This window comes from Pyrgilauda ruficollis, unplaced genomic scaffold, assembly GCF_017590135.1.
Source record: "Pyrgilauda ruficollis isolate IOZ18807 unplaced genomic scaffold, ASM1759013v1 scaffold1, whole genome shotgun sequence".
Classification (NCBI taxonomy): domain Eukaryota; kingdom Metazoa; phylum Chordata; class Aves; order Passeriformes; family Passeridae; genus Pyrgilauda; species Pyrgilauda ruficollis.
Genome location: NW_024508100.1, coordinates 22,036,099 through 22,180,277, shown reverse-complemented (window position 1 = coordinate 22,180,277; position 144,179 = coordinate 22,036,099). Strand labels below are relative to the sequence as shown.

The following is a 144,179-nucleotide window of genomic DNA, read 5'->3' as shown; positions in this document are numbered from 1 at the left end:
CAGGGAATGCTCTTCTGAGTTCATATGCACTGAATCTCTTGTCCAGTTGTGGAGCATCATCAAGCAGTATGCACTTTGGGGCAAGAGAAGGTGAGGGGGTGGAGAAGGCTCCCCAAGCAGTCAGAGATAGTGTGGGATTACCTTTCCTGCAGTGGCAGCAAGGATCTGAACTCGGGAAGCTCTGCACTATTATGTTTCAAAAAGGGATTTCCTCCTGGCACTAGCTCTTCAGCGCTCTCCAACTTACTCCCAAAGCTCTCTCACCTGTATCAGCTCACTGCGGGCTGGGAGCAGAGGATTTGGGCTGCTTGTGCCCTGTCCATGTGCTCCACTTTGCAAGGGGTACTGCCAGAAAGCTGATACCCCAGTTTGTGACATAAATGTCACTACATTAAACAGCACTGGCAGAAATATACCTGTGTTGAAAGGTCCATGGAAACAAACTCTTTGTGCACAAGTTGCTGGTAGACATGGGTGCATTGTCAGGAACTAAATGCTCAATTTACATGTTGTATTTCCCACAAACAACGTTAATTCATTCATGGCCTGCTTGCACTATTTGATTGACTGCAGCTGGATAAAAAGGAAGATGTTTGCTAACTCCTTTTTAAACAAGTACGCAACAGTATCTCAGTTTCAACAGCAAGCATATCTTTAGAGGGCATCTTTTTGTTACGCAAATTATAGATTTTCCCAATCTATAAAAGAGCACTTTCAGTTTTCTTCTGATTCTCTTTTACTTTTATGATAATCTGAACATTTATAAGACCAGACATCTTTTAGATGTTCAAAATAGAATAGTATTTTTGGACCGTGACATCAGTTTTTATGCCATTTCACTCTATTTTGAGCTACAATTAAAAGTTCTTTTTTAAACAAACTGTATCTAATTTCAGAGCTAAATCAAACCAGGCAACAGAAATGTTTTTACTTTTAACTAGAATGTCATTAGAGTCAAGACATGCAAATGCAACGTGGAATTGTAAGACATCTCTGCCAAAAAAGAAAGAAAAAATCAACTGCAAAGTCTCTGTCTACGTTAGAAGAGGGCTTTTATTTCTAAAGAAATCCTGGCAAACCCTCATGAAGAATCACTGCTTGCACCAAAATAAAGTGATTTCCCACTAGAGCTTGTTCCAGTTTTCTGAAGAGAAGCAGCAATACCAAAAACAATTTTGTTGTCCCAGCAGCATTTGCAAGCCTGACTGTGTTTATGAGAGCTGTGTATTATTGACTCCTCCTTGACATCATTATTTCATCAAAAATTTTGGACCCAGCTAAAGCTGTGATTAGGAGCATGAACCAAGAGAGCTAGCGCAGAAGTGACATTCTGTTTTACACATGGAAACAGTATGCAGAAAATATGCAACAAGTATATTTTCCTTATAGAATATTAAGTTTGTAAATAGACCAATGTTCCAACTACATGCTGGGCCTAAATTCCATTGCAGTATGGAATACCTTTAAAGAGACACACACTGCACATATATATATATATATATATACACACGCACATACATATATATATACCTTTGCCATTTCTTCAAACATATCTTTGTTCTCTGAAAATAAAGCCCATGGCAAAATATGAAGTTTTTAAAAGCAACTTTTAAAATAAATTTTGTAGACATACTAATGGTGTATGACCAGTGACTCTTGCTGCAACCAGCACTGCAGTTTTCACACCCAGTTGGTGCAGAAAGGTTTAACTGCATTTAACTGAAGTCTTCGAGAAATTGTGCAGTTTTTTTAGCCACTGATGGTTCAGGACAGAATTGCAGCCCCTGGAGATGCATTGTCTTCAGAATGATGATCAGCGTGCAAGAGGACTAAGTGTAAAATTCCTCTCCCAGATAACAGTAAAGAGCTGGAGCATTACCTGTGACCCAGGGGAGGGCTGTAGAATCTGGAACTTTGATGCTGATTAAAGTCTGGCTTTGAGCTAAATGAGAGACATATGAGTGTGCTTGGTTAACTGTAGAAAGAGTCAAGTATTCAAAGTCTGAAACTATAGTCTTAGATCTCTACCTTTATACTCTCCATGGTTCATGGGGAGACTCACAAGGTCATTCAGCTCCCTCTTGCCTTGCCCGGGGTCTCCACAGCTCCTGCTGCAGGAAGATGTCTTTTCCCACCTCTGTCATGACCTGAGCTCAGACTTTGATGTCACTGATGATTATGAGCTAAGAATTCCTCCTTTACCCACTGCCTCATGTTATTGTAATTTTCTTTTGTTTGTTTGTTTCCAGCCTATCCTTTCTCATTCCCACCCTCCCATCCACCTCTCCAGCCCCTTCTCCTGTCACGCTGCCTCACTGACAATAATGACTTCTGAAAGCTAAAATAGTGAGTAGGTATTTCAACTTTTGATAATTAGGAACATCTCTGCAGGTGTTCAGGATGGGATGCTGCACTGAGCTGAATGTGAGATTCTGCTCCTCATCCAGACTCTGAGCATCCAAGGAGGAGAAAGCAAATCCCACTTTTTCTAATATGCCAAGGAAATAGCATCTCAGCTAAACCTAGGAAATCTCTCCCAGACACACACAAATTACCTTCTTTGTTTGACCTGTTTCCTATCTATTAAGCAGACTTACTGGGACTTCCCCCAGTTTCTTTTTGGTCTCTTTCATCTTTTTTTTTTTTTTTTTTTTTTTTCCTTTGCCTTCTATACTCCATTATAAATAAAAATTTCCTAATTATTTCTGATCTAACCCTTTAAGACTTTCACATGATGATGACACAGTAAGGAAATGAAAGAAGAAAGATGTATTTGTGAATTGATCTGGTCACCCTCAGGCTTTGAAGTGGGAAAAATTTAGGTCTAGGCAATCCATTTCTGCTGTAAATGTTTCAGTCATATATCTGGAGCCCCCATTAGTGGAGGGGCAATCTGTCATAGGCTCTCCCTATATGAGATGCTTTGTGCCCTTGTTCTGTGAAGAAAGAAAGAGTTGTCAACACAGGAGGTGACTATTAAATTGGGAAACTGAAAACATCACTAATAACATTCATTAAGGGGAAGAGAATTTTTTTTTATTATTAACCTAGAAGAGAAACAGAGAGATTTGGTTTTATTGATATCTGCAAGATAAAAAGAAACAAAAACCCAGTCTCCAGATAAGCATATTTTTGTGCAACATGAAGTGTGTAATTCCATGGAAACAAATACACAGATATAAACTAAAAATGCTTGAGGGCATCTTTAACTTATCAGCATAGGAAAAAGAGAAAGTAAATATAAATGTCACAGAAGATATAACCAAACTTAAGAGAGCATGCATTGTGTTTAAATCTTATGGGTAATGTGCTAAAGATTAAGTTGCCTGCTAATAGCACACATTTTAAAGTGGTAACACACAAATTGGATGAAAAGAACCAAAACCAATTTATTAACATAATAAAATTACAATCATATGAATACAGACCTGTATCTGGTGCAATTTCTGCTCATGTGTTTAGGAGGCAGTTAGTCAGAAAAATATTACATTAGTCCCACTTTTTTTAATTGCGAGCAAAGCCCAAGGCTGCAGTTTTGTGTGAGAAGGGTTTAACCTCTGTAAAATCCCACTGGGCACATTAGACAGACAAAGTTTACTAAAACTGATGTCAGATTATAGAAATCACTTTTCTAGCAGCTGCTGTTCTTGCCGATGCACTGCAGCAGCTTTTGTTTCATTGTTACTATCATATGACAGAGCTGAGGGAGCTTCCCCGTGGGAATCCTGCTGCAACCCCAAATATTGGCATAACCAGCTGAGTTCCTGCCAGGTTTGGTGACCCTGCAAAGCGCTGCTGCCAGCTCACTGGCGCTTGGAAAGCAGTGCTGTCCTGTAGATGGCTTGCTGATCGTTTGTCCTGGCCTTTGGTACTCCTGGTGAAAGGTTGGAATGAAGGAAGCTAATAATTGCATCTTTTTGTCCAGATGTGATAGTGGAGCCCAGTGTGTGGGCAGGCACATTGCTTTTATGTCCCTTGCTCAAATTGATTTAAATTTTACAGTGTCTCTTTAGCAAGACAAGCCAGTGGCTGCAACCTGTGGTAGAGGCATACATGGGGCAATACTTTGTACATGGGAACCATGTAGGGTCTTCCCTCATTTTTCTAGTAACTCCTGCACCAAAAAGGCCATGTTTTGTAAAACTTTTCATAATTCCTAGAAAGAAAAAACTGAGGAGGGACTCTTTCCAAAAGCCCTTCTTGGAGCTTCAGCTCTGGTAGATGCATGTGATGCTGTTCAAGGCTGACCTCTGGCTCTCTGGGTCTTGTCAGCAAAGTTACAAGCCCCAAGTCCAGCATAACACAGGACCTGAGAAAAGCTTGGTTAGCTTCTGAATTCCTATATTTTCCTTCCAGTTAAGAGGTCATACATCTGGGGCAGCTTGATTCTGCAGCATCTAACTGCTCCAGAAATATTCCTAAAGAAACTTAAAGTTACCTTTCTCCTCCACTTGTCTGGAAAAGGCACTGAACTTCTGATTCAAACATGTCCAGCATCATAATGTGCTGGGGAAGATCCTGCTGGCATTCACAGCTTCCTCAGGCACTACCTGTTTTATTTGGATTCAGACTGCAATTTAACTTTTCCTCTGCATATGTTGTATGTTTCCAGCAAACCTAGTTTGGTAGGAAAACTTCATAATATGGTTTTGGAGAATGCAAAAATATTATCTCTAAAATATTAAGAGTTTCAATCAAAGAGAAGGGAAAGTGAAAAGGTGGGGGGAAAGTGAGATTACCGAAAAGTTGAAAATGTTTCCTGCAATTACAGCAGTTTTCAATGTACTTAAGTTGCAGTATGAACTATGTCTTCAAGCAGTTCTTGAACCTTCACAATACAGATTTTCAGATATATTTGTTTGTGACTGAGGTTTACTGCATAATGCAAATAATGTAGCAATACAGCAGGCGTGAAGCATGACATGAAAAATACGATTAATGTCAAGCTCACAGATCTAGTCTCCCTCTGATACATCCTCAAAGCGCCTTTCGCCTCTGAGTTACACATTTGAAATCAGGAAGACATAGCCTAATTTTCATTATCTTTGGATGCTCACAAGTGTTTAATAAGAATGAAACTTATGCATGCATTTTCTCATAAAGATCAAATCTTGCTTGAGAAACCTGATAGCTTTTCTTTGTTGGCTCTTAATTCTTTTGATAAATTAGCAACTGAAAAAAACATGGTAGGGGTAATTTAAATTAAAACCAGCAACAACATTTGATACAGTGCTTTGAAAAGCCTTGCTCTTAAAATTAATTTATAATAGCTTGGCCATAAAAATTGCTGTGCAATTTGAAAAATCAGAGCCTTAAGCATAGCCGAACTGGACATCTATAAAGTTTTCACAACCAGAAAGCCTTTCGTCCTCCATGGGAAAAACTTTCCAAAACACAGTAAATCTTTGTTCATAGAGCTGTGGTCCAGACATGAGAACTCAAGTCTTAGAAAATGTTATCAGCCCTGCAACTGTTCAAGACATACAGCCCAGTAAGTTTTCCTATATGATGAAATTCGGCCAGATCAATATTGCCTGACCCCTTGGGAGTTCTAGGCTTGCCAGGATTCTATTGTTTGGAGTGTCTTCAGCTCCCTGACAGACATGCAGCTTTTTTCCATTAATTTTCCTTGCTGCTTCAAAATCCACTATGCCAGATTCCTTTTCTTGATCCTGTTTTAATTGCATAGAATTATTTTTGATACCATTTATGATTAGTATAAATAAATAAGTTTTATGCATAGGGTGCCAAGTATTTAGACATGCTCCCCTCTATTCCAGTCTGCATGATGGAAGAGGAGCCCTAATTTTCAAAGGAAGAGCCTTTGCAGGAACCCCCTTTGAAGTAAGCTAAAGGTACTTTAGAAATGCAGGTATTATTAATCAATATTGTGTCACTGGACTGTTGAGCATTTTCTGCATTACTAGAGCTGGTGGCAATAAGGCTCAGATGTTCTTCCAATAGCAAGTATACCTTCAGTCACATATGTATTTGTAGTTAAATACACTTTATTGTGAACATATATCAAATTAGATATGTATTTTCAGGTGTCACTGTTTTGGACAGTGATACATTGCAGCACAGTAGTCACAACTTCAGCAAATAAAAGGGATATTCCTCATCTTTGAAAAGTTTTCAGAATTATTCAGTCCCTTCTGTAATGTAAATAAGTAAGGCAAGAGGTTATATGGATTGTGAGCAGTCCATTCTGGTACAGGCTGTGACAGGACAGAATTCCCAATGCCAGGTAAAGGCAAGGTGGCTTCTAACAGTGTTACAATGATTGACATTAACTGCTTCCAGTTAAAGGGGCTTTACCTAGAGAAGGCTAATTGCCTTGTCTTGGGAGGTGAGAAAACAAACTGTGCTCTTAAACAGGCATCCTCTTAGAAAAAAAAAAAAGAGGAAAGGAAGCTGTCAGGAGGACAATAATTTTGCCCTTGTATTGTATGGCCCAGAGACCAAAAGGGTCAACTCTTCCTGAGTCTGGGGACTGACTTTTTGACCTCCAGAAGCAGCTCAGTTTTTTAAGCTTGTCTGAGAGCCCATCGTTAAGATTTAGGACAAGTTTGGTGGGCCTGGACATGAAGCTGCATTCACCCCCTCTGCCCACCTGGAAACCTCACTGTGAGCCAGCTCAGGCTGCTTAGATTAGGGATGCTGCTCAGGAACATCTCAGGGAATAGACATATCTCAGGAAATGAGACTTTGCCGTGACCAATGGATTTTCAAATGTGGACAGACATTTATTAGTACCCGTTTGAAGTTTGTTCAGCAGTGAGATCTCATGTGAATAAAAGCCAACCATGAGAAAAGTTACCAATATGCTTTATGCCTGTTTTATGAAGCCAAAGACTTGTTATAATCGAGAGTCCACAAATGTGCACCCTTGGGTGCTTCCTATTTTGATTATAATTGATAAAAGGCTTGGCGGAGAGCTTTGCAGATGGACTTTTCTGTGGCTCTAGCATTTATCAGAAGGATCTCATTGCACAGATGCCCGTGGGCTTGTCAGCTAGCAGTCATACACTAGCTGCATCTGCACCCAGGGCTGGCAGGACAGAGCCAAACTCAGCTACAGAGGTCACTCAGCTGTCTGCTAGACTTTCAAATAGTCTCATTTGCTCTGGTGCAGTCCTGGCTGTGCTTCTGAGGCTGAGCCACCTCTGTGGCTACAAGTAAGCAGCTCATGGGCTGAGCCGGCATGTATGACAGCAGCCTGGGTGGAGGAGAAACTTGTTTTGATGAGCAAGACAAAATCCAAAGACCCTTCTTCCCACCTTGCTTTCCACAACACCTTTGGTGCTGTTAATTTGTAGGTCTTTCCATGAACACCTTAATAATGCTCCACTGATTCTGGTTGATGGTCTTCAGCTCCATAACATGCAGCCTTTTTGATATGATGTGTGATTGAATGGCTTGCAAACATAGACAAGGAATGCATTGCTGCTTTGTAACAGGTGACAAACACTCTGACATGACAATTTTTTCTAGACAACATGGGGACAACTTACCTATGGGAAATGCTCAATAATACCCTCACTAGACTTCAGCTATGAGACCCACAAATTTACCCACTGCTGATCAGCAACACCTAAAGCCAAGTCTGTGCTGAAAAACTTTCCATCTGATACTTTAGCTGCCATTTTCAAGCACTGAATGAGCACTTGACTGCACTGACTGTGCCTGAGCATATTTACTGCCTGAGATGCACTTGAGAATACTACCTGAAAAACACTCATCCCTCCCATCCCAGCCAACACTTCAACCATTGTGGGAGTCTCCCTGTACCACAGAATGTATCCTCACTCTAAGCTAACTTCTTGCCTCATGTGTTTCCATGAAAATTTTCCATGTTTATGAATCCACATTTTCTCATGAGAAACTGTTTCATCAAAGCATTCCCTGTCAGCTGCAATTTTCTTTCACTTCAAAGGCAAGCACTGTGCCAAAGACCTGCATGCTGGGAAATTTCTAAGTCAGATGTCTTGTCTCAAATGTTAAAAGGAGTCATTCTGGGGGGGGATGGTGGTTGTACACAGCACATAATGCCCAGTGTTAAGTATGGGTAAACCACATTAAACTAGAAAACCATTAACGGTATGTAAGATTTAGCACTGCCTAAACTGTGACCCAGAGCCATCTTTTTTTTTTTCTTACCATAAACTGTGGTGTCATCAAAGTGTTGACTATCTAGAGTAGTGTTTAAACCCATATACTTACTAAACTCCCTGTATTTGCTTGCAAATAAAACGGAGTGTGTGCGTGTGTGTGTGGTGAAGGTGGGGTTGACATGCTGGATTGTTAGTGTGTTTATCTCTGTCTGGAAACCTGGACCTGTCTTGCTCTGGACATGTGCTGACTCCCATGTCATGTTGGAAATAGAGGTCTGGCTCCTGGAGAGGCAAAGACAGCCATGTGCAATTTTCTTCATTCTCTTGTAGGAAAATACACCTGCATCCTGATTTAGGAATGGCATTCCCCAGTTTAGTGTTCCCACTGACACACCCCAAACCATGCACTGCTCCCTTGCTCCCTTCTCCCTGCCTCCTGTGGTGGGCAAATTGGAGGCACAAAAGGTAAAGATCTTGGGTTGAGAAAAGAAAAATTTACTGGAAACAGCAATGAGATAAGAAAATAAAGAATTACAGCAACAATACTAATAAAAGCATGTACAAGAAATGAATGGTTCATGCGCTGAGTTCTCACCAACAACTGACTGCTCCTTCCACCAGGCTACCCCGTCCCCTGTCCCCAGAAAATGAGTGAGGTGGTATAGAATAACCTCCAGATCCTACCTATGCCCCCTCCTGCCTGCTGCAAAAATTAGCACTGTCCTGGCCAGAACTGGGACAACCTGCCAAGAGGAGCAGGAAGAGAAGGTGAAAACACGCCACCATCAAAAAACAGTTTGTGAAAGTGAGGTACCCTCTCCAAATCACTTTGAAATTGTTCAGCTATGTCTGCTCAAAGTCACTGCTTTGCTGGTAGGCAGCTGGAGAATGTGCCAGGGGAGACAGGGCTTTGTGTCACGTACATTGGGGACATAACTCATACATGGCTTATCTTCATAGAAAGTACTGCCAAGAGAGTTCTTAATAATACTCTGACAGAAGTCAAGTGGGCTTTCCTCTTCCAGAGCAAGTTCATTATACATGCTGAGATAAGGATTAGTCTCCCTCACCATCACAGTTCACATTTTATGACAGAAAAATACCTCTGGCTTCTCCAAGTAGTTGTCCAAGGCTTCCTTTAGTTTCAGGCACTCAACCATTTCGTGTTCACAAGATTATTTTTTCAGCTCTTACAGCAAAAGCCTTACTTATTTATAAAAATGAAAGACCAGCTAGATTTTGAGATGTATATATATATTCTGCAGGTCAGTGTACCAGCCTAGTCTAAACTCTCAGAAATACCTCTAAACCTTTTCTCTTGAAACAAGGCTGCCTCTGGTAAAGCCTTTTGGGCCAGTGTGTCTTGAAATTTGTGCTACTTAAAATCTGATTACATCACAGCTCCTTCTGTAGACTGTCACTCCAAGCATGGATCTAGATGATGTTGAACAGCATCTACAAAGATTAAACATTTTAAATCAGCAGGTCTGGATAACCTGCACCTGTGATTTTTAAGACAGCTAACCAAGGAGCAAAGATGGTGATTTTCCTCATACCGGAAAACTTCCAGCAGTGTCCAGAAGACTGGAAGAAAGTCAATGGCATGTCAGTATTTTAAAAACCTGCAGCAGGAAGCTTGGATATTACAAGCATATCAGAACTATTTGGAAGCAAAACAAAATGTTGAATTGTGAGTTTAGGACTTGATTTTAAGGATAGAAAGAAGGCTGTTTCAAATCAAAATTGGTTTATGGAAAACAAACCTTGTCAAACTAAAATATATTTTTGTAATGAGACTGACCATTGCTGGAGACAAGTTATTAAAGTAAAGGGAGACAACATGGTACTACTACTTTTGCAGAAACTCTACATCATCAGAAATTTTATGTTTAGATTGAGACTGTAAAATTTAAATAAATATTCAAATTTCTTAGCCAAAACCTATAGAAAGGGTTCCAAAAAGGCTGAACACTTCTGACAAAACCTTCTCTCCTCTGCTATAATTTTGAAACACAGGAAAAGGTAATACCCATATTGCTCACCCATGCAAATGGATAAATGACGTAAAAAACTAATGATAGCAGGATAGTGATGGCTTTGATTGCTGCTGAGCAGCTCAAGTTATGCAAATATGCAAATACTGTTCAAACAAATGAGTAAAGGGCAGTGGTAGGTAAGTTCACCAATAAACCTTTCTTTGGGATATTCCTTTTCATATATTCTCTCTTAAATAGTCCATGGCATTATGCTCAAAAATAAATACAAGTTAGTCATCTGCTGCACACCAGCAGTATGCACCAGATGTTTGAAAGCTGTGAATACATTTAAAATGCCATTTTACAGTGTCTGATTATTAAACAGGATGAAAATTTGGGGCTCTATGCAGGAAGCTCCAATGACTATCTTATCTGTGAAGGATTCATTTAATTTGTGGCAGAATGGCTGCATATTCCCCACTGCCAGAGAAAGCAGAGGAAATTAGCATGAGCACAGTCTCACTGAAGAGGATGGGAGAAAGCCTGTGTGCATGCATTCATAGAGATGTTGGGTTTACATTGATCCAAACTCATCAGACCTGTAAATTGAGAAAAGTAGATGAGTTATAGTTCATCCTGTGTAGACTTTTCCATGTAGAATGAAAATGGTCTTATTGCATTTGTATTTAATTCACAGGTGTGTGTAGCAATCACCCCCTCAGTCCCAGCTGAGAGTTTTCACTAGCCGATACCTTTGCTTCCTGCTGTGGATGACTCCATGAAATACAACCACAGTCAAATGGACACAATGGATCAAAGGTGACTAAAAAGGCTCTGCTCCTTGCCTGAGAGTTACCACCATGAAGGTGGGAGATTATTTTACTTTTCATGGGTCTGAAAAGCACAGGTTTAGGGTTGGTTACATCTCCAGTTTTCTAACCGCTGGCTGACAGCACCTAACACCAGCCAAAGCGTGTATGTCTGGTATCTACAAAGGTACTTGGGCACCTTATATCAGCTTCCCATGAGTATCCCTGGAGATTGGAGATGGAGACAAACCACTGTTTGCTGAGGATCTTTCCTTACATAAAAAAGTGGCTGCTAACAGAGCTACATGTGTGTATTAATAAACTCTAGGAAGAGAGGCACAGTTTCATTTGGAAGAGAGAGTGCTTTTCCCCAGGATCACTGAAATGAATAAAATTATCTATTCTATTCAGACTCCTCTGGTGGTCCCAGTAGTTCTGCACTGAGGTATAACCCAGGGCAGCTCAAGATGGATCTTCACTAGTGTTTCTGTTTTCTTCTGTGGATCAGGAGTCCTTTTCTGCATGTCCCAGTTTAGCATGCTTTGGGAAGCACTGTTGGAAAACACAGGCTAGGTTCTTCTGGGATTAACCTAAACCAGACACTGCAGATCGGGAGCTCACTTCCATCCACAAAAGGAATGGTACTACTACAGCTAGTCTGAAGTGAAACCTTCCAAAGCTTGCATATCACAAACATCAGGTCCTCTGCCCGAACTGATTTGCTTTGCATCTCACTCTTGCTGTGCTGCATGGCTGCTGCTGCAGATATAGTCCCTGGCCAAACACCAGCTTAGGGTGTTCATCATGTCTGAATGTCTCTGTGTTAAACGAAATGGCATTTTCTGTCTTCCAGCTGGAACTGAAAGAGAACTGTGCCCACACCACCAAAAAAAATAAAACACCTCCCCCTGAAAAAAAACCCCAAAAAACCAAAACCAATCTATTTGGGACTAAAACATCCTCTTCAAATAAATCTTGAAATGAAATGAGGGAGATAGAGAGTAGAGATAGAGAAGACAGCAACGTAACACCACAAAGTGTTCCTTAGAGAAAAGTTTTGAGCCCCAGCACATTGAGTGTATTCTGCAATGGGATTGCTTATTCCTGTCCCAAACCTTCAGTGTTTCTCTCTAAAGGGAATAATTTTCTAATGTGCCTGAAGAGCTGGATAAGCATGTGAAAGCATAACTTCCAAGTCTTTTTCATCAGGAAAATGGAGTTTAAGATAGATTTTTTTTTCAAAAGTGGCTGCTTAAAAAAAAATGCCAACATTTTTTGGAAGGCTGTAAATTGGATAAAACTCATGAGATTTTAATTTTTCAGAAGTTTCCAGGCTATGAACACTTTAGTGCTTAAAATCAGAGGGAAATTTTTCTTTTTAGCCTCTGCATAAATCTTACTGGGAACAGGAACCATGCTAAAAGAAAACACAGAAGGTCTTTTCTAAAGTGCTACAGTTTACTACAACTGCCACAAAATAAATTTATGGATTTTTTTTTTAAGAGCAAAAGAGGAATGTGTGAATTTAGATCCAGGGGTGAAACATAAATGGAGAAGAATTTTTATTTCACTTGTAAAAAAGGAATGATTTTTAATGTACCTATTTTTTAAAAATATATATCTGTTGAAAAACAGAGAAAAGCTATGATGTACTTTGAATGTGATAGAGGTAGCTAAAATGTAGATGCATAAATAAAAGTAAAAATATTATAATGTTTAGAAAGAACAAACTGGTGGAAACCTATAAAAATATTCACATGACATTTGCATTCAACTACATGTTATTAGTTAATAGGTATGCAATAAAAATTCGGGTAAGAAGATGGCACTAAAAATCCAAAGCTATCATTTGCTGACACTGCTGTCTACCTTTTTAGCAGCCAGGATTTTGTGCATGGACTGTTCCCTTGGCAGTCAGAGAAATACTTTCTGTTGTATTTTCTTTCTCGCCTGCTTGCTGCTTCCTGTCTGCATGTGATGACGAGATGTCATTTCAGCGCACAGCGTGGAGACATCTGACAACAGCCACTGCACCAGCCCCGTCTAAGCTGCTCTCGCTGCCAGAACCAGGACACCTTGAAGATGAAAACATCCAACCTGCAGTCTGACATGGAAAATGTTAGTGTAGATGCTGCAGGTGTGGGAAAGCACTGCACTCTGGAAAGGAGAGGGTGCCTGGCTGCCAGCTGATGTTGTCCATGGGGCTGTGCCAATGCCATCAGCCACAGAAGTGCTGAGATCTCCCCAGCTGTAAAGCGGAGTGAAAAATTCAGAGTGAGTTCTGGTGCCATACATGCTGCCTCGGAGGGCTGGGGTGATCCACTGCAGAAAGCACTTCTCTGTCAGACCACAGAGGTGATGACTTCCACTAGGTTCCTTGTCCAGTGTCAGTAGACACTGGAAGGAAAATCAATCAGGTTGACAACTTGAGGGAAGTGAGTTCTTTGGCCTACTTGTAGCAATGAGATTTCCTGGCTGTGGACAGGGAGGAGGGAACAGCTGTGGGCTGAACGAATTGGGAGGGCAACTGAACACTGGTATGGACTTATCTTTACCTGTGGGGCATTTTTTATGGTACTTTTCTATGGCAACTGAGGAGACCATTTTCAGAAGTACTTATCCAGTAAATGTAAAAAGAAAGACAAAGCCAGCTTCAGTAAGGACTTAAAAGTGCTCCATCATTTTTGAAAGTCTTTCTCTACATGCTTTTGTCAGAGACTCTGGAGTGGAGCCATGAGTGCTGCTCATGCAGGATACTACATGAAGGAAAGATATGGCAATGGACTATTTCAAAATACCAAATTCCCCTGAATGAAGACATCAAAGCAGACTTAGTGTCACCCAGGTCAAGCTTCTGGTGGAGTGGAGATTCCCTGCATTTCATACACCACAGCACAGGCTCTGACACAGTCACCCCATTCGCTAAGACACAATTTTTCAATGTGAACAAGGTAAGCAGCACAAAGTAATTATTACATAGTTTTAGTTCACACACTCATCATTTGTTGTTTAAAATAAAAGTTTCAGTGAAAGAGGGTCAGAATGCAACAAAATCCAGAATTACACATGCCATGAAGGGCCACAGTATAATTAGTGTTAGGTTGTATTTGATTCAATAGTTTTATTGCAAGATCGTTTCAATAACATGCTCAGACATTTTTACTGAATTAAAGCTTCAAAGTCTCACTTCAGTATTGGTTTTATTTTTTAAGTCAATAATAGATGAATAAAGCATATGCTGCCATGTTAATCAATTCATTATTTCATGCAAATACCGGCAAATAGATTTAAATATGATTAATTGAATTATGTTAATACTAGCACAGATGCATACGCTTCCATTAACTTGAAACAAGGTACAATCTAGTATTTATGAAATAGCCTCTGGATACTGGGAAATTTTTTAAGAACACAAAGACAGTAAAATTCTGGGAACTGAGTGACAACTACACAGTGCACAAGTGCAGCAGATCCAATAACAAAACAACCAGCTTTTCAACTTATTTTTGGCTAAAACCAGTGTGTTTCTCAACTGTAATGCAAGATAAGAAGATGGCAGTTATTAATTTCAATGACTCATTAAATAATAGAGAACAAGTGAATATAGCTTTAGCTCATCTCATAACCACCATAATCAATGTGCCCACAACTTGAAGGAACACTCTGTTGGCACTGACTGTCAAAATAAGCTACAGCTGAGAACTGGCTAGGCTTCTGATTAAAATAATCTGTCAAACAGAAGCAAATTAACCCTGTAGTAAAACTGATGCCATCACTTTGATGGGTAAAATTTGTTTACTATATGAAATTCTGTGGTCAGTGCTGTGATAATATTCTGCAGAGCAATGCAAGGAGAGGTGTTACAGTCTGTCACTTCCCTGATGCTTTGAGGAATTGCAGGGGATGAGATTTTGTTTGCTTTTGCACACATACATACACTTGCACAAATAATGCAAGAAATCCTCACTGAATATATTTCAAAGTTGCTTTTTATGGGTGCCATAACATTGTTTTCATTCATTTCATTGAAAAATACAGATATGCCAGAGCACAGCAAATTCTATTTGCAAAAGCTTATGGCCTGCTGAAGCAATATGTTAGTATGATTTGTCACAACAATAGCCTAATTTGCCTGTTTTAGGAAGGAAAACATAATCCTCTGGCAACATGCAAAATATTTTATTCTCCCCATGAAAATTAAGGCTGTATATTGAAGAAGAAATGTATCCCTATTACCAGAGCTCGAAAAACAGATGTGTCAGATTTTTCCTCAGTTTCCCCTTCAACAAATTTTTTCCTTAATCTTGCTGTATCTGTAAAATTGTGGTAGTGCTACTTTCTACTACTCTTTGTCTTGTGTTTAGACTGTAGCTCTGTAAGACAAGAGCTGTTTCTTTTTATGTGCAGTACTGCCAACTTAAGATGTTTTTCACATGTCTCATGATATTTGATGCTTTCCACAGCTCTTGTCATTATGTTAGAATCTCAGCATTCATTAAAAAAGAAAAGTTCCAATCCTAATGGCTGTAGATAAAAGCTCAGATATGGGCTGTGCATATACAGTAATCCTCAAAGAGTAGAAAATAAGAGGATAACAAACAGGAGCCCTAATTTTATAGCTCCTGGTAGATCAGTGATTGCTTGTCATTTTTTAGCTGATTATTTGCAATCCCTCACTTTGGGGGTTGCTTCCTCAGCACATACAGCACAAAAAACGAGGCCATTCTCACCTTCTGGGGTTGATGGAACTGGAGAGGTACCCCTGGCGAGGCCTCAGTCCTGCCTATGGACATGTGAGTGACCCCTGACTTCTGGGGCAGAGGCTGCTGGAGTCAGTTTGGTCCTCATGTCTCTGTAGCACTTGGGAATAGGTAATGTTTGTCCTGTGTAATCTAGCACACCATCGGTCAGAAACATGTCACTGCTTTGCTGGTACTGGGAACTCAAAGATAGCATCCTCTCAACATCACTTCTTTTTCTTTATAGCAACTGTTTTTCTCTCAGTATGTGGATGTTTATAATCTTATGTTGTTGAATTTTTTTTTTTTTTTTTTTGTGGTAAGATTTGGCACCATACTCACTGTTTGCAGGCACCTGCTTCTGCTGCTGGTCCATTCCTGACAAGTGAGTGTGTTCAGCTGATAGGAGACCTGTTTGTTCACCATCTGAAGCGAGTTTTGCCAAGACTCCCTTGCAATGTTGTTCTTGCAAGGGCAGCATCTCTTTTTTGGCTGCTGATCTGACTTTGAGATGGTGCCGTTCCAGCTGTACAAAAAATCCCACTTCTCTTTCTATGCTTAAAGTTTCAAGGGACACTTCTCCAATATTGCTGTGTTTTGAAGAAATATACCCTAAAATGTGGTGGAAATCCAGGGAAAAAGGAAAATGAGGCAAGGAAATAAACGACATGCTCAGAGACAAGTATCTTTCATTACCTGCTGCATCTGTAACAAATGAGAAAAAAAAACAAAAAACAAACAAACAAAAAAAAAAAACCTGTTTTGTTTTCTCTTAGGTTTATTCACAGTATAGTAGCTTCCCCTGTGCCCAAATCACGTATGTGTAAGTGCCATTTGGACCCTTGTTCAGCTGTAGTCAGTATTTTTCAGTATGGATTTCTCTTGTGGTGAGTTGCTTTTCCCATTAGCACTTAATGACATTGCTTTTGATAGGACATGTGTGTTCTTTTTCCTCTGCTGCTTTATGGAGACAGGTACTACAAATTCCAAACAGTTGCAGTTGCAATTCCTGTGATCCTGTGTTTTTGGACTCCAGTGTAACAGTTGACTGTGGCCTGTGATTTCTGCTGCAGGAGAGTAACTTGATCTTTCCCTGCAAGTTTTATGGTAGATTTGCACTCACACCGCCACCCATGCTTCTGTGACCCCAGTGCAGCACTTCCTCTCCATGCAGTACTCAACCTGACATACTGTGGAATCACATCTTTAACTTCAGTGTCCTTAAATTAAATTACACCTAATATGCTGGTTTAGAAAAGCATAACAACCTTTGAGAGAATGCACATCTTAAATGAAAACTACAGTTGATCTGGTTTGATTTCAAGCCGAATAAACTCCTTTTTGCCTTTCCCATATTGTTTGTTCCTTTTGCCCCAATACAAAATTTACATTATTGTCTTAGTGGGTGATGGAAAAATGTGTTGGATACAGTGCACCAATAAATTAGGGCATGGTATCTGATGACTTGTAGGTCATCTGTTCTTTTGCAGAAGAAGCAGAAAGAGTGGAAGGAGCTTGCACACGTCCCACGGTCATACTATTCACCAAGCAGACAGTGCAGATTACCTGCAGAATGGCAGTAACTGTTTTAGGTTATTGAGCTGCAGGCACCAGGGTGAGCTGATCTCATGTATCTTTATATCTCCAGTACAGATGTGTTTGTTCCCTCTGGCCATCAGTCTAGGAACCCCAAAGAGTTGACTGGGAATACCAGGAATTTTTAGGAGTAATTGATCAGGAACATTGCCTAAACATTAAAAACATCTGCCTAAATATTAAAAAAGCTCATATACCCAAAGTAATTATTTTCTTCCAACAACCAGCTCAGCCATAGGTGTTTTCATTGTAGCTATTTACATTTGATCACATAAAATCCACACCAGAGGACTCATTTCTGATCTGGAAGGTACTCTAGACCCCATCTTTCCTTATGGATGGAAAGGCCCCAAGATGGGCCTGTCCATCCATAAGGTCCTTTCAAAATGGCCTTCCCATCAAATTCATTATCATTAACTCATGCTTGGAATTGCTGCAGGTGGAAGGCATTATCATTTCTGTTTTGTCATTACTGTCCATATAATGGCTGGATAAATAAAAGATATTATAAAAAACAGCAGCTATTCCTTTGAGATTTGTCCTTTGAACTATGGCTGCTTAGGTTATCATTTACTGAGATTTTTTTCTAAAGAAACTCAAGCTTATCTTTTTCATCAATGTTTTGCTATCCTCACCATGTGTGCCGTTAACTACAAGTTACTATTTGGTTTTTGCATTGGTACATCAGCTAGATCTGACTTTCCCTTGACTTACACTAGGATTGGACTGGATTCCTGAGGCTTGCTCTAAATAACATTCATAGAAGCGATGCTGGACATTTTCCAAAGTTTAATAACGGTTTCCTTAATTTTTTAAAAACTGAAACCTCCTATGTCTTAAGAACATGGTAGCAAAACAGCAGGAGCAAGGGAGGATGATAACAGGAAATCTTCTCAAACATATTTGAGCAACCAAGTATCTTGCAGCCCCAGGGGCACTGCCATGGGATTTTAACAGGCACAGCATGCAAGCACTACATGTATGTGGTTTTAAACAATGTGAACACTCCCAAAGTGAGGCACTTGGTTGACCTCTATGAACAGACAGCAGGACTCAGAGATATCCATACAAACAGCATCCTCACTGCTAGTGCCTTACAGTCAAGACCCTCCTCCTATTTCTTAGTCTAAGGACAGAATTCATCTCCGAAGTCCCCCACAGGCTTCCACAATGGCAGCTTGAGTGCCAGCACAACTTCTAAAATAACCAGCAGACCCTGATACTACATCCTCATGTTCTTCATGGTCTTGTGTTGAAACCCATCTGGGTGCATGTGGTTTGATAGAGCATTCTGAGTAAAGGGATTCTGGTTCTTCCTGTGAGTTTGCAATTCCCCTTGAGAAAGGTAGGTGAAACCTAGTTGATCTCTACAGTTTCCCATAACAGGTATTTTTCAGTCATAAATACAAACTCCTCTTGGAGTTACATTAGGACCCAAAGCCACAAACATGGGTGAGGGACAAAACTACTCAAAGCTAGATGGACAGGAGTTTTTCACTGGGGAAGGATGCTTGCAAGTGCAGGAGATGGATGTTCTTCTGGTGGAGCTACATGTCTAGCACAGTAGGAGCCAGAATAACCAAACACTTGTAAAGAAGCCCCCCAAACATTTTATGTGCAATCAAAAAAAGCATCAGGAGACACCACTGCACTGGCTGGAAGAAGAACTGGAGAAGCCATCACAGAAACTTTCTGTTGTGTGATTCCTCCATGTACAGCTCCAGGAAATGGGAAATGTGTCTGATCTTTGTGAGAGATGAAGCCATAATACGAAAATATTCTATATTCCATGGTGAGCTTCTTCTGAGGCTGGGTTCAACTCTCAAGACTCGGATTACTGGCAGATTATGTGTGTGAAAGGAACTAACTCACTGATTGCCCACTGTGTGCTTACACCTCATGTCATTCGTGATTAAATGGCTGGGCATGGAAAGACAAAACTTTCAGGGTAAAGAGACTGAGAAAAAAGGTCCTGGATATTAGGCAATCACAGGATGAAATCAATCAATCAATCAATCGATGTAATGCAGTCAGGAAAATAAAGACATAATTGTGAGGTACATCAGCTCGGTGTTTCCTGTAGTTGGGAGGAGTGTGCATGCCATTGTAAAGGGACTGTTAGAATCCCATCTACTCTGTACAAGCTCATACTCAAAAATATGAATTCCAGGTGGAAGAAGGGCAAAAAAGGGTCATTAAAAAGAAAGATGAAGTGGAGCTCTCATTTCACAGGAACAGAAAAAAAGAGCGTGGGTGGTTTAGACTAGAATACAGAGTTACAATCACTCTGTATATATTTGTTAAATGGCTCATCACCAGGTAGTCATTAAAGAATTAAAAGTTATTTAAGTAAGATGACAACACTGGCACAAGGACAAATGAGAGGAAAGTGACAATGAATAATTTGGAATGGGGATTAAAAGTAAGTTCTCAATGCCTCAAATGCCCTATCTGATTGGAGTAAGGAAGCAATTGGCTAAGGTTTTTAAAATTAACTTGTTGTGACTACTGTTGTTGACAGGAAGAAAATTGGCCAAGGTTTTTAAAATGAGCTTGTTGTGACTACTGTTGTTGACAGAAGTCAGCTTCCCAGTGCATCCTGCATATGCTTTTTAAAATAATACAGGCAAAAAGAAAATCTCAACATTTTGTTGACAAGTAGGTCTTTATCAATGATGGAATAACTAACCCAACAGAGCAGGCTTGCTTATTTCGAGCATCAAGACAGGGACACCTTTCTTTACCTAAACCCCAAATTCTGGAGGGTTTTTTGGCTAAAAGACCATTGAAGAAAAACTTGAAGCCAGAAAATTCTTTTCTGGCTTCTCATGGCTCATATTTGTCATTTTTATAATTTGCAGAAACCAATACAAAGAAATTAGTTGATGGCAGAAACACCCAGGGTACATGAAGGATTGTGCTGTGTTCAACAATCTTACCCTCTGGATGACATCTTGGCTTCGGTGAAGTTAAGGTATCATCCTTGATTTCAAAGATTTTTTCCAGTGTTCTGACTTTTATTGTTGTTAGTCAACAGATCTCAGAGAAAGAGGCAGAACCTGGAAGGATGGTCAAGGTGTATTTATGCTCTAAAAAATGTAAAACATTCCAAAGCAAAAATGATGGCATTAGAATGGAGCTCAAGGATTGTATTTTTAGCATCTAAAAAAAATTCTCCATCTATCTGTGACACTGTAAATGTAATTTCCCTGTGACAGACTAAAACACTCACTGAGAAATGCTTTTTCTCATAGGTGTTCTTTTACTTCGTAGTTCTTCAATCTTCATTTATGCCACTTCTCCTTCAAATGTTCTGGGTTTTGTTTATGTCTTTTACCTTCCCCTCTCCTCCATTTGTTTCACGCAGCTGGATTGAGATGCCCCTAGAAAGATAAAATATAAAGAAAATCACCTAGAAATTCAGATGAGTTTGAATAGTTTAATGTCCTTTCTAGTTTTATATTCTTTAGGGTTGAGCCTCCTTTTTAAAAGACATTTTTGATTCACTTACCTGAGACTATGCAAATCTCTGCTGAACTCAGAGCAGCAAGGGTTATTTCCCTGAATAAAATTAGCAGACACTTAATAAGACACATCTACATTTGTACAGCACATTTTATCTCACTGGATCCCAAAGCACTGCTAAAATGTAGTAGGATGTTGAAACTGAAAAACATTTTTGAGGTGTTAATTCTCCCTTTGTCACTAATGTATCCCACTGACAATTGTGCAGTAATTCTTACTTTGTAACAGTGGAAATCAGAGATGAGCCAATCCATAACTCCTTCCAATCATTTACCAGAATTAATTCATCCTGGACCATTTATTACCTGATCATGAAAGCTTCATGCATGTTTTCTCCCAATGCCTTTTTCAATATATACTCACAAAAACTTAGGATTAAAAAAATACCTGAAACAAGCTTTTTTTTCAAAGCTATATTCATTTTGCATAGAGCTGGCAGGACATAACTGCCCACTCTGGACTTAATTTGCCACTCTCCTAAAGTGTGTCCTTCTAAAGTCTTTATTTCCTACTCTCTCTTAAGATTTTGAATGTGTCTGCCTAGTAGTTTTATCTTTCCTCTTTATCTTTTAACAATAGATGAGACCCTTATTATCTAGCCTCTTGTTCAGTGGCTATGCTTTTAGTAGTCTTCATGTGTTTAAAATTATTAACAAGTACTACTTTTCTGCTTTTTGAGTTCAGCCTCTCTTGGACCGCTCCATTTGTTCTCCAATTCCATGAGCACAGGCTCATCTGAAACTGCCCTTATCCTATCCTGATAGTTGATAGCCCTGTGGTGTGTTTTTTCATAGTTGTATGAAATGAGCTGTAGAGAGACTCATGTCCAACACACAACAGCACACACACACCCTCTACATCTGCTAGTTTCATGTCTGATCCCATCTTATGGGTACTTTATGCATATATATGCATGATTATGACACAGAAAACTTCATAAATAAAGGCAACAAATGTCAAAAGCTGTTGAGCACTTCTCAATGGAGATAAATACTTCCACCAAACTGAGAATAAAACACTGCATCTTGAATAGCTATCACCATTTCTTGGCAAGGTCTTGCTTTTGTTTTCTAACACCTCACTTCAGACCTAGTGAGAACACACAAATTGTTTAAGAATTTGTCTTTTCTTAAGTGTGACAACATTAGTTTCTGGCCTGAAAATAAATGATAATTTGTCATGATATCTAGAAAATTGGCCAGATTTTAAATATGTTTTTCAGATATTGCAAAGAAAAGGCTAAAATCTGTTGTGTCAGATATTCAGGTAAAAAGACTGAAGCTGGGTTATGGATGTACCTGTCTGGTTTCACTAGCATGGTTCTCACAGCTGTCCCTGCTTTTGGCTGTATTTGTGTATTAGGCTCAAAAATCCTGGCAGACAACAAAGCCTTCTGATAAAGATGTAGGTCTTGAGCCCCAGCCAAATGTCAGCAGGGGCCTTTTTATGGATGCCAGTAGGAATTGGCTCATGCATGAAAACCTAAAATATATTACGCAGTAAACATGGAGCTTGGCTATTAGAAGCCCTGACAGAAAAATTACCAAATGGACTTTATTCAGTGCATCAAATAATAGTTCTGGATGTGTGGCCTTTGTTGTTAGTATGTTCACAAGAGACACCTAATTAGATTAGGAGGGCTTTGAATAGGCAGTGGTAACCAGGCGGGAGAGCCCAGTGCAGACCAGTCGGCAGTGAGGAAAGACAATGTCCTCTGCAGTTACCAAGACTACCAGGAGCTTTAGCAGCTGGAACACAAGACATGAAACTGTTCAGTGCAAAGTTTAGCACTGAGGTGAGTGCCTTGGGCAAAGGAGGCTGTATGCAGGCATTTGGAGATGCCCCCCTTTGGTACACTCTGTGAGGCCGTCCAGTGGCACTGGGACCTCATGAGCAGGCAGTGGGCATGGAGCAGAAGAAGCCCTTGCACCTGGTGCCACTGGATGGAAAATAAGAAGAAAGGAGAGCATGTCAGAAAAGTTTAAAGCACTATTCATCATAAACAGCCTTCATGTTCAGTCATGAAATTAGGCAGCAGCTCTGAGATGAGAAACTAAAAATGCTGATGCTCTTCATACACCATGAGAAAAATAAATACACTGCTATTTGACTGCACCTAACATCAGCTCACACACGTCCAATTAATTACATGGCAGCTAATTAACAGGACAGTTTTGATCTGCCATAGCAAAGCTTTGATATATAGTATCTCGCTAAGTCTTTTATTTCAGTAAAAATTAAAACAAAGTACATTATATTGGTCCATTTGCAGATCTCCATATTACCCTAATGACATCAGTGTGACATCTGAATCTGGACAGAATAAATCTGAGATGACAAAAGGTAAATAAAGGTTAATGTAAGCAAGGACCAAAAAAGTGGCCATTAAACACTACCAGATAATCTGGGTCCTTGGTAATGTGCAACTGGTCTCTCACAGACTCGTGTTTGCTGGTTTGGTTATTTCCCTCTCAGAAATCAGAGTAGGACTGAACAAATGAACATCTAGGCCAAGAAGACATTTGGAGCTGTTCCTCCCTAAGCATATAACTTGGGATCCTGTATTTTGAAGGAAACACAGCTAGTGTAGCCACAGCCCTTTGCTAGGCCAAGTTCCCACAACCCTGCAGTGGCTAGACAAGTATGGGAAGGACTCCTGCTAATTGCACTCCCAGGACAAGAGTTTACTGCAGCTGTTAAAGTACCCATTCAGCAGTGAAGACCTGGTCTCCTACTCTGACCCCCACTGGCACCCGAAAGAGAGAAGGAAATGCACATCACCATGGGATCTGTGAGCCATCAAGATTCAGAGACAGTTCCAGGGTAGGCCCCAAAAAAAAAAAAAAAAAAAAAAAGGTATAAGAATACTTCTGCCCTTTCAAGTGTTTCATGTTGCACCCGCCAGAAGCAGAAAACGGAAGCTCACCCTACATTTTAATCAGTCTTTCTCTCACTTAATTTTAATCTGACCCTGAGTAATACCCCCTAAGAAGATTCATTTAGAAGCAGATTACAGCATCTAATTTGCTAATGATGAGACATCATCCTCAGAATCACAATCTTCCGTCGGGACTTAGTAAATGCATCAGGAAATAAGATAAAAGTGTCCTGAGCCCTCAGCATTGTCTTACAGCTGGAGTGTTTGTCCTCAATTCTTCCCAGCCCTGGCTCCAGCCCTGCCTCAGAGCTGTACCTGGCTGTACTGCACTGGACTACAGTAAACAAGCAGGAAAAGCCAGGGTAAGGGTATGTTTGGGTTGGAGACCTGCAGGGAGGAACGAGGCAGCTCCTGTAGCTCAGGGCTCCAAGACCAAGGGGCTCAGGTCTGCAGGCAAGTATGGATTGCAGCTGGTGCCTGCAGCTGGGAAATGTGTTATGAAGAGACATCATACAGATGAGAGATCTCACAGTTTACAGCTAGGGAAGGGACAGCTGTTTTTTTGTCAGGATTTTTGATGGGCAGGATTTTCTGTGAAAAGCAAAGAATCATGGGACACCCTTGAGGAGTGAAACACAGGGGAGCCTGGACCACTTGCAATGGAAGAAGGAAGGGACGAAAGGGACTCTGGAGTATTTTGCTCAGGAAATGTGCTTATATAATACAGAAGCTCTCAGAAAAAAAGAAGAAAGTATCCTCGATATTCTCTGGTTATGAAATTGTTTGTTATTACAACCTGATTCTACTTAAATTCACTGGAAGATTTTAAAGTTTTTCATTTTCTAAGGGGTAATTTTGTGTCATGAAATTAATTCTAACAGCTGAAGAAATAGAAGACATGAATGGAAAGAAATGCATTAGAGCCAAAAGTGCCATAGTATCTTCAACTTTTATCCCAAGCAGAAACAGAAAATCTGTCAGAAAGGTCTCCAGACTAAGCAAGCTGAGTCGGCATCTCAGAAGTCACATGAAGAGAAGCAGAGAGCTCAGAAGTATTGCAAAAACATTTGATCAGCAAAGAAATCTGTGTTCAATAAAAGGAGTATTGCCAAAAGTCAAGCTGAGTCAGACTTGTGGAGGATATTAAAAAACACAGCAAAAGATTTCCCAGATGCATGAAAGAAAGAGGAACATGTATGGAAGAAAACTGTTTACAGTAAAAATCAAGGACTAGCTTCCCAAAATTGGCTTGAACACAATCTGTGCACCCATCCCACATGCGAAAACAGAAGGCCATCGAGAAGTGAGAGTGGCCTTCTCATCCAACTTTCATTAGATTCGTGAATGGCTAAATAGAAAAACTCCATATCCTGGGCACCACTGTAGTCCATAGCTCCTAAGGTCAGGGAGACAATTTTAGAAGGCAACATAGACTGCAAACTGAGAAACAGGGGAGGAGCTGCTCCTCGCACCTCCTCTCCAGGCTTTTGCTGGTCCGTCACCCGGCAGGAAGAGATGCTGTCAGCCCTACAGAAACAGGATCCTTTTCTGCCTCACTTTCCCTAGCGTCTCTCCTCCAGCTTCTTCCCCTCTAAAACACCTCTCACTCCAGCAGTTCCCCCTCCAGAATGGACTTCTAGATGTACTTGTGTCATGCCTACTGCAGTGTGTGGGGGGTAGAAGGGCAGAAGAGATTTTGCAGCCTGCTCAGAGGGGTGGAGGACAGACAGACAAACTCAGCAGTACTGCCCCTGTATGATGCCCTTGCCAGCAGCCACTCCCAGTGTATCTCTAAGTGGTCAAGGACAGAGTTTTCTGTAGGATTAGTGGGAAAACATATTTTTTGTCAAGAATGGGGGGAAATTCCAGCTGTGAAGAGGGCAGCTCTCTAGGACGTGGTATATTCTTTCTGTACCAAGATGACAAAACTGTCTTCTGCAACCTCTTCTGCTTGGCAGGGAATTCAGGGTGGGATGTGGAAGGAATGGTTGTTCAGGGTTGTCCAAGGAAGGAAGAAAGGAAAGGGGAGATCTGAGGCTACACAGGGAGGATAGAGAGATGCCTCCTTGGCAATTCTGATCCTTTTCTTTTGCACTTATGAAGCAGTCAGGAATCTCCTGTTTCTTCTCATGCTGCAGTGCAGTGGATGGAGTCTCCGAGCACAGCTGGGACACCCCACTGTATCTGCTGTGCATCTCACCCATGCTGTGTTGCTGGCCTGGGGGCTGGGAATGGTGACAACATCTCACCATATGCAACAGCCTGCCCCATTACTGGACAGCCAACTGGAATTTGTTGATTTAAAATATGCCTCCATGCCATTTTACCCCACACAGCAACATGGCATGGTGCAGAATAGGCATTCTCTTAGGTGCAATGTTTGTTTGGAATGTGACAAAGAGAGCCCAGTTACAGTAAAGAGCTGATGTCTGGCAGTCAGCAGCATGTAAACTGCCTTTGGCTCCTTATCCTTGTGGTGTCAGCTGTCACAGAATGCCATGATGCTGTATATTCATATTTTCACCTTGGACCAACAATGCGTAAGTGTTATGATGCATTTGTAACAGAGTTTGTCCTTTAGGTTTCTTCTCACGCCTCACTTCCTTCTCGTGCTTTTGGTTCCTTTGAGGAACCAAAGTGACACAAAATAAATGGAACAGAGTATTCACATTGAATTGTACTAGGCAAAGATGGCCAGTGGAGATGCTAAAAGAAGTAAGAAGAGCTGATCCTTGGCAGAGGCAGGTTCTCCAACAGCCTCTACCAGCAACTGAGTTGATGTGAAAGAGGAAAGGGATTTTAAGATGGAACTTTGTACGTTTCTGAATGCAATTTCATGACTGCAAGAAAACTAATCAAATGGTTTAGACATTTCTTTCTATTGTGTGTCCTGCATTAGGGTGTACACCAACACCAAATAGAACCAGTATGATCAGCTGATTGTGCTAGTACTTCCTGCTGGGAATTTGCACTTTCTTTGATAAGCCATGATGGCCACTTTTTAGCCAGGGGGTCAGTGGATATTGTCTATTTCCTAAACTGTGCTTTCACATGAGCTACAATTTGATTTTTAACCATTTGGTTCAAGTAAATAGCAGTCCTATGAAAAAAATGTTGCATAGACCTCTATGGAAATTATCATGTGGCCTGGAACTGTACTGGATGTAGATAAGAAAACCTGGCTGACTGAAAATAAGTAGGACAGTTTCTAATGTGAGAGAAGGTGTGGTCTGTGGAATTTAACACATTAACAGGTACGGTGCAGCTGTTCATTAGTGTCATGAAAAATGTCACACAAAATTATGGGGTTTTGCTTTAATTTTATAGTTGGAACTACAAATATTATAAAGTACAGTTTTGCTAAGTAACAGAGATTGTGCATGTGCAGTAATCCATTACTTGAACTGAAGGAGAAAGAGAAAAGAAAAATAAAAATTTATCCTTCAGTTGCAAATAAAAATGACATTTCATATAATAAACTTCAGGACTACATTACTGGGGGAAAGAAAAGGAGGTATCTAAATATATCACATTTATATTTCACCAAAATAATAACTGTGGCTTGATATGGTATCTTTCATACTCAGGAAATTCCTCATGGGTTCACATGATGACACATGGATGTCTGATCAGTTGATCTGTAGCAAATTTAGCTATTACACGTTCATCTTTGCTCACAGACATATTTCAGTTTTGCAGTCTAAGGAAGAATTACAAAGTTGGGGAACATATCAGATTTAGAAATCCGTCTGCTCATTTTTTACCTAAAGCCATGAGCTCTCCACTATTAGTTTTTGTGACTTCTTATAGAGGAAGAAATTCTTGTCTATTGCCAGTAATTGAGATGGACTTTGACTATCAAGAACTGAGTGGAATTTACGTGTAATAGGTGGCAACTGATAGACTTTCGTCTTAAGGGAAGGATATGCAAAAGGAAGTGCTGATGATTTTCCAGGAAAATACAAGCACAATTTTGCATACTTATATTCAAATCACTCTCTGAGTTCACACAGCAACATTTAAGGTACAAAGAACACCTAGTCTGTAACCCAGCAGAGATATCAAAGTATGCAGTGTGCATTTCTGAAATAATCATAGGGTAACAAGGATTAGCTCTGATCACCTGACTTGGTGTCTTGTGGAACCTACCAGAGCAAACTATCAGATGTTTTAAAGTAATTTTTAGTTTGAACTAGAGAATCCCTTTCAGAAAACAAGTAGTCTTGACTAAAAATTAAATTTAAAATCTTATGCTTGGTTTCACCAATCCTCTGACAAGGTCTTCTGGTGATTAATCACTTTCGCCTTTTAAAATTTCCACATCTCAAGATTTACCAAGCAGACCACCAATTTCCTTCCACTGGATTTTATTACCTATTTATCTACTAGTTTATATGCCAAAAGCCACATTCAGCTTTTGCCAGTGCCAGTTTTCCCAGTGGTCATGTATAAATTGCCAGAAGTTGCCTATAACCCTAGTTCACAAGAAAGGCCCAAAAAGAGTTTCTACAGAGCCTCTCCTACCTTGTCTTTTAGATTTAATTGATCCATAACTGACAGCGAGGAATTGAACTTTATTTGCACCACTGGGTCAGTGAATCTCTATCTTCAAACCCCCACCCTGTTTCGGGTGGGAAACGCGCATCCACCTCTCCACACTGACCATGAGCAGAGGGTGACTGGAGCAGGCTTTGCTCAGCCTCCTCCACCAAAAGGGCTGTAGTTTGATCCAGAGGGATGTGCAGCCCCATGGTGAGGCTGCAGCCTCTGGTGAGGAAGCTGGCTCAGCTCCTAACATCAAGGGTTCCCACAACTGCTCAGGGATGTGTGTGCCAAGCCTTGCAGCTGCAGCTATCATTTCATATATATTGTGATGCTGAGGCAAGCACTGGGAGGTGGTTTAGCTCCTAGGTCCTCTTGGCAGTAGCCCTGGAGGTCCTCAGCAATCACTGAAGCACATGGCCGAGTGAAAAATTGCTAAGGCAGGTATCAAACACTATGCACAGTGGCTTTAAAGAACTCGTTTGCTCTTTAAGCTTCTAAAGAGGAGTCTGATAAAAGCCATCAGGAAACACATCTCCAGCACTGTTCTTTTTTAAAAGCAGGAAGCAGCATGAACATTTCCAAGACCGATCTGTGATGTCTCTCTCTGTCTGCATGGTTACAGGTGGTGTAAATGGCCCTGGCACCTTGCAAAGCCTCCAGCCCTCCTGCCTCTGAGGTGTGCAGATGGCTGACAAAACCCTTCACCTTAATGTAAAAACAGAAGAGGACTTGCTATGGATCTAAAAAGGTCCCAACCACACTGGTAAGAGTAAAGCCTGAGTCACGTCATGGAATTTATTTTTTCTCCTGTGGTTTGGATTTGGCTTTGAGTGACAGTAGAAGATGGATTTTTTTTTTCTTTCAAATACCACACTATGACAAAAGTAAAGAAATTAGGAAATGGGAAAATTAAGAGTTCCTGTGCAGCCTTCATTTGACTTTGTTTACACACATACTTTATTGCTTTGTCTCTTCAACACTTTCTTTTAATCCCTTGGGGCCCATTTCATTCCCTAAAGATACCGTAAAGACATATCGTGAAGGAGACTGGTTTACAGGCAAATAGTTGAGGCACTTGAATGTGGCTCCAGAGGACTGGGACTGAGTCCACAAGGGATTTAAGATTTGTTTCTTAGTCTAAGACTAAGCTTGTCTGCCATCCTTGGACCGTATGCTTGGGGCATCTCGGGGCTCACTCAGGGCTTGCAGAATATCTCCAGCCCTCATGCTGGTGGCAGCAAGGACAACACAGGAACATCCATCCTAGGCAGGATTTCCTGTTTTGCCAGGAGTGGGCACTTCAGGTTCCCACTCTGCTGATTCATTGCTGCTGCTGTGAGATTGCGCCTCAAAATCTCCAGCTTCCCTGAGGCTCATCCTGCCTATGAAGTATAGGACACTTTTTGGACCTAAGGCTAGGCTTTTAGGACTAATCAGTTTAATATTGGAGACAGAGATTCCAATCAGAGGTAAAACAGAGCACTGTTCTACACTTAAGAACATTCTCTCTGTACCATTTCAGTGTGTGTCACCACAAAGTCCTCCAGTGTGTCCAGGCTGTGGAGATGGGCAGTAAGCATTTCCACAGCAGTTCATCTGCTGTCCTCCCCTTTCCCTACCTACCTGCTCTCATCCGAATCATTTATCCCCCTCCTTACTCTAATATCACACTATTTTTTCTTGTCACTCCTAATTTGCTTACGCTGCAAGTGTAAATGTAATGACTTGGACTTTATCATCCCCTTTCACCAGAAACCCTCCCTAGGATAATGTGGCATAAAACACCTTTTGAAACCACCATTAAGTTGTAATAGCATGTGGCATATAACTGTGAATCATATCAACTGGACAAGCCTTATATTAATCTATGAACACCGGAGTATTCTGAGCAAGACCCATGTGGATGCAACCCACGTGGAATATCAAGGCGTTTTGCCCACACTGCCTGTTCCCTTTCTCACTTTAAGACTTTGACATCATATCTACCACAGTAAACTGGGAACTGAGGTAATTTTTTCTTCAGGGAAAGGCACTGTATAGTTGTATTCATTAGTATTCATTAATAGTTTGCCATGAGGAAATTAATAATTTCATATTCACTTCAGAGCCTGAAAGGTACACAGTAATTAAAAGGTGGAAAGTTTTGCATAAGTATCGACCTTCCAAAACTGAATGCATTGTGGGTTTTACAGAAAAAATTATCCAATATCCTACAGACTGTGTCAAGATGCGTACTTGCAAGAAGACATGTTGAGACTGCCTGAGGCCCCTTCTTTCAGTAATTTTCTGTTCTGTATTTGATTACACAACTGTACCATTCCTGTAATTTAGAGGTAGCATTGAATGGATGCTAAAACACTTACTTCCAAGAAAGGAACATTTAAAGAGATTCAGGTGCCTAAATATAAGAAGAGCTGTCTAATGTCATTTTAGATGCTCCAAGAAGCCCGTCTGGCTTGCAGCTGCTGCTCCAGCAGGGCACAAATCCTGCCATAAATCCTGTGTCAAAGCTGCCAACACTTTAGATGACTCCAGCAACTGCCGCCATCTCCAAAAGCATTATGTTTAGGTACCTGCATTTCCCCATTTAAATTACATTTGAACACTGAAAACAGAGAGTCATCAGATAAACTCAGATCTAACTTCAGCCAGGATTTCCTAGCCACGGTGCGTGATTGCTCTCATTTCTCGGCTTCAGTCCTTCCTGCTTAGTTTAGAGTTTATTGTCTCTCGAGGTGTGCAGGCAATTTTGGTGAAATGGCTGACAAACCAGATGTGTCTGCAGGAGCCCATTCTGGGGAAATGCTTGTCTGCATTCAGAAATCAGCAGACGTGGCATTTCCACTCAGCCCACTAATCCTCACGTAGCTGGACTTAAAGTTACAAGCATACAAGCACTGCCTCTTCTTACCCTGTTTGCTGGTTTATGCTGGTTTGGGGGTGGGGTTTTTGCCTGAAATTCATCCCTGAAGGAAGCATGACTTGCAGTAACAGGGAAGGGTAAATGCTTCTGCAGTCTTAGGGCAGGAACAAGCAGAGGAAACAACAGGACTGTGGTAAGGTTACACAGATACCCACAGTATTATTCCCATCAGGCAGATTCAGTTTGTTATGCTTTAATAGGGTGCAAAGAAACATACATGGATCCTGCAAGGATATTGCAAGTTCAAAAAACAGATGTTGTTAGAAGATCTAAGGTCTCCTAATGAATGTCCTTAAACTTCTATTGTGTGCTGCAATCTTTATTTTACCAGTATTTTCTGGTTGGAGAAATAACCTTTGGCATGCCTTCTTCAGCTTCTTTGTAGATAGAAACTCAGCTAAACAACTTCCCCGCCTAATTTCAGTGGAGTTGAGTACCTGGACATCTTTATGCATTTGACCTCCAAACCCTGTTTATGTTAGAAAATATTTAATTTTGTTTTGTAAGAGCAGTACATCTTCCTTGTTGTAAGTCAGCTTGTTCCCAAAAAAAGTCTTTCTATCAGTCCAGGTCATACTATTGTGCCAATTAAAATAAGTTGCACTAGCAAAAGAACTGTTTCGATGTGGACTTATATGTACTGTAGAGTTTTCAGCACCATTCCTATGTTAGGGCAGGATTTTTTTCACATTACTGACAGCAGCTTGCAAGTGCAGTTTAGACCAAACAAGGTGACCTTTGCCCAGCCCAGTAAAATATTAATACTGTAAGTATCAACAGGCATAGGAGAAATACATTCAGAGCTGGTAAACATCAAAACGGTGGTGGGACAAGCTGAGCTATTTCAGATTCTCACCTGGGGATTTATTTAAGCTACTCTGAGCATTGCTGCCTTGTGAAAACCAGTTTTACTTAATGTGTCACTCCATTGATACAGGATCAACAGAGACTGAGTGGAGAAATACCCCACATGTTCAACCACTTTGCAAAATATGGGTTAGGTTTATCTTAGAACAAGAAAATGTTCTGACATTTCCCTGATTTAAAATGTATTCTTCAGAAATATTCCTAAATACCATGAAAAACAAGCATGCTTTCTCCCTCCCAAGTCCACTTGTCTTGTGCGTTTAGACCACAGGATTCTCAGGTAGGGTTGATGTTATAGGTTAGAAATTTTTCTGTTGTATTTTCTTTTCTTTTCTTTTTTTTTTTTTTTTTTTTTTTTTGTGCAGAGTGACCTTTCAGTTTAACTGTTGCTGTGTTGCTATTGCAGCCCAGCGTAAAGCAAACTGCAGACAAGAATATCAGTGTAAACATGGCAGAGAATTCTACCACGTAGGAGCTATGATCTCCCCTTCCCTGTCTCAAAAGCTCAATGCATACCCCAGCACACACAGGCACCAAGGCTCAAAAAGAAGACGGCACTCAGTTCCAGATTACATGCATCAAAAACTTTTATTTGTGGTCGCTGTAGTAATTATACACTTAACAGGGTAAGTTATAGTCTGGAAAGTTATGCTGGGAATGAAAAAGCAGCAGCCCAAGGTCACAGAATATAGTGTTCCAAGAGACAGGTGTGAAGCTTTAATTTCTTTTTATTCCTTTGCTCTGTGATATGTTTTTGCACTGGCTGTAAAATCTGCCTGTTAAGACTATCAAACCACATTACAGCCTTTGCCTCTTATTGTACTGTTGCTCCTGGAGCTGAGAAATTAGGGGAAGGACTTGGGAGCTCAAACATCCTCTTTCCTACTCTGAAGCAAGAGGACAAGAGGAGAAGTAGCTCTGCTCCTCTGGCTGCCTTCAAAGCACCTCCTGGGACCTCTAAGAAACCTCATTCTGCTGTATGAAGCTTAGGTTATTCTGAGAAATGATACAAAAGATAATTTTTTTATGTCTGTGCATCAGATAGTGTTATTTGTATATCCCTTATCTGGCGTGGGTCTTTCACAGAACAGAAAAGGCAGCTGAAAAGAGACTTTAAAGAATGGAAAATACAGAGCCTCATAACATAACAGAGGGGTTCAAAAGGAGGTGAGAAGCTAACAAGCTTAAAATCTGTTTGTTTTAATCTCCCTGCTGCTTTCATGACACAGATCTTTAAATAAGAGTAGAATTGAGGACATTTTTTTCCAAGATAAGAGCCACGATTTGGTGACTCGCTGTAAACAGGGCAGAAACCATTACACCAAGTTCAGGTGGAATCATCTTTCTTCTTGTGTGATCTTGAACCTTAGGTGTCCTAATCCAAACATTTACAGTATTTCACCAGAATTTCCTCATTGCACCCATATCTCCTTTCTTTCAGGTCCTAAATTTCAAAGATCAGAGTTGGGTTTCATAAGAAAAGCTTTAAACCTGAAGCCTCCAGAACATGCCCAACAACATGACAAAATAGAGACATTTTAGTAGTGTGTGACCTCTCTTCTGAGAAGGGAGACAGTAAAAAAGGTGTATTTCAGGGGCCAAATCTGTCCATATAGTCTTCTTTTTACTTCAGTCATGCCTCACTGAAGGAGGACTTGAAGTTTGCTTTTTTATAACTGCTCTCAGAGTGTATTTCTTGTATCATAATTCCACTTTACCTACACTGTAAGCTCTTGGGAACAAGAATCCTGTTAGATCATATGCTAGTACTGCATCCAGCTGAGGGCTAGCACAGTATTGCTATGGAAAAAAATGTTGTGAAGTTAGAGGAAAAGATCACTCAAACAGATATGGCAGGGGAGAAGTTCAGAAGAGCCTCTTTTTGTACTAAGGACAAAGGGAAGCAAAGCTTACAGAATCTATGTTTGACCTTTATGAATAAGAAAAAAAATCTGAGCTTGCTTGCATGAAGAATCAATGCTGATCAAGAGTAAACCGTCTGTTAGAAAGCGAGGATTTGACCTCGATCTGACATGCCATGCAGAAATTTGCAACACTTACAGTCATTTGACTCTTATAACACACCATGCTGCATTCACACAATCAGCCCAGATAAGAGCAGTCTCCCCCATCTTGTTTCTTCCTTTTAGTTCATTCCTTTCATCTTGTTTTTTGCAAACCTCTCTAACACTCGTGCATATTCCACACTAAAGAAGCTTTGAGCTTTAGTGAAATGGGAAAGAAAGCTGCAAGAAACTGGGGCTGGCTGGAAGATGCTCTTTCAATTACACTCTTTCAGTCTTTCTAGGACTGAATGGAATATTCCTATGGCAGTGTACTCTTTAATCTGCATTAATTTCTTCAGTTACGTGGTAACGGCTGATGCATTGTAGTAATCACTGACAAATAGACGTGGTTGGAGTAGGAAAATTGGATCTGTGGCAGGAGGAGAATAGAAATCTCAAATCCCAGGAATATAAAAGCTTAATTTCTGTCTATGCATTGACAGGATGAACCTGAGCTCAGATCAAAGGTATTTCTCTGAATAAGCCACTTTTGCAAGTGCACAGAGCTTGAGACAGAATAGAAGCAACCAGCTAAGAAAGGCTTCCAGAATTAAAAATTCCAGAATACCAAAGGTATTTTAAATGAAAAATAAAACTTCTCTCCCCAACAGGTCTTACATCATCTGCTCAAGTACAGAACTGAGCAGAGGTACAGAACGTGAGGTACTGCTCTCTGAAAATCTCGTGTCCTTTTCTTCTGATGGTTACCATACAAAGAGGAGGAAAATTGAGAGCTAACTGAAATGGACTGTATGAAAATGTGAAACAAACAACATCTCCATTGTACTTGTCATTGCAAATGTTTCTCTTCATTTGGCTGTTGCGACTGATTTTGAAAAAATATAATTGCATCATTGACATATTATTTTTCATAGAAGTAAAGCACAGAATTTCCTTAAACCCTCAGGAATCAGGCCTCCCAGGTCCCACCAGATTAACATAACATCATAAAGCATGCTCAAAGTAACACATTTTGGATTCTTTCTATTTGCCTTTTAGATCCAATCTCCTAGGTAAAATCTCTTCAAGTTTTACATTTTAAAAAAGCTGGAAATGTTATAGAATCTTTATTCCAAGAATGTTAAGTTTTAAGAAATGCATCAAAAATCATGAAACTTGAAATTAAAACATGAGACTTGGCAGCAGCGGTGAGCAGTAATTCACTCTTCCAAGCACTTCCTCACCCTTTCAAATAGAAATTGCTAATCATGAGAAAAAATTCATAAACGCACATTTGTAAAGCACAGATCAAGCCAGCAACATATAATTACGTTTAAACCAAATATAACCTTAATTTCACTCATCTATTTCCAGTTCCCCAGCACTGATTTGAAAACACATGCAGAGAACCAGCCCAGCTTAGCAGTACAGCTCCCTCGTCTTGACCAATTCTGTGTGAGTTCAGCAGCAGCAGATCGCCGAGATGTTTGCATGCAAAGTGATCCAAGGCTACTGACTTCCTTCTCTGTAGCTCTCTCCCATGTACTATGCAAAATTCAGCAGGCAGATATTATAATCAGCACATTAGTCATGGAGCAGACACCTCCAATTTCCTTGTGGCTTCTCAAAGTCGTATTCTGCTGCTGCTCTGAATGTTCTCAAGTATTTCATTTGGCATCTTAGTGTGGGTATGAGGAACCGGGACAAAATGAACATGGTACAATACAATGGATAACTTCTGTTGATCCTCAAGCGCACAGGGGTTTATTTTGACCCTGCGCCATCTGCATAAGAGGAGGAATTGCAGGAGCCCTGCAAAGGTTGAAATTATTGTTTACAGAAAAACATCCTCTCATGGCCAGTGCAATTCAGCCAGTCCAATGGAAATCAGTCTTGCATTGGAAAGTCTGCCAAGTATCTCCTAGACTTGCTGGCAGTGGGAAAACTCAGAGACACCCACAATTTCTACTGAAGGGTTTTGTTCTGACAGAGCTTAGGAGTGGTAGTAGCTAAAACTGCAGTGCTTTTATTACTGCATGATGCCAGCAGAGCATTCATTGGTGACTTCCACACCACATGCTGCTTCAATAATTTCCTGGAGTAGCCAGGAGAACAACATGCTGGGAGAAGGAGGGTAGGGCACCACAAGGTCTGGGGTGAGCCATCTGGGAATGCGATAACCTCTGTTTCTGCCTTTTGGCATCAGCTGCTGATCCTTCTCAGTGACATGGCAGAAAACTTCGCCCCATCAGGTGCTTCTAGTACCCATCCAGGGGATATCAGTAATCAGACTTGCAGCCAGAGTTTTTAGGTGTCAGAAGTGAAATGTCATTCAGTGGTTGCCCCTACTTCTTGCATGATTTCAATTGCTCTTTCTTTTATAGGCCAGTTCCCCAGATGTTACTGCAATGCTATTTCCCATGGTTTGGAGATGTTTTTCCTCATCTCTAGCTATGACCAATCCTGCCAAGGAGAAAAGAAGAACAGAACCCTCCCATCCTCTCTGCTTAAAGAAATATCCTGGGAAATGGTGCCATATGCCAGAATTGGAAGGATTTCCCTGGAGGATTCTGGGAGTGTGACTAAGCCCCTCAGGGTGTCTAGAAACACCTCAGTTTTCTTTTGAATGTTGCAAAAGCTGCTGTACTTTGAGATCTGTGCTTGGGGTGTTGGGTAGTCTGGGGTTGGGGAGGCTGCCCCTGCTTTGACAGGGATGCTGTGCCTCTGCCTTGGGTGGGAGGGCCAGCAGCCCCCCAGCAGATCAGCTGACACCTGAGCAGCCACAACATGATCTTACTTTTCTCATTAACAGGAGAGTAACGTGTTCTGTTTAAATATTTCATTTGAAACTAATTGAATTATTTCAACATTCTTCTATGCAAAAGCAGAGATCTTAGGAAATATTTGTATAATATCAAGAAATGTCCCCATCATGATTATTTATACAACAAAGAGATTTTTTCCGCTCATTATTCTCCAGTCTAGAGTCCAATCCAAAACACTTCATTAAATTTTAAAGGATACAGGTGGGGAACTTTTAAGACAAGCTGAAATACTTATCTTAAGTTTAGCCATACAGATCTGAAACTTTGAGTTTGACAAATCTGTCTGGAAATCTCTCATATTCGGACTTATTTTTTAATCTAGAATTCTGATACTTCCTGCTCTGTTCTGAGCAAAATACCAAAAAAACCACTTCTCTTCCCAAGAAGTGTAGAAATTAGAAAATTGCAGTGTGGGGACAGTGAAAGGTGAACTTCTTCTAGGTACATTCTCATCAGAGGTTCCGATTTATTCCTGCATTAAGTTTTTTGCTGTGATTTGCAAATTTGCAGAAACTTGTCCTCGAGAAAACTTGGCCTCAAAAATTATCAGATGCCATGTTAAAATGTTGCACTGTGTAAGCAAGTAAAATCCCAATGACCTAGGGATGTGTGAGCTGCTTTCCAGTGTGGATTTCACTGAGCTGTAATTACTCCAAAACATTTTAGGTCCTGATAAAGACTTATGTATTTTCTTTTGACTTCTGCTCTGTTTTGATAGCATAGATGGCAAAATGTTTTACTGTAGATAAATGTAACTGTGGGTTTATGACTACTAATAATCATGAGTCAATAGGTCTCATGATACCTACAGCAGCTCGCTAGATAAACCAAAATACAGATGCTAATGTCTGCAGAAAGATATAATAGTAGAAAGGCTTAGCAATGCTGACTGACCTTCAGCTCTGCATTGCTTATCTCATTGCAGGTCAGTGTAAAGCTAAATCCAAGTCCAGCTACCAATATCTGCAATTTGTTCTGTGTTCTGTGCCCCCAAAAAGTCCTCTCTAAAATGTCCCATGCTACTTTCTAATCAGACCAAATATTGTCTGCTACTTTAGTCCCAGAGAGAAGCAGAAAACGAGTGCAAAATTATGTTTTTAAAGTGTGTTCCTTTTTGATTGTCACTCTTCAGAGGAAAAGTGTTCACTCTGGAAATCTGCAAAATGGACTGCTAAAGAACTACAAATGTACTTTGTTTTATGGATTACCGTGAAGAGTATTATAATTTAGCTCAGGGAGTTTGAAGGAAGCTGGGAGGAGGAGGTATGGGCCATTAAGTAAATCTAAGAAGCTTATACTACCTTTCATTTATTTAGGCATGGATGGGATTAGCTTCAGGCTGATTAAAGGAGACTATAGAGAAGGAGGCAACAGGAGTTAGGATGTGGTAGAGGAGGAGGTGCTGCAGATCCAGTCATGCTGCAGGAGAGGTGAGCAACATGTTGCTGTGGCAAAAGGCTTGTGCATGATAATCCTGCAATATTGTGTGGAAACCTGGGGCTGAGGCTGATATTCCTTGGTATTCCCTAAACAGTGTGGGGGTAGGGCCAGCAAGGCAGCCTGTGAAGGCAGCAGAAGGCTGGAGAATTGGTGGCCTGTAGCTGCACCACCTTAAAATAACTCATGGGCAACACACCCCTACAAAAACAGATGTGAAGGAGTTACTCAAATCGCTTCTCTGTAACTGATTCCCAAGGCTGCCATCCTCCCACAGTGTAAGAATTTGCATATGGCCCATGTTTTTCCACAGTAACCATCTCTCTAGTTATGATGCAAATCAGATACCCTGAAGCAAAAGAGTACACTGCTGTTGTGGAGTTACAACTATTGTTACAGCTCAGGAAAAAAGCCTTCTCCACATTCAGTGGAGTAACCCCATTGCAGTATGAGGGCAAGGTTTGATTGAAGTTTATAATTCAGCCTGTTCAGGAGAAGCAGCTTGATAGCTTTTTGATCTACAGAGCCTGAGCAGGAATAATCTCCATTCTGCTGGACCAAACTGTGAATCACCCAGGAAATTTGGCTGGAGTGCATTGCCAATCAAATCACATAAAATTATTAAGGAGAGAGAAAAGCAAGAAACATTGATTCTGAGCTGACCAGAAAGAAAACCAGCTGGCTTTAAATGGAGATCTTTAATGAAATTTTACAAATATTTCCTGGAAAGTCCTTATAGTGGGTTCATTCTTGAAAATACTGTCATGTTGTTTATTTAAAGTGCTCTATCTCAGCACTATTCAAAATGCTTAGACTGAAGTACTGGAAGTAAAGTGCCATGGTTTCCTATTTCCAGAGTTGTAAATTTATTTCCTTCTTAAGGAAATATAGTTGAAACATGTCAGACTTGAGAAATGTGACTGGCAGCTGAGCTGTTGCACGTTTTCTAGGAGCTCAGTTACTGGCTGCCAAAGAGAAGTCACCTGTGAGCCAGAGAAAGTGAGCAGAGGGCAACTGTCAGCAGTTCCAGAAAGGAGGTCTTTGGAAGGCCCCAGAGACAATCTTTTCTCTTGCAATTTCTTTGGGTTCCGCTTTCTACAGGCTTGCCTTTTTTAGGGCAGTTCAAGGGAGATAAGATTGGCTTAGATGCTTTTCTTCTGTCTAGAAATCCAGAGGCATATTCATTGCGAAAGCCACACCTTGATGCATTCCTGAGGAGCTTCAAAACCATCTCCTCCTGGCCACCACTTTTGGGTGAGGATCAGTGGGTTTCTGTTGTTGATCCTGCTAAATCTTCAAGGGGAAATTCAGATCCCTTAACAAGCCAAGCATACCCAGTACAGCTTGTTCCTTTACGTGCTCATCTTGGAAGTATTTACCAATATCCTGCAGTTCATAGATCCAAGTAAGACCCACGGCTATAGCAGAAGCTCCTGGGCACAGAAACTCATGGGTGTGTGAGCACCCACACCCATCAGAGCACTGCCATTCCTGCCCGCTCTGCAGCACGCTTCCTTCTCCAGGAAAGAGAGCCCCGGCGGCACTGCCAGGGCAGGGTGGGTTTCGGGGAGCAGCCTGTTTCCCAAACACTAGATGGAGCTGGGTAATTGAGGTTCATTTCCAGCCTCCCGGCAGGCAGAGGTGTCTGGGGAGCTGAGGGAGGCGGCGGTGTTGGCAGTCGTTCCCCCTGCCACCTTCTAGAAGCTGGTTCCAGGGCTCAGTAATAGGGCTTGGTTTTTATTTTTTTGACGTGCCACAATAGCCTTATAGAGCAAGGCCAGCCTCATCCTGACACTACATGAAATAGGTCAGTATTTGGATAGACAAATTTATTGTGCGGTTTGCATTTAGGCTTGACAGTTAAAATAAATAGTTCTTTTCTTCCCTTGGGAGCTGATGAGCCAGACTCACTTCCAAATAACTGAAGACTTCTGTACTTTTTGACAAACACAGTTCTCCAATTAAGAACAGTAAATAGGATTATACAGTCTGAAAAGGCTCTTTATTGCCAGAAAGTTTGTATGGGGGAAGTGGGGGTCTCTCTTTAGCATTCATTGTAATTCTTTTAAAATACTAATGATTTTGTCACATCCAGAGTTCAGGGCTTTCAAAGGGAAAAGCTGCTTAAAGGCAGCCAGCCTTCTGATGGAAGAGATCTGCATCCATATGATTAATTCTGTATAATATATGCAGGATTAATATATATTTTTTTAATCAAAGTGTCTAAGATGCAATCTTTGCTTTAAGCCACATGAAGAAATAAGGCATATTTATTTTTCTTTCAGGAGAGATTTTTATTATGTGAGGTTGATATATGGACACATATTTGTCTTTAATTCAGTGTGGAATAAATGATACAGGTCAGAAAAGGCCAAATAATTTAACAGGTCAGGAACTCAGTGTTACAGCTCTCTGGGCAGTTTCTTTAAATATAATGCAAGCCCAGTGCAGAGGAGCTAGAAAATAGCCTGTTAGTAAGGGAAGTTTGATCCAAAACTCCATCAGTAAGTACCTGGGTCATACTGTACAACATGTCACATGGCTGCAGATGTTCATATTATGTATACAATCGTCTAATCTCTCTTGACTCTAGAACATCTGTGACATAGATTAATTATGCATTGTGTAAAGACAAAGCATGGTGATTTAATTAGTGTTCTGATTACTGATTTCCAGTTCCATTGGCTCCCTCTCTTGTCCTTGTAATATGAAACAGGATTTACCAGTTTATTTTCCTTTTTTCCCCCCTTCCTCTACAATCCAGCTCTCTCACCAGGGCAGTTTTCCCTGTACTCCTCTAATTTTTTTCATTTCCCTATGTCCCTACCATTTCTGGTGTTTCTTTGAGATTAAGTGTCTAGAAATGTAAATATTAATCTAGGTGGAGGGAATGTCATCTGTTTCCAGTTTGGTATCCTTGGGTTTTTTGCATTCCAGATGCAGAATGATGAAATGAACTGCAATATGCAGAGAATACAGTTATGATGATATTGTAAGACAGAAAAACGATGCCCTGGACTTGCTACAGTGTAATTTATACTGATGTAGGTTATATTCATGTCCTTTTTATTCATATCAAATATATCCTTTTTTCTCAGTGTTTTTGTTTTTTTTTTTCTTAGACACTCCTTAAAAGCTCAAGTAGTGTCTGCAATTTTGCCACTTAGCCAAAATTTTGCAAGATTTCTTTTGACCCTCAGTTCTCTTTTTCTCCAGGGACAGGTACACCTCCTAGAGCCTGTTACTAGCTGATTTTGCAACCTCCCACACTTCTAATTTACAGCCAAATTGGAACTGCTTTCTTCTGCTTGTGATGTGCCTGAGGTCTGCTGGGCACTGAGATGGCATGGTAATTCCTATCTTTTCCATACAGCTTGATGCTGAGCTTGCTCATCTTCCCTCCTGCTCCCAGTTTCTCCTCTCAAGTTGTTCTGGGGGACATCACTCTCATCAAATGATGAGAAATAAAAAGTGAAAAAAAAGGGCTTAAAATAAAAAAATTGAATCACGTCGCTGTTTGATTTTTGGTGCTTATGTACTGCTCTTTGCATTCTCTGCACTTTTGCACAAACAGGGAGGGATCTGATGAAAGATGCTCAGGTCTAAGCACTTTCATAGCTCATTTCATATGTGGGAATGTGCAGATTTAGAGCACCAGAGAAAGAATTTGCACATGCTTTAAAGGAGATTATCTTTTCATTTTTACTGTAATTCCCCAACTTGCTTGCACTTGAAACATGCCCTCTTTCTTACATAAAGAGGAAGCCAACCAGCCAGGGTAGGAGAGTGGAGCTCAGTGTGGAGTAAGGCACACTGCAGCTGCAGTTGTTGGAAATAGTCTTTTCACATCCTGGCTTGATGCCCCTGCTTTCTTGGTGCCCAAGGCAGTTTCACACATTTCCTAGCAATCCATCTGTGAACCATAGAAATGCAGCAACAATGCTCAATGCACAAGCATCAGCGAAGACAGAGGAAGAGCCTTTGCTCTCAATGGCTGAGCCCAGTAAAACGCTGAGAAATTCATTCAGTTCAGTTGACACATGCTGCAGAGCAAAAGGATGTTCAGGAAAAAAATCTTTACAACACACTATAAAACACACATCTGCAAGTGACTGTAATTGCCAAGGTACCTACTTCCCAACACAGATGTATAGAATATTAATATTTTGGTCGTGACTGTCTGCAGGACAGGTTTTTGTTAATAGGTAACTGGTGGGATTATAAAATTACAAAATTGCATTCTGACACCATGAAATGCCGCTGATACTCTCTTGGAAGGTGAATTTTCAATAAAAATGTCCTCAGAGACTTTCAAGTAGAATATTTCAATTTTACCTGAAGTGTGTGTGGTAAAATATTATCACTCTCAGGAACATAAGATCTTCCTTTTTAAGTAAATAAAAAATATAGCTGGTTTGCTTAGCATGCAATATTATACATATCCTTTTCATCTCTAATTAATTCCTTTAATGCCTTTCATTTTTGAGAAATGTTGCCTGTAGACCAGGATGCTTAGTTAAGCTGGGTGGTTCTCTTGGAAGCAGGAGTTAGATTTACCAGTACAGGAATGTTTTGAAAGTACATGTGTAGGCCATCTATACATGAAGGCCAGCCATTGCTTTTTTTCTGTATAAGTCTGGCCTTTTCAAGCTCTGTCTCAAAAGCCACTCAAGGTACACCTCTCTTTTCAGTGGCACTGACTATTCATGCTGTACGTGGTGTATTCTAGTGGATATCTGTTGAGGCTAAGATCCTGAGCAGGAGCCTCAATGCTTACATTGAGTGGTTTTGCCATGTGCAACATGACACAATATCTAAAATCCTTTGGCTTCTGCTCACAAAGGGAAAGCCTTGCCAGGAGGTGAATGCTGCATGAACCACCAGAGCTGTTACCGTGCACAATTTCATGGTAGATCATGCCCTGTGGTGTAACCCTGCAAAGAGGTGTAGCTCAGAAAGGAGAGGATACACAGCTGCTGGTAAGCAGCCTCCCCAGCCCTGGAACCTCTTTGTCAGAAATAAGCCTGCTGCAATACATTTCTAGGCTGAGTGGAAGTGAACACAAAGTGCCTCGTGTACACTCACCACTCACCCTTGCTGCTTTTTCAAATGTCAGCAATGAGGTATATTATCAGAAGACTCTCAGGACAAGCACTCAAAATTCACAAATGTTTCATTTGTTTTAATTAACACGAAAGCTGATCTGTAAAGATCATCTTCTGACAAGCCAGAAGCTGTGTGCTGAAAGAGTGCAGCAGCTCAGCCACTTTGTACCAAGTCTCTTATTGCAATGTCCAGCGTGAAAACGTGACCAAGGCTTCCTGGTCATAAGTTAGAGCTGGCATTATTATTATTATTGGTGCATAGAATGCATTTTAATATTGCTCCACATCAAAGGGCCTTGGCTAGATATTTGCTACTTGACCATGAAGATTCAGGAATGAGCAGAACATGCAAGATTATTAACTCCAGTGAACCCTGAAATGAGACGATATTACGTAGTTTACAATCTCTTTCTGAGATGGTAGCATGGCTTTCCCTTATAACACTTTCCCTTTCCTTTTGAATTTCTTTTTTCTTTTTACCCCCCAAGGTTTTTCTCATTTTAGTAATATCATTGTCCCAGTAATTAACACTGTACTTGACAAAGATATTTCCTTATCGATGTGGAATTATTGATTTTAAATGTCTGCATTCACATTTTTGTACTTGCCACAATAGGATGCTTTGAAGCAGAAATGATAAAGTCATTCACATTAACACCTGGACTTCCTGAAATGTCTGTTTGCCTCCCAGTTCAAAACCACTGCTTTCTGGGGAGGGGAAAAAGAACTTTTTTTTTTTTTTTCTCATTTTTGTTTTTAATGGACTAGAAAACCCAATGGATTTATTGTAATTACAGTGCATTTAGCTTCACAAAATTAATGCTAATGCTACAAAGGATAAAGTTAATTTAAATTAGAGCTGTATGACTGAGCTTTTTATGCATTTCAGACCAGAAGTGTATGCAGGTACAGAATCCCATCAAAACCGCTAAAATACTTTAAATTCTAAGTTAACTTGACTGTGAGGAGAAATATTGGACTCTATAATGTATTGTACATATTCCCTGAGCCGGGCTGTGTGTACCTGAGTGTGTTGCTGGCTATCTTTACCAGAAGATTTGACAATGAAGTCAGAGAGGGATGCCAAACTAGCAGCTAACACTGTCATTAACTTGTGCATTTGCTGTGATTTCTTCATTGACAAACATGTTTGTTGGAACACATATCAGGCAGTGTCATCCTAGGAGGGAAGCAAGAACAAGGAAATTAAGACAGTTTGCTTGACATGCAAATTATCATCTCAACTCCAACCAGCTTGTGAAAAAGATACACTTTACAAGAGTGACACACACAAGAGAATACACATCAGCCTCATTTTATTTTCAGGAAACTGCTGTTCCATTTTTTCACAGTATTTAAGGTAAACCCCCTCCTTTCCTAAGTATATTATTCTGGATTCCCTTTAGAGAGAGAAGCTTTTCACTCTGGCTGCAAGTTTCCATCTTATTCACCTTTCTTCTCTCAGGCTGTAACTGAATCTGTAAGGCATGCTTCTTATGGTTCCCTAATCCGGTGTCATGGAAACTTTGGAGTCAGCCAAAAGGAAAGCGATTCAGAGGCTGGCAATCATTACATAGTGCACAGGATATTCTCTGAAAACAAAGGCTTCAAAATTTTTGACTTCCATGAAGATAGAGAAGCAAGTCTCTATTGAGCAACACCTGGCACATGCACAAGCACATATACTGACATCTTTCCTTAGAGCACTGCAATACTGGAGACCTGGACCAAAGCTACCAGCACTGGTAAAAGGGTTCTCATGAACTGAAGTGTTAACACTTAAGCAACTTAAAAACTATCCAGGCCTAACAAGAATGGTCTGAAAAAATACTTGTTTGGGGCTAAACTCATTACTAAAAATAAAATTAAATTAAAAACAAAAACAAATTGAAGACGCCTAGATGTTGAATATTTCAAGGTAAATCTATACTGGAGCTGTAATAAAAATGCTGCACACGTGTGTAAAATCTATTGTTTCACAAAGAAAATTATTTGATTAGCATTAATGCAATAGATGAGACTACAGCAGAAGAAAAGAGTCACAAATCAATGGCTATGCTTCTCAACAAATTGAATCTTCCATAGCAGCACTTTTTGTATACGTACATATATTAGATATAGAGACTTAAAGAAGTGAAACTGAACACAGAAAATGAAAATTTCTATAGCTTTGTGCTATGATCTTATTATTGCATTGGTACACTGAACTGCTCAAAGAAGGCAGCAAACTTGTCCCTTCAAGAGTAAGAATAAATAACACCCATTGCAAGTGTGACATTATTACAAAATAAATATATTTTGTCATGAAAATAGTACACTGAAAGTTAGGATATCAAAGCTAGACTGATCTGTACTGAATGAAATATCTATTAAAGGCCTTTTCTACCTAACAAGAAGTATTCCCAGTTCTCTGTTCTGGAGACAGCTGAGCCCAGCAGCACAACTCAGAAATGCATCTTAATGCAGCATTTCGTCTGCTGGACCTACAGCAACTTAGTAAAAAAATCTTTTAGCAATATCACAGTTAGGTAACAGTGTGTGAGGAACCCAGATTTACTCTGGAAATGATTTATATTCACCTATTTCCAACACACCAGACCCCTGAAGTGGCACCATGGCCTAATAACTGAGGAACAAAAGGGCAAAAGCAAATTTTTGTTTTTCTCACTTTGCCTTAAACAAAAATTTTGCATTTAATAACTAGAAAGACATTGCAAAGTGATGAGAATCAAATCTGAATAATTTGGTAATGCTAATACAGTCTACTGGAGAGCCTGTACTCTACTCCTGTGGTTCTGGTTTTTAAAAAGCCTCATTTTGTTTGTGAGTAAAATGAAAAGGCCAGTTATTCAAACTAGTATTGCACATTTCAGTCTCATGAAAAGAGGGCTAGCCCAGCAGATGAGCAAAAGCTTCCCTGATAATCAGAGCCAGCCCTCCTGAACAAGGGCACTGCTCCCAGCTGGGAGTAGGGGGCACTGAGGATTTGGGGAGCATCCCTAGAGCCAAGAGCTCACTCTTTACAACATTCAAATTGCCATCACTACCTGTGGCTGCATTTTTTGAGTTGATCCTTCCCTCAGTGAACTTAGCGTTAGTTTTTACCACATGACAGGAGAAGTTTCCAGCTTTATATGATTTTTTTTTTGCAGTAGATACCACTTTAAAAATCCAGCTCACATTTGGATCCTTCCATTTACAGCGTTTACTCCTCTTGGTGATGATTTGACCCAAGTCCACTACAAGCAAGAAACACTGGCACTGATGGGGCTTTTCTCACTTGTAATTCTTTGAAAGAAATGAGGCATGCTGTTTGCGCTGCCCTGGTGTTGGCATCTGATTTGCTTTTTGGGTTTTAAGCACTGAGATAGAATTTCCACAGCCAGTATTTATGACCTGGTGTGATTGATATAAGTAACCATCAATCATCTGGTGGTACCCACATATCAAGAACTGAAGGACCTAAAGGGAATTAACTCCTTAACACTTAATTGTGGACATAACATTTTTGCCTGCAACTTGTTTACCTGCAAATGCTGTGCAGAAGGTATAAGCTAGGACTTGAAGGTCTGGCTTTCAGGTTTTTGTCTTTTTGTTGTTGTTGTTTCTTTTCCTTCTCTCAGCTTGTAATTCTGCCTTTTTCTGTTCATGTTCAATAGTGTTTTCTTAACAGCAAAACTGACTTTTCAATCTTTGCTCAAGTTAGTAATTTCTGTGCAGTGTCCCATTATTTGAGTAAGTATTCCTCACAGGTTGGAGACCTTGCTGGTTTGGACTCCTTTCAACAGAAGAGAAGGTACCAGACAGCAGTAATCTATTTTCCAGCACATGGCAAACACCAAACACTGTGAGGAAGAATGTGTTTACTTTGGAATATGAGAATATGAAAAACACTAAATGAAATGAATAGGCACGAGGCATCCATGAGACAACAGCAGGTGAATGTTGTTTTCTTCTCCCCTCTTTCAAAACAAAAGGATGATGTCCAGGAGAAACAAAATCATGATGCCAAATGGTGTCTCAGGGAGCTGTACTTGCCTGATGCTGTGGTCAGCACGAAGGATGACCTGTCATAGCAATGGCCTATGTTTTCCCACTGATGTTTTATTATAAGCAGTCATATAAAAGAAGAAAAATACCTGTAGCAAAATTTTTTTATAAAATAAGGGTTTCTCTCTCTTACTTACACTATTAAACATACTATTTTTTTTCTAAGAAAGACACAGTAGCATGCTTTGTATTTTTGACATGTATAAAATGTAAATATTTTAACCAAATTGACACAGCTGCATGGCAGAGATATGCTTGGTATGGTTACCTTGCTTGTCAGTGGATTCACAGCTTCTTTTTAACTTGTTTTCTGCTGTGGCACCATGCACATCCTCTCTCATTTCCCTGGCAAGCAAAACAGAGCTCTTAGGGCTCTTAGGGATGGTCCCAGTTCCATGGTACCTGGGCTGACCTTCCTGTCCACGTGTGCTGGCTGAAAGTTGTTCTGATAGCATTGCTGTGGAGAGTTTCTGCCAGAACAATGTCACCCTCTCACTGCATTTGAAAGTAATTGGAGCTGCCAAGAGAAGCCTCTGCAACATGCAAGCTAAAGCATACTTTATTTAATATATTTTCTTTAATTACTCTTCATGGTCAAAACTGAGTTACAGATGCTGAAATGTCTGTGTTCATTCCTGTAGTCCATCCACGAAAAAAACTAACCATACACTGTGCAAATAAACTTTGTGTGTGCAACAAATTCCAGCTTAAATAAATTAATAGCTTGCAAACTGATTCCCTGCTACTCTTGAAGACATTCTGGCACATAAGGATTTGCTAGGCACAGCATCTTGGCTGGTGGGCAGCTAAGCCACAGGCCCCTTCCAACACCCACCAACCCTGCCAAGCTACCAGCAGCTCAACTCCTGGTGCCTGGAGTGTGAAAGCTGCAAATGGCAAACTGCAATCATAACCATGAACCCTCAGCACCTGCAAGAGCAAAGGGCTCGGGGGCCACACCCGTGCCCCACACCCAAGGTCAAAATGAAGGGGCTGTCCTAATTTTCCCCTCTGCCCATGGAAAATATTCACAAAATGGCTCATCTTCTATTTGATTAGCTGATCTGCTCCACATGTGCATGCGTGGGGAAACAGGGAGGAAAGGAATAGCAGCCAGATCATTGAGCAGGTGGAATTGTTGAAAGCAAATTTGTCCCTGCAAGGCTCTGCACTTCAGACCATAGCTATGTACTGCAGGCCACTGGCCACCCCAGCACTCATCTGTCTTTTAGACAATTAGAAACACTCCCTATCACCTTTTTGATTAAGTTCTCAGTCCTCAGTACAACACTAAAAGTAGTAGCATTCTATTATTTTAAGAAGATTTTTCATCAATGAATAAAGAATCTCTGATACATTCATATTTGCAGTAACTCATCCCAAAGGTTAACTAGCTGCCCACTTTCCTTGGACTTCATGCTGTCAGTGATAATTCTGTATTGTATAGGATAATGGCTTCAGATTGACTGTGTTAGAGGCAGAAGTGTTGCTGGGGTCACGGGTGCAGAATAAATATGTTTGTATTTTGTGTATGCTTGGAGAAATAGCTGAAAAATAAGTGTTGAATAACAAACCACCTACTCAAGTCAGGCTCTCTAGATGTATCCAACTAACTTTAAAAAGTGCAGTGTGGAAAAAAAAAAAAAGGTACACACCAAATACACTTTCCAAGTGAGTCTCTCTGGTATATCTGGCTTTTTTGCATACACTAAATCATTTGGGGTTTGTTAGGCAGTATTATTTTTACTAAAATGATACTTTGCATTCCACAGCTTCCCATTTCCTGTAAAGGAAAACAGTCTTAAAATACATGGCTAAGCCACAGGAAGACAGGAACAAGCTAATGCATAGATTGGCTCCACCTGTATAAGCTAGAATTAAAAAAAAAAAAAAAAAACCACAAAAAAACTCCACAGAAAAAAAAAAAAAACAGCAAACAAATTTAAAGTTACAAAGGTGAAATTAAATCAGGCAGCCTACCTTCTTAAATGTTGCAATTGTATTGAATTCCAAGTATTGAGAAGCACAGGGCAATACTCTGTATACGCTTTTGAGCTCATACCTTACTAGAGGCAGCCTTTTATTCCCTCCACAGGCTTCTTGACTCTGAAATAACTTCTCCCAGAAATGTGGTGTCTCTCACAAGGGTGCAAGACTGAGGGGAGCTGCTAATTGCAGGTTACCAGGCAGCTGCTCTAGGAAAGCAACCTGCAGGGATATAGAACTGACCTGGTCTGGGCAGCTTTGAGTAAACTCTACAAGTGACCTTGCTTCACCCCAGTTTTCACAACAAGGTTTTACCTCTTTCCCTTCTGACACACATTTGTTAGCTCCTCCATGCTTCACAGACTTTGTGTGGGCACAAGCAGATAAGAAGGCAGAGAAAAAATTTTGCCAGAGTCTGCAGTCACAGGACAAGGGACAATAGTTTTAAACTAAAAGAGGGTAAATTTTGATTGGATATAAGGAACAAAATTTGACAATGAGGGTGGTGAGACACTGGAGTAAATTGCCCAGAGAAATTGTGGATGTCCTATCCCTGTTAGTGTTCAAGGCCAGGCTGAATGGGGCTTTGAGCAACCTGGTCTTGCGAAAGTGTTCCTGTCCACAGCAGGGAGTTGGACTAGATGATTTAAGGTCTCTTCCAAACCAAACTATTCCATGATTCTGTGTAGGATGAAGGACAAAGGCCACCCTGACAATGAAACCAGTGCAGATGGCTCTCAATATTTTGGCTGTGCTTGGAGGCTCCTACTTCCCAGTGGGGTAGATAGTGCAAAAATGTTAACAATCTGAAAATCTGCCTGAAATTAAAAATACTGTCACTGCAATGCAACCTCTAATTCCCTGAAAAAAATTATGGGCAAAGCCACACCAACACATGGAGGAACTAGGCTAGTGAAGTGGCAAAGCCTTGAAGCTCCCTCGTCACTGGGAGCCAAACTGTGGCTCCCAACACACTTGGCAGAATCTGGAGGATGTGCATCAGGCGATGGAGGCACCTCTGAGCCTTCCCGGCTGTGCCAGGAGCAGCGCTGTGCTCGGTGAGTCACACTCGTCACCAGCTGCTGCAGACATCCAGTTACACGTGAGCAGCAGCTGAAAGATTGCTTCTGACTTCTGCTTGGGTTTATTAGTGTTCAAATGAAAGTCCTTCCAAGGCTGGAACTGGAGTGTGTCAGACGTCTCCTCCCCATCTGTGATAACTGAGCTCGTCAATGCCGTGATCCACGCTGGTAACCAGGAGAATGGTATTTCAGTGTTAGATTGTAGGCAAGGAGAAGTCCTAGTAGAGAAACTGAGAAGCTAGAAGAAAAAAAAGCAACTTGAGAACAGGCAAATCCCAAAGCACTGGAGTCTGGTTTTGTCTCATACCTTTGACTTTCATGTGTCTTTTGCCTTCATTGATTAAGGAATCAGCCTCTTGATTTTTCTGACATTTAGTTATTATTTTCCTTGTTTGAGGCTTCTTACACATGGTTTCCAGTTCTGAACCTGTCAAGCAAAACATCTCAGAAATCTTTTTTAATGTCAGTTGCAATTTCTTCTTTGTTGACCATTCTCTTCCGGGTTTCCTTACTCATGGCCTTTGCCCATGCCCCAGGATGACAAGAATCTGCAATGTTCTCATTTCCCTTTCTCAGATACTCATTTATGAGGGATCTATCTAGTTAGTAACATTTTTTTCTCATAACAGCAAGATAAAAATGTAGCATTATGTTTTCAGAAAGCTGTGACTCCAACAGAAAGGCTTCCATATGAATTGAACATCCAGACTAGTAGATTGTGTGAGGTCTCCGAGCCTTTTATTGTGAGGACAGTTACCTCTAACTGCTGGGACTGCAGCTTGCATGAGGGGTGAGGAGAACCACTGCAATCCCTAGAAACATGTGAAACCCAGACAGCAAGTAGCACTGCAACTCTGTTAAATCCAGTGTCCTCCAAAGTCAATGAGGAATATGAAAAATCAGATGGCTTTGGATCAGGCCCCTGGTACCTTCCTCCTGGTGTGCAAGAAACAAAGAGGACCAAGCGGTTACATGAAACCCATTTTTCTTGCTGGGGATCTACACACAAAAAACAGAGCTGCACATGCATGTGTGTGTGTGTGTGTGTGTGTGTGTGAAAGTACCATTCTGCCATGGGAAATTAGCTTAAACTCTTCGGTTTTTCTAACAGAATTAAAACCAGAAGGTTTTTCAAACTTCAAATATTTATACGAACAGGAGTACTGTACTATATCAATCAAACATTTGTGGACTGAAGACACATTGAAACCTATGTACCTGCTCTCCGAGAGAGCTCTGTGAGCTGCTTGGAGCCAGTTTATGTTATGTTAAAAAAAGAAAAAAAAAATCCCTATCCCAAATGACAATACCAGAGCTTGTTAGTTCTCTGTTTACACTGTGTGAACTTAAGTTACCAGCACGACAGGAGAGGATGTATATTTTAGATAACACAATCTGGTTTCTATCTTTTGTATTTTTAGGTTTTAATCCTATCGGTCTCTTAGTCAAGCAACTGAGTATCAGATTTAACTATTGTTGTATGGAGGGAAAAATCCCAGCTTATCTTTAAAAAACAATAGTTTTGAGTATATATATATATATATATTTTAAAGTTAAACCTAATAATTCCCCTTGGAAACTGAGTCAAATTGCTCAGACTCCTCTTTTAGTTCATGAACTTAGCAGTGATAAAACAAAAGGAAATGGATTTGCAGAATTTCTGATTCTGGTGCACGCCTTTCATGAACAGAAATAGACTCTGAGAACTGCCTTCTGCAGGCATTATTTCTGAACGATTTCCATAACATTTCAAGTAAAACATCCATTTTTCCTCTGCCTGCCTTGTAAACACCAATCTGAGAGTCAAGCCAGATACTCTGCTCTTTCCGTGCAGTCGCAGAGCCAGCCCCACAGCCAGAGCAGTTCCAGGAGCTAGTGGACCTCCTGGGAACCTCAGTGCCTCATGAACAGGCCACCTTTGTTTTCTGCTCAGTTACTGAAAACTCAGTTACTACCACCTCACCTCACTCTCCTGCTCCCTGAAATAACATTTCAAGCTAATAAGTCTACTTCTGCTTTAGTGAGAAAAACTGGGGCTTGGAAGATTTATTAGCATCAAACAAGGTAGCCGGACAATGGTGCTGGAATTGAGGGGGAATACTTTGCAAAGATCTGACTGCTGTCCCAGAAGAATGGACGGGTCTCCACGATGGCCTTACCCAGCTGTGCCTGAGGCTCAGGACATGGCTGTGTCCAAGTGGTTTGTCCACACCCTCCCTCACTGTTACGTCCGTATCTGTTGTGATAACCGTATCTGCCTGCACAGGATGAGCAAGGATGCCTTAGTCAAAGAAGGTTGGTGTCCAGCTGTATGTGTAGGTCAGGGTATCATGCAAGTTGATTTCTACTAAAGCAAGCAAAGCCAGGACACAACAGGAGCCAAAGCCCTGGTGAAAATAAAGTTTTTCCTGAGTAAGGTTTGTAGCTCAGGAGTTTAATACAAACCAAATCAAGAAAAATATGTTTGACTCAGCACCAGGCTAGCTATTTTAAAAGCTTTGAACAAAACCTCTGATGTGAGAGACCTTGAAGAAATTTTGAATTCCTACCGTGGCTTTGCAGGGTGGTTTCCTAGGAAATTTATAGCAATGGTAGCAAAAGCAGCAAAAGCAATTCAGATAAGCAAATAAGTAGATATAGACCTGCCTTTTTCAGAGGGAGTGAACCGTAGAGACAGAGAAAGAACAGAAGAATTCTGTGTTACCTAAATTATAGTACTTATTAATAGATAAGGTATCATTAACACATTATTAATTCCTGAGGGACAATAGTGTGCAACTACTGTTATATATCATAACTATAGTGTGTAACAACCATAGCACCTTCTACTGATGGGCTTCAACTTGCCACGAGGACAGACTAGGTAACCAGCTGCTGTGTATTCTCTCCCTCTGCAAGCACATTCTCCCAGGTTTTCTCCACTTCCCACAGGAAGGCTGCTGCCCTCCCTCCTGCCACTGCAGCCACCCACTCTCCTCCCCAGCCACACCACCCTGCCACCGTAAGGTTTGGGTTTCTCTGATCCTGCTGCTCACCCCTCACCTCACAGCTCTGTTAAAAAAGTCCCAAATATCACCTTGCAGCCACTTGATAACCTTTTCAAAATGGTGTCTTAAACATACCTTAGTATAAAGAAGAGCAAAGAAATACTCAGGGTTCCACCCCCAAACAATTTTGGACAAAGTAACTGCAAACCCTGGCAATGTCCACTTAATGGGTTTCTTTTTGGACTCGTTGCCACCAAAGTATTTCTTCCAGTTACTCCTGCATGAGCATGGAATCAAATTTAGGTAATGCCTTAGAGACTGCAGGAGTATTTCTGAAGGTTCACTTCACCCCTGCCTTCATGCTCTTCCTCGTGCAGCCACCCCTGGTGCCCTGTGGCACCTTCGGCCCCGGTGCCAGCGGTTCCCGATGGTCCGACGAGCAGAGCAGGAAGCCCTGAGGGGGCTGAGTTCATACTGATTCTGGGGCTTCTGGGCAGGTCAGATAACCTCACCACTAGCTTGAACTGACTTTTCTTTGGTGGTGGTGGTGGTGGTGCTCAGCAGTCCCCATTGCTCAGCTGTTTTCAGGTCTGTTACTTGATTTGCAGGGTGAATTATGAACTTTATTCAGCATGACAAGCATGACCAATAAAAGGATGGGGTCAAGGGTCTTTTAAAGAGACAGCTGATTACAGCCCTGAAGACTTTTGAAGACTCTGAGGTATCAAATGTCATCCTAAGAACACATTGACCTACTCATTTCAAGAGATGCTGTCAAAGAAAATTAACTACCTGATGCTTTTCCTTGTTCAGTGCTGTAAATATTTCATATTCATGTTTCATATTTTCCTGTGACCACATATAGTTATACCTCCTTACCACTAATGAACCACTCTTGTTGCATCCACAGCTACAGGGCCTCAAAATTTTTTCAGAGTGATATTTTGGTTGATCTTCAAAATCCTCTAGATACAGGATCTGTCTGTGGCATCCTTAATTTAGTACATCAAATGTGAGGTAAAGGCACTGACTGGAAGCTGGAAACACAAATATCTGGGTGCCCCATATCCCTTTTCAAAGATGTTTAAACACCTCTTGGTTTCTGCAGAGGTTCAGGGACCACATCACCTTTGCAAATCTCTTTGCAGGCTCTTTGCAAAGCCTGAATGTGGCAGCGTGCCTGCTCTGGGATGGTGTACAGGCCCTAGGGACAGCCATCTTCTGGGGAGGCTCAGCTCAAGCCCTACAACAGGGGGGCAAAGGGGCTCCTCTTCAGTGTATTTTACATTCTAATGCTGGCTTTTGTGTGCACTGGGTGCCGTGGCCTCTCCCCAGCTGCAGCAGGGCCTGAGGGCCAGCGCATCCCTGACACCGTGCTCAGGGCAGAGACCAGAGACAAGCTGGACGTCTTTGAGTGCAGATGTGCCCAAAACATGGGAAAGAGAAAGTCAGAAGAAATGCCTGAGGCACAGGTAGATTGAAATTCAGATACAGAGGGGGTCTAGAAGAGGAGGAAAGCAAGTCAGATGCATCATTAAATTAATTGCAGCGCACAGCAGTCCCTCTTCCCATACCCCACTTACAAACAATGTGATTTTCTAATGAGAGATCATGGGATGGACCAGAGGTGAGCCAACAAGTGACTTACATAATAAGTTTACATTAAAGGATGAGATGCCAAAACACCCTGTAAGAAGGATACTAGAGAACAGTTTTAATAACATATTCCAAACTTCCTGAGATTGTTTATACCTTACTTCAGACTGATGAAATACTTTTTCTTACGTGCGGACTGATGTGAAATACCTTTCAACTACTGCTAAAAGACCTGGGTGTAGAACACATGCTTTCTCAGCTAGGAAGATTTCTTAAGCACTTCAAGAAAACAGCAAGTCACTTAATTACAAGATTCAGGGTATATTCCAAAATATTTCCTTCTATAAATTAACATCTCAAACAGGAGATTAACTGTTAATTTTAGAGTCATTTTATGGCATATTTGTTCTTCTGCAACTTTTTCTTTCTCAGACATTAGAAGTGCTCTGGTGATCAATGAAGACCTGTGAAACATCACATGAAAACAATTAGTCTGACCAGAAAGAGGGACAGATTAAATTCTATGCCCAGATGTATGCTCATGCAAACCCCACTGACAGTGGCACAAAGTTCAGGAGTTGCAACCAGTAATCAGACCCAAAGTCATTAAAATTGAAACTAGTTACTAATGAATGACTTGTTTGGTAAGCCATATGAAAAGGATGGTGTTTTCAGTACAGATCCTAGAAGACAGATGTCCACATTTCAGAAATTACTTCCAAACTGGTGCTACTTGGCGCTCTCAGAAGAGAGAAAAAATGATTTGAAAGAACACTCTTCATCTAAAAACGTATTTGTGTCTGAACTATATTTACCTACAATGGCGTGTGAAATTTTGAAGGAAAGAATCAGTTCTGCAGTTGTGTTGTTGACTGGGGCAATTTTTAGACCTCAGCAGTACTTGAATGCATCTCACCTGAACCAATAAAAGCCAAAAGAGAATGCAGCTAGTCTTAGTTAGTTTTAAACAGTGTAGTTTTAATTCTTCTACAGAGTGTTGCAGCCCTTTACCCCAGCATTTCTCCACTTGTTTCCAGCTCTTCTGATTAGCTGAATTTCCCCAAAGTTGCCAGGTGAGGATGCTAGTACAAAGGATTTAAAATGTTGCCTGCAGGCTCAGGCTTCTTGAGCACTTTTCATGGGCCTTTGCACAGCTCAGAGACTGGAGAAGTTTCACACCCACAGGGGAACTCCACCAAGCCTCAAGCTTGGCACATATTCAGGGTGAAGGAAAACCCAGTTCTGCCCTGCTTTCCTGTGTACAAGGAGATTCATAACTGCATCCCTTTCCCAGGAGACTGTCTTATCCTTGCTAACTGTTACACAGCACTGAAAGGCTTTAGCCACCTCTCCCCTTGCTGTGGCCTCCTTTTGCACCTTACATTGAACACTAATTGCTCCAGAGGGAGCATTCCAGTGCAGTGATTGGGGCACCCAGGTGGGAGCTGGGACACAGAGGACCATCAGCACTAATAAATATTTAATCTTTGTATGCAAAGTGTAACAGCTTCATTGAGAGAGACGCTGCACCTGCCAGCTCTGCTCAGCCCAGAGCCTCTCAGCAAGGGCTGCAGGAAGACGAGGCTGGAAGCAGATGGCAGAGTTGAACTTGGATCACCCAAACCATAAGCATGTGCTTTAGTCAATCTGTACATTCAGCCCAATTAGTGAATAGTGCCAGATCTGCCAAAGCCACATTTTTCTCACGCTAAACGATTGATCAAAACAAAAGAAAACATCTCACCCAGGCTCACCAGTCAGTCTTGCTGCTGATCACGGCCCCACAGGCAGTGCCAGTGTTTCACAACAGTCACTTTCTTCAGCTGTCAGTGTGCATCCTTTAGACATCAGCAGGAAATAAAGCACAAAACTGGAGACAGGAAATTGTTTAATGATAGAAATTGGCAAAGACAGGTGTAATCCTCAAGCTACATTTAGCTCATTTTAGGAAATACGCAGGTATCATTTTGACAGCACACTTTTAACAAAAAAAGGTAGAGATTTACATGGTAAGATGTGCTCTTCTTAGAGGACCTAACCCTCATTCTGTTGGTAAATTGACTGCCAGTCATAGCTGGAATGTGAGTTTTTGTGAAATCAGTCTAGAAAAGGACATTTTAAATTCAGCTTTCAGTGCTTTTTAATGATGTTGTTGAATGACAGCTATGGTGTAATATAGATTGAAGGAAGTCTGTGAGTACCTGCCCTTGATTTCACAGCCTCTGTATAAACACCACCTTTGCCTCTGATACTGGCCTTTCCTCATCATTTGCTGCAAACTTTGAGCCAGGTTTAACTTTGGTTCATTTAATCTCTAGCACCTTCCCTAGCTGTGGACTTGTCTGTGCTCTTTTCCTGCCTCTTCTCATTAACCCAAGACACTCAGCTTTTGTTTTCAGTTCCCCATTTCTCATTAATTTATTTCCAAGAAGCAAAAAGTGAAAATAATTATACATCGAAAACCCCAGGAAGTACCAAATTAAAACCAGGGAGCTGATTTGTGTCCTCAGAAGACTCCAAGGTCACAGTCCTCTACTGTTCCTCATTGTGACCAAGAAGCCTCGTTGACAGCTTCAACACACATAGAGCAGCTGGAGGAAAAAAAAGGACAAACATCACCCCTCTCCAGCTGTGCCTTCACATACACAGACAAATCCTGCTAGGAAATGACAAGGAGCAGCTAAGGGAAATGGACTTCAGAGATACAAAACACTCATCACTGCCTCGCTTGGGATGAAAGAGGAAGTGTCAGATCCAAAGCAGAGTGTGCACGTACACCTGTGACTGTGTACACACAGCCATCTCAACCTGCAGGAGATGAAAAGCAGACTAACAACTCTGTTTGATAAGGGAATATAGCTAGCTATGTTATTACATGCTAATGACTGCACACAGGACAGAGTATAAACCTGACTTTTTGGAAATGGGAGAGATAAATAGAAATTAATCATGGCTTTCTTACAGTTCTGCTTCATGGGTGTGAATATCTGAGATTGAAGGCAGCGCCTGAATATCCCGTTCAGTATAGCTCCTGAACTTTCTTTCAGTTTTATTCAGACTGCTGCTAGTTATTAAAGCTCAACAGGCAAATTCTAGAACTATTGAGCAACAGATTCTGGAATTCTCATTTTTTAAAAGTCACTTGCAAATTTAAAAAGACAAGAGAAAGGATTTTTTTCCCTGACAAACCATTTAACTGAGTATACAACTCCACTTAATCAGCTGAATGCTGGTGGTTTTCCCACAGAGAGAATTTCTGGAGAAACCCCGTAATCTGTGAGCTCCTGTGGACTTCTGGCAGGAGAGTGGGACTGGTGATGGGCTGTACCAGATTCCTTTGCCATGTCTTTGTGATGGATGGTGAGGTCCCACCTACTGGAATCACAGATTTTTCACTTTCATTTGTGCATTGCTAACTCTCATCGTTGAAGTTAAGCAACATCATGTGAAACAAGCACAAAGCTGAAAGTCCATCAAGTGCAACTGAAAGAACCCAGCATGTTTTGTCTTGATTTTAAAACCTGCCTTGGAGGATCAGCTTATGACTCCTGTTATTTGGTACAGCAGTGCTTCAGGTTTTTTCTTGAGCACCATAATCATTTTGTCTCCTAGGCATCAATCAGGGTTAATAAGGTCAGCCAGAAAAGAGCAGATTGCCCACTACGTAATCAAGACAGACTTTGAGTCAGAATCTTTCTATGCCAGTAGGAATATTTCCAGACTTGTACTAGAAGATCAATAGGGATAAAAGAGCATATGAGGACTTTTTAATAACCCTTTGATAATATTTTGGAAGCAGAGATGAAAATGTGCCTCAATTTACAAAGGATTGAAGAGTCATGGATTGAGGAACTGGAGAGGATATTGGGACACTGGTGCATATTGTCCATTTATCATTTTGATAATACAGTCTCTCTGCTTTTCTCTGCTTCTCCATTTGGCACATCTTGCAACGAAATACGTATTTTTTAAGATACAATCCCACTGAGTTCCTGCACAGTTACTCACATGTATGGCCCTTCAAGACCTGTAGGTTTTAAACCCAAGGCCAATTTGTGACTCAAAGTATTGCAGTGAGCGTGGAGCAAAGTACCTCAGTGAGCACTGAGCAAAGTATTTGTGTCCTCCAGAGCAAGGCTCAGGCAAATGACTCACAGCACCTGCAGGGAGGGAAGAAGGAGTCAAACTGATTTTCCAAAGTACTGACCACAGACATATCATGGGGGTGATGTGGCCTTAAGGGAGAGGAAAGACAGGAAAGGACAACAGCGTTGTTAGTTTGTGACTTCCATAATGGTATGTTTGCAGAATTAGAAGGGAGGGAGGGAAACAGGAAACACAAGTATTTATCAGTTGCCACTTTCTGCTTGTTGCATGCAAAGGAATATTTCTGCCAATTTCTTTGCTAAAAGAGCCGAGCTTGCTGAAACCTAAAGTGGGGGAATTATATTGGGATAGGACATAAGCAAGCACATCCACTGCCCAGGCAGCTCCTCCAGCTCTGACAGAACCTGTTCATTACCTAACATCCTTTGCTTTCATTACTCCATCCAAAACAATAACTGCATTTTCATGCAAAATGTTCTCTGCTGAGAAACGGTGGCCCTTTTGTGCAGATATATAGCTGTACATTCACACAATTAGCGGAATTTATTATACAGAATTACTGACAAGTAAGATCACATGCAAAGGTTGATAAGCTAAAACTGCATTTCAACAAGCCGTTTTTGATGTTGTCATGACAATGTAATGAAAAGTTTGAAAGATGTACAGTTTCTGTAATAAATGAATATTCACTTTTGTTCTGAAGTATTAGTACTTTGTCTAGACTTTGAGTGTTTCTAATCACAGAGCTACTAAAGCCAGAAGAATTGAGATGGTTAGCAAAAATGGTATGTCTTTGAGATGTGCCTGCTGTACTAAAAAGATTTTGTCTCAGCCTTGGCTGTGGGTCATGTGAGACAGATAATAATTGATTTTTTATTTATTTTATTTATTGCTATTTTTTGAATTGTTTCTATTTTTTAACTATTTTTTACTATCTTTTTTTTTCCAGATTCATTAAAAAATTAGGAACTTGCAAACATTCCCAATGTTTGTCTATTCAAAGAGCGAAAAGGAACAGTTAAGTATATAGAAATATAAACAATCCAATCTCATGACATGGTGTCAGGTTCAACAATATAATTACATAAAAATAATAATCGGACAGTATTTTAGCTGCTGCATGGCTACTGGATGTAAAACTCTAGGTAAAATGAAGAATGGGTGGTTTGGGGAGTTGACAGGAGGATCAGTTGTCAGCTGTTCAAATCCAGCCCAGGCTGCCGACAGCAGTAGGGGAGTAATGGAACTATCACTGCCCTTGCCTTCTGGCAGCTGTTTGGCTGGAGTAAGGTGAGACAGTGGACTACTCCCTCTGTTTTAGGTTACCCATGCCTCTGTTCTCTAGACAGTGCCAAAAAAGCTCCCAGACTACTCCCTAGAAGAGAGGTGTCAATGCACAAAACTCAACAAGGATGTCTCGAGTGATGGTGAACACATCTAGAAGTAAGAAACTTCAAGCCAGAATCACAACATTCTCTGAGACCTAAAGGAGCCTCCTTCAATGCAGTAGCTTTTTTAAAGGTTTTGTGAAGGCATCCTGGCAATAACCTCTAGGCTAAATCCTTAATTGTCCCTCTTGGTGATCCAGGAGTGTCACACTTTTGATTTACTGGTCTTGACCAGAGTCTTGCCCAATGCTCCTGCAGGAGTGAGAACAGAGGTGCTTTGTCCTGGGCAAGGTGACAGGACAGGGTTTAATCCCTGCTAGCACTCTAGGATGTACCATAATATGGTGTTTATCCTGTCTAGTGCTTACATGGTATGGCTCCCTCTCCTACCATCTACAACTGCACAGGAGTCCTTCTACCTCCCTCACCAGCAGCAGATCCTGTTATTGAAGAGGTCTCCGGGAGCAGAGCTACTGTTCCTCCCACACCATGAGTCAGACAGGTCTCAGCAGTAGGGACAGCAGTATGTGTGTGGCTGAGGGACCTCATCAGGAGCCTGGGGACCGCATGATAGAAGGCTGCTGGAATCAGATATATAGTATTGGAGAGAGGAGAAGACAGGGAGGCAGGTTTGCCATGAGCTCCATCGCCACTGCTCAGTAGACGTGTAAGAAAATTCTTTTTTTCTACTGACTCAGAACTCTCATGAGCCTCCTGCTCTCTCCCTGCTGAGGGGAAAGATAACCTGAGAAGTATTGTGACAAAATTCAGTGCTAGCACAGCAGAGCTCCCTGGCTGAGATGGTCTCAGGATAAATATGTTGGCAGGTTGGCAACATCTTTTATGAGCTCCGTAAAAACCCAGGCAGCACCGGCGGCATCTCTGACTGGTGTGAAGTTGTAAGGCTGTGGTGGGGCTCAGAGCTGTCTTTCCCATTACTCCTGAGCCATAAAGGTGAGGTGCCCTGGGCAGGGAGCAGCCAGCAGGCAGACATGTGCGCACGTACCAGCGCCACTGCTTTCTGCTCGCACCTTCGAGCCCTTGTGTCGGGGACCCTCTTGGAAAAGGAGGCTCCCACTGGCTCCCAGAGCCAACTGCCACAGGGCAGAGCAGGGGAACAAAATGCATCTTTCATGCCTGGGTATTCCTTATCCACACTCTGAGAAGCAATCCAGCAGAAACAGCTCTCGTGGCCCTATCCTCTCCCAGCATTTATTTGGAATCTCAGGAGAGAGGAGGTAAAAGTGCATTTCAACCGGGTCAAAAAAATCCAATAGCTTGCATTTTAGTCCACAGCCTAAATGGAATTTTCAGGAAAAAAATCTGAATACCAAAACATTCAAGCCAAAAAATAAAGTTTTTAATTTTTGGCAGCTCAGGACAGGTTTGGGCTGCTCAGTTTTTGACAGTAAAGCAACATATATTCGCACCATTTTTTTTATCTTCTTTTACAGTATGCTGACATTTTCAAATGCATTTTCCCTTGAAATGCAGTTTCTCCTGAACATTTTCAACAACGCTTTTTCACGGTATTTAATTCTCAGGATTTCTCACTGCCAGGAGAACAGCCGAGGATCCAGGGAGGAGCCGTGGAAATGCATTAGCAATGCCAGCGCTCAAGAGCAGCTTGAAGTGGCACTGGACCCCTTCAGTTCTGGCACTTGGCAGCAGCTGGTATTGTCCAAGATTGAAGTGGGGCAGAGATGCAACAGAGCTCCCAGCCCTTCTCTAGGGGGAAGCTGAAAAAGGTAGGCACAGGAGAAAAGGGCCAAGTCAAATGCATCTTTGATCAAATGGTGCAGTCTTTGCAAGACAGCAGAAAAAACAGACTATGTCATGGCCCAGAATTGTCTCACTACTTGTGCCAAGCCTTGCAGTCAAGAGAGAGCATCTCCTGACCAGCCCACAGCTGTCCCCTGTACTTGCAACAAAGGCACTGTCAAAGCCTCCGTGTTCCCACATTGCACTGTAGTTGGAAATGCTGTGGAGGATCCTCTGTACATTCCTGCTTTTGCATTCGTAAAAACCAAGTGCAAGCAGCTCTGACCCAGCCCAGGAGGGGCTGGCAGTGGCTCCCCTCCTGCTCTTCACAGAGCAATCTCTCTGAGCCAACCAACAGGGAGACACAGCTCAAAGAAACATGGGAAGATCTTGTAAGAGAGTGGGAAAACACATTTAATTAAATTCACCTGCATGTTTTTACTGAATAGAAGTGTAATGCTACTTTTTTTTCCTACAGGCATCTTTTCTCCTTCAAGCCAGCCCACCTCCACTAACTTGCAGCCAAAGGAGTTCCTGCTTCATACACAGAGCATCAGTGTTGCACACATGTAACCAGGACTGGTGCAGGTAGACACCAGGAATTACACTAAAAACAACTAAAATATGCTGATGAAATCCCACTTCCCCGCTCATCCAGCCCATCAGACTAGAAATGATAGGGTTTCTGAGCTCCTCTGAGCAAACAGTGTGAAAATATAAGTCTTGGTTTGGTGCATGCCCAGAGTGTTGAACTAAGAACACTTGTCTCATATGTAAGCAGCTGCAAAACCTGATATTTACACAAGGATTCACAGAGATGAGAAAAGCCTGTGTATTTTTTTTCTAGATGGCAGGCTCTGATTCAAATGGGAATTAATTTGGGAAAACCCTCTGGTTTGTATCATACATCATGCCAGGTTAAATGACTGGAGCAGACTCTATTTTTTGTAAAATTGAAGATTAGCTTTCGAGCATTGACATCATTCCCACATCAATATAGTAGCATTTTTGCCTACCAAAGCACCCATCATTTTGCATGTCAAATTGATTGTGAAAAAAAGTAGAACTCTACCTTTAAAAGCACTCAATCAACAAGATCACAAATGCACTGGGTATAAATACAATTACACCTATATATGCTTTTTTGCAGAGCTGTCTCTGGGAGCCCACACATGCTTGGTTTACCTTAGACAAGGTGGATGCAATTTCAAAGCTTAGAGCTGCCTTTAAATGGCTTTTCTTAGACTTGGGAATCAGCTGGCACATGCTTCTGCTGGCAACACAAGGGCTGTTGTCTCAGCCACCCAGAGGAAATATGCAACAGACAGCTTTTATGAGGCCAATTAGTAGAGCTGGAAAACACAACCCAGGTTTAGCTACCCAAGCCCTACCCCAAGTGCTCGAGTACCTGATGTGAGTTTCCTCTCACTTTTTTCGGATTTATCAGGTGGTCTAATAAATTACATCCTCCTTCTCACAAAGCTTGCATCACTGCTATGGGGAAATGCTGAAGCAGGCAATGCTCCTGCTGGCAGAGGCCAGCAGAGCTAATGGCAGGGTGGATACAGCAAGGTCAGATACATCAGATTGCTGCAGGGAATAGCTTGCAAACTCGAGCTAACCTCCAACCCCCATGCTTTCTGGGGCTTACATTTTGGGGGTCCTTGTACATACATTAGGCTGGTCCCAACTATTTTTTTGAGTCTCATGAAGGCACATGAGCCTGGGCTTCAGCTCAGCAGTGCTCTTAGCTCCCCATCTAGCACCAGCACAGCAATAAAGCAACCAAAAATGAATGCAGAGAAAAAGACATCATCTCAGGTCATATTAGGATATCTAAGGTATTACTTCTTGCCTCATTTTAGATCATATTTTATTTTAAATCCCTCCCTCTCTCTCCACAAGAGGTAAGTGTTTTGAGGCAAAAGGCAGAGTGCCCTTCAGCATTATCAGGGATAGCAAGGCAGTTGACAGTCTCATCCTTTAAAGAACTACAGTTATCAATCACAACAGGTTCAAAGTTCTTCCAAACAAAACAACTGGAACTTATGGACACTGTGTGTTCCTCCTATTGCTTTAAGAGCTCCAGCTGCTCTCCCTCTGCAGTGGCAGTACATCTGTGCTGCTGTGCAAGCAAAAACAGAGAAAGGATGAGGAAAAGAACAATTTCACATATTTTTGTCTGTTGCTTCCATCTTGTGGCCAACTTGGAAAAGAAAAAATTGAGGTTTTATTTCAGTAAAGTTATTATTAACAAATTAAAGGAAACACTGGAATTTTTAGAGGTGGTTCTAATCCTTACCTCCAGTTGTTTGGATGAGAATGAATTGGGGTTGGAAGCTAGGTTTTCTCTTTGAAAAGCATTGAACACCAATGCCATCAGAGGAAGGGGCTGGTGCCTCCTCTGCCACACACTCTGTTTTGGTCTCATGTGAGCTACTGTGCCAAGGGGCGCAGGACAGAAGTCAGGAGGAAGCCCATGAGTGCTGAGCCCCACCCTCACGTGGCTGTAGGCAGCAGTGCTGGGACTCCAGCAGAGTATGGACTCTGCTTCAGCTGCTGGCTTCATGAGCTAGCCCAGATCCATGAGGTGACTTTGTCTCTTTGTTTTTGAGCCTACAAAGTCTTTTCTTTGTTTCCCTTTCATTTTTCCTGGGGATTATGCCAGCACACAGCTCCCATACCACACAGCCTCTAACAATGGGGATAAGCTGATGGGACACAGCAATCTTGCTGAGACAGTTGCAAAGGCATCATGCCTCAGGTTTCCAGAGCCATGGAGGGCATCTCAAGGGGGCTGGGTAACTTCTTCCTGGCTCATGAACCTGATACTTTTTCCACTCCTAGCAACACAGCATAGCCAATTTTTTTTTAACCTGCATAACCTAAAGTAATTTTCTTCCTATCCTCCTGGCCAGAAGCCTGCCCTTCTTGGCTCCTGGCATGGTGCTGCTCTCTCACAGCTCCTGTTTCCTGGGCAGACTGCCTCTGCCTTGTGCCATTGCATGCCCTCAGCACATTTCCAGCCAAATACTTGCTGAGGCCTTGAGACATGGAGCAAGATGATGTATGGAACTCATGTCAGACCCCCAGTATGGTGGAGCAAGGAGCTAGAATTTTGCCCAAAATGGGTCTACTTCAGCAAGGTGAGAAACTCACTATCCATGCCCCCCAGCACGGACAGATATGCTCACAGGCACACACAGCCATGCCCTGTGCTTGGGAGGATGCTCTGTAGCCAGGCTCTTGCATAGAGAGAGATTTTGGTGCCCCCACCCTTTACCCCCCCAGCAGAAATGACGAATCCATTGGTCCTTATGTCTCACACAGCTGCTGAGCTGCCAGAGGAGCAGGTGCACAGCCCAGCAGGATGCAAGGGCACGAGCACTTCCAGGGCTCCTTCCTGTCCCCCTGTGGTGACAGGAAGTGGTGTGTGTCTGTGCAGGGTTACAGGATAAAGACTCCTTTCAGCAAGGACACACAAAGGAGAGACAACCTACTGTAACTCTTAGCTTAGGCGAGGGCCCAGGATGCTGCACCCCATTGGAATGAGGAGGGGGAGATGTTAGATGGAGAGTTCATCTCCCAGCAAGTTCCCAGCAAGAACAGTGACCAGCCCAAGGACAGAAGGTTGCTAACCTACGCATTCACAGGGCATTCCCACAGCCAGCCTTGCCTGGCTCCCACTGGAAAACCAAGACAGGCTTCTGTGCAGGAAGTGCAGCTGCCAAGTTTAACTCTGATTTCAGGTTGAAATCTTGCAAATCTTCTCAAATCATATTCAGTAACACATGCTGTGTAAAATTGATTACTGTGGGAGCACAGAACCATACCAAAAATTTGGTGTGATTCACAGTGGTGGCAAGTTCAGCACAAGTTCAAAAAACCCTGTAGCCAGGGGCCTCTCCTGAGTGTGTGCAGAGCAGCAGGCATCAACCCCCCAGCACACATGGTGCCAAGGCCAAGGGTTTCATCTCATGCAGGGAGCCCAGTGCCCACCCACCCAGTGCTGGAGCACCACACCTGCTGTGTTTTGGGAGATAATATGACTCCCCACAGATGTCACTGGATATCTGGTCATTTGCTGCCAGCACTCCCTCGCTATGCCAGTGGAAGGGCTCAGAGACATGGTTGTCATTACTGATTGATGGCTTCGCAGAGAGCTCAAAAACCTCTTGAGGGAAAAAATCCCTGAGCAAGACTGATTCTTTATAACCATCTTTCAATAAGTGAGTATAGACCCCTCACATATCCTTAAATTATATATCATTTATTGAAATATAGAGATCTTAATTTACAAGATTTTTTTCAAAGACAAAATATCAACAGGGGCATTTTTGAAATACATTTTGTGCCTACCATCACTCAGGCCAGTTTGCCCTTCTTCAAACATTTCACAACAGCCATCATTTTGGAAACACTTCCTTTTTTATTATTCTAAAATATAACTTTTGGACATTCAAAGTGCAACAGTTAACGTGCCTGTGGAATATATCACAGTAAAAAAAAATATAAACAAAGGCAGTGATATAGCTGTCATAAATGTTTTTGCAGTATTCTAGAAGTCTATATAAAAATACTTATATACATATTGATGTATAACATCATCATATCTCACGTCCTTCATCATATAATAGGACCATTTTGTACAAGTTGCAGACCACGCTGTAAGGAATTGGTTGGCCATTCCAAATCAAAAGCTGCATTTCGTAGGATAACACTGATTGTCGTTATACAAATACTGTAGAAAAAGATTTGGGAATATCTCTTCCAGTGGCTTCTCAAAAAGTAAGCCATAAAAAAAAAAAAAGTCTGTAATACTGATAATATTGTGAAACTAAACAATTCATCCTTTCACACTTCTCCCTCTCTAATAAATCCTCTCTCTTCCTCTCCTTCTCATTCCAGTTTCCAGGTCAGCTTGTCTGATTCCAAGCCTGCAGTGAGCTGGGTTTGGCTAGACCCTTGCCATGGACGCAGTTGATCTGTACAATAGTGATGACAAGATGGAGAATTAACATTACCATGTACCAGAAAGTGAGCGAGCTCTGGTTCACCGGTTGAGTCTAGCCTGAGATGCACTGTGAGATACAGAATGAGGCTGGTGAGGGGAAGGCAAAGCTGCATGAAAATGTCCTTAGATTCCAGTAATTGATATAATAAAACACGCTGGGGCTGATTTTCAAACCCTGAAGAACACTAGGCCATGTGCAAAAATGCAGGTGAAATTGCTTGCCTAATTTGAACGTGTAGTTGTAAAGACTACACATGCAAATTAAGGCACGTGTCATCTCAAGTGGCCATTCGGATATCTGGGATATCCATAGACAATTTGCATTTCCTCAATTCATAGTTCATAACTGGAGGGAGATTTCACACCATCTCATCTGTCCTGGCTACATCAAGAGTCTGTGTTTCACAGCTGTCCTGTACAGAGCTCAGTGACGTGTTTGACAAAAGCATGGTCCCAGGAAGACACTCGTTCTTGATCTGTCGAATGCAAGAAGTAGAGAAGTAGAGAATGCACCATCATTCACCGTTCCTTCTGATTGTCAGCTTCCATTGGGGTTGAAAATGTGGGGGCTCACTTAAGGTCCTGTTTTCACATTTGCTGTGATCTTGTGTGTGGCCTCAGCCAGGTGACAGCTTGAAACCCAGACCCAGAATTATTTGCCTGTGCCACATCCCACACTGTAACACTGCCAATATTGCATTTGCTTTTATTTGATCTGTATCTGTCCACAAGTGAAGTCAAGGGGACTTAGGAAGCTTTTTGTAGGGTCTTTTGAAGGTAAACTGTAGTTTATCATGGCAGCATGTTCTGTCAGTCACTCTTTCACACTTCCTAGGAAAATACTGCAACACAGGAATGAGTTTGCACAGCATTTGCATTGGTTGTATCGTAACAGAGGCTGGGCATATCCTATGAGGTGCTCATTGCACTGAATTAAGGCGAAGTTTGAAAGCTGAGTACCAAAAAGGATGGAGCCCTTGGCGGTGATGTAATTTTTTTCACATGTAAGTCTTCCAAAGCATTGTATCTCAATTACATATTGTACAGTGATAGCAGTAATCAAAATACTTTGTTCATATAAGTGATGTCAAAAATCAACAATTGCAGGCTGAGAGCAGATTCATTTTCATGCACCTTCTTCCAAAAAACACTCCTAGAAGCATTTACCTTTTGTAGTTACAGTCTGCAAAGACAGTAGAGATTTCTGCTCCTGTTTAAACTTGAAAACTAAGACAGGAATATTTTCTGCATATTTATTTCTGCTTATTTGAACTCGCATTTCAGGCTAGGAGAAATGTCTTTGTTTCTTGAACAGTTTAAATATCAAATCAATTCTTTGCAGCTAACCTCAGGATAAGATTTCTTTTGAGTACCCATGAAGCACTAATAATGGGGTATTGCTGGTGGTTTATCATAATCTTCCATTCTCCAGCATCTTGGAAATCTGGTATAATTTTTTTTAATTGAAATTTTTAGGACCTCACTTAATCAGAGGAAAACTAATTGCTTCTAGATATCTGATTTAAAAAGCTACTCAGCTCATGAAAGAAAAAAATCTTAAATTTTTTCTCCATGTTAAAGTAGTTTTAGCTAACCAGAACAATTACCATTCCGTGTAGATCAAAACAAAAAGAAAAAAAATGTTCATAAAAATTTTTGGGCTGGAAATTTCTCCCCTGCACTTAAAAAAGTGTTTTGATACTGTGCTTTTACTGAAGGACAATGGATTGTAAAATATACATTTAGTGTTACTGAAAACAGTAGTAGTATTATCTTGAAAACAGCTACCTTCTATAGTTAATAAAGACTTACTAGGTTTCTAACACCTATTATAGACTGAATTTTAATTATCATTATTATTATTATCATTATTATTCCCCTTTACTTGCATTAATGGTAGAAAGTAACATGTTTTATAGTACCGGTCAGTCCCTTGTGGTTTTAGACCTTTTTGGTCCCAAAGTGGTTTTTGCATGTTCTTCAATTCACATGATAGTTCAACAGCAGCTGACATTGAGATTGAGGGAGGAAGTACACAGAACTCATGAATGACCTCTTCTAAAATCCATGGCATGTGTTCAATGTGCACCTCAAAAGATCCTTGAGTAGACAGTTATTTACATAATTACAATGGTGAAGTATTGCTGCAGTGGAAAACTGATCCATCAAAGTCACATGAATGCCCTTGAAACACAAAACTGGTCTGTTTGTGGCCTTTCCCTTCATCCTCCTACCAGCTGGAATGGCAAACAACACTGAGATGCTACTGAAGTACTGCAGGAAGCAACACTAAAAAAATCCATCTTCAACATGTCTCTTTCATTTATACTCGGGCTGAGTCCTCTGCCCATTTCTGGAAGTTCCTTTCTACAAATCCACCTCCTCTTCACATCCTTGACGTTGCAATAAAGTGGTTTTCTCTGTGGAGCAGAAGTCTGTAGACAGCTCGGGAAGCCTCCCTGTGTGCGGAGCTGGCAGGTGTCCCGGGGGTTACAGGAAGCTGTCCTCCACCAGGTCTGAGGAGTCAATCCCAATGTCGTCCATCATGTCAATGTCCTCAATGGTCTCGTCCTCTCTCTTGATGAAGGTAGAGCTACTGGAACCAGTTTCAATGGCACTTTCTTCAGAAGTCTGTGAACTGGAAGAGACAGATGTCTCAGAGATAAGGTACGTGGTGACTGTGGCTGGGTAAATACTCCAGCCTCTGGCAGAACTGAACGCTACCTCCCCAGATGCTTTCTGACCCACCATGCAATCTTAGGTGACTATGACCACCAGTTTCTTAGGACATGACATATCTTGTATATCAAAAGTAGCAATCCACCCTGGAATTCAAAGGAGCACCCTCTTCTTATGTTCCTCCAAGCACTCTCAGCCAAATACTTGTTGGAGAAATAGTTTTATGACACTATTGTGACAACAGGTCACTTAGGTAAATCTAGGGAGGTCAGGTGAAAATAAGATAGCAATAACAGACAGTAAGATAACAGAGAGAGATAATATGTCTTAATTTTGATAGTTCTTTTAGGGACTTCTTTCTTCCCTCACTTGAATAAAGCACAAAAATATACCCAAAAAAAAAAAAAAAAGCATTTCTAGTTGCTGAATCTATACACTGTGAAGTAAGGGCTGAATTAAACCTGCACCATTCACAACTAGGGTCAGGCAGTGCTGTGTTGTAGTGGCATTGGTCATGCAAATTGACAAGAAAGAAGTAAAAAGTTCTGGACACCCTGCTTTCATAGAAAACTAGAAGATATATAGATATAGAACACAGAAAATATTATCAACAACTTCTCTCAGATTTTAGAATTTGTCTCATACAAACAAATCAATCCTTTGAGATCTCATATAAAGCTCCAAGGAGGCAAGATATGTTGCAAAATGTGCCCACAGATCCACAAGACAACCACTGTGACTTGACCAAGCTATTAAAGGAGTCCCAAAAACACACGGAAGCACCCTAGCAGCAGTTGCCTTACCCTGGCAACCACAAAACAGGCAAAATTAACTTTTTCCCATTGAAAACACTGTGGACTGTTATACTACCATATTTATATGTGACTCCTGCAATAAGTAGTTTCAACATAGCTAAGGAAACCATTTGCAGAGTATGATCCTGGAAAGTGTAAATGGACATTGCCAAACATGACCCCAAATGGTGACCACGGGCTAAGGGACCTGTAAACTGTACCTACCTGTGTCTGTTTCTTTTGCCAAGCTCGTCTTCAGAAACAGGGTCAATGTCAGGCAGGGGAATGATGTATCCACTGTCAGCACTCAGCCTCTGCTCATCAAATCCACTCTCCCTGTCCTTTAGCTTGTCTTCATTCTTGTAAGTTACACCAATGTAAGCATTGTCACAGTCCCCTCTCATGCGTGTGACAGCTGGGTGATCACTTTTCAGGAAGTCCAGATGAATCTTCTCATAGCTCTGAAAAAATTCATTTTAACCCCCTCATTAGATGCTGCTCACTAAGGCTGCCTTTCTTCAGATGGGCAGCTGTGATTCATTAGCCTAGCAAATATTCTGCCCTATGAGCCAGCAATACTGGATAGAGAAGTCCAGAATCTTCAATTTCTTTGAAGGGAGAAGTGACATGGAAGTTTTAGATGATGCAGGAGCCAAGCTCTGTGGCAGCACAAAGCAGACAAGTAGATGTGAAAGAAGGGTAGGGAAAAGGGAGTTAAGGTAGGTGGGAAAAATGAAACACTGAATGATGGGGAAGGCACAAATAGTCAAGAGCTATCAGAAGTGTGAGGGGAAAACTTGCTGGTGTCAGGATCCAAAGAAGGAGACAGGGAGATTATACACATGGGCCAAGAAGTCCCTTTTATATAATTATTTCACAGCCTACAAAATCCCATGAAAATATATAGAATTAGTTCTCCAGTAGAAAAATTGAACTGTTAGGATTTAATTAGACATAAAGGGTTCTGCTTCCCAGTTAATACTGCAGAACTGCTTCTCTCAGCAAGTTTGACTGAAGAAACCAAACATGCAATGTCCCCGTGCTAATCACATAATTCACATAGCTTAGAATGTGCCAGTTCAGTGCTCATGGCTCTCATGGCTGGAACAATGCTTATAATTCCCTCTGAAGCAGTACACAGAAAACACAGAGAAAATTACAAAGAGCAAACCTTTTTGTACTCCCCAGGCAACAAGCTCTCCACAATTTCACTCAAATGGTAGAAAGAAGGTCTTTTCTCTGGTTCACTGTTCCAGCACTTCACCATAATCTCATACCTGCAAATAAGAAGGAAATCAGTTTAACCTGCTGGTAGAGGAACATAACTGATCAAACAGAAACTAAAGCCAAAATTCTCTGGAGACTGGGCAGGTGTGGAGAAGCCAAATGCACACATACACTTCATTGGTGGCATGATCGGGCTTGGCCATTCGGTATCCACTCTTGATCTTATTGTAGAAAGTAGAATCGACCATCATGCCAGGATATGGTGTGCCACCTGCAGATAAAAGAGAAGCAAAAGTACTACTCTGTACTTAACTATCCATGCAGAGTTCCCAAATACTGTCTTCTTGTTGATGTCATGAAGTGTTAACACTATAATTTAACATGACATCAGAATGGTTCTTTCCTAGCCAGTGTTTCACATCAGAGCTATTGTCTTGATGACATTAAGCCCTAATGTGAAACGATGGCTAGGGAAGTTTGAAGTAGGTACTAGTTAGAAAAAAATACCTTTGCAGTGTTTATAGAATGTACTGGGGACAGAGATTGGATGATACCTGGATCAGGTCATCAGCCTGCATTTGGCATGGGTTATCAAAAAGTTTGGACTTGGCCCAAGCTAACACAGTTAACTGATATTTGGGGCTGCAGCACAGAGACATCATTGCACTCATGCTCAGTTATTGCTGATGTGTAAAAGAGTAATTCAAGCTGAAGTCGACATGGTAGCAAGATGTTATAATTGACCTTCTGAACAAACACTGCTGAGGATGTTTTGCTTTCCAAAAAGGAACAATTTTCTCAGATGGAGGAGACATACTATAATATTACTTCAGAAACCTCTGCCCTCTCAAAAGTAGGATTTTCACCTAAAATTGAGCTTCAGAACGTTCTATACAGGTAGAGCAGTGAAGTGTAGTGCTTCAGTTCCTGAGCTGTCCAATGCCTCCCAGGGATATCAGGGAATGGCTATTTACAGGAGCCTATGATGCCCAGAGATTACAGGAATCAATACCATAAATAGTGGTGCAACTGTTGTTTTCTGAGAAGCAGTTATGTGACAACTTATTCTAGCAAATACCATTAGGCCTGGGGCTGCCAAGCTGTGGGGCAGCAGTAGATACCACACAGGCATGAGTAATTCTGCTGGCAGTAAAAGTGGGCAATGCAGGCTCGCTGAAGCGGGCCATCCACCCGTCCAGGAGGCTAATTAATGAGGCTGAGGAGAGAGCCAGGCTGCTCCCAGCTGGGAGCTGTACATTGTCTGTAACTGCTACATATTGTCATAACCGCTTTACGCTGCCATAAACCAACTGTGGCAGCAGTGTTGACCTGGAAATGAGAAATCAGTGTCCCAGAAGACTGACATTTGTTTTCATTCTGTAATGGGACTAAGACAGGCTCTTTGGAAACGTGTATGAAGAGACTGTTCCAAAGCAGCTGCTGAGCTGGGCTGCAGCCCCAGGCACCCCATTGCAAGGGAGAAACATGTTCCTTCTCATATTAGACAGAAAATCAATCCTGTTGTGGCACACCAATACTTTTCTACAAAAGATTTTCACATGGTTCTTTTCGTTTTACAGGGAAAAAAGGTATATTGCAAAAACAAACAAAAAAACCCCAAAAGTCAAAACCCCTAAACAAAGGAACAAAAAAATCTGTACCAAAACTAAAGAGGACTTTGGGAGAGTATGGACATTTCACTTCACACCTAACACTAGAATCTTAAATCACATACAGAAGAACAACTAACAGTGGATTTTGTGCATATATTTTTATATGCAGAATTTGAAATACTTCATGTAGAACAGTTTGAATTGAAAAAACTTAATCACTACACATAGGAAAATATTCACAGTACATACCAAGAGAAAATATTTCCCACAGCAGAATGCCATAAGACCAGACATCACTTAATGTTGTGTACAGGTTGTCAAAAATACTTTCAGGTGCCATCCATTTTACTGGGAGGAAAGTCTGTAATAAAAAGAAAGAAAGCCCAAACACACAGATTAGTCATTAAATAAATTATTACTATTGCAATTGTTGTTTGATAGCCAGGAATAACATCTCTCTGTAAGAAAAGTTATGTTAACCTTGCTAGTGCTTATTTTTAATTCAATTTAATACAGAGGTACCAGGATTATAAGCAATGCTACTTGCTGCTCCCCACAAAAACTAGTTAAACCATAGCTATATTCATTTCATTACTGGCAAATGTCCAGGTAGTAAATGATTGAAGGTATGATGCAAAATCTGGCACTGCTGAACTAGGTCTGATATGTCATTGTTTGACAGTTCCTTAATAATTTCTCCAGTCACAAAACCTGCCAGTTAAAAATGTCAGACTGTGAAGTACTGAATGTGTACTTTTTTCACTTTAAAACAGTTAGAAAAGTTACAGGAATTAATGATCTGAAGATAAATTGTTCTGAGGCGCATTCATCCCAACGGTCAATTACTGTAACCAACACTGAATGGCAAGAACATGAAACAACATTTAAAACTGATAATTTTCATTTCAGTTAAAGCAGAGCTACAGAGATTAAGTACATACACTGCCCTTGGAGACATAGTTGGAATCATGCATGATGTCTCTAGCCAGCCCAAAGTCACAGATCTTCACAATTTTTCCTTGAGCCAGGAGGACATTACGAGCGGCCAAGTCACGGTGCACACACTGTATGGAAAAAAATGAAGTTGTTCAAGGACATGCTTTTTCCATGAGAGCCACTGCCCTTACAAAAGGGTTGGCTTTCTAAGTGCAGTCCTAACAAGACCTTTTACTGAACAAGCACCTGCTAGCAGGGGCAGGGAGGCACCAGGTCTCCGGACCAGCAAGGATCTCATATGGATGCATTTAGGGGGGAGGAGGGAAAAGTCAGGTCACCCTTTCCCATTCTACCCCTTATGTACTAATGATATGCCTGTGCTTCTGATCATGCTGGTTTGTGACTGCATGGACTCTTCACCCAGACCTTGCTTTGATCCTCCACCATCTCCAGCACCCTGACTCCAGCAATATCACAGGATGAAGCATGGGAAGACAAGTGACTGCTGCTTTGATTTTTTCCCATCATGGTGATCTCTATTCCCAGGTAAGTGAGAAAGCTGTCTATATCTACAAAAGTAATACTATATTGTGTCATATGCTCAAAATCTAAATTTAAAACCATAGCTGCAGAAGGCATTTTTACACCTTATTCCATTTTGCTTACTTTTTATTTACTTACATTTTTAGAAGCCAAGAATTCCATTCCCCGTGCAACCTGGTAGGTGAAGCTCAGCAAATCCAGCAGGCTGAGGCCCTCTGAACTGTCATCTGAAAGAAGGTTTTTGACTTCAGATTCTATTGAAAAAAGAAGAAAAATATGGTTTTGCTGTGGAGTGTGAAAGTAGCACCCATCTTCCCCTATCTATCATGATTCCGAGCAGATAATTTTAGCAGAGTACCATGACCAAAACAGTCTTTTCATAGTAACTATTACCACTTTTAAAGTCTGCATCAGTCACTGACACATACTGCATTTTTAAAAGCAGCCAGTATTAAATAGTAGGTTAGGGTTTTCTCCTGTCTGTAATTTTTTCCCCTAGGAAGAGTAGGAAAAAGTAAAGTGAGAAAGAAGCGTTACTGGACATTACTGGACTGTCACACAGGTTGTTTACTCATTGTGTGGTACAAAAGTATTTATTTAGAGGTGATGCCTTCATTAGGGTTTTGTGCATGCATGTGCATTCTTATCTGTTTACTTTTGCTGAACACTGTTGTTTCCCAGGAAGTATTCACTGGGACTAATCCAATACCAGCAAAAAGGGTCAGGAATTCATGGCAACAGTTCTTATTTATTTTGTGAAAAATGCCGGAAAAAAAACAGTCAGTGATTCATTTTCCTTGACTGTCCTAGAGCATGAGTACATAAGTCTGCCATGTACATCTGGGACTGGATATGGTTCCATTTCTGAGGCCTGGAGGCAGAAGTGGCAGTGTCTGTTTTTAAACAAAAGCATATTTGGTTTCTGAGAACAGGGACAGGGCATAGGATGCATTTATTATCTTCATTACATAATCCAGGAAAGTATTTGGGAGTGTTCTGCATTTGGTAAGTGTCAGTTAATGTGAAATGTAAGTGGAAACAGTACAATATAAACTACTATTATTTTTGGTCATTGCTATTGCTCAAAATCCTTCAAACTACAAGACTGATAAAATCACTGCCTCTAAAGAGTGCCTACAGCCCACTGCAGAGCACAACTACTCAGTGCTTCAGCACAGAAACAAATACACAACGGGACCCCTTCTGCTCCAGCAACATGCTCTCCTACCCCCAGAGCAGAATGGAAGAACACAAGCACAAGCTTTTATCTTACAGCTTATGCTCACACTCTTGCTGAACAGAGCTAAACAGTTTGTGTGCATTTAGAGGACAAAAACCAGATACGTGTTTACACAAGAGTCATTTGTATTAATGATATATGCAGAAGGGCCAGTTCTACATTACCTGACATGGATTTCTTCTTGTATGAAGCAGGCCGATCATACACAGATCTCTGAATATCAGAGTATTTAGAGCCCTCCTTCCTTTCCAGCATTGGCACATACTGAGTGGTATCAGCTTGTTTCATGTCCATGTATTCTCCAGTGTTTTCAAACGACAGTATCACATAACTGGAATTGCAAAAAAATATAAGTGTATCAGGCAGTGACCTCCCTGTCAGAGCATGTGCAAATCTAACTGTTCACTTAAGGTGTACCATTGTATTGAGGTGAAATTCAACAGCTGGCTTCTCGTTAGAAATATATATATATAAAGATCATTACCATATATCAAATGTATAACATAACCATCACTTATTAATACATGTTATTGTGTATTACTGTACTCAAGTGCTTCAAACTTAGGCTTTTGCCAACAGTCAGGTATGTAACCATGCCTTATTTCCCAAAATCCCACTGAACTCAAATAACACTACCTAGGGCTTTTAGCTCAAGGTATTCCAAATAATAGGTGTAATTTATTCACCCAGACAGTTTGCATCAAACCCAGTCTTGCTGAATCCAGTCTATGCCCAGATGAATAGTACTGGCTTTATTCAGCTACCAAGGTAGTTGATCTATTTCTCTGAGTGATTTTTTGAATGAATCTCTGTTCACCTTTTAAATCCTGGCTCATTTTATGGCATTATATTATTGCTGAATATATGATGACAACCTTCCTCAACCATCATCTGGAAAAAGTTCTGGGATGAACATTAACAATTAGGACACTATTGAGACTGGCTAAGCCATTGGTAGATAAAGGAGAGAACTTGAGCTTGGAGAACAAGCTCTGCCAGGTTGTTTGAAGGGAAGGAGTTTTAGACACTGGAAATTCCCCAAGCATGGAAACACAAAGACAGGCAGATGCACTTGGGTATCTATGGAGAAACCACAGGGGTCCTCAGACTGCAGGCATGTCTACATGCAGGAAACACAAATCTAGGACACATGTCAGGGAGATTGAGTAAAAAAAACTGCTGAAACCTTCCCAAGCCTATGAAACGTGACAAATAAAAGTCTAACAAGAAAAATGAGGGAAGAGTTTAAATCAATGAATGAGAGTAATGCAAAAAGGGTTTATAATGGCTTAAGTCCCTAAGTCGCAGGTCACGGATTTCTTTAATTCATTTTTTTCCCACCTTCTTGTGCTTTCATCAGCGGGGTTCATCCCAAAGATATCCAAATCCTTTTTAGGCTTTTCAGGGTGTCGGTTCAGGAAATTGTCCCTATTCTTATGCAGGTAGTTCACCAAATCACCATAAAAACAGTATTCAGTAATGATGTAAATAGGACCTGTTAAAATAGGGCAAAAATATGCATTGGTGAGTGGGTTTTTTGAAAGATAGAAACAAATACAAAAAGACTCCAAAAGTAGTAGAAAACAGTTCTGAGTTAATGCATTTCTATCTACTAAGTTATGTCTGCAATTATTACCAAATATCAAGAAGTTTTCTGAAAACCTATATTTGCTTATATTTATTGGTAAGTAGCCTACTTGAAACCTGTGTCAATGCCTGGAAATAGAACACAAACTTTTCCAAACAACATTAGAATGATAATATAAAAGCCTTCAGATACACTGTATGGCAAAAAAAAAAAAAAAAAAAAAAAAAAGTGCTCCAAATTAAATTTATACAATTTTATAAAATAGGGCAATCAGAATAACTAGCCAATATTGCCCAATTTGAGGAGCAGTTGGTTAGGCAACCTCCACCCTGGGTTCTACCCCATTGGAGCTCTCCCCCTAATCTCCTACCCTATCTTTATTGTGTCTATGATTACTTGGTGCAAAAGAAAAGGTCTTCAGTAAACTAACAGGCAAGACTAGATAAAATTTAAGGAATGCATCAATAAATATTTGTTCATTGTGGGAAAGAAAGCTGGAAAAGTACTAGAAGTTACACCTAGGCATTTAACAGTCTACAAAGCTACAAATACATGAAGATTACATAAACAGCTAAAAATCTTTAGGCACCAATGTGCTTGTTAAATACTGAATGATGATCCCATAGCAAACCTTTGTTTTCTCAGCCAAACTCACCTGATTTTGTACAAGCTCCAAGCAGATTCACAATATTCAGGTGGGGGCCAAGATGTGTCATTATCTTCAGTTCAGACATGAGTGCCTGTTTTTCACTAGATCTAGCTGTAGCTGTAGAAAAAAACACATTAGCCACCTGGTGGGAGCAGTCACCTTTTTCATATTAACAAAAAATTTCTCCTTGCTTGCCTCATTGGAGCATTGCTTCCACCATGTCCCTTACTTGACACATGTCTTTCTTAAGACTCGGAGAGGAGCCACAAATGATTAATAAGGAACTCACTTGATGCAGCTCTGTAGCTGACTGAGCCTGTTTGTCCCTCTCCAGAGGTGTAGTGGATTGCCACATGGCACAGAAGCACTCTACAAGCTGCTCATTCAACACAAGCAAGCTCCCCATGGTTCCTACAGAATCACTGCATCAGATTCTCAGTTCTCATGAAGCAGGAAATCTTCAGCGAGTTTATACAAGACCTGCCTATTTCCCCTTGTTGTATAGCCCTCATTTGTTCACAGGCATTCATGGTTACTTTATCTTTCTCAGTATTTGTTGAGTTATTGTAGCTGTTCAGCTAAACCTAAACTATAGATGCTTTCAAAAACCTGGGTACCTTCAGGCTTGAAATGCCATCAAGCAATCTAACATATAATTTTAAAATCCAGTCATTTCACCATTCATTTTCAATTTTAGATAGGAATAATTAATTTATAACAAGCAACGTTTGAATAACCCTGTGGGAACCTGCCCTACCTGGCTTGGGAAGTGGAACCATGACAACTTACGTTTCAGCATTTTCACAGCTACTTTCATCACGGGTTGAGAGCGACTCAATCCATACGCAGTCCCTTCAACTACTTTTCCAAATGCACCCGAACCAAGGATCCGACCTGAACACAAGGGAGAGCATTGTTTATTTCAGAAAGTTAAGAGCAATTCAGCTTCTTTCCTATCTCCATTCCTCTACAAGTTGACTCTTGTGTGGAAAGGGCACATTCCCTTAGCCAGGCCACCAGTATTATTGTTATTGTTGTTGTTTTTAGGCAGAAAAAGCAGATATGAAGTGCTATCATTAAGTACAATTCTTAAAAAGGTGCAAGTAAACATCAAGAGCACACCTGCACCTGGAAGCTCAGCTCAAATTCATCCCTTCCTGTGCTCTACCATCCTCACTTTATCTTCTCACATCATGGATTGTCCTAGGCTTAAGCTGACCTCTTTGCCTCAGTCAACACCTGACTAAAATACAGGCATATCCCTGACTTACAAATCTTAATTGGGTCCCTCAACTGTAGTTTTGGTCTTTTATATAATGCTGGATACATCCAGCAGTAAAATGGACTAAAGCACATCAACAGCACATTCAGAAACAGACAGGCAGCACCATTTCAGATCTGCAAGAAGCTGAGATACATCTTGATCACATATGAGGGGAAATTTCTCTGAAGTCTAATGTACAAGTGTGTTTCATCTGCTGGAATAAATTGCATTGCAAATTTCCAAGTGCTGTAATGAAACAGCTGATGTTTATAGACCCTTTACTCTTCCCACAAATCAGTTTTGACAAAAATTTGGGATTAATATATCCTGTCTTCTAATATGGATACAGTCTCCAGAAGAATTTTGTACAGATTGAGATTTTAGAGAAATATGAACTGCACAAACATACTCCAAAATGCTGTATTTCATAGCTTCTGCATTGAAAACCAAGTTCATCAAGAGAATACTTAGTGAATGAACCTGTATATGAGGTCCAGATGCCCAAATATAATCACATGCCTGACAAGCTGTCGCTTTGGTTTTATTTTACTTTTTAACTTGAAACACAGAAAGAATAAGTAGTAACTTTTACTATGGAGATACACAGCATTTTGTCTTTGACGTTCGTTTGTAGTTTGAACTTGTCACCTTTTACACCTCTGAAGGTGTTATCTGGCATGCAATGCCATATGTTTCTGTTATCCTCTAGCTACTGCCCCCACTTTTATTGTACACATGCTTTTGAAAGAAAATTTCCAACCATACAATGTCTACATCATTAACAAGCACAAGAAATGGTTAAAGAATGCTTAGCTGAGTTAACATTGGCGAACCTCTCCAAGATTATGACAGCATAGTTTGTCATGCACACAGAAGCCATGTGATTTCTTTTCAAGATTCCCGTGCTCCAAAGGTTATCCTTCCCAATCAGGATGTGAGAAAGCTTCACACTAAATTTTAGACTAATTCAAACAACCTGAGTTTGAAATTTGGCCCCTGAAACTTTTCAGGCTGAAGGTCTGGGAGCCATATGGCAGGATGCAGCCCTTCAGAATGTGATGGCATTTGCTGATGCTCCTTGATCTTCTTGTCTTCACAAGCCAATTCCTCCCCAAAACCATATTGTCAGCTGAGCACGAGGCACACATCTCCCTCTCCATCACCTCTGCTGGGCTGGGGTGCATGTGGAGACAGTGAGAGCGCTTCCGGAATGGCAGGGAGCCACCACTGCTATTTCCCCTTTTCAACTCTCTCTGCAGATGTAGCCCAAGCTCCATGTCTTTTGCATTTGAAATTTGGAGCCAGGTGAGAGCTAGCTGCACAAGAACTGGAAGCATCTGTAATGCCATCATATTCTTGATGAGTGCTTCACTGAAGCTCAAAATTACAGTGCGAGTTTACTTTTGAGTAAAAAGGCACTGCTGTGATCTGCTCACTGAAGGAGCAGTGCTGCTTCACTACCACAGAGGGACTGTGCAGACAAAGCAGCAGCTCAAGATTCCTCAAACTAGAGGAGGAACAGCAGCTAATTCAGCCTCTGTACCCATCCACAGAGCTTATCTGCTGTGCCTGCCAGAGAGGTGCTGCTTTTCTGCTCAGAGGATACAAGGGTAGGGTGTGTGAATTTGTTCCAGATGCCACCATCTCAGCTGGATGTTTCTTTTTCTAAAATTGGTCTGGGATAATCAACCCACCCCAAATGAAACCATAAGTCTCTTGGACTATATTAAAAGCCAAACAAGTGTCAAGCTTTATAATCTACACCCAATTTCTAGACTCACGAAATTAGATACCACATCTCTGACTGTTGTGTGACCTGAATCTTAACTAGTCTTTTTCAAATAGGCACGGGTCAGATTCTGTCTCAGATCAGCATTTCATTTTATTAAGGTCACCAGGACTAGCAAGTGGCTTGCTGGGAAGTGATGAGAGCAATTCTGCTGTCCCTGTACAGCCACCCTGGTATCCTGAGCAGCAACACTCGGACCCCATGCCTCAAAAGTCGCTGCTCTCAGCTCTGTCAGCCAGATGAGGAGGTCCAGGTCCTGCTGGGACCTCGTTAATTCTCAGCAGAGCCAGGAGTGGTGTTCAAACAGCTCATGGCATTACTGCATTGTTCCTTCTGATACGCATCACCTGGACTTGCTCTGGTTCAGGAGCCCTTTAAAGAGCAGTGCACTGCATATACTGTGGATCAGTGACTGCAAAGGGAAATTTGCAGTGTAACCCAAATTTATCAATTGAAGCTCCATCCAGCCAATGTTCAGAGTTGGCATTTAACACAGCACTGCACTCCAGGCACTACTGGCTAGAAGAAACAAATAAATGCCAGCTGGCTTACACAGCATGGGAAATACTCATCTGGCAGAGCCAAAATGGGTTTGTAACCTGCTTTGGAGCCTCCCTGAACTAAAGGTGTAATTGCTTTGCTGTCATCTCCCACTTAGATAAGAGAAAATCCACACAAAACAGAATTGTCAGCCCCAGAAAAAAAAAAGAGGGTCCCCCCTCACCAGCAAGCATTTAATACGGCAAAAGTGCTGGCAGGTGAGTGCGTCAAGAAGAGCAGCTGTGCAACCCAGATTGACAGAAGGATATGGAGCACTGGGATTTAAAGTTACTGACTATTCTGAATACACTTGTAAACAAGAAGGCATTGAAGCAGGCTGGTGCTCATGAGTCAGAGGGAGACAAAGTCACAGTGGTGGTCTTTAACAACTCAGATCTGACAAATCCTATTTAGGCATATAATTAAAGTCTGGGTTGTAATAAAATAATTCCATAAAACATTCACCCTCCTCTAGTCTTCAATTAGCAACATGAATTTAATTAAAGGATATTGTTCCTGAACTGGAAATTTTTCTCTTGCTTCTCTCAAGAATTAACTCTTTCTCTGTGCTAGTGAAGAACTACACCAGGGGAGTATGTTCCTTGAAATACATCAAACAAAAGACACATTTCATCTTCTTCTCCTGTGTTTTGCAATACAATTTCGTTCACAGATATCTCCATGAGATAGAAGCCTTGTATGTTTAAAACACTATCTTGATAGAGCATTAGAATTTTCTGTAGTCATTACACTTTCAATTGATATAAATGAGAGGTTGGGCCAGCCTTGAGGAAATAATTATGACTGAATTCTGTATGAATTCCAATGAGGAACAGCAAGGCAAGAAAGCAGAAGGGGAAGGAAGAAGAAAGAAGGACAGTAGCCACAAAAATATGCTGTTACTCAGCACGGATATGTGCATGGCATGGATTAATAATTTAAAAAATATTTTTAATAAAACTGATAACTAGTTGCAGATTTTCTTGGTCTCTGCACATAAGTATATAAATGTCTTGCAAACAAAAAGTAATTATGTTCTTCTTGTGGATGCCTTAGCAGAAATACGGGTTGAAAAGGGTGTTCAACACTGAGAGACTCTCCTAAGCCACGTAGGGACACTGCAGACAGGAGGAGAACAGGAACGCATGCACAGGAGACACTAACACCAGGACCTCAGGGCTGATGCCATTGTAGAAGAGGAACAGGAAGGAGAACTGATGAGAACAAACAGACAGAGACTCTGGACTTTGTGGCCATAACTTCCACTGCAAATCCTGCAGAAACCTCCGAATGGTCACTGAATGTCTTTCTCCCCAAAGAAGGGTGGGGCTAGTCCCTTACAGAAAACTTACCAAGCACTAACCCATCTCGAGGAAACTCCCATCTGGAGTCATAAGGCAGCTGCATTGGGTCCACATAAATGTACTCGTGGCCATCAGGGCTGATAGACTCAATGACTCTCCATCTAATCTCATACCTGGGCTTCTGCAGAGCACATTGAATGCAAAACCAAGCATTAGTCCTGGACCAGACTTTAGAGCAGATCAAAATCCAGCAGGGCTCAGCACCCAAACCAAAATACTTTTCTACATACCTGTTTCCATATGATGACCAGGACAATCAGTGAAATTATCACAATCACTAACAGCACTAAGACAGCAGCAGCCACAGTTAGCTCTGATCTCAAGGCTGTAGAGTAAAAAGATAGACCATATTTTCTTCATGAGCCATGAGGAACATCACACACATAAGGCACCCACCTCCCCTGTCATTGCAGTTCCCATATCCTGCAGAAGTGGCAGGAGCAGTTCCTGAGACTGGTGACTATAAAGCCTTTCCAAGTCCAGGGCTGCTCTGTCATCGTATTTCAAAACCAAATGCAGATTGACTAGAAGAATGTCCCATAGCCAGTACTAATAAAATTATAAAATTAATTATGGAACCACATAATAAGAAAAAACAGATGCACCATAAAGACCTGCAAAAGGCCTCCTCCTCAGAAATACTGGGGTGAAAAAAAAAATCCACCCTAATTTATTATCTACAACAATTCATATTTTTATCCATTAGGACTGAACTGGGGTGAGTTAGAGCAGGGTCAAACTGGCTGTTGTGACTGCACAGGACAAAGCAAACTCACTGGGAGCCACAAGCTTCAGCTCTCGAGTAACAGCACCGAGGTCATTCCTTGCCACACATCGCACAGCCAGGGTTTCCTCTACCTTCTGGAAGGTCACCTGGCTTTCCACCATATTTTTCTGATCCAGGTGGGCTTCCATATGTATATCAGAGATGTTGTTAGTCAAAAGTGTCCATGAGGTGTCATTGTTGCACCTGCAGAGAAGAATAATGGGGGAAATGGGTGTTGGGTGTACGTATGGATAAATAAGAGTGAACAGAACAAGAATTACCTTTCCCTGCAAATTTCTTCTGACAACAACACAGTTAAGGACCAGAAGGGTCTTTAGATTGCATCTCTGAAAAATCTGCACCTTTCTTCCTTCAAAATAAAAATACTCCCTGAATGGAGAGACAGCTGCTTCTCAAAATCCTTACTCAAACCTGGACTGTGAAACCCTTGGAGTTGGCTTACTGAACAGAAAGCTTTTATGAGAGAAAGCTGAATTGATGCACTGTTTTGTGTCCTATAGGATGTAAAAAGAAGGGCACTGACAACCTCTCTTGAAATATAAACAACATGCCTCTAAAAAGAAGTAAGAATTATCTGAAACTTCCTGGCTCTTGATGAGGCAAACATGGTACAGTAATTAATTATGTTAAGATAACAGAGATACAGGCCATATTTCAGGTAAGAAAACACCCACTCCTCTTACTTTTTAATGTCCTTGCAAACCAGCCATTCCACATCAGGAAGTGGGGTCCCCTCTGCCAAGCATCTCACTGTCTGCCCACCTGCAGAGCCATGGTGATCATCCACAAGGGCTGAGATCAGAGCTGGAACTGGAAAGGAGTCAGGAGTTTGTTAAAATATTTTTCAGTGTTTACAAAAAAAAAAAACAGCTTCAAATTTCAAAGCAGGACGGGTGTTGTTTGGCCAACACCTTAGCAAGAGCTACAGACACAGACTCAACCAGGAGGGGTCTCCTGTAGCACAGAGTGAATTCTAGGCTAGAGCAATGAGAAGGAAGTGCTGCAGTTGTGCCACGTCTTCATGTCATGTTAAATGAGCTATCATCCTCCTGTCAGCTGGAATAACTTAGCTGGGTGGATAAAGTTTCTTTCTGGCTCAAGGCCAGTGCAGAAGTGAAAGCCAGGATCAGGCTAGAAAAGCTCCAGAGACTAGCAAGCACTCCTCTGCTCAGCCTGGTTTGTGCCTTTCATGTGTCCATACTCCAGGCACTGCAGAGTGTAAGTGGAGCAAGTCTTTGCTGTGTGCCATGAGTTCTGGTGGGCAAGGCTTTGGGGCTGCTTACCTTGTATTAGCAATGAGAAAGTGTATCTTTTAATCTCATCCTCATTTTCAGCAACCAAAGTATAGTATCCACTGTCTTCCTCCTTGGCCCGTATCAATTTTAAAATGCTCTGAAACCTGCAGAAATGCAAGTTTGTATTTTTAAAGCAGGCATAAAAAAAATAATTTTGGGGCAACACATCATCTGGGTATGTTGTGATCATAATATAGTGACATTTATAATTTCTAGCATGCCTTTAACTCATTACTCAAGTGGTAAATAATTGTCAACATACAACTGAAAAAGAAGTGACCTTAGTTACTTTCTGCAGGGGCCTGACAAAGCCCTGATTTTACTGGAAATAGCCAGAAATTATTGGTGTGGGGCATGTTAAAGGGAGCGAAGGGGTTTCTTGCTCAGGAACCTTGAAGAGGTTGATGTTATGAAGGTGGTGAGAAGAAGTAAATTAGGCATTGCCCTTTAGAAAAGAAAACAAACTATTTTTAAATGCCACTGAGAAAGAAGCAACAAACTGAGGTGTAAAAACTGAGCAGGAATAGTGCCCAGTTTCCTGGAGGAGGAACTCAAGTCAGCATGGCAATGTAAGGATCAGAAGGTTTTTTACCTCGTTTCCTGGACTCTTCCTGAAGTAGTAACAATCTCTGTAAGATTTTCAATCAGAGTCACATTATCCTTCAACCAATACATTTTTGGTGCTGGGTAAGCCTGCACATCAACAACAAAGTTTTTTACTTCATGCAGGTTGACAGCTTCCAGAGGGCTGAACTGAGGCTCCAGGTGAACAAAGCCTTTGTCTGTGAATGAAAAAGCCTTGTGTAAACAACACTATGCAACACTTTTCAAGAATGGTATTTTCCAATGTGTTAATAATTTTAGACACTAAAATCAGACCATACCATGAACTGTAATGGCTACTTTCTTATTTTCCTTAACCTCCTTGGTTGCATGCCGAGCAGTACATTCATAATCCCCTGTGTCTTTCACTGATGCCTCAGGAATGGTCAAGGTGTAAACCAGCTTCTGTGATGGCACCTTGATATCATCAAGTTTTATCAGACCTTTTTCTTTCTGTAGTTTGGAGAAGGAAAAAAAGCCTTGCTTAAGTAACTGAGTTGAAAGCACATCACCGAGGATCTTTGATACTCCTGAAGTGAGAGCAAACATTTAAATTCTGTATGGCAGAAGACTTGTTTACTCAGATAAGGATGCCTTTTTCAGCCACAACAGAAAAGCTGTGCCTATAAAAATACACCCTTTTGGGGGTAGGCACAGGAGGTTGGGAGCTCATGTTTTGTTCACAAAAAACAAAATACCTTTGAAAATTTGGGTAAGCATCTTGACAGAGAAATTTACTCTTTATGCACTACCTTTTTGTCAGATGTAAAAGCCACTTGAGTCCCCTTTGTTCAATGTCCATGAAGTAAGATGAATTTTTATCCCCTTCACCAGGCAAAAAGTAACCAGTTAATAGATATGTTCTGCCTACTCTCAAAACAAGAATAATTTATTGACAAGGAGAAAACTCCTGAGAGTAAAGGGATGGTGAAAATGACACACCATGTTATCATGAGAGACTGGTACAAAAGTATGCTGGGGCTAGTTTTGAAAAGTTCCATATAGCAAAAACTATATTGATGTGTAAGATGGAAAACGAGACAAAACTTGCTCAAATAATTTTTCCTCTTGGGTTCTTAACTTACTTAAAGAAAAGGTGAGATTTGGAGCAACAGCTAGGTGCACTTCAATTACATCATTCCTTCAGTAACCAGACTTTTTACATGGGATACTCTGAAATTGCCCAGGACTGGCTCTAGCCAAGTTTCAGTGAATGAAAGTTTTCAGTGCAAAAGGATGTTAAACAAGTTTAAAAAATTTCAGGCTTCTACAAGGATATTAAACCAGTTTAAAAAGTTCAGGGTTCTACAAGATTTTCTTACTAGATGTTTCTCAATAGTAAATTCAGTGACTGTAAGAATAATTTCAGTTTACATCTGCATAATGAAGAACACTTAAGATTATAGATTTGATTCTTCATTGTCCTTTATTACCCCCAAGAACCAGGATTTAAGAGAGCTGTTTTAGAGGTTCAGACCTTCAGCAGCAGAGCTCTACTCAGACGCCAAACATACTAGATCTTTCAATTTTCAAAATATTTCTCGTTTTGCAGCAGCACAAGACCTGAGAGACAGCATTACTGCCTCAGCCATACCACACCTTCTTCTCATGCTTTGCTGTTAGTTTGCTAACAGCAAATTTACCTTTTGGGACTGACTTTCTTATATGGTAACCTAAAATTAAAAGAACTTACTTGGTTTTCTCTCCTCAGCAGTCCTCATTCAGATAAGAGAAGAATATTTTACAACCTCACTCACTTGCCTAATAAGTAACTACAAACATGGTGTAAAAAAAAAAAAAAAAAAAAAAGAAAGCGATATATTTACCACTTTCCCAGGATAATTCCACTGTAAATTAACCACCTCATTGTCAAAGACCACACAAGTTACTATGATGGTCTCGCCTGTTTTGTAGACAGTTTTGGGAGCTTCAATTTCAACAGGCAGCTGTGAAGTAGCTAAGAGAAAAGAGAGAGAGATCTCATTTAATTTTTGAAAGATTACAATTTTCACATGGTGCAGTTTCAGAGGAAGAGTTTCATTTCAATTCCTCTACTGAGGAACCACCTTGAAAATTCATTAAAAGTACTGCTGATACATACTAATATAAACAATTTGTATTTAAAGCATGAACTGCACAGGCAGTTCAATCCCACAAAAAAATTATCCACAAATAAAATTTCAATTAGAAGTTCCTATCTCAAATCCCCCTGTAAAAAGGCATTAGGCATAAAAGCAATTTCCCATTTTGCTAATCAGTGACTGTCTTTGAGAATTCCTTGATGGCCAGGAAAAATGTTTTCAAACTAATTAAATCAATATGTTTTTCAGGCTACCCAGAGTTCTACAGTTCAAAGCCACTGGGAAACACCAGCCTCTTGTGTTTCAACAAATAGATTGAAAATATATGGACTACAAAACATTTTTCTTGCAATAATTTTGGAGAGAAGATAAAGTTAGGGACACCTTTTTCTCATCAAAATTGTAAGTAAACTTGCAACTAAATAACTGGCAGTACTGCCAGAGGAGCAAGGAGCTCATCGTTGGAGAAATATCTGATATAAGCCAGTGATGCTGGTGCTATTACAGTGTGAAGAAGGAACACAAGCACTTTTCAGTTTTTTTTAAATGAATAGAAATAAATACCTCTTATAATATAGATGAGGAACTCATCAGACTTGAACTCCACGCCTTTAACCATTGTTTTGCACGCGTATGAGCCCGCAGGAAAATTCCCTATGAAGCCTTGTTTGGTGTCATACAAAGCATGCACAGACTTGTCTAAACTGTTAACTAAAGTCACTTGAGCATCTGGGTCACTTGTCCGACAAGGGATAACTGCAGGATCACCTTCTTCTACCAGGATGAACTGGTCTTCTGGTATAGAAGGAACAAAAGGCATGTCTGGGTCTGTAAAAAACAAGAGGGAATCTTACACTGTCTTGTTTGCAGCAAGTCCACGTACAAGAATTGCATATCAATGACCACTTATGGGTCATAAGTGAAACTTGCACGGTTCATTCTCCCAGTGTTTCAGATATTGCAGGTAAGGTTTGCTAATTTCATGTGGTATCTCATTTTAGCTACTTGATGTGACATGTAGTGAAACATTTCTCCTAAGGAAAAAACAGGAAAGGGCTTAGGTTCCTTTGTGACAATTCACGATACAAAACGAAAAAAACAAAAGATCCTCCTCCCAAAATGTTGTGTTATTATTCACAACGCACATGACTTTAAGTTAGATGTTTTTCCCCTTTTTTATTAGTATCTGTCTCCTAACCAATATATAAGCAGGGGGGTAGAATAAAAATAAAAATAAAATAAAAAATCCAAACACTTTCCAAGAAAAAAAAAAAAACCAAAAACCAAAAAACAAAAAAAAAAAAAAAACAAAAAAAAAAAAAAAAAAAAAAAAAACCAAAAAAAAAAAAACCTGTAGAAGCCAGTCTCATGTTGTTTGTGTTGAACACCACTAAAGCCACATTTCATCAAAAATAGTTCAAGGTACTTATCTCCATGTATTTCTAACATGTCCAACATTACAGTTATGAGACATAGTTAATTATGGTCACAGCATGTGGTTTTCAAAATACAGTATTCAACTAGGAAAAAAAGCAAACAAGGACCTGGTAGTTTTATTTCTTTTAAAGTCAACAAAATATATGCCAACTTTCCTATCCAGCCAATCCAAAGTCTGAGTTTAAAACATAATTGCATAACATTATGCATAAAAAGCACAACACTCAAATCATCTCCATTTCGCCATTCAGAATAAACAAATAATCCCTACTAGCCTGAAGCTTCTGTGCAAAGCTTTATAATAAAATTTAATAAATAGCAATCCAAATCCCTCCAACAATAGACTTTCTGCTGCACTGGCAGGCTCTTTGTAGCAATATTCCAAACACAGCGCTCCATCCCAAAAATGCTGCCAACTCCATGTATTCATTTTCCCACTGTAATTTAAAACAGAAACAAGATTCACCTAGTTTGGTTTTCTATGTGCTGTTAGTGAAAATAGGATATTGTGTGAAGTCCCAACGTAATCCTCCCTGGTTAAAGTGGGTTGCTGCCACCCATTGCCCTCCTAATTCATTGCAGGAAAAACAATTGTAAAGACAAAGTTTATAGTGGAAACGGAGACGTTCTCTTTAATTTGGAGAAAAGGATATGTTTCTGCATTTATAACATCTTGATGGTTAGCAAGTGGAAAAAATTACATGGTGTCTCTGCCCTGCAAATCTGGTAGGCTGATGTCTAGAGGCTTTCAAAAACCAAACGAAAAAGTCGTCTTGAAGAAATCTTCCAGCTCTTGCCTTTATAATCCTCCACTGGTGAGCTGCAAGACTGCTTAACATAAACAACATCTTCTGGTAATTTGGTTAGAGCTGCTTGGATATTGAGATATATGTGCCAAAGCTGGCAGTATCCAGCTCTTCTGAAACATCTTGCTTCAAGAACAAATGCAAACACTTTACATTTGTTGTGGCAAATGGGGAGAGAGTCTTGGAAGAATCACTGTCCTTGAATCACACACTGTCAACAGCAAAAATTAATGCCACTGCAAAATAGCCTTTAAAACAAGTCCTGCTATTGCCTCCTGGCTTTTTGCCCTTCCAGAATCTTCCTTGCCATTGCAGACATCACTCCTTCAGAACATGCTGCAGTTTTGCAGGATGATTTGCAATCTCTTCTCCTCTCTTTTGTTCCCTGTTCAATATGTTTACTGCAAATCCAGTGGCTTGATCTCTTCTGGCCCTGCAGTTGTGACCCTCACCCCCTGAAGCCCAGCCAATGCTGAGGAAACATCCAGACAGGGCTTTACAGAAGCAGTCAGTCGTGGCTCAGCCTTTGGTGCCTATCTCAGCTATGGCAATAAAGATTCTCATCCCATAGAGATTGTGGAAAGCCTTTAAGCAGATTTCCAGTCAGAAGAAGGGGGTGGGAGGGCAAAGCTGAAAATAGGCACTTCCAAAAAGAAGGGATGCCATTTCTTCTGGGTCCAACAGTTTTCCACCACTAAAGAGAAATGCAACACAGGGCCTGGGAAGGCTGTGTTTGCCTTGAAAATTACAGGGCACTGCACAGTAGCACCATGTGTTTAATCTTGTGTCAGACTGGCCAGCAAGAACACTTCTTTCCCCTCCCTCTGGCAGTCACCTCTAGGACATCTCCATTGCTTTACACTTCCCTGGACCTGTCCACACATGAGCTTTTTCCAGTTCTCAGTTAAAGTCTAATTTAGATTAAGAACAAGATTCGGCCTTTCTCATCTGGCAGCAGTTTTAGTATCATACACTGCATTGATTTGGTCAGTACACATCCCAAGGTATCCACCCAAGTGCCCCCTGAAAAGCCTGGAATTTCTGTTAATCCCCACCTGGGAGCCAGGCAAACCTGAAGGCTGGACATACTCCCACAGATGAGCTGACCTGGCCACCAAGGTCTGCTTTCCAGCCCCTTGGTGGTCAGAAGACCTCAGCTCTAAAGTTGGGGTTCATCACTCTTCTTGAGAACTCAAATTCTTATCAAAAAGTGAAAACCAGTAGAAAGAAAGAAGAACATATCCATAGATTTACAGGGGCTGGTCTTGATTCATACTATTTAACCCTGGGGTTATTTCTCTTCCTCAGACAGTAAATTGCCAGAAGCAATACACCTCTTCTGAACATCCATGGTTCACCTCTCCCACCCAAAGCTCCAGGTACAGCTGTGGCACCCCCACTTACCAGGCACATAGATGTAGATGTCCTTGCCTTCCACCTCCCCATCCTCCACTTGTGTGTGGTTATAATAGCAGACATACAGGCCCGTATGGGCGGCCGAGGCATTTACCACTTCCAGCACTGTCACGAAGAGGCCACTGTTGTTCTCTTCGTGTCTAATGTCTGTCCTGTGGTTTCCCTCGGTCACTGGGTACTGCCAGCTCACTTCACTGTCTCCAGAGCATTTGAGTGTGAAATTGGAATACAGCTGTACCACCATTTCGTTCCTATTGGGAACAATAGTTGGCAGAGGAAGCTGGCAAAATGTTAGGAATGGTCCTGCAAAAAGACACAAATAAATAGCACGTCAATACACAAAACAGCTTCAGCAGAGGGACGTGAAAGGAAGCAGAGAGGGTCCAGAGCAGCTTTCTTTTCTGACTGTTTCAGACCTGCTGATGTCCCAGGAAATTTGCCCTTGTTAAAAGCCAAAGCTTTGCCTGAGGAATAGCAAATGGCTTTCCTTTGAAATGTTAAGTGTTTGCTTGCCGACTTCTGTTTGTCAAATCAAGAGGTGAAAGACAGTCAGAGGTGAAGTTAGAGATAGCTCCCACTCCACACCACAGCTTTCCAGCCCCAAAGCTGTACACAGCTCTACTGCAGACCAGTGAATTGCACACCCTGGCTGCTGGCTCACAGGCATTTCACACCTTCTTACAGCCCTGGCCATGAAACCAGCAGTCCTGTCGACTTTCAAGCAAGCTCATAGTTGAAATTTGGAAACCACTTCCCAAGACTAAAACCTGCATTTTACATCTGACTCCGGTTTCTGCAAAGGGCCAGAGCAAGAGCTTGTACATCAGGTCTACCTCTAGCCAAAATGTACAGAAGGCTTGTAGCCAAATAAAACTGCAATTCACTGAACTAGATGTTGTAGATGGAACCGGTTTCCAGATGCAATCTCCAGTTACAGGCTCAGATTTGCAAGTCTAGGTAATTTGCAGGTGGGTTGGTGCAGGTCCAACACTCAGAAGGAAAATTAGAGGATTCAAACCCTACAAAACGAGGAACTCACCAAGGAAATATGTTTGTGGTTTCAGTCTACCGAATGACAAAGCACCTAGGCCCACTGAGTGAAGTTGGGACTCTGCAATAAACCAGCACCAGGAATCCAGACTGTCTTTGAAATCATTTTGCACTCCTGCCCCGAGTTACCTTGCTGCAGAAGCCCTTTCTATATTTGTCACCCTGTGGCACAGGCAGCCCTGCCCTCCCGTCAGCACCATTCCAGCAGCGGCTGGGCCGGCAGCCCGGCGGCGCGGCCTGGAGCTGCAGGGAGCCCACACAGGCAGCCCGGCCCGCTCTGCCGGAGCGTCCCCAGCTGCAGGTGGGCAGCTCACTGTCCTGCACACTCACACCACTCGGGTGCGAGGCTACAGCAGCACAGGAGACACAAAGTGGCCAATATGGGCCAGTGAAAGTACTGCCTGCTCAGCAGGTCTTGTCACAGCCTACCGGGGCTGGGGTGGAAGCAGAAAAACAAGGTCTGTGACCAGCTGGCAGCCATGTGGCATTTGTTATTGTGGGCAGAATGAAAGCGAGTTTAAACACAGATTTATGAAGAATTAGAGATGGGGAAGCTTAGAGGATTGATGAACATTACCTGTGAGAAAACATCCTAGGATCAGGAACGTCTGTGGGTAAGTACCCATAGCTGCCAACAACTGAAACACAAAGGAGAAGGCAAGACAGAGAGTTAATGGACTGACAACTGTATAAGACTTAGAAGGACTCCTCTTCTGCAGCACCCAAGTGCAGCTTCCCATCACTCCACACAGAGCCACCAAGAGGAGTGGCCCAGGGACCCCAATTCACAGCCCCAGCCCGGTGAGACTCATGCCACCTACTGCCACAAGGTGTGTGTGGCCACAGAGCGATCACAGGCAGAGGAGACACCACGACCCCTTCTCTCCACTGGCAGTGTAAGGAGCCAAGTCCTGGCATAAGGAACCAAGTCCTGGTGCATCCCCTCTCCAACAGCCTGCAGGCAGCTCTGCTCCCACTGCAGCCTTTGGGACCGAGCCCACAGAAACTGTGCCCCTGCGCAGAGGCAGCACCCTCACAAGGATCAATGAAGATGGAACATCTTCATGCAGTAAGTTCTGACCTTGCAGCTGCAAGCAGCTTTTATTGGAGAAAAAGTACATTTTAAAGCCACTCATTACAAACAGTACAACCCTGAGCGATATTTTTGTTTTGCCATTGTGCATATGTGTATATATAGCTTACAGAATACAATGTAATACAATAGTGCTTATTGCTTATTTAGCAAGAATTCCCTTGATCGAGAGACATGCTATTTAAAACACATGCTGAAATTTTCTAATGAAATAAATCCATTACAGACTGTAGGCCAGCAGTGCCATTCATAGAGCATCTAATCTCCCCAACAGTGCAGAGAGTCATAGATCACATGCAATTATTTCAGCTTTCAAACATATAATCCTAAAGCATCTGTCTTATGGAGGCAACAATAGCAGTAAGCATCTATGTAATTTTTGTGCCATGTAATGACATTTTTACATAAAACCCTCAAGCAGCATGCTAGGTAATTTCTAAAGGAGAAGATCCTGCAATCCCTGCTCCCACTGAAACCAACAGATGCTTTGTTGGTGACTTCTAACAGCAACTGGATTTGGCCCAAATCCAATACAGATTAAAAAAACACTGCACAGAGGAGCCCCTAATTTGAAACACAGACCAAGGAGTGAAATAAAGGATGATGTGCCAAGACAGGAACTATTTTTCAAAGGTTCTGGAGAGTTTCTACTCATCCTCTGGTATTCAGCTTCTGATGCTGAGATATGAAAGCACGTAGGTGCATCTAGTTATTCCAGCTGTGGCAGTGCCATATGGGAGCTAAATGCTTACAACATGCCAAGGAGTGTTTCTGATCTAGTCCTGCTTTTCTCCTGCAATGGGTGGAGCAGAGCAAAAGAACTTTATATTCAAACATAAAGGTCTCAGAAGAAGGATTAGAAGACTACCTGCCTCAAAAACATGTACAAACACCTTCAGAAATCCAGCTAACAATGCTCCAGCAGAGACAAAGCATCTTGCCTGCTTCTTCAATTAGCAATAATGCTAATTGCCATGTATTTATGCATCTGTCTCCCATCAATAACAGACCCTTGGATATAAAATAGTTCCCTCACTTTCAACCTCTTTATTTATTTTTATCACATTTATACCCTGCATTTTTTTCTGATAAAGTAACCCTCTGTAACTCTTTAAAGACCTACCATGGTCTGCTTTATTGATCTGACTCCCAGTCTCCCAAGATCCACAAGACAATGTTACCCCACTTCTGCCAAGTTCCCTCCCTTTTCTGACTGAAAAGGCAACTCTCTCCCCGTCCTGTGTTGTTTTGCCAGACTATTCAGTGCAAGTGATGCAGCAAAGGAGAGGAAAAAACAAAGCTATTTCATCTCTTGCATACCAGAAGCTCTGCTGAAGTGGACTTGTTGCAGAGCTGTGTGTGTGAAGACTGCAGCCCAATGATGTAAATACAGGTGATGGCATTTCCAAAGTGCTCCTTTGAACTTGCTGTCTTGGTTGGGCTGACACTGAAATCAATGAGTGTCTCAATGTAGCATTGCAGTTTAAAAACACAAGGACTTAACTAAATTTGCTTTCTCCATCTGGCTCTTCTTTCGCAACCCAGAGCTTTGATCTTTCCTCAATGACCCCTTAATCTCATCAAGACCCAGAGCAACACTTCTTCACCGCGAAAGACAGAATAATGTACTAAGGATTCACCATCCCTCCTACTCAAAACCTATTTGAATTCAGTTACATCACACATCTGACTTAAGAATGCTGGTTCCATCACCAGCATACCCTCACACATCCATGCCCAACTGAAGGTTCAACGCAGGCACCATTTCGCACTTATGGGCAAGAGAGTTTACTCATTCCCACAACACCAAGCAGGTACACCTACCCTGGTTTTTCTATATTTACAATCACATACACCTTTTTAGCTGCTTTACCTTCCTTATGGCAGACAGCTGTCTTTGTCCCCAGCTATTCAAATCTCAGCCCTGGATAAACACATCAGGTTCAGCTCCTAACACTGGTCTATCAATCCGTAACTTGGCATAGCCTTGCTGAAGCCAGTAGGTTTATGCAAGCTGAAACCCAGTATCAGCATGACATATAGGATGTGAGTTTGAGCAAACCTTGCGTTCTTGCATACATAGGACATTGCTAGCTAAAACAGAAGCATGGGTGTGTATAGTAAAAGCAAGGTAATGCACTGGCAGATTTGCCAAACTCTTTGCAGGGACTTGCCCCAGGTTGCACAGTCATTGAATTTACATAGATTTTGAAAGGTTCTGACTGAAATTCTGATATTTCTCATGTGGTGCACTTTCATTGTTACCAAAAAAAAAAAAAAAAAAAATCAGAAAACTAATTTTGAAGATCTGTTGTCAGTCAGTCAATTTTCCAAACACTAACTGCCAAGCACTGCCTTCCTATAAAAAAAGGTTTCATTGACTGTGCCACAAAAGACAAGGTAAAATCAATGTCCAGAAACTCAACGGAAATACATGCTTAGAAAATTACGATATTCCTAGGTGAGTACTTTGTGTAACCTAAAGAGCGGCTGGGGACCGAGAAGAGCCAAGGGTATATGTTGTTTTCATACTGCTGTGAATCAACCGAAGACCTCTCTCAAGACAGAAAACCAGCCCATCTCCCGAACCCCGGAGGCTGCCGGGCTGATTTCCTGACAGCCGCCCAGTCACTGGAGTTCGCACTCGCAGCCACAGGATGGCAATGTTGATCCACACTAACCAGCCACATTTCTTGTCCTGCAAAAGGCAGCGCTAGTCTCCAACCCAGCAACCTAGTCTCCGGATCAACTTAAAATTCGAAATTCCTACATTTTTAATTTCGTGTGATTTAAAAAAAATAAACAAACAAAAAAAAAAAAACCCCAAAAACAAAAACAACAACAAAAACAACAAAACAAAAACCAAAACCAACAACAAACAAAAACCCAACCAAACCCCCAAACAAACAAACAAAAAAGCAACCAAAAAACAAAAAAAAACAAACCCCAACAACACACCAACCCTGGTCCCATTTTCTCTGTATTTACATAAGTGATAGGAGAGTATTTGGATTGTAAATCTTGGCATGTAATGATATGATTATCGTTGTTATGAGAGGGCTGGGTAATTTCAGTCGTGATTTTGTCAGAGTGGCAGTCTGTCCTTCTGGGAAAGCTGATCTTTTCCAGGAAGAGCTAAGGCCAGCCCAAGGAAAGACATTTCTTTCTTGTGGTATATGTCACCAGCTGAATGTAAATGTTCAGACAGGACCTTCTGAAACATTTCTCGGTCCTCAGTTCCCAAACTGCAAACTCAACTCTCCACAAGAGCAGCGCTGCCCTGCAGCACTAACATGTGGGTCTGATGGTTTTACTGGGGAAAGGCTCAAAGCTCTTCAATGAAAAAGACTGCCATAAATATTCTCCCAAAATGAGGCTTGTTCCATGGCCCTTTACAAATATTTGAATCTATACTTAGAAAAGCTATGCATCAAGAAAAACCCAAGGAATAGCCATGCATCAAGGGTAGCCCAGTGCTGGTCTCCTGCTGAGTACTTTGTGCTCTGCAGGACACAGGCTGCCAAGGAGCCTTCTAGTCAGTCCCAATTCTTCAGCCTAACCCTGCAGGACAGAGTCCCTCAGTCTAGGAGCTAAAGGTGGTGGGGGAATTGGAAAGCCTAGATTTTCTCAGTTGATGCAAGGAGGGTTTTCCAGACTGTCCCAGAAAACAGGGGGGGAAAGAAAAAACAAAAACAAAAACAAAAACAAAAACAAAAAAAAAAAAAAAAAAAAAAAAAAAAAAAAAAAAAAAAAAAAAAAAAAACCCAGCTAGCACTTCCAAGTAATACATCTTCCTTAGGTTCTCAGAATCAAATCAGAGAACAGCTCAGATCCCAACTCAAGTGCTGAGAAGCATTGTGTGGAAAAAAATATCCATCTCTGTTGACCACAAGAACTAGGAAGCCTAGCTATTGCAAACTTTTCCCTTGGGTACCCACACAAAGCTTCATAGGCTCGAAAGAGATGAGTCAATCAGGAGAGCAAGGCATAAGGGAGAGAAAGGATTGTTTGCTTTCTTGTTTTTTTTTGGTTTTTTTTTTAATTATCAGCAATTCTCACCACCACCAGGAAAAATCACCTCTCAGAAGTAATTCCCTTGTCTTTAAGTCTTCAAAGGCAAAAAAAGAAACATCTTCTACTAAAAATTTTAGAGCTCACTTACAAAAGCGGATACAATTGTAGTCATGATGAAATAAAGAAGCAAGCAAGGCAAGGATTATATAAAGTTATACATTTCAGCCTCCTTTTTAGACAACTGGTATAGCTGGAAATAATCTGTGAGGTCTGTGCTATGCAAGACTTTCAGTTTATATATATGCTTTACTTCAATCCTAGCCCAATGCTGCAGTAGAGAGGTATTTTATTAAAATATTTATTACTTCCTGCTTTCTTGAAACCTAATACCTATGTATTACCCTCAGAGCCACATGAAGATTCCCCATACATCAACAAACTAGTAACAGCAAAGATGGTCCTAGTACTCGACGGCAGCTGGACTGGCACAGCTCCTGCCGCTCGGTGCCTGAAGAGGAGTACCAGAACAAGGGATCTCCTTTAAAAGCAGCAGGAGAGTGCCTGCAGGCTGAGAGAGCTGGTTTGCTTGTGGACTCCCAAATCCCAGGGTTTTGTGAGGTCTCATTTTTCTGCAAACTTTTTTTCCCCAAGCTTTGAGGCTGGCTAAACCGCTGTTTAGCTGAGGGCCGTTCTCAAACACTCATTGTTAACTGGAAGCTAAACCCGAAGACCCTTGCTGGGAGATCCTTCCCTAGCGTTTCTACACACAGAGTTAAAAGTCGGATCTCCACAGCTCAGATTTTGATGAGACGATGACAGAGAAATCTTTGATTCCTGTCTCTTTGCTTTGATCCTGTGTCTTGTCCCATCTGAGGACACAGAGCTTAGTCAGCCGAGCTGGGACTCCAGCTGGGCTCTACATCGGCCCTGGGAGATGCCGAGAGCGCAACAAGCCATCCCGCTTCCCCCGGTGCGTCCCGTCGGGGAGGCAGCTGCCGCCTGCAGCCACTCGGGACTGGGGTGTGGATGGTGGTGAAGTTCCGTTCACACCCTCCAGCCCCCATCAGGCGCTCGACAGACCCTGCCGGGCCGTGGGGAGCCCGCGGCAGCCCCCGGGGAGCGGGACAGCGGCGCTGTCGCGGCTCCCCTCGGTCCGCCCACCCTCGGCGCAGCCCGACGGCTGGAGCCGCTGCAGATCAAAGGCTGCCCGGGACACCGAGCAAACCTAGCAGAGATGGCAGCTCCCAGCCACTTCACTGTTTGTCTGGGAAACAATAGGAAAGCCTTTGCCAAGCTGGAGAGACGACTTTTTTTTTTTTTTCTTTTCTTTGGTTTTTTTTTTAATGCGGGGTAGCCGGGGAAAAGAAAAAGCGGGATAAGGGAGACAGAAAGGTGCCGAGCACAGGCGTGTTTCCCTACGGAACCGGTGCTACGACCCGACGCCTCTTCTCCAGCCCTCTTCATCAGGCGAAGCACGAAGCCCCGGGTCGCGGGGTCTGTAGAGGGGCGGGGGTCCCGGCGCGGGACACAGGCTGTGTCCCCCTGGGAACTGTGGGACCAAGAGGGAGCGATGCGCCCGCAGCCCCGGGACCGGGTTCGCAGGTTCCCATCGGGGAAGGGGCCGAGGCGATGCGCTGCCTTCTCCGGGCGTGCAGACTTAGGCCCCGCAGGAGCGCTAGGGAGCTCGAACATTGGCAAGAGACGCGCCGAAAATACCGTCGAGGGGCGCTGGGAACGTGCCCCCGGCGCTGGTGGGGGCCAGGGCATCGCTCCCGCCTCTGGTCCGCAGCCGCCCCCCCGACAGGGTGCGGACGAGCCCCGGGGGCTGCCGGCTGCCCCCTGGGACTGCTGCTGCTGCCTTGCTAGATCTGTCGCTGCTGGCTCCAGAAAAAGCTGTCCAAGTCCTGTTCTCTGGAACGGTTCCTGAGCTATGGGATCCGCGTCCAAAAATGTTGAGCAATGCCGCGGACAGCCAAAAAGCCATTTCCTACTTGCTCCTAGGACTTTTCCAGGGGACTCCAGCCTGGCAGAGGCTGGCAAGTTTGCAACTCTGCGCTTGACAAAATCCAAAAGTTGGCCGCGAAGATTTTTCCCTTCCCGGGGTAGGAAGCAGTGGGGTCCAGCAGTCCGGCAGGGCATACGGCAGGGCTGGCATTCCCGTTGAGAGAGGGGCTGCAGGCTGGAAAAGCTCCAGGTACCAGCCCTGTCTAAATTCAGCATCTTCCCTTTCACCAAGACACTTTAAAAAAAAAAAAAAAAAAAAAAAAAAAAAAGACGGGGCGCGCAGGGATGGTCGCCTTTCGGGGCTTGTGTGCGTGCCTCCGCTCGGGATCCCGGGGCATTTTAGGCTACCGGGTCAGGGGGAGCGAGGTGAGAAAGGGGATCTAAAGGAGGGAAGGTGGTGAAAAACAAAGGGTGGGGGAAGGGACCGGGGGAGCAGCGCGGTGAAGGAAGCGAGGGATGCGAGAAGAGAGAGAGCCGCTTACTTGATCGGTGCGCGTCCCCGCTTTCCCCCCTGGGGCGGGCACGGCCGCTGCCCGCGGAGCCCCGGCGGGTCGCTCCCGCCCCCGCGGCAGGAATGCGGCGCGGTGGCCGCCGCCGTCCCAATGTGTTTGTCATTAGCGCTGCCCGCGCTGCTCGCCGCCGCACCCCGACGGCCGGCGCAGCGCAGCGCTGCACCCCCACTCCCCGCCGCGGGGTCACCAGCGCCCGCCGCCTGCGCCCCGCGGGAAGAAGCCCTCCGCTCGGCTCAGAGCATCGGGGGAAAGAAAAAAAAAATACAAGAAGAAAAAAGAAAAAAGCCAGAAGAAACCCCTCAACAGATAAATAAAGAAAACTGATAAAATAAACGAAGAAAAAACCGCGGGAGAAAAGGTGTAAAAAAAAAAAGAAAAAGGTGGGGAAAATGCCCCGCACCTCTTACCTTCTCCTTTACAATCCGCAGCCCCAATCCTGCAGATTGTAAAACATCCAAAATATGTCCACGTCTTTTGTGACTTTCCCTGCTTAGCCGCGCTCTTTCCCTCTCGCTCGCCCTCCCTCCCGATCCGACTGTAATGGTCTCACAAACCGCGTCCCGTAATTGATTCAATGTTATAGACCATCCTTCCAAAACTAATCATTTGCTTTAAGTAAATAGCTGTCAGGAAATGAAGCCCCCCTCAGACCCCTTCAGAATAAGAGCTGCTGGCTCGCCCGGCGCCCCCAGCCCCGCGGCCGGAGGCGGGCGCGCCGGCGGGAGGCTCTTACGCAGGCAGGGGGGCCAGTCTCTGCCTCCAGATTTCGGCAGCCTCGCAGGGGAGGGGGAGGTTGGCCATATGGCAGGGGCGAGGGGGAGGAAAGGGGGAAGCGGGGAGTTTTGCACTGCAGGGGGAGAAAATAAAAAAAAAGAAAAAAAAAAAAAAAACAAGAAGAAGAGAAAAAAAAACTTTCATGAAAGAAAAAGACCCAAAAAACTTTCATGAAAACTCAGAGTGCTCCCAAATTTCATGAATGAGTCTTCGCTCCTCAGACCCTCCAGGACGGTGGCTCGGGCTCCGGGCTCGATGTCCACGCTTACAGTGTGAGTTTGTGGATGGGGAGTTTGATTTGGAAACGAATTCGCGGCTTCTTCGTGTCCTTTGTACACCGCTGCGCTCGGGTTTGGGCTAGAAAGCTGGACGGACGGCCGTGAGCCAGCCAGGACCGGGAGGCACAGAGAGACAGGGGGAGAGACGAATCACTAACATTTATGAATGAAAGACACAACGAAAGGTAACCTTCGCCAGGAGTCAGCCTCCCCAAAGCCCGCAGCTCCGACGGGACCGAGAACACTCTTCTCTTCGTCTCTGCCTTCGCTTTGCCCTGCTCAAACAGACCCCAGTAATACCCAAAGCAGGGCACGACAAGGGCCGGAGGTGCCGGCGGAGGCGCGGGCAGCGCACGTCCGAGCCCGTCCTGTTTGAACACGCTCCCGACGGAGCTTTGATCCCCGCCGGGCAACCAGCACTGGGTATCTCTGCTTTGTTGGCCGTCGCTATCGCTGGCGATAAGGGGCGACCGAGGGAGCTGCCGGGGAGCTGCCCTCGCCGCCCTTTTGCTGCAGGCTTCGTGCGGAGCGCGGCGAGCGGGGCCGGCGGGCGCGGCGATGCGGCGGCCGCGGGAGAAGAGGCAGTGCAGCCCCAGGAACGGAACGGAGCGGAGCGGAGCGGGTCCCTGCCCGCCGCCTGCCTTCTGGGGAGGGCACCGGCCCCACCGCTGTGTGCCGGGGCTTCTCCCGCTTCCTTCCTTCCCCAGTCCAGCACCACCACCACCACCCGCACCTCTTTCTCCCATTTAGTATTAAACAGAAGTTTGTTCTCGAAGTCAAGAGCCAGGACCCAGTGGGTTTTTTTTGATTTCCTAAGCGAGGGAGAGTTCAGCCTCTGAGACGAAGATGCCCCGAAGAAAACAGAGGCAGAAACGAGAGCCAACTCCCAAGGATGCGCGCTCAGGGCTGAGGTACCCCTGTCTGGGCTCTCAAGGTTCCCGGCGGCGCTCCCGGCCCTTTGCACGCCCTCCACTAGTGCATCCCCAGCTCGGGTGAGTGCACAACCCCGCTATTGCTTCCACATGTTCCTCCAGGAAATCATCGGAGTCAGATCTATGAGCAGCCCCTGGTCGGAATGCTAACAGGATACCGTAATGCTTGTGAATAAACAACAGGCTCCCAGTGAGTCAAAAAAGCATGGAGGAAAAAAAAAATCCAAACCAAACAAACAAACAACACAGGAGGACAAAACCCCACATCGCACCCTGGAACTCTCCATCTGAGAGGGCGAGCGCACCCAGCATCCTGAACCCCTTAATTTGTGGAGAAAATGCTTTATCATTACTTGGAACAGAGCTAGAGGCTCGTAAATTTGAGCCCCTCGAAGATGAGCATGAACTGCCTATGTGCCGGGGCGATCCTGCAGGGCTCGGGCCGCGATGTACCGGCGTGAGCGTGTCTGGTTCAACGAGCGGGCTGAAATACCATCCTGGCGAAATACCATCAGGATGGGATGTAATGCGAGAGTTACTCTTTCGAAAAGAAAGGAGCAAAAGGAAAGGGGAGGAGGCGCCTTCTGGTTGCAATTACCTGTCTCATTTGAATAATGCCTTTGTCGTGATCATTATCGAGAGGTCGTTAACGGCTTCCACGTGGGATCTCACAAGACACAGTCAAAAATAAAAATTGTAAACTGGGCGACTGGCAAGGCTGCCTGCTAGGCCAGTCTGCCCTTCGGGCGGGGGCCCGACGGCTCTGTGGAGACAGGGACGGAGGTGCCCCTTCGCTCAGGGACCCTTCTGGGGAACGGTGACGCTTTCCCCGACGTAGCTTTCCCTTCCCCACACTAAGGGCCACCCGAGGAGCAGCGAGCCGGCGGGAGCTGGGCTCTGCCCCTCTGCTCTTGGGCCGATCCCTCTCCGCTCGGCCGGCGGTGCCTATGGATCGCTCCCGCTCAGAGGAGGTGGTAGTTAAAATAAACCCTCCAGGACGGCTGCTGAGCTCTGCCTCCCGCCCCGTGCGGTGCAGGGGGGTCCCGTCCAGGGAGGCGAGGGGGACGTGGGGTTAGCGAGAGGACAGGCTGGGGGTGGGGGGATTTTTTACCTCTCCCCTGTCTTCCCGCCTTCCCCTCCCCTGAAGGGCTGGAGCGTAAAGCATCCAGTTCGCCTGTGTTTACGTGGTAACAGATGGAAGCTGCACGTCTCAAACAAAGTGCGGCGCCCGGACTAGAGCCGCTCTCGCCTGTTGATGCTCCCAACCTGCCCCCCGGGGTGGGCGGGGGTGTGTGTCCCCCTCCCCGGCCCCGCGGCGCCGTCAGAATTCGGGCCGAATTCAGAATTCAGAGGGAGCACCGACGGCCCGGGTTATTGCGGGGCGGTTCTCTCCACTCTCAGACGCTTCCAGGGGGGCTGGGAGCCTTCGAGGCCCCTTTCCCCCACCCTCTCCCGCTCAGCATTCCCCTCCCTGGGGAAATCACAATTTGTTTCTAGCAATAAATCCTTTCCTGCGGCTCTCTCCCAAGGGTGAGCCGGGGGAGCGGTTAACTGGATCAGCCTATTGAACAACCTAAGGTGGCTTGTGTGGCACCGGCGGGACTGGGCAGGCGAGAAGGGGTGCCCCGGGCCGGGCTCCGCTGAGTGGCCCCGGCCTTTTGACTGCATGGGAAGGCTTGTCTGGGTTTAATTGTCGTTTCCCGTGATTCCGCCATGCACGGAGCAGTAGTCACCCTTTTTACCTTTTAGAGTAGGAGCTCCTGCCTGAAGAGCAGCTACAGCCTGGAGCAGAGACCTCCTCAAACCTCTGAGAGAGGGAGAAAGCAGAGCGGCCTCACATCTGTGTTCACATCTATCGCCTAGGGAGGAGAATACAGCGGTGAGGGCTGCCTCACCTGGAAAGGAGAGCTAAGCACGGGAATGCCAAGGGCCCGAGCCCCTCCGGGAAATGTGTTCTGGCGGTTGGAGGGTCTTGTGTACATTTACAGTCCGACCAGATTTTTACATTTTTATTTCTTTCCATCTTTCCACGAGTACAGATTCCCTCATTTTGTTTGTTCAACAGAATTTGGCTCTGAATAGCAGGGATCCCGTGTCACTGGGAGGACAGGCAGCCAGACAAAAGAAATTAACTTTGCCCAGCCTGCCCTCCCTAGCCTTTATTTTTATTCGCCACATGGCTGTTTGAGGTAGCTCCCCGCACCCGTCGTTTTCCTTCCCCATGCCTGTCGTTTTCCCACCGACGCTGCTGCTGCTGCTGCCACGACGTCGAGCTGTTTTGCTTTCATTGTTGCGTTTGGCTCTCGACGTTAAAAGATGCCAAAACAGCCGTAGAAGCCTTATTCTTTGAAAAACAGACTTTGTTTTTCCTTTTGCTCCCGCCCTGACTTTTTTGACTGCGACAGAATAAACAGCCCGCTCCGGTCCAGAAGAAGGCTGAACGCGCTTTGGGGGCGAGGCAAAGCAAGGGGAGAAGGGGCTGTTCCCCGCCGGGCCCTTCGCCGCCGCCTGGGTCCGCGCTCCGCTCCGGCCCCGGGCGGGGAGCCCCGGCTCCGCCGCCGCACCGACGGGCGGGGAGGCAGCGCGGGCACCTCCGGGGTGCCTTCACCGCCGGCCGAGGGCGCCCGGGCAGTGCCACCGCCGCCCGCGACACTAGAGGGCACCGGAGCCCGCGGAGCAGCGGCCGAGCCCGGCAGGGGCACCGCGCCCCGCCAGCCGCTGCCGCCTCCGGGCTGCATCCGGGACCGAGCGGCCCTGGAGAATATGGCGAAGAGGGGCCGTCCCGGGAACCTAATGGCTCCAGCGCTGTTGGTCCAGCCCCGTCGGTCCAGCCCGAACCCGGCTCAGCAGCTCGGGGGATGTGGCGTGTTGCGAGTAAAGCAGAGGGATAAATTCCTCCCGTGCCACAAATGATAAGTTTCCCTCTGAAATCAAAGGATCGTCTGCTGATTCAGCCCAGGTTTGACTTCGGTTCATAACTCCCGAGACCATTATCTCTGCCTTTGTTCTTTCGAGCTGCAGCAATTAATGGATTACAGCAGGACAAAACCACAGCCAGACCAAGCTGCTTTCGTTCTGCAGCTATTTACTATTAGTACCAGCTTTGCTCCCCTCGGGCTACTGTGCTTGGGAACCCAGCCCTGAGTTCTGCACGGGGGAGCTGGATGGTGTGGAGGCCACCCTGGATGTCCCGGTCGTGGTCACTGTGAGATGGTGGGCATGTGCCAACATCTGTGTCAGTGTTGGTCCCCACATACTCCTGGGCTGACCGTGTCCACCATACATTCCTACCATGGGCGCAGAAGAGCCAAGACAGGCTGAGCATCATAAAGTGTCAGACTCAGGAGAGAAACGTATCTGTTTACTGAGTACCTGGAACTGCCCGTGCTCCAGGCAAGGGATGTCATTTGTCGGTTTCATCCCACAACAGGTTTTCTTCTGACGCTTAGTGATTAACACACACCTTTGGGGTGATTTGCTGTGGAAATACTGGAGCTACAGCCAAGGTTTACTAATTGTACTTAGGTTTCTAAAGGGATCCCTCTCCTCGCCCGATCTTTCATGCTCCAAAATACCCCTGCAAACAAAACATTGTCCCTCTATTTCTGTGGCATGGAGTGTTTCTGAACATGGATCTGGCATGTTTCTGAACATGGATCTGCCCCATCGCAAGGATTAAGATGGAAAGGCATTAATGCTTCCAAAGAGCTTGCAGAATTGAGGTTTGTGTGGAGCCACCGCTAGGAGTTGCAAGAGTCAGCATCCATGTTGTCACAGTCAGCAAAAAGTTCCAGACCTGGAAGTGAATGTAGCCATTGCTCTTAGTCATTGAATTTGTTCAGTCATTTTACTCATATTTACCAAGATTATGCTGGAGGTATGTCAGCAGGAGGCACAAATCACATGTTCATTCTTCTAACACTGCATGTCTCCTGTGCTCAAGGTTCTATGGCCCTCATCAGTGATGGAAGAAATCAAGCAGGCACCAATCACACCTCAAGCCAGTCCAAGAAGTGGCCAATGCCCATGTCCTCATTTTTCTTTCTTTAGTTCAGAGAAAGGAGAGACTGAAACTGAAATGTCAGGGGAAACAGTTCTTCTCTTTTTTGTTACTTCTCCAAAAGACTATTTGACCTTTTTCTCCAAGATCACCTTGTTTTAGTCTGTACCTCATGTAATTCTGCAAAGCACGCTTTCTGCCTCACTCACATGATCACTTGCCTGTTTGTTGTTGACAATCCTTCAGAGAACTCAGTTATATGCACTTCTCTTGAGCAAGGTGGTTGTGGAGAAAGAAATGAGAGAGTGAGATGAGGGGAAAATGAAGGTAAAGGTTCCCGTAGCCATGCATGTGAAGCTACAGTTCAGGCTTTGACAGGAAAGCTCTGATGTGGCTCAAGAACAGAGGATATAGCAGCGTTTAGTTATATTATGATACTTAGACTGCTGTCTTTTTTTTTTTTTTAGTCAGATATTTTGCTTTTTAATCTAAATTATCTTTTGAGAAAGAGTCTAATGTGGAAACTGGGCCAGATTCTGCTTTGTGTAAACCTGGTGTAACTCTAACTTCAAGGGAAATATTCCAGATTGAATCTGGTATAATTAAGATTAAAAATTGGCTCTGGAAGTCTTTTCTTTGGCAATAAAGTTAGAGAAGTTCTGCAAAGAAAAATAATTAAAACCAGAACTTCATTTCAGTGCTCTTTTAAATAACATATGCTATAGACACTTTGAAGGCATTTGTTCTCTATGACAGCAGTATTTTAAAACTTTCACTTAGGTTCTACTGACCAAGTTAACCCTTGACAAGCAACTGTGCTTAAAATGTTATGTACAGAAACTTTTAATTTTGCAGGATATTGTCCAAACAAAAAAAAAAAAAAATCCATTAAAAGGATACAAATGCTGCTGTGGCAGTTGCAAGCTTCTGTTTGCTGTTGAAGTAATGAATTTCACTGCTCTAGCCACAACACAAGCACTGAAATAATTCTGAATTTATACCTTAATGAAACCTTGTTATCTGACTGCTAAACTCAACACATTGAGAAGGAGCAATTGTCTAGTTCCTTAGTATCCCTGGAAAGCAACCTCTGCAAGGAGTTCCTAGAGGAATGCTGAAATACTAAAAATTGCTACACAGTTTTCTGTAAGAAAATGAGATGACATTTAACAGTTTCTGTGTCCACTATCACTGTATATGTTAGGCCCATGCCCATCGTAGAAAATATCTTTGATCACCATAATTTGATTGCAGTTGGTGAGAAGATGCTGATCAATTTTTGTTAGGTCTGGCTTTCAGCCCCAATGAAATCACAAGGACATTTGTCATTCTCTTGACTGGTCCCAGATTTTCATCATGGGTTAATCAGATCTTTCTTTAGGGTGTGTAGGAAAAGAAGGGGTGAAGGGGAAAGAGTCAGTTATCTTTGATTCCTTGTGGGGTATGAAGAATATGTATTTGGAAAATGTATTTTGCTCTTTTTAAGTGGGATTGGCATGTGGGAGGAGTCAAATCTATTTTGTTATTTCAAAAGTACATGAGTGTCAAGCCTTGTCAGCCTTCTTTTTTGACTCCTTGCTGAATCATTGAACAAAGACACCATGGTGAAGCTGACTCTTTCACAGAACAATCTTTTAATCTCTCTGCTGAGCAGGTTTGTAGAATTAGGAAGCACCCTTAACATGTCACATCACACAACCTCCTGTAGCAATGAGCTTATCCAGCATCCTTTTTCTGCCCTGCGTGAGTGCCTTGGGAGGTTGCAGGAAGCAAACATGGGAGGAGAACCCAGACTGCAGCTTTGAAAGAACGTGTACTGGAAGAGCCAGGAAGACGGAGCCCATTCTAATTTTACACATTTGAGATTTCTTTCAGAGAAAGGGAATTGTGGGGTAATACCTCACCAACCTGGCCCCTGGTTTTGCTTCCTTTGTCCCTTGTTAACAGGGACAAAGGTGCTGAAGTGCTGAAGGTGCTGAAGTGCTGAAGGAATAGCAGTAAAGTTACCAAAAAATGCCCAGTACAGAACAGTTCTCTTTGTCCATCAGCCATGGACACTGAGAAGAAGGAACAGGCACAGGTCACTTAATCTCTGTTTTTTATTTCATAGTCGAAGGAAATACAAGCATGCACGTCTTGTTGTCAAGAGAGTACAGAATATTCTCTCCCTCTCTTTGCAATAGGAGAAAACATTTGTAAAGCCAACATAAATCCAAATAAACTCTTGCAATTCCTTTCCATCATTTCCATCACTAAACTTATATTTTTCTTTTCTTAGTTAATTTTCTCCCAATGCATTATATACTACTGCAGGAAAAAGGTATTATTGAAATCCACACCTCTATGAAACTTGGTTGGGAATCTCTTGCTAAGCAAGTTTCAAGAAGTCTCTGGTAGTCTGAAAGAATCTAGGAAGCCTGTTCAGATTATCCTTTTCCAAAACATTGTAGGATTTAGTCAACTTGACAAGATGAAGGGCCGAGGAAAAGCTTTACTCCAGAAACATTAGCAGCTGTACAGCTGGGGGCTGATTAAAACAGTGCTCAGAAGTATAACCATAGCCTTTGCCATTAACAGGGGTGCTGGAAGCACGCAGCTCTGTTTAGGGGAGGTTAAATCTATAGGTAGTTAGACAGTTGGAGTGGACAGAAGCCACTGTAAATATCTGAGGAGTCTAGTGCTTTTTTTTTTGTGGGAGACAAATGGTCCCCCAGCCCACTTAGCACCTGCCAGTGTCTCTCTGCTGCCCTTTGCCCTGTGAGGCTGCTTGTTCTGAGGGCTTCTGCAGCTCTCCTGGCTTCAAATTCTTTCTCCATGTGTTCGCCTTTTTCATTGCTGCTTATCCTAATATTGACTTAGGGAAGGAGGAGAGTTAAAAATAGCTGGCTCCCCTACTGTCTACAGACCTTCTGCCTAGCTTTGCTTTAGGCCTGTGAATCACAAACATTGGTTTAAACCATCATTAGCATCTGAATGAATACAAAGGGACAAGAAGAGTGAGGGTAGGCAGTCACCTTGTGTAAGTATCACTCCTCAGTTATTTTGAAGAGCAGGAGAGAAGCAGGATCACAGTGGAGGATGTTTGCTTCCCATTTCAGCAGTGAGGATTATTTGGAATTAAGGATGTAGCAAACCGTCTTTCAAAAAAACCATGTTGGATCCCTCAAAGCATCCACTGGAGCCTGAGTAAAACCTGCTGTCATTCTTGGGTAGCTTTGTTTCCTTCCTTCTCTCTGCCATCATTGTTTCTAAACTGCTCTGCCTGCCCAAGCCCAGGAGAAGCAAGGGTGAAGCCCCAGGTCACAGGAGCGTGCAGTGTGCAGGGGAATGTGTGTGACAGGGGGGAGGTGGTCATACTGCGGTGGGTGGCACAGTTTTGTGAAGGTCAGTAAACCTCAGCTCCATCAGACCACCAGAGAGAGTGGGTTTCCCAGCTGGAATCACTCAAACATGTGGCCCTGCACTGAAAAACACCCTCGCTCCAGCCTCCAGGAATGCATCTCTGCCATGGTTAGTAAAAGTGTCCCAGAATATCTCAGCGTCACAGTGTTACACAAGAAGAGAGCCAGACTCTGAGAAAGACACATTCAAATTGGGATTGAAACCAACTGCTGGCTTCCCACCCAGAAGCAAAAATAAAATTAGCATAGTCTGTAAGCACAGGCACCATGGGCTCCCTCCACCCAGCTCCATGGCTTCGCCAGCTCTGCAACTCCTGCAGCATCTCCAGAAACCACAACAGAAAGGAGACACCACAAAAGTCAAACCCAAAGTAGTCTGTGGTGAGGTGTCCTTTCAGGGAGAAAACCTTTCAGATCTCTACAGAGGTTAAAAAGTGCCAGGGGTGATGGTTTTTAACCTGTTCGGATAAAAAAATAATCCTTTCATTATGAGAGCAGGTAATGAATCCAAAATATGGCAGCACTGTGGCTTTGGTAAGGAGTCAGTGCTGAGAAATATGATGTAATCCTGATGTCAGTTTGAATGTGTCTCATCGATATGGCAACGTAAGGACTAACTCCTGTGGAGTTGACTCCTCTACCGTTTGCTGAGGAGGCCCAAGGATCAGTCCCACCACATCTAAGCCCATAGATGTGGCCAGAGGGACAGGAGAGTAACACACTGGAGGACAGGCTTTCTGTTGGAAAAGATCTGGATGCAATCTGTGGTCTCCTGAGGTCAGGGATTATGCTGAGACCTGGAATCAGGACAGGACCACAGTGCAAGAAATGCCTCATGCAGAAGGTACAGGCAGGGTACCTCCTGGTCTTTAAGGTGGTGTCTCCAGGCATATTGAAATGCTTTGGTGCCAGTCCTCAAATCCTCCATTTGCATGGAGAGTGGTTTTGCTGATGATTAGATGATTAATTTTGCTGTGATGGTCCACATTAGTGGCATGAGTATGTCTCCAGCAGGGAAAATCCAGGGTAGACAGAGCAGCTAAGCCTGTGGAGGAAGCATAGGCAGAGACCTGTGCCCTCATGGTGGCATTTATGTTAATTACCCACTTAGCATTCACTAAAGCAGCTACAAGGCTACAAAGGTGAAAGTTCAGACCACCCAGTATTTCTGTTCATATTAGTTTAGAAAACTTTGGGCCCATGCATACCAACACATGAAATACCCTTTGGAGTTATGGTCCAAAAAACTGAGCTCAACCAAGTGAATGAAATCTATCAGCTCATGTTAGTGCTGGTTGTACAGGGGGAAAGAGCAATCACTTCACACTGATTACAGTAACTTCACTAATGTAAAAGAGGTAATAATGGTTGAAATCCACAAAGTTACAGTGAGAAAAGAACCGGACCAAGAGGATGTCTTTTTTCTTTGAACTCATAGTGATCATCCGTGATGTTTTTCACTTTTTGAAAACTGAAATGGTAAATCAGACAATCTGTAATGACAACATTTTATGTAACAGGCTGTACCTACAGGGATCTGTAAGAGGTTTCTCAGAAAAATCAGTATAGTGGAGATGGGGTTCTAAGAAAAGTTTTTAGTGTTTCTGTCAGGAATATCACCAAAAGACTTTGTTTTGGAAACAATAAAAACCAGAGCCAACTTTCCACTTCCAGCATCTCCCATTCAGAAGGAATGTGCAGAAGACCTTGATATGATATGAATTAAAAGGATTTTGCTTTTGCCAGCCCTAAATTCCAGGAAGTGAGACACAGCATCCTCATCTGCTCTTGCAGGCAACATTTGTTTTTACTCTAGCCTAAATACCAGACTGTTTCCTAAATCTCAAGAAGCTGACCGTTCACTTAGATTCCTCAGCCTCTCACAACAGAGAGCAGGCTCTACACAGGCATTTCAAGCACTCTTGCATGCCATCCAAAATTGACTCCTGCCCCTGGAGATTTAGAGGCGCCTCTGGAAGAAACACAACGGGATTCCAGTGTGTGCAGAGCTGGTGGGACAGAAGGGCCCCAAGGCCCCTTGGTGGCAGTGCACAGGGTGATGGGGCCCGGAGATCCTTTCCCATCTGCAGCCAGACTAACACGACACTCACGACCCTGCAGGGGAGTAGACTTGATGATGCAGATTCAGAGCTTTTTTTTTTTTTTTTAAATCATTCCATAGCTCTGTAAGGGATGCTTTCAGATTTTGCTTCTTTCCTTCCTCTTCGTAGTGTGTTTCATTATTCTACTTTTTGTTCACAGGCAGCAGGCATCCTACTAGCTATGCACACATACTCCCAAAATGTGCAGAAATTCTCTGGCTCTGCCTTCTGAGCTGGCAGATATTACCAAGCCAGTCCTTCACTCCCTGCAGATCAGCTGGGCTGGTGCTCTCTGGGTTTGTAGTGCGCTGTGCTAGCGACATCTGACACTCTTCAAAGAGGCTGTGCACTGCATCTGGTGGAGTCACTGGATTTGCTGCTATCATGTAGAGGAAGGATGCAGATAAAGAGGCTTCTGTAGCCACCAGACAGCTATTAAAATTTAGAGGTCCTGATCCTGAGGACAACACAGTCAATAAAAGCCTTAAATTTGTTGGGATGCCTATGCCTGCTATAGACTGGTAGACCACCATCCTCCTGCTTCCCTCTCCGCTCACCAAGTGGTGCCCACTCTGGTGTAAGATAGTTAAAAAAATATATTAAAAATGTGTTGCAGCATACTAAATATTTTACTAAATACTTTCTGAAGTTCCTGAGGGATTTAAGTAGTGAGAAACATTACTCAGAGATAGTATAGTAGATTTCATCTTGAAATGTAATTTATTAGATACAACAGAATATTTTTGCAAGCATTTCTCTTTCCCTAACATAAAAAAATATTGCTATAATAACTGCATAAGAATTAATCAGGAACTCCATAACCCATACCTCTGCATATTTGTACATAAAAAGTCTTTCTGCTTGGCCATACTACCTGAAGCCTGAGTTAAGATCAGGGCTCCTAAAACTCACTATAATGTGTTTAAAAAACTTCAACAAGCTGTACCAATATGTACATCTCCTTATGTCAGGGGTTCTTTTTCAGCATCACTGTGGAAGAAACTCAGAACATTGAATGTAGCTTGTCAGGACAGGATAGATATTCTATCATCACGTAGGATATCTTCCATCCCAAATCCCTCTCTGGCAAACTGCGCAAAATCATGGCTGCAATGGGCTTCTGGCAGTCGTTAACATAAATTAAAAAGCTTCAATAAGCCAAAACAGATCACTGCTTTTTGCTGGAAAATTTTAATAGACTTTTGTAGAAGTTTTTTCTTTTTCTCTGAGAAATCTCTTCATTTTAGACAAAATTGAGAAGATCCAAATCATAGTCTAGGGGAAAAAAAAAAACCAACAACAACAACAAAAAACTATTTAAAACACTACCAGGTTCCCATCTTCCACATTTCTTTTAGTTTAATTTTTCCTTTTCTTTTTTTTTTCACTCGAAGAATATAGGAAAAAAAAGAGAGAAAGAGAGACAAGAAGGGGAAACATCCCTGTGGCATGGTGACTCTCCCCAGCTTGAGAGCTGACACTGAACATTGGGATTATCTCAACTCCATACTCCACTTGAGCTTGTTTACTCCTTTGTGCAACGATGAAGTTTTGCTGGCTCACTTTCAAGCTCTTGCAACAGTCACATCCTGAGACTCTTCCTCCCTCTGTCTGTCTTCAGACTGTAGCACATTCCCATTTATTGCAGCAGGGACAGAGAAAAACTGGGTCAGGAAACAGACAGGTCAGTGCTTGCTCCTTTGTGGCAAAGCCAGCGCCAAGGCTTGAGCTGTGCCTGTGGCACAGGCAGAGGAGATCGCTGCTGCAGTTCTGGACTGAGCCAGCAGACAGATACCTGAGACAGAAGGAGATTCTGCTGGATTTGGTCAACCTGAGGATGCAAGGCTTCTCTAAACAATTTTAAGAACAGAGAGTGACAAAAACCAGGAACAGGATCCAAAAAAAAATGCACACAGTTCCTTTCCAGCCTCTTCTGCCTCCAGTATCATCTGGTTGAAGTTGATGTGGCTCGCTGTGGCTTGAACAGGCAGGGTGATTGCAATCCCAAATGTTCCTATGATACACAAAAAGACGGGAAATTTTGAAAAAATACATAGTTTTATGAAAATACTGATAAGTGTTTGGTATGCTGCCTCCAGAAAATGAGATATGCAGCACTTTCTGCAATGCAGATAATATTAATACAAGAAAAAATTAGGAGACTATGACTGCATATAACATTTAGGCTACTTTTTACTTTATTTCACAACTGCTTTGAACAGAAAATAGTATTCTAGAAAGATTTTTCATTTCCTATACTTATATTAAAAGGATTTTGAGATGCAAAGGTCACTTTTTTTTTCTGAAGGGTGTGGTGACATAGATCAAAAAGTTGTATCGTGGTATTAAATTTGCTTCATTACAAACTTTGATCACTATTGGGTTGTTATGATTCTTATTGGAGAAACCCTTTGAAAAAATCAAGTCCCACCAGCACAGTTTTGAAATGCTATCTCAAGCATCTCTTTTGAAATTCCTTTGAAATATTTTTGTCACATTATTTGTTCATAATAGTTTGTTTTCCTGGTCTTTGAGTTCTATATTTTCACAAGGAACCTTTTACCAAAAAAAAAAAAAAAAAAAAAAAAAAAAAAAAAAAAAAAAAAAAAAAAAAAAAAAAAAAAAAAATAAATTGAATAGCTCCCTCATAAGAGAAAAGGATATGCCAGGTTTGCTGAGAATGTTGTATATTACTTGCTGCTTTGATAGTTACCTAATATGCAGACATGGGCATAATTTCAAGCTGGTAGTGTTACCTTATATTCTGATTTCAAGAATGCTGTTTTATTTACACGACCTGACATATTCCCATAACCTAGCAAAGTTGTGCAATTCTTCTCCTGTGTTTTCATCTCTTAGCACAGATCTGTAAGTTTCAGAAGAGAAGGATATTGCACCATTTCTGGATCAATGTAGATAACTTCACAAGTCACCTCTTCCAGAGAAAGATTAGAAAAAATATCTTATTTGATATTCTAACTAATACAGAAACTTCCAAAACCAGCTTCAATACTGTCTAGAGGGAAGAACTGAAAAAATAAAACATAGGGAACCATAAGAATACACCACATACAGAAGCAATTTATTATTGCAGCCTTCCATGTGCTTATATATGCAAGGATACTTTTATCCATCAACTTTCCTAATTTATCTATATTTTCCCTTCACACCTGGGTTTGTTTCCAGCAGTGGCTTGTTTGGGAGTTTTTTTGCAGAATCTAATCAGTCAAGATTAGAATACTGCCATAAAAAATGCTTTTTATATGCATGAATGTCTATAAATGGACATATATAAATATAGATAAGCCTGTCCCAGAGTCTGCAGTCACATGGCTGAGCGGCTAAGTGTGACAGTCCTTAGCTCCTGTGTCAGAGTGGTCCCAGTGGCAGCCTGCAGAGCTGAGGTCTGCAGCACTGAAGCTGCTCTGTTCTGGTTCCAGGTGAGAGGGAGATGCTGTGGAGCAGTGAGTGCTGCTGCGCTGTGAGCATCAGGGCTCTGTGCAAGGGGTGATGCTGGCTCTGCACCCTCCAGACACACAGCTGGGGTTCACAGGGGGACATTTCAGTTACACACAAAGCTTCTCACATTGTTAAAGTTTAAAGGAAATCAGAAAAGTCCAGGATTTGTGGACAAGACTGTCCACAAGAACAGCTGTACTGAGCCAGACCACAGGCCCATGGTCAATAGTAACACAGAAATAGAGGCAAATGCAGAAGGAGGCATTTAATACTTTATGTTTAATATTTCCCAATATCCATTAATTTTTCTCGTCGTACATTTTATCCCAGCAGAGTCTTAGCCCCTGCACATCCAGCATCAAGGTGTTCCTTGGAAAGAAGCATCATTAGAGGCTCGGGAGAGATGAGTACCATGCAACGACACAGAAACTGGCAGGGTTGGAAAGACTCAAAGTCAAAATGTGAAATCAGATTTTTGAGATCCTAATAAAGAAAACATAAATTGCGGTCATCAAATATTAGGCGGAAAATTAATAAATCATCATAAAATTCATAAAGAGAAGTATGAAAACGTTTAAAACAGACAGTAAGTTATACTTTACCTGTATTGGAAGGAAGTTCTTAAAGAAAGAACATGGGGTTTTCTGGGTCACTAAGGATAAAAAGCAAAACTTAAAATAGACTCAGTTGCCAAGAAGCTAGGTGATTTCCTTTCATTTATATTTATCATCAGAAATATACAAAGGTGTTTGCACTGAAGTTGGTCACTTCCTTTAAGAACCATTAGGCCATCTTGTAGATGGAAAGGTCAGAAATAGAATTTGCAGTGCAGTAAGTTTCCAGTTCCAGATGTTGTATATATGTAAAGGCTGGATTTGCTGAGCAGCCAGTAACAACATACAGTATCCATGCTGGCTCTTCCAGGAGGCCAAAGGACTGCAAAGCCCACTGCTGCTCTTCAAAGCCTTTCTAGAGCAGCACAGCAAGGGAGAGTCTGCCAATATAGTCTACTGGCATCCAGCTGGGAAGAATCACTGCTAGGCAAAAGGACAGTGGGCAAAAAAGAAGTTATGGATTGAAGTGAGAGAAGTAAGAGGAAATCTGGTATAAGAAAGTGCAAGATCATCTTCCAATGGGATATGAACAGCTTTTGCTGTGGATATAAGAAAGGCTTGTAGACTGATGGGATAATTTTGATCTCCTACAGACATAATGGTCTAAATAAATAAATAAATAAATGCAAGCAGATAACAGGATATATCAGGATAGAAATTAACATCAGAGAGATGGAAGAACAAATGCCATTCTACAAGGCACTGGGTTGACTTTGTTCAGCTGTATTCAAGAATACCCATGAAAGAGAAATCCCAGGTACAGAAGAGCTACCTTGAAAGTGGGTGAACTTGGCTACCTCAGTCTGTCAAACTGAAAACTGAAGAAGTATAAATCAACAGAGTAAATACCAGAAGGGAGAATATTCTTTAAAAAAAAATAAATAAAAAAGAGAAATGTGCTTAAATGTATTGATAAATAAAATATCCATAATGAAGTAAATATTGATGATGCACATGTTTAGGATGATAAATAAACTGCTTCCATTTTGTCCTCTAAAATGGTGGGCTGGTCACCAGGAGCACTGCAGCAGAGGTGCTGAGAGGTGGAAGATCTCTCATGGCCCTAGTCTCAGACTCCATATAATCCTGTAGAGCATCTGTTTTGCCAGAAGGAAAGGACAGCAAAGGTAAGTGGGCATCAACACTCTGGTATCCCATTCCCAGCTTGGAGAATCAAGCTATGAAGCAATGGCTCCTCTTATGGGGAAGAGGCATCTCCCTCTCCAATAACCTGTGCTAGATATGCACCAATTCATCCCTTGCTGGTGGCTGCAGTAACTGCAGTCTGATTTTCCAGAGCTTCAAGAAGAGGCAGAGATTTACTCATGCTAAGAGTTAGTGCTGAATTATGATATTTCACAAACCCCTGCACTGCAGAGAGGTACATATCTCTTTATCAGGATTTTTAAAAGTCCTAAATAAAAGGAAATCATGAATTGCACTGATGGTTCATTGATTGGCTTGTTGGAAGTTCAGTATTTGCTCATGATTTCCTAGATTACTGGGCAGGTCATCAGCCAGATTACACCTTTCTGAAGCTTGCAGTAATTAGCTGCTAGCTAGGATTAGTCCTCAGTATTGAATTAAACTGCTGGGACAGCAAGCAAGAAAAAGACCAGGAATGGAACCAAAGCTGCAACCTGCTAACTTCACTGATAGCTGGTGCTCTCCTCTGAGAGCAGCTCAGCACGTTGTTAGTGCATCAGCTTGTGAAGGCTCCCTCTCAGCACACAGCCCTTCAAAAGCGGTGTGGAGGGGTCAGCATTTCACTAAATACCTCGGCCATGTGCTGAATCATCTTGTTACAGCACCTTGAGTAAAGGAATGCTATTAAATCAGGCAAAACTGGAAGCTGTATTTGCAGAATGATCTGGACCTCATGTTATTTCTATCTGTAAAACAATTAGCCCTTGCACTCTTCTTTCAACACTCAATTCCACCTTTTTTTGAAATGATAAAGGGAATTAAGTTTGTGGGTATTTCTTAAGTAACTCTGAACACAGCTGCTATCAGTGTGGTCTCAAGGATTTCTCTCCTTTTCAGCACTCACCATCTAAGTTTCTTCAAATAATTTTATATATGAGCTGGTGCAGTGCCAACCTCTTCTCATTTGCTTACACTTGTTGCCTCTTTGCTGCTGACAGACAGAAAACTAAGATTTCCCCATGGTGGAGGGAAATATTTTGTTCTGCTTGCTCAGGTTCACATGGCAAATGCCACCTTTGCTCTGTGAGTCTCCTTGTCATTTCTCTATCTCCCTTTCTTCTCTTCTGCTTCCAGAAACAAAAATATTTTGTTTTGAAATAAATTTTCTGCATTCCACTTGCTTTATTTGTGAATGATGCGAGGCAAATACCTGCTTTTCATTACTCTAGCAACCAGCCAGATTTTTTTATTTTTTCAAAGCTTTGGGTATTCTCAGCTGAACAGGGATGCTGATACACCTCTGTGGGTATGACTCACCCTTCATCTCTGGGGACATCTCCTGCAGCTCAGGGAGCAGAGATCTGTAATTTGAAGCTGAAGGACAATACTTCTGTTTCCATGCTCACAACTCAATGAGTTTTAGGAATAATTTGTGTCAGCCCCATCCTAAGTATGTGCCACAACTGCATCAACATACCCACAAAATTTATTAGAAAAATACACTGTTTGATTGTATTGAATGAAAATGCTGCATGTTTCCTACAAAAAGTGACAAATTCCAGCATTAACCAGTGGAAAATGAGTTCTCTGTATCAGCACACATGGAGGCAGAAGGGGATTAGAGTCCTTTCAATAATTAAAAATGTATAAAGTTGAGGCTTGACTCAAAGCCTGAATCACAACCCATTGAACTTTCTGGAGTAATTCCAGAGGCTGCAGTAGGCTTTGGATCAGTTCCAGACTCCAAAAAAGGAGTAGGTGAAATTTAATAACCTGAGATACACATGAGACAAACTAATAATCTCATTTTGGGCTCCAACTCCATGCATCTTGTCAAGTCTGAGGCATTTTTAGCCTCTTAGAAACAGCTGTAGCATGAATGGACTGAAGAAAACACAAAGTAGATGTCTACACTACACAGCAGGGCATTCTACAGAGACCTCAGAGCCACTGCTGGCTGCACATTGTCCCCTCTGCTGTGTGGCACCATGCCCAGGCTAATAAAACCTGCTGAGGGACATGGTTTGTTAACATCATAGCAGCTTGGCCCTTGAGCTCCCCAGCTCCTCGCACCCATCCCCACATGGAAACTCCACCAGTTTCTGTCCACACAGCTGCTCAGAGGATTGCTCCCTGATTGGTTTCTCCTAAAATGGCTCAGGTTAGCCAAAATCACCTCATTAAGCCAATTAAGTTTACCTGATCCATCTCTGTTGACTCTGAAAAAAAGGAATGGCTTTATGGGAGGTGCTCCATGGGCAGATGCAAGTGGGGTGGAGCTGCTTGGAGTGTAAAATGGCTGTGTCGGAACATGTCACCCAGCTGCCACCAAGGAGTTTACCCCAGAAATATTGCCTTGGTCTGTCATCTAAAAGTGTCTGTGTCTTTTTCTCCCTTAAAAACAGTGCAGCAAGTCCTACACATCTTATCCCAGGCAATACTTGCAGCCTTCTACACTGGTATAGCTGTTTTGTTCTGAAGCAAAGCTGTAGCTCAGCTTGCGGTCAGGAATTTGGGATTCAACTGCATATTGATAAAAAGGCATCAAATGCAAGCAGAGCAATTAAAAATAAAACTGGAAAAGTCCTTTACTGACTTCTTTTGTCACATTTCAGTTCTTACAGGAGAGCAGGCAAGTGTAAAAGGAAAATGGCATTGCTCCATCTGCTATGGGTTTCTAAGCAGAAAAAATTCCTGCCATCCCAAACACACCAACACCAATATGTTAGGGTAATATTTTCCCCAACTTTGGTTTTGTCAAGTCTGATTCATTCTTGAGACTGTTGATTATGTTTCAAGAAAATCTATGATTGCAGGTTTCTCACTGGTGTTGCACTTTCTAAATATTAAAAAGGCAGCAGTGACAATTTTGCTCAAAGGATTTGTGGTACGCAACATTTTCCCACCATGCTTTAAAGTTGCTTTTAAAGTGGAGTGAATCAGCACTGTTTTTCAAATTCCAGGAAGAGGCTATAACTCTTATGAACTCTAGAGGAATGGAAATAACAGTTGGTCATTTTACTGCAAAAAGCAATATTGCTCTAATGCATCATTTGAAACCTTCACACAGTTCATTATAATTATATTTTAAATCAAACTGTAAGGGAGTTAAATCTGAAAATGGTCTTCTGGAAATGACAATACATTCTTGGTAGGCCAGTTTTTGCACCACTGAAATGAAGAAAGATTTTTACTTTCCTGGGAAAAAATAACAAACATTCGTGTTGTCAAAGCTCAGTCAACTATTTTAAATGACAGCAACGTCAACTGAACATATTGAGTGCTGTATTACAGGGATTTTCTCTCATCAGTCAAAATATTTTCCTGAGCAATTCAACAAAATATTCATCAGCTCAGCATAAAAAGATCCCACTCTTACTTACGTGATCCAAATCAGGAGGAATCCTATTGAAATAACACCACTGCTACACCCCTGATATGTGAAAGGAGAATCAGGTAAGAGAATAAAGCAGGTGTACATTACCTGCCATTTTATATTAACTACTCCAGCAAATCACCTGAAAGACTTCCCAAATTAAGCACCTGTTAAAGCTATTATTTATCTGTATTATGTGTAGTCGAAAAAGAAATCTTTATACATATGTGTTTGTATTTTAAAATATAGATTATTTTCCATTAAAAAGGTGTCATTCTTTCTTCCCCATCACAAGAAAGTTTCTTTCAACATGCCAGATCCAATTACTGGTGTACAGGTGTACAGCATGGATTTCCCATATTTCTGGTACTGCAGAAGTGCTTCATGAATTAGCAGTGTTTAAGAAAAGGAGGCAGAGAATACCAAGAAATCCTCCCAGTTTGGACAATATACATGCAGCATAAATCTAGGGCCAAATACAGAAAATTATGAAGATTACCTGAAACTGAGGTCAATATCAAAATGAAGAAGCAATGTCATTAATAAAAGAGTATACAATATTTTATCCTGTATGTGCTCTCTTCATCTGTAACTAATCTATATCATGTGCAAAGATGCTTCTAACTAAAACTTCACAGAAGTTAAAATATTGGATATTGGATAAATATGGTACTACCCTCTCTTTTTTATCTCATAAAGTTGTCAAAACAGCACAGTAGATACCAATCAGGCCTCTCAGGTTTTTGCCCAATCTTTGCCTCTTTGCCAAGACTGAGCAGCATTGGCTCAACAGCTCTTGACTTCATGGTGGTGAGACCAGAAAATCCCAATCCCTGTCTTTTTCTGACATCCATGCCATACAGCAACCAATGTGAACTGCTCTGCTCTCTGAAGCACACCCCACACTCTGACAGTCATTGTACAGGTTGGATGGGGATGGAGGAATTGGGAGGAGCGAGGGTCTTGACCTCACTTATCCCATGTTTTCTGGCCAGTGGGTTTAATTTCTTGCCTACCAAATGACTAATGTGTAATCACTACACCAGACTGACTATGCGTCTGCCCATAACTGCTATTCCTAAATCAAATTATTCCAGATTTCATCTGTTAGATCAAAACAAAACCAAAATTTTTGATCCAAAACGAAACCCCTTTGAGATGCTAATCACTCTAAACCTTCCCCAGGAAGATCCATAAAAAATACACAGAGGTGAAGATGAATATATGGAATGCAGACAGGGCAGGACTGGAAAATGGACCTCCCACCCACATAAAAAAACCCCACACCTGAAAAATTCTCCCAGCTCTTTCTACTCACTACCCTGTGCCCAAAAAAATGGGAAAAATGTAGGAAAATCTCATAGTAATTTCTGAGCTGGCAGGGAATACATCCACAATTACTTTGCTCCCAAACATTAAATGTTAACATTTAGTAGTAATGGGTCAGACAAGCTTGTGAGCAGAAGTCACCCACTGCTGCAGCCTTTGGAGCTGTAGCATGGTGAGCAGCAGGATTTGCCCAAGGCAGGGTAAAGCCAATTTGAATGAGGTGATTATGACACCAGATAGACCCGGAGAGGAAGACACTGCCTGAGGGAACTCGATATATGTGATCTGGAAATGAAAAACTGTCTAGCCTCCTTTTACAGTCATATCCACCAAGAAGGAACTTAAGAGTAGTGAGCTCTAGCCTTCTATATGCAGGTACCCAAGTTGAGCTGGTTGCCTCTGCATTCATGGAAAGAGAGAGGTGTCTCCAGAGAGTGATTCAGGAAAGCACTTAATCACATACTTAACCTCTGAAGTGTGCTCACACAATATTGAATTCTCCAATTAAAAGGGAGCGTTTCCAGTGTATGGCCATAGTGATAAGAAATGCAATGGATGGTAAATGCTAAGAGCATCAATCCCCTGCTCCCTCTAGTTAGAAACTGCTCTCAAAATTTCTCTTTAGAGCCCATGCCTTTAGCTGACCTGCTGCAGAAGTAGAAGCAGGACCAGGTCAGTAAAGAAATCATCAAATAAGAAAATATTCTGATTCAAAGGCCTGTTGGACTTGGTTCCCAAGGGGAAATCCCTGTACACTTACACCGATGAGTGGGATTAACAATAGCACTGTCAGCTCATCTTGTAAATCCACTGCAGTGCCTCTAAAATGGTTCACTTGAAACACTATAAACAAGACAGTTTTGTGTTCACAGTGACAGAAATGTTTGCTTACAGTGAAGTGTGCATGTCTCTCTCTGATGCTCTGTCAGTATTTCAAGCTGGAATCCTCTGTGCAGTATAATGACTGTATTCCAAAGAATTTGAATGCACTGCTGAGTATTTAAGGCATGTTAAAAGTAAAAATATCCCCTTGACAATGTTGTATACTCTAGTTCACCAACAACAACAACAACAAAAAAAAAAAACGGAAGTATGTGTGTAAATGCCGAGGCATACTTACAACATTTTATAATCGTTACTTAGAGCAGAAGGTGGGTGGTTGTCTTGTTTTTGACAGTTCTCACATTTTTGCAGTCTGGGGAAATGTGGAATAACAGGCAGCTCTGACACCCTGTAAAATATATAGCATCTCCAATTCTTGTATTTTGTTTTTTTCTTCCTGCCAGTGAGGGTTCATTTTGTCTCACTTCAAGCATCCAGTCTAACAGTTTATTCAAGCAGGCTGGAATACAGTCCATGATGGAAAATAAATATGCTGAAATGGGCCAAACCTATGCTTTTTACATGTTATTTTAGTTTTTCTTGGGTTGTTGTGCTTAAAAAAAATGGTTTCAGGTTTGTGCTTAAATTGTTACCATTCAGTATTAACAGAAAATAACCTGTGTACATATTTCCACTTGAAAGAAAAACCAGAAAAAAAATGCATTTCCACTGAAGGTGTCTTACTGTATGTAAAGTTTTTTTGTATTTGTATTTTCTGGGGTTTTTTTTTGATGAATGGGCACTTTTTATAGTGCCTCACCATCTTCAGAGCACAGGCTGCCAGTTTTCACACTGAATGCCAGAAATACACATATCTCCCAAAATTTTGCAGTAAAGCTTAGTAGGATACCTGGATCTTAAAGCCAACAGTCTGTTGCCCATAAAATGGTAGTAAAATCTAGTGTGCACAATGATTCAATGCAAAAATTCTCTCCCTGAGCATTTAGTAAAGCACATTCTTTTGTTGTTGTTGTTGTTGTTGTTGTTGTTTGAAAATGTAGGGGTTGGAGGAGGGGTGTATGACAGTGCATTGAAGAATATCATAGGAATAGCTGTCCTGTGTGACATGACAATCTGGGGTTTGTATGCTCAAAGTTCTTACACAGTCAGTATTATCTTAGAAACTGATCCTGCAGTCAATGAAATCAAAGAATACTTTGTCACTGATTTCAGAGGAACATGCTCTATGAGAGTAGGCATTCCTCGAAGTGAAACACTTCCTTATTCCAAAACTTTAAGGTAACCTGTAGGAAGACATAGAATAGTGGAATGACAATCTGTTGGATGGAAAAGGGCAGGGGGCTCGAGGGTATAAACAAATGCTTCAGCATTCACCAGCACTCCTTCACACTGGGCTGATGTGGAGCAGTGAGCAACACAGACAACAGCATTTGCAAAGCTTGTTCTCTGGTCCTGTCTCTCATTGTCTGTACTTGGTGATGCGTTGTTTTCATCCTCCTCACTCAGCGTAAGAACAAGAAATGTCAGTAAGTGCTCTCTAAGACACAGAGTGGGGGAAGCTCCAACAAACAATACTTTCTGCAAGAAACTTAAATAAATAAATACAATCAACTACAGCAGGGTAAAAGCAGTGACAGATTTCCATACAATTTTAGCAGAGATCTGTTTTGAATCAAGGGGAAGTTTGCTCTGCATAGCAAATGCAGCAAAGTTGTTTGGTTCCTTGAGGCTTAATATTGAACTCATGAAATCTTAGAAGAAGAGAAAAAGAAAGGAAATTATCCTGCTCTCTGGGTTTTTTGGGGGGGCCCACAGCATTGCTGACAAGGCCATTGCTGCTTTCCTGTGGATACCTACAATACAAACATCAGCCTCTTCAGGTTTGCATTTGAATATAAACCTTCAGAGAGAATACATTTCACTCAGACAACACATCGGCCACTCCTGCTATTTCATAACCTGCTTATCTGGAAAATTATTTTGGCCTCGTGTTGCTGAGATGCACAAATGCTTTGTGATCCATTCAAATGAACACTTGCACTTATTTTAGTGCATAGCACTTCCAGTCTTCTCTTGTGCTTCAAAACCTATTCCTTTGACTCAGAATACTGATAATAAATTTAACATGAGAGAAGTGGCTATACATACATGGTAGGAAACTTCCAAATTCCACAAAAGCAGAAGGGCAATAGGGTCCTAAAAAAGGAGGATTTTTAGATTATTAAGTACCATAAAGTATAGGAAAATACAAATTAGGAAATATAGCTAATTCCTCTGGCATGGATAATTAAAACAGAAGTATACAAACACTTTTTGTGTTAGATGGAAGACCCAACTGAGGCCTAAAAGTGAAGTCATCACCCATCCCATCTCCTTATCTGTAGTACGTATCTTTCTTTAAAAAATATAATTTACATTATAAACTTAATCTAGGTATATTTCCTCCACAAGTAGACCTAAAATTGTCATTTATTTACTAAAAGATGCATAATGCTGGGATTTCTGAGTGTTCTGATAATATGTCAAGTATATCTAGAGAGATACTGAGAGAGAAACAGAAATGTCTCTAGTAGTCACATAATCTTTTAATCAGTTTTTAACAAATTCTGTTAACAAATTCAAATGGTCTACAGAAAATATACCATGAGAGTTAGAGAACCCCTAACTGGAGAGACTTGGTTTTCACCTTGGCCCACACTTAACTCTCAGTCCTGCTGCAGCCCTACTCCAAACCTGGCTTTAAGATTTAGCAGCTCTCTGACAGTCAACAGCTCTCTAACAGCCCCCAGGAGGCTTTCCAACAGGATCTGTTTGACCCTTGCTGTAATTCGCTCCTGAATTCCTGCCCCACTTTTCTTCTAGCTGTGTACAAACCCACCAAGCTGTGCCTACGGACCAGCAAAGCCTTCTCAGCACTTTCCCAAGAGGGTGGGAAATGGCCAACAGCGTCAAGTGGCCCAGGCAAATATCACCATCCTGCTTCACTTTCTAAAATAATTAAAGCAAAACTTTCCTGCTGCTTTCTGCTCCAGCTCTTTAGTGTATGTGAGCAAACTCCCATTTACGTGCACATCTCATTTGCTTGTGCAAACTTATGTTTGCGTGGACACTTCAAGGTTTGTTTGTAACTCCTGTTGAGTTTGCACATATCTGAGCCAGGCTCAGGGTTTGAAATGTTTGTCCCTTGACCTTTTTTGCTGAGAATACAGTTCATCTTAGCAAAAACATCCCATTTTCAGAGTGCTCTAAGTGGATGGAGTAGGCTGATACCAAAAGTATTGCTTTAGTCACTTTAACATCACTTTAATGATGCTGTAGAACAGTTAAAACATATTTCTTGATTAACATTAATGTAATTACAATGGAAACTTCTGTTTTCCAAAGATGAAAATCTATTTGCTAATTCGCTGCTCCAGGGCTACAAGCATGCAGTCTTTCTAGCAAAGAAACCAGCGAATTACACAAAATAGAGAGCCAAAGGGTGCTAGGACCACACAAGTGTACCTTGTTAGGACTGGAAAGGGTTACCTTTGTGCCATTCCCTTTCTCATTTACAACCATTGCCCCTAGAATGGATTCATGTTGTGCCATTTTCTCTTCTAGCTACAATAACAATGAAGTTTTCAAATCCCCATCCCCTCTTTGATTTGATGGTCATTCCTGTTCCCTCTTTTATACAGTCTGGCAGCCTGAACAGTAAAATCACCAGTGAATCAAAATACTCCTTTTCTTAGGGAAAACTTTTGTTCTCCAATTTTTTTTTCAACTTTCACCTTTTGCTTTCACCATACCTTTCAAAGAGAGCCCAGGGGGGAACCACCCAGCTCCCCTGAACCGACCCTAAACTTCAATATTTTCTTCTGCCGCAGTGATCCCACTCTCCATTAGGTGGCATTAGTTCAAATTCTATCTTGGAGCAAATTTGGTCCCATGACAGTTTCCCATTAAAGTCCGTCTCCGAGCTGGCTGGACCATGTCTTCTTTCACTCCTTATTTCAGACCTGGATGTTGCCCTTGTTTCCAAAGAGTAAAGATCTTAAAAGGCGAAAGAGAAACATTTCCTTATCTCATTCTTAAATAACCTCCAAAAAAAGAAGAAGGGAATAAAAACAAATCCAGCAAAACCGTTTGTTTCTGTGTTGTTAATTCTGTGAAAGACAGCATTAGATAATAGGCTGGGGTATAATACACCCTGCTTTCTATGAACATTTTTTTTAATTATTACTGCAAAATGTGAACTAGAAGATTCATAAGTTCCCTCAAGATAAGTTGAAACCTGAATAAGATCAAATGGGAAATCCAAAGTGAAGATACACAGAGACATGCCAGCTGAGGACTGCAGCTTGCTGCAGAGGCTGGGGAAGTTGAAGCTGGCCCTTCTAAATTAGAGTAAGACAGAAATAGTTTTCAAACATCTCTATCTCCTGTTTACCTTTTACACAAAATAATAGTCATTAATTTCAAATGTCAAATTTTTCAAATGCCCTGGAGTTTGCCTTGGTGGGAAAGGCATCAGAAAGAGCACTAATATGAAGAAAAAAATAGTGAATCTCTTCCATTTCTCTTTAGAGTATGGGAAGAATTAAACACAAGACTAAAATAAGAAAAAAATAGTTATGAAAACAACAACAGATCAGTGCTGTCCTTTGCTCTAAATATGCACTATGTTTACTCTCTCCTCTTCCTGTAATTTTATGCAAGCCTTTTCTTTTTAAGTCAAAACCCCGTAGTTCTTATCGGCAAAGGACCACCAATGTCATCTTTATGGCTTCAGGCAGACCATGGTTCCTGCTGATATTCCTGTATCTCAAACACAGCAGAGGTCTTCCTCTGGAAAAAACTCTTTCAAAGCCTGCATTTACACTAAAGGTTTTATTTAAACCATATCAACTTTGACCTAGCAGCTATGGGAGTGCAGGTTCTGGCAGCAGATAATACTGTAAATCTCATATTCTAAAGAGGCTAAATTTATTTCAGACAGTGATCTGTCTGACCCTTCATCTGTCTGGCTCTCAAGCTTGTCCCACCCACTCAGCCCCACTGTAATTTTGGGACCTATTAGCCAATGTCAATTAGAAAAGTGTAGAAGTCATACAGATATACTGATGCTCTCTCCACCCATGTAGGTGCAGGGCTGTAAACAGGATGACCTGGTCATGTCCTCTGATTTTGTATATTTCTCAAGAAATGGAATGAAGGCAAGGGCAGAAGTTTCCATAGAAAAGAAAAAAGAGCAAAACATGGGACAGTCCAGAGAATTGTGAATGACCAGAGGCAAAGGCCATTTTTTTCAACAACAACACCTCTGTCATGAGATTCCAGCATAAACAAGGCTGACACACATCATTCTGGCAGCCCGCACTTCTCAGGATTCACTTTCATTTACTTGTACAGGATTTCCCTCAATGCAAAAAGTAACATCACCCCCTTTGCTTGTCTGATGGGCACAATGCCTGCACCCTCAGGATGGTGAGCTCCAGCACTGCTGCTCCAATCTCAGCAGCATCAAGTGGCTCAGGTCAGCACTGTGGCAGGGGACACATGTCCTCCCACCCCATGGAGACACCTCCAATAACTGCTGGCCCTATTATCTATGCTGATAGTACAGACCATAAAGAAACCCTCCAAGTATGAAAGTGATGATCTCAGTCTTGTTCCTGAATATTCCCACAAATCAGGGTGTTTGAAGGACTCGGTGCCTGTTTTGGAAAAGATCTTTAGCTGGGAGTTTCTTTCCTCTCAAGCTCATCTATAATGGCAGCTCACCTGCAAGGTCTGATTTGATTAGTAAATCAAATCCCTAAATCAAATTTCTAGCTTAAACTCATTCTGGTAATTAGTTCTGAAGATAAAAAGATCTGCTCATTTTATCACAAACTGGGAGACTGTCTCAAGAAGCAATCCATTGCTAAGGCAGACTGGTGTGAAGTAATATGCATTTGGAACTCAATAAATTTCACCTTTGCGTAAGAAAGAAAAAATAAAAAAGCTTGTGAGCTACTCTCTGTGCATGCAATCTCTTACTCATGATTAATAGCAATTGGAAAAGAGAAAAGATTTTACAACTCTACTGCAATTCAACAACTTTTGCTAAAAATCCAGTGCATTGAACTGCCACAATCTATTCAATTCTACATTGCCTAAACCCAGTCTGTCCTGCGTTAGTTACAAAAGACAAATCAGATCCTGAAAAATGTTTTAGCAAGAGAAAATAGACAATACCAAAACACCCAAAAACTCTTGTGACCTTTTCTTAATGGCAGCAGCATTTCAATAATGATTTTAAACTGGTAATATGAAATTAGCAGGTCATGCTGAAAAACAACAACACAAACAAACAGAAAACCACCCCTCCTTATGGCTTTTCATTTGACTGTCAAAAAATGTAATTTCAAAACAAAACTATTGAAGTGGGTAAAAATGATGACAGCAAAATTAAAACTGATCTTAATGGCATCAAGTAGTGATTTTTTTCTGTTACTCTTCTAGCTCCCCTCAGGGTTATTGCGGATTTTAGACAAGAAAGATTGACTGACCTACACTGTTCTCCTGTATTTGGTGGAGGCAATCACATGTCTAATTGTGACAAATGTCTAAGACACTTTGTGGTGTCTTTATGATTACTAGTTCAAACCAAGTCAGCACAGAATCCCTGTCTACCCACTCCAGAAGATGTATCAAAAGCCAGGACTGGTCTTTCAAGGGAATGGAAACAAAAAAAAAGAAATGTCTCTCTCCTCCACAGTATCTAAACCGGAGATGTCTGCTTGCTTTTCTGTAGCAACACTGAGGTTATGAAGCCATGACTACTCTGAAAACTGTTCTAGAAAAATACAATAAGGGTGGTAGGTTACTTAAAATCTAAACATACTGGAAAAAAAAAGGAATACCAAGTTTTGTTTAAATGCATTTTACATGTCTTATGCTGCTTAGCTTGATGCTATTTACATCTTCTGCATGTGTGGTTGACCACATTCTGGCTTAAGCTTCATGGTATTTTGAGAAGACTGGGAGCATGGAGAGATGGAATTTTCTCTGTCATGTTATACTCCTACAGAAGAAAAGGGAGTGATCTGTGCTCACATGTATGCACTGGTGGTCAGGGCTGAAGACTCTGAAGTTCTGTGTGCAGAGGCAGATAGGTCTGAGTTAAAATTCCTCTGCTATTATAGGAGTCAGATTTTTTAGGGTAAGATGACTACAACATGTAAGCTATTTCCCAGACACTTTGGGAAATTGTGTTTTACATACCAACTACAGCTATGCATATATTATGGCCTGTTGGCTCAGGAAGGTAGAACTGGAAAGCAAATGAATAAATGAATTGTCTGGGTCAATCTTAGCGTTAGGTCTCCAGTATTTTGTCTGGATGGCCTTCAGTCTACCCTGGGGTTTCATGCCCCTCAGCTTGTGAAAGCCCCTTGGCAGCTCACAGCTGACCCCCGTTGAGTGACAATTAAGAAAGAGAGAGAGAATTTTAACAGAAAACCCACAGCTTTGCTAGTACATTAATCGACAGTTTCACAGCGCTGTCCTGCAGCCTGGCAGGCAGCTTTCCTTGCTCCTCTTTGCAAGAGGATGCTCCTGCCTCTGTGAGCGAGAGCCGGCCCGCTGGGGGCTCCGTGCGCCGGGACTTGTGAGCCCCGGGCAGCGCCCACCCCTCCTCCTCCTACCACCCCTGACACCAAATTACATATATAGATAACGGGAATGACACATAAAACACCAAACAAACATACCCAACACCCAACCCAGACCCGCCGCTGTTGGTGCTTTTCACCGCCCCTTCGCATAATGAATATACTCGCGTTTCCTCCCACTCTCCCAATGGGCTACCAGCTGCAGAAGTCCTGAATAGCGAGTTTAATTGGGCTTTGTCATGCAGAATACCTCCATTTTCTATAGCAGGTTACAAAGGGGCCCTTGGCAGACGTGGCGGGGTCCTCTGGCGACGGCGGGTCCTGCCTGGCTGCGCCCAACACCTCCGCTCACCGCGCAGGTAGCGCCTCCGCCACCACCCCCGGCCAGGGCCACCTCAATCCCACCGCCCCCAGCACAGGGCCACCTCAATCCCAGCGCTCCCAGCACAGGGTCACCTCCATCCCACCGCCCCCAGCACAGGGCCACCTCAATCCCAGCGCTCCCAGCACAGGGTCACCTCCATCCCACCGCCCCCAGCACAGGGCCACCTCAATCCCACCGCTGTCCGAAGCTGCCCGGTACAGGATCGCAGCTGCTTTTCCGCTGCTCCCTTGGCTGCTCCCAAACGCCCCCGGGACACTCCGATCCCGCCGGATCCCTTTTCCTTGGCGATCACGGCAGGAATGTCAGACAGAGTTTATTTCCGACACGACATTTTATTAAAACTCGGACCTTACACCAAGTGTTCCGGTTTCATAGTAAATTTGTGCGGTGAGGACTAATGGGCAAAGCCGATACTCAAAAGAGATTTGCCATTATGGGCTAATCATATATTCTCTATTTGGTATAAATGGTGTGGAGTACGGAGTGTCAATATTCACCGTGAATTACAGCTAACTGCCATTTGGAATCCAAGCTACTACTTCTGCCCACTGATTGGCATTGTTTTCTTCAGACTTATCTTTCCCCCCTCTTGTTTCTTGTTTTGACAGTTTAAATCCAGGTCTATATGACATAGAAAGCTAATAAAATTCTCATTTCATTGTTAATCTGATTTCATCGCAGTATAGGTTTTACCCTCACACCTGCGTAGCAGGGTGTAATTCCATTAATAATAATGATAAAAAACCCTAAATCAACATATTCACTGCATGTCTTTTCCCTGATGATATATTGTGAGCAGTGAGAGTTGAAAAAGAGCCATTTATTCTCACCGTGAATGAGTCTGCCTGGAACTGAAGACTTCACCTGCCTCCTCAGTCAATTAGGAATGTATCGAAAATTCTACCAGAAAACGAGTTAAATTAACCGTTCGCTAATTTCCTTGTGTCCCTCCTACATAATCCCCCCTTTTCAGCTTGCCCCAGAAATTACCACATGTTGCAAGGTTCAAATAGTGCCTAATGAAACAGTGACTAAATGGTTCTCTCAAACCCACAGTGAAGCCCTTTTGCTGTGCCTTCAAAGCCTGGGGGGCTGCAGCGGTCGGGGGTCCTCATCTTAAAAAACATTTTACATCGATATATATATAAAATAATTATCGAGTTTGGCAGCAAAATCTCCCCCGGCAGGGTTGCGACGTCTCTCCCTTCCCACCGCGCACAGTCCGGGGCTGCGGCACCCCGGCTGCCCCCGGGCAGAGGGAAGGCATCGCCCCACCAGAACACGGCGGGAAGGGCCGGGGACCTGAGGGGACACGGCGGGAAGGGCTGGGGACCTGAGGGGACACGGCGGGAAGGGCTGGGGACCTGAGGGGACACGGCGGGAAGGGCTGGGGACCTGAGGGGACGCGGCCACGGAGAGACTGCGCGTACACGCGGGACCGTGCCCGGCCAGCGTGGGACCACGGGTGGGCTGCCTGGGGGAGTCCGCACAGCTTTATTTCCAACACTCTGTGTCGGTGCTTTCTCCGAGGCTGTAGAAACTGGTTTGGAAAGACCGCCGCTGTATTGCTGGGCTCTGCCGGGAGGCAGCGTTTGTCGCCGTCGTGTCGAGGTCTCCCTTTCGCTTTCTTTAGATTCACACGGAGGCGGAGCGTTTTTCCCTATTCCATATAGCGGTTCCACGTAAATTGTAAACCTCGGTTTTACTGAGGTTCCTTAATTTGGGGACAGGAAGAAAAAAGCCCCTGGTCAGCAATTTTCTATGTAAAACACTCCCGAAGAGAAGATTTGCCTCGCAGTTACGAGCTCTCATTTCTGTCTAAAGCGGCTTCACTGAAGTGTCATCTACTAAAACTCGGTGAATTCCGCAAAGAGAGTAGAGTCACTTATTTGAAACGGTAAGGCTAATACAAAGTCATCAAAGCACTATGGTTCTTGTCTTTAAGTGACAACCCTCTTTATTGAACTGTTTGAAATACGCCTCCTGCTTTTCAATGTCTCTCTATCCATCTTTGTCTGCTCTTCAGAAAAGCAGACAATATAAAGCAAAGCCTGGCGAGCTCCCCACGCTCTGGCTTGGGCAGTGCCAACGTTAGCCTTGAAATTGTCACTCCTTCATTAATCTGAAACTAGTTATTTTTCCAGAGCACACAGCACACGCTTCCGATCTCTTTGGGTTCGCTTCCAACAGCTTAAATCCCCCCGGAGACGCCGGCTGGGGTCGGGGCAGGGGGAGGCGTGGAGGGGCCGAGGCCGGTTCATCGCCTTGAGCGGGGCCGGCTGGGAAGCGCGCAGGGGGGCGGAGAGGGGCGCGGAGCAGCCCCTGCGTGAAATCGGCCCTTTCACGGCGAGGCTGAGCGCGCTGCAGCGCGGACACACGCCTCGAGGTTTTCCGAGTGGCACAGTGGGTTCGGGCTGTTTGTTATTCCGCTGTCATGCGGGACTCCCCGGCAGCTGCCCGGCGCACGGCGTTCCGCCACCGGCGGGGGCCCGGCGGGGCGAGGGCGCCTTCCCAGGGCCGGGGGGCCGGGGTCCCACCCAGGACCCCCGGCCCTGGGCTGCCAACCTTGCCCGGGATTTCTCGCCGCTACCGAGACCCGGTTCAGACGACGGAGGTGCTCAGAGGCTGCGGGGTGCGCTTCCCGCTATCGTAGTTAACAGGCTTTTCTAGCAGCCGCGAAAACTTACCAAAAAAGGGAAAAAAATGTTTTTTGGCCGGGTTTCTTTCCCGAAGGACTGCATGAGGTCATCTTTAGGCTCCGGATCCAGAATGGGAGTGCTCCCCGCCCTGCCCACGTCCCTCGAACTGGTGTCGGGACGCTCGCCGGGGTCCCGGAGCGGTGATAATAGGACTCGCCCTTTCCTGGCCATCTTATCCCTGTGGGCACCAGAGAAACTCCCGTGTGATCCTTTCTGGCCGTGGCCTCGTCCCGCGGCTGTACCGTCGACTGAAGCGTGCAAGAGTGGGAAGAAGAGCCCCGGGCAGCAGCTGAGCAGCCCTGCCGCCGATTCGGCTGCCCCTGCCCGCAAGGGAGCCCGAGGGAGGCACTGGGGAGCCGCACCCGAGGCCGTGTCCCATGGGGGTTAGCTCAGAGGGAGGGGCAGGAGTAGGAAATTAGGATAAATTAGAGGCGAATTGCAGCGGGATTAGATAGACTGTCCCCTCTCTGCCCCAGCTCCGACCGGAGGTACTGAGGAAGGAGAGTTTCACCACAGTTCCCTTGCCTAGATCCCGGCACTGTGAGCCTTCCTCTCTGTAAGTGCTTGGGACTTGACTGATGAGGCCCAGCCTGCTCCATATTCCCCAGGGAGGATGTGCACCGGCCAGAACACTGAGCCCTTCAGTCGGGGAATCTCTGGAGTGTACCTGCCACTGTGTCACAGCTACACCACATGTGGAAGCAAGGAGCTGACCAAGGGCCTCCACTTCCCCAAGGCTGGGGTAGAAGTGTGAGATGCTGAGCCTAGACATTGTGGCAAGAGCTCAGACAGCAGGGAAAGGCTTCAGCAGCACCTGTGGGGACTTCAGGGCTGGAAAGAGCAGCCGAGGGAGCATGGTGTCTTCGGCACTGCAAAGTTCCAGCAGCCCATGGCCAATGCTGCCTGTGGGCTAACCCATCTGATCAGGACATGGGAGCAGATTAAGCCAGGGGATCCACAACCAGAGAAGTTAGTGCCGTGAGTCTGACTTCAGTCGTGAAGGCCAAGGTCAGAGAAACTCCTCAAGATGGATGTTTTCTACTTCTGATTTTTTTTTTTAATTGAAAAGAGTTAAGTAGAATTACTGTTAGTAAATAAATATCCCAATTGGAAAGCTTTTCTGGAGGGATGCTAATGCAACAGGTTACAGAAGTTCAGTAGGAGGGTCAGTCACACAAACATGATTCACATCTCTTGTGCTAACACTCATGCTTTAGTTGTGCAACCTTCCCCTTGCTGGGGGGGGCTAGCTGATCCAGAGGGTCATTAGGAGCTGTTCCATACCTGAAATCCACCCGGGACACAGGCAACTCCTCTGCCACCAAATTATGCCAGGAGTGGCTCCATCAGGAGCTGAACACTGCCTGTCTTAGGCACTGGATGAGTGAGGGGAAAAAAATTGTTCTTCACACTTTGTGGGAGGGAAAAAAAAAGGATAGAAGGAAGAAGGGGGGGGGGGGGGGCAGAAGAAAAAACCCAACACATTTTAATGTAAATTTGTCTAAATTTCAAAATGTTGAATGCTGGATGTGGAAACCCTACAAAACATCTCCTGCAAATTACAGTACATTCAACTGCCAGTGGTGCTTCTGTCACACTGACTTGGACTGCCAGGTTCAGGTTGAGCTGGTTGTATTCACCTTCTGAGATGTGTCGGGGCAAACCATTACATCATTCCTCTTTTCCAATGTTTTTTACATGAAACATTTACTTTGAAATAAAATGAAATATTGTCTCAACTGTCCAAATGACAGTTTGTATGTGGTGATGGTGATGGTGATAATATGTCACAATTACCCCCCAACCCTTGAAAGACACATGCAAGCATTGATTACCACAAGATCAACTAACTTCATTTTCCTATTTTTTAAAAGAAATTGCTAAATACTGTAATGAAGAGAAATCTCACTGTTTATCATCTAGAAATGGAGGGAAATACCAATTTATTCACTGAGGTGCATATTTCCACAGATTTACACTGAGAACATATACACTCTATCAAGTGTATCTTTGCAATTGTAAAATATCTTTTGAGTTTTGCAGTCTTAGATTCCAGAGACTGTGATGATTTTTCTCACTCAGCAAAGTTTTGCTTTCCCAGGCTGCTGCAGGCCTGTTGACTCCCTCCTGTTACAGTATGGGATGACATTGCTGAGAGGGTGGGCAGTACTTTCTGTGGAACTAACACCTCCTCCCAGAGCTTCAAGGCTGGAAAAGACCCACTGTGATTATAGAAGCAAGTTAGACACAGGTGAACTGAAGCAATCAACAGATTCCACCTCAGCAGGTTTTAGGGAAGAGGGGACAATCCCCTCAGCCACACCCTCCATGAAGTCCCCCTGGCAAGGAGCCACAAAGACTTCAAGCCTTTGGCTCTTTGGTTTCCCCAGCCTGGCAAGTGAGAGGACTGCCACTGGGGAAACCAACATCCCCAGCCACTCAGCTGGCATGAGGGCTGCTGGCCTCTGTAGTCAGCTCAGGCAGTGAAATGGTCGTGGTATGGAGCAGTGATTTTGTATTTGTTTTCCAAGTCCAGGCCAGAAACGTCAGTCCTGTCCTTCCCTTCCTGTAAGATGTGGGTGTGCTGACTCTGCCCCAAGCCCTGAAGTTGGTCCAGGCTGTGGGGCAGTGCCCATACCAGGCTCTCTCCATCCTACCCCAGCCCCACCCATGCACCTGGCTTCTCCTCCAAGACAGGCAGGCAGTGCGAGTGTCACTGTGCTGGGGCTGCCTCTCTCTTCAGCAGCCAGGGCAAGTCAAATTGAGATGCACCTCTGAGCTGAAGCTCTGAAGTTAGGGATAAAACATGATAACTGTAAGGACTATTTCGGAGGTTGGAATCAAAAGTGGAAAATCCATCCAAGGAAAAGGTGAGAGAAATAACATAATGTGCAACAGGCACTCCTGCTTTGCTTATATTGTTAGCTTTATATAGACTTGTTGTCTGCCAGTACTGCAGGAACTAGGAAAAATGTTGTAAAGGGGCTCATTGGGACTGACTACCTCCAGGTCCATCCCACTCTCACCAGCCACCTGTAACTCTGCTGCAAGGAGCTGAGGATGAGCTGCCAAAGGCAGAGGCAAGATGGGACCCGTGGCTGAGCGCTGCCCGACGCAGATTGCAGAGAACTTCAACCATGTCTCAGCCTAATGGGTTTGCCCTCAAATCTTTTCCCTAAGCCTGGTCAAGGCGCCTAATGAAATCAACACCCAAAAAAGCTAACGCTGTGAGGGGAAAACAAAAAATCCCTGATCTCTGCTTAACATCGACTAGTAAAATAATAAGCGGAGTTTCAGCCTGGTGAAGGGTCGACGTGCGCAGCCAGCCACCGCGGCGAGGGAAGAGCCGGAGCTCGCAGGCCGGCGGGCCGGGGGCTGTGTGCGGGGTCCCGGCGCGCAGCCCTGCGCTCCGGCCCCGCCATCGGCAGCGCTGGGCCGGCGGCAGCCGCTTGTCCCCAGCGCGGTGCCTTCGGGCCGGCAGACGGGAGAAGGCTGTCAGTCACCAGGAGGGCGTGCCCTGGCTCGGGCTGGGAAGGAGCGCAGGGCTGCTGGAGTCGGAGGACGGGCTGTATTTGCATTCCGGCCGGAGCGGAGTGCCCCCCTTCTCCGCCCCCCAGCCGTCCCGAGTCACAGGGGAACAGAAAACATGTTCGTGTTAGTAGCCGATGGCTTTTATTTTCACTCTTTACGCAGATCTGACACATATACAGCGATTCTTTCACCGTACGAAGGACAAGGACTGCAAAGGAAAGCACCTTGCCCAGCCAGTGCACCTTCGCTGCTGCAACTGGGCTGGCACTTCAGAGGAAGGGGAAGTCGGGGGGGGAGGGTAAAAAAAAAAAAAAGTTAAATTTTCGTCTGATTTCATTTATTTAAATAAATATAAATATAATTTTTATATAAAACTATTCACAGACAAACAGCCGTCCCAAACCCAAACGGGCGATCGTTATGTCTTTTCTTATTTTTGTTAAGAAGTCCATTCAGTAGGTTCTCTACAGGTTTTAATTTGCTTTTCAGGTATGGTTTTTGTTTCTTTTTTTTCCTTTTTTTTTATGTCTTTCTTTTCTGTTTCAAATACTTTTCTTTTTTTCCTTTAAATTGCCTGTGGGGATACAGAGGAAGACACCCTGGGCTATGCGAGCCTTGCCCAATATTACATTTTAGAAAGAGCAGGTGCCCTCTCCTGGGGTTACATAAGTAACGTTTAGGTTGACCTCCCACGACTAAAACGTTCGCATTCGGAAAAAATATATATAGATATACTTCTATTTCTATTACTGTGAGTGGATGACAATTAAACCTCCGCGGCGGCGAGGTCCAGCCCGCTGCAGGTTAGCGGGCTGCCGTCCGTGGGGAGCGGTGCCAGGTGAGTCGCCGTGCCGCCACCTCGCTCCGGGCTCGGAGCCGGCGGCAGGAGCGGAGCAGGAGGGACCCGGAGGCAGGAGGATCTCATAACGGAGAGATCTCTTTATCCTCGGTAGCCGATGAGGGGGATAGAGACTCTTCATCCTCGGACCGGGGGTAGTGCCCCTGGCTGGTGCTGCACTTGCAGCCCCCGTGCGAGTTTCGCTGGGTGCCTTTGCCTTCTTTCTTGTGCTTCACCCTCCTGTTCTGGAACCAGATTTTCACTTGCTTCTCAGACAGGTTCAGGTACGTGGCTATCTCGATCCTCCGCAGCCGGGACAGGTACATGTTGGAGGAGAATTCCCTCTCCAGCTCCAAGAGCTGGGTGCTAGTAAAGGCAGTCCTCATCCGTTTCCCATTTTGAATTTGACTGGATTCGGACCCTCCTGGACGGGAGAGAAATGCGAACTTCAGCGGGACAGGGAAAAGGAGGGGAGGGAGGCTAGAGAGAGACAGACAGACAGAGAAAAGACATTCCCAGCAGCTTTCCGACCCGGGACAGCCTCTCTCCCTTGGCGACACCCCTTCTCCCGCTGCCCCCCTTCCCCGGCGGCCGCAGGGCTCCTACCCATGCCGAGGCAGTGAAACCTCCGGGGGTCGCTGACGCTGTAGGTGGTGGCGGCGCAGGCAGGTGGGTGATGCGCAGGGTGTCCCAGGGCGGCGGCGGCGGCGGGCACCGCGGCGGCGGGCGGCGGGTGCTGCGGCGGGTGGTGAGCGTGGCTGCTCCGCGGGCAGCACTGGGCCTCGCCCGCGGCCGTGGGGAACTGGCTCTTGAGCAGAGGGATGGCCCCGCCGGCGCCGCCGCCGCGGGAGGAGTGCAGGTGCGAGGTGACACAGAGCGGGCAGACGCAGAAGGCGCCGCTCTTTCGGGACGGGCAGCCCGGGCCCGACACCGACATGACGAGGGGGGAAGGCATGCTGAGAGGAATGAAGAAGTCCTGGCCGTGATGATGCTCAGGAAGGGACGGAGCCGGCCTCGAGGAGTCTTTGATGATTAAGGAGTCGACATAGAAGGAGCGTGACATTGCGGAGGGCTGCGAGGCCGGGGGCGGCTCTCCCAAAGTCGTGTTTTCCTGCTCGGCCAAGTTGCCACTGAAGTCCTGGCGAGTCGAGAAGGTGCTTATGTTTGAGAGCTGAACAAAAGGGTCCCTGGAGAGGGCCGGTCTTAAAGTCCCCCCGCCTGGATCCCCTGCGCCGGGGTTTTATATCAAGTATTTAAACACGTGATGGCTGAAAGCCTCGCAGATCTAAATCTCCCCGGCTTCCCAGGCCGGCAGGAGAGGCTGCCGGGGGGGACCAAAGCGGGGCAGGGGAGGGGGGCAAAGTGTGCGTGCTTGCTCGTTGCCCGATGACTTCACTCCTTTGCCTCCGCCTCAAATAAATTATAGGAGCAGAGAAAGCGGGGAGGGGGCGGCTGCTTCGCAGCCCCGTCACACGTCGCGCTGGCAGGCATGTCCCTCTGTCAACACACCCGGGATGCTGGGGATAAAATTAATCGGAAGGAGTTTCTGCTCGGGGGTTTTCCCAGAGGAGAACGCTCCGTTCCCTCGCCGGGAGGGAAAGAGAGGTGAGAGCAGGTAATGCCCTGAAACAAGCGGTTCAACTCCGCCCCCCTCACCCCCAGTAAAAGAACATCCAAAGGGTCGTGGATCCCACAGAGACCTGTTGCCAACACCTTTCCCCAGCCCGGCCCACTCCATGCACTCAGGACTCCTTCAGGAGGCCCTTTCTGCATCAGAGGAGCCAGGTACACAGATGGAGCCATGGATATAAGGTTAGGGATGGAGGGCGTTTTTGTGTCTGTGCATACATATGCACGTAGGGTGGGTTGGGTGGCTTTTTTTTGTCTCCTCGCCCTTTTCATCTCAAGTGAGTCTTGCCAAATTGGCAATTACTGCAACGGACAAAGCCTTCAAATATCTGGACACTTCTCAGGCAAACGGTATCAAAACGGAAAACTTCCAAACGAACTTCCCCGGACTCTCCAGGACCGCAGTGCGCAGCGCTAATGAAAAGCGAACATGTCAGGGAGGGATTCTTTGATCTCCACCAAGTTTGCTGAAGCAATCATTCAAAGTAAAATTGGATAAACAGCTAAATACGGTCGGTGGCTCCGAAGCATTTCAGAGTGCATTACAAAGCCAAGGTATTCGCAGCATATTAAGCGATTTTCCAATGACCTGTTTTATGGGAGTTTAAGAAGAGACTTATCGTTAATAGAAGGACTATCGCGTTCTTGTTTAGCAGATGTGAAGCGGCATTTAAAACACACTGCCGATCCCATCCCACTTGACACGGGAAAGGGAAGTGACAATTGTGCTCTAAAGCAGAAAACACAGACTACGCCTGATTACCAGAGGCTGAACAGAAACTCGAGAGTGCAGCAGTAGCCGAAACGTGTTCAGAAGCGGTTATCATGCGCCAGGGCGGGCCGCGGACATCCTACCATCCCTCCCGCAAACCCAGTGTCCCACTGTTAAACCCAGCAAAATAAAACCGCCTTCTGATGGAGCCGGAATTTCCTCGCCCCTGGAACCCCTCGACGGTGCAACTCAAGCCTTGCTAGGAGAGGGGCCCGGTCTCGACCGGCTGCGCTGTCCCGTCCTTTTCCTTATTCTCATCCCCATCCCCATCCCCATCTCCATCCCGCCGCGGGCAGTGCTGCTGTGCAGGCTCCCCTGTTCAGGGGCCGGCTGTCCCCTAGCCCTGCTCCCCTTTCCCCCCGCACCTCCCCGGGCAGGCACGATGCAACAGCGTTTTTAGGGACACTCCGCGCTCGGTGATCTGAGGATTTATGGATAGCAATTAAAGTTTTATGAATTGCAGCTGAGGTCTGTTATGTGGCTATTTGAATGTGATTAGAATTCAATTAGAAAGTGTTTACCGGCCGGCGGGGGCTCCTGAGTGTAAACAGACAGCTATTCCAGCAATGCGCTAATCCCGCGTCTTGTGACAACAATTAGGGGCTCGCGGGGTTTAGGCGGGTCGGCTCCAACCTCACCTACTTTTCCCCAAAGTGCTGGCCAGGGCTCAGCCGAGGCCCCGCAGCCGCCAGGCCCTGCAGCCCCCGCCACCGCCGAGGCCCTGGGGTCCGCGGCCGCGGGGATCCCCGGGAGGGGCTCTACCCCCTGAGCTCCGGTGGGATTCTAGTCACGGGCGCCGTGCACAAGCATGGCATTTTTTGGTTAGGCTCTTCGAGTTTAAAGCAAAGTATATCTGGAGAAGATTTGAACTAATATCTGCATTTAATGTTAATTTTTAATATTTTTTCTTTTTGTTTTCCTTTAGGAAAGGCTATTCTGGAAAATGAAAATATAATAGCACAGCCCCAAACCTCTGTGGAAAAAGCTGTCTGCAGTGATAGAGTGGATCTGGGGAGGGGGCTGTCTTAAGGGAAGGCAGACAGAGAAAGAGTCGGATCAAAATTGCAATTTGTAATTGTTATAATAAACCAAACGCAGTGATAAAAGAGAGAGGGAGAGAGAGAGAGAGAAATCACTAGGAAAAACCCACCCCTGAAAGCCAGAGCAAGAAAAGAAGTCATTTGAAAGCAAAGACATCCCAAACCAGGCGGAATGATGCAAGGCGTGCGCCCACATCACATCGGCCTCGTTACAATTTTATTTTTCAATAATTCTGTCCGATAAAATTTCATTGTCCATTAAGTAATCCCCGAAATGAGAGCTCTTATGAGCCTATAATGAGCTCTAATTGCTACGACTGGGAGAGCCACGTGGAAGGATTTAGAAGGTATTAAGCAGTTGGGTACAGAGCACAGGCTGTTACCTAGCCATTACTTTCATAATTCAAGGAGAAAATTAGTCCTTTTAAGGGAAAATCCTTTGATTCCCTTCATTCTGCTCGGGGTGACAGAGTATAGCTTTGTCTGCCTTTAGTTCAAGACAGTGTAACAAATGAGAATGTAACGAAATTGCCCCCTTTTGAAAGTGGAGCAGTTCAAAAAGAACATCAGAGCCGCTCCCCTGGTCCGCCGAGCGCAGGACTGGGTGCTGGTCCCTCTTTTCTTCCAGATGTCTCTAACACCTTTATGTAGAAGAGATTCACGGCTTAAATGACAAAAGCAACTCTTTCCCTTCCCTCCCCCAACCCGGCAGCTCCCGGCAGAAGAAAAAGCCATGCCCGCCCGGAGAAAGCGCTGGCTTTCAGGCGCGCATCTCCGCGGAGTTCACGGGAGGAGCTGCCTCAGCGGAAAGCGCCGCAGCCCGGGGACACTTTTCAAGCAGAAAAACAAAACAAAAAAACCCAGGAAAAAACCCAACCAAAAACCCCCAAATAAACACCCAAACCCAAAACAACACCTGCAGAGCAGCCGTGGCCGCAAACACCACACCGGGGTGACATGCGGTGGCGCTGGGCAGGCTGCGCCCCGGGCTGGGGCAGTTCCCGTAGGGGAAAGTCCCGCTCAAAATAAACTCTTGCGTGGGTAAGAGAGGAGCCGCGGGCTCCTGCGCTATAATCGCATTTATTCGCTACTCTAACATTGATTCCCTATTAGTTTCCAAAGTGATCGGCAATCCCGACGCTGGCCTTTCTGAAGTGAACGCAATCTTCAGGACTTGCCCCCAGCTCCCATTAAGGAGGTCATTATAAAAGCGTGAACAAGTCTATTAATGTTTTATTGAAAGAGCATCGTTAACTTGTATCCATCCTTTTCTGAAAGTGGCATTGTGATATTGCTGTCTGTGGCACATCTTACCCAATATAGCCCGAGATTTCTCCATTATCTGTAACCAAGCAACACTTTCTGAATACCAAAAATTGAAAAGAACCGCTTAGTCTTCAAGAAAGTCCTCAATAATAGTGGAAAAGAACAAAGATCCAGGAGACAACAAAATGCCACAGGGGTGACTTTTCATGAGCAATTATCTCTCATTAATCAGAAGAACAGCTGCAATATTAATTTTCTCTCTTTCTTCCTCTCTTTTCACAGTCCCCGACATTTGAATAATCATAAATTTTGATTTCATGGAGCAGCAACATTGCCAGCGACTTCCAGACACAAGCTACCTAGGCAGGGCGCACGCTTTGCACATAGCTCTTATTTTAAGGCTGCCAAAGAATAAACTGAAGAGAAGAAAAGAAAAGAAAAGAAAAGAAAAGAAAAGAAAAGAAAAGAAAAGAAAAGAGAGGAAAAGTCTGGATTGCTTTTCCCCCCCACCCTTTGCCTCAGAGCACGGATTAAACCAGCAGCCCCTTCCCTCCACCCCTGCCGCTTTCACTCATGGAAAGTAACAGGCGAAAGTACCGAGTGTCTGCGCCAGCTTCAAGCGTGGGAGTTTCTACAACCTCGCTGTCCATTTAACTTCCAAACATGAAGCCAAGCGTTGTAGATCTGTCCAAAGAGACAATCTTTGGGCGTAACACGCATTGTGAGACATCAAAAGGCCTTGGCGTTATGCGCACTGAGAAGCGCATTCAGCACGAAGGGTGCAATGCCTCTCTTTTCAGGGGCTCAGCCGCGGATTGTTTAACAAGTGACGTCGCCGCGGCAAGAAAACCGCGCTCCTCCAAAGATAAGGATGTAACATTAAATCTCGCTTTTTTGGGTTTCAAAGAATCTCATTAAGGGTAGGGGCCGGAGCCGGAGGCGGCCAAGCCGGTGCCCCGGGGATGTGAGCGCTCAGTGCCGCCTGCACTCGCTGCCTGGGGGAACAGGGCAGAGTCGAGGCCGAGATCCCACCACTCCTCGAACTCTGCCCACCTTCGGGCATCTGCCTTTCCCTCCTCGGCCCCAGAGGGCCGGGGCGCGAAGCCTCTCTCCGCAGACCGGCTCGCAGCCAGGCAGCCGCCGGGGGCTCACCCGAGGTTTGCGGGCTGACCGCGGGCTGACGAGAGGGAAGGCAGCTTCTCCCCTTTCCCGCAGATGCAGAGCCCCGGTGCCCTTCCCTTCCGTGAAAGATTTCCTTTGCCTCCATCCCCGGTCATAAGTTACCCCACCTAGAACTTGGCACGGCAACCGCTTTCCCCCTGCAGGAAAAGGGACCGTTTCCGAGGGAATGAAGGGGCACTCCTACACTCAGGAAGGACAGGCCCCCGGCTGCCCTGCCCGGCACTGCCAGCCCCTCTTGCTCCAGTGCCCTCTCTCACCTCGTGGAGTGCGGGTGGTGGCGGATGGCGGGACACAGAGCTCCAG

At 43.1% G+C, this 144,179-nt stretch overlaps 2 protein-coding genes across 3 annotated transcripts; both read right to left on the bottom strand.

Annotated features, from left to right (window-relative positions):
- Positions 1-66,556: 66,556 nt before the first annotated feature.
- PDGFRA (platelet derived growth factor receptor alpha) lies at positions 66,557-101,215 on the bottom strand. 2 transcript variants are annotated; one of them, XM_041459753.1, is made up of 23 exons: positions 101,048-101,215; positions 93,595-93,655; positions 91,956-92,270; positions 88,873-89,136; positions 88,054-88,184; positions 86,509-86,680; positions 86,217-86,406; positions 85,613-85,728; positions 85,013-85,139; positions 84,319-84,512; positions 83,773-83,867; positions 83,531-83,663; positions 79,375-79,479; positions 78,592-78,702; positions 77,690-77,843; positions 76,513-76,679; positions 75,247-75,362; positions 74,571-74,693; positions 73,879-73,990; positions 72,188-72,287; positions 71,961-72,066; positions 71,015-71,250; positions 66,557-69,954 (listed from the first exon to the last, which is right to left on the bottom strand). In XM_041459753.1, exons 2-23 carry the CDS (start codon positions 93,641-93,643, stop codon positions 69,807-69,809), a joined length of 3,264 nt encoding a protein of 1,087 aa, XP_041315687.1. In that variant the 5' UTR covers positions 93,644-93,655; positions 101,048-101,215; the 3' UTR covers positions 66,557-69,806. The 2 variants fall into 2 exon arrangements, with proteins under 2 accessions (XP_041315687.1, XP_041315778.1); XM_041459844.1 differs by lacking the exon at positions 101,048-101,215 and adding an exon at positions 100,611-100,880.
- Positions 101,216-138,070: 36,855 nt separating this feature from the next.
- Positions 138,071-139,050, bottom strand: GSX2 (GS homeobox 2). The gene is made up of 2 exons (XM_041460861.1): positions 138,594-139,050; positions 138,071-138,411 (listed from the first exon to the last, which is right to left on the bottom strand). Exons 1-2 carry the CDS (start codon positions 139,048-139,050, stop codon positions 138,071-138,073), a joined length of 798 nt encoding a protein of 265 aa, XP_041316795.1.
- Between the last annotated feature and the right edge of the window lie 5,129 nt (positions 139,051-144,179).

Bases quoted from the DNA above. Each gene is read 5' to 3' on its own strand.
- PDGFRA (XM_041459753.1), bottom strand. From the start codon at position 93,643: ATGGGTACTTACCCACAGACGTTCCTGATCCTAGGATGTTTTCTCACA. The intron at 85,729-86,216 runs GTAAAAAACCTT...GCATTTCTGCAG, and splicing joins GGAAGAGTCCAGGAAACGAG to GTTTCAGAGCATTTTAAAAT. The intron at 75,363-76,512 runs GTAATGTAGAAC...TTTTTTCAATAG, and splicing joins CAAGAAGAAATCCATGTCAG to AATCTGAAGTCAAAAACCTT.
- GSX2 (XM_041460861.1), bottom strand. From the start codon at position 139,050: ATGTCACGCTCCTTCTATGTCGACTCCTTAATCATCAAAGACTCCTCG. The intron at 138,412-138,593 runs GTAGGAGCCCTG...TCTCCCGTCCAG, and splicing joins GTTTCACTGCCTCGGCATGG to GAGGGTCCGAATCCAGTCAA.